Genomic DNA, 141,612 nt, shown 5'->3' with positions numbered 1-141,612 from the left:
TTCCCCACAGGGACGGTTAGCCTTTCTTTCTACCCTAAACAAGCCACAGTCTCTCATCCTTCAAGGTTTTGCCCTTGAAATTCCCTCTCCCAGAAATGCTCCCTGGGATCCTGGAGGACCGGCTTCTTCCCTCCATCAGGTTTCAGCTCAACTGTTGGAGGAGTGCTCCGCCGCCCCCCCACCCGCCCCAAGTCACCCCTGTTGGCACCTTCACCTCCTCATTGTTCCGTTATACTGCTTCATACCACTCACTGTCACCAACTCTGTAGGACCGTGGTGACTTACCTGTGGCTTTGATGCCATGCCGCCAGCAGACAGGTTTCAGTGGAGTGCCCAGACTAAGACAGACTAGGAATAAAGGTCTGGCGAAGTACCAAAAATAAACCAATGGAAATCATATAGCTCATAAGAGAACCCTTTCTGAATCTGTGCTGGAAGATGGGCCCCTGAAGTTGGAAACAAAACAAAAACAAACTCACTGCCTCTAAGTTGATGCGATACACAGTGACCCCAGAGGACAGGGTAGAACTGCCCCATGAGTTTCCAAGACTGTAACTACGCGAGTAGAAAACCCCGTCTTTCTCCCGCAGAGAACTGGTGGTTTTGAACTGCTGAACTTGTGGATGGCAGCCTAATGCATAACCACTAAACTACTAGGTTGGAAGAGACTTAAAATACAACTCGGTTGCTTCTGAGCTAGTTGGCCACTTGTTTACATTCAAGCCTTTAAGACCCCAGACCCTATGGAAGAAGCACACCAGCCTTTGTGAGCAGGAGGTGTCGAAGGGATCAGGTATCAGGCATCATCAGAACAAACAAATCATAGCATTGTGAATGAGGGGGAGTGTGGAGTGGACACACAAAGCCTATCAGTAGGCAACTGAACATCCCCTTACGGAGGGTCCTAGGGAGCAGATGAGCAAATCAGGGTGCAGTGTAGCAACGATGAAACCTACAACTTTCCTCTAGTTCCTAAATGCTTCCTCCCTGCCCTCCCCACCCCACCCCGACTATCATGATCCCAATTCTACCTTGCAAGTCTGGCTAGACCAGAGGATGTACACTGGTACAGATAGGAACTGGAAACTCAGGGAATCCAGGGTGGATGATCCCTTCAGGACCAGTGGTGAGAGTGGCGATACCAGGAGGGTGGATTGGAAAGGGGGAACCGATTACAAGGTTCTACATATAACTTCCTCCCTGGGGAACGAACGACAGATAAGTGGGTGAAGGGAGACGTTAGACAGTGTAAGATATGACAAAATAATAATTTATAAATTATCAAGGGTTCGTGAGGGAGGGGACTGGGGAGGGAGAGGGGAAATGAGGCACTGATGCCAGGACTTAAGTGGAGAGCAAATGTTTTGAGAATGATGAGGGCGATGAATGTACAAATGTGCTTTACACAATTGATGTATGTATGGATTGCGATAAGAGTTGTATGGGCCCCTAATAAAATGATTTTTATGAAAGGGGAAGTGCAGAGTGGAGAACCAAAGCCTATTTGTCAATCACTGGAGATCCCCTTATAGAGAGGTCTAGGGGAGGAAATGAGTCAGTCAGGGTGCGATGTAGCACCGATGAAGAATACAGCTTTCATCTAGTTCCTAAATGTTTCCTCCTCGCCCCCACCCAATCATGATCCAAATTCTTCCTTGCAAGTCTGGCTAGACCAGAGGAGGTACACTAGTGCAGATAGGAGCTGGAGGCACAGGGAATCCAGGGTGGATGATACCTTCAGGACCAGGGGTGTGAGTGGCGATACTGGGAGGGTAGAGGTTTAGTGGGTTGGAAAGAGGGAACTGATTACAAGGATCTACATGTGACCTCCTCCCTGGGCAATGGAAAACAGAAAAGTGGGTGAAAGGAGACGTCAGACAGGGCAAGATATGACAAAATAATAATTTATAAATTATCAAGGACTCATGAAGGAGGGGGGAGCGGGGAGGGAGGGGGAAAAAAGAGGACCTGATGCCAAGGGCTTAAGTGGAGAGCAAATGCTTTGAAAATGATGAGGGCAATGAATGTACAGATGTGCTTTACACAATTGATGTATGTATGGATTGTAATAAGAGTTGTATGAGCCCCTAATAAAACGTTTAAAACAAAACAAAACCCGAGATCACATATTGCACACAAAAAAATACAACTTGGTGGCAGCAATGGACTCAAACATATCACTTATCATGAAGCTGGATCAGGGGGGCCGACATTCTCTCCTGTTGCACAGCTGTCCCCACGAGGCTGAGGCCGCTCTACAGCAACATTACTTATTTACTCCACGACTTGGTAGTTGTTCATCTCCACCCACTGGACAATGACCTCTACGAGAGCAGGGCCCAGTAACTGTCAGATGGGTCTGGAGACAGCGGAAACTCAAAAAATATTTATTGAATGAAAACCAAACCAAAAAGCCACACCCAAAGAAGTGTTGGTTTTGAGAGTGTAAACCAGAGAGTAGGTAGTTATTTTATCATCAGTGCCTGTGTTGAAACCTGTACTCCTTCAGACTTGTGCACCTCTGAGCCTGTGTGCTGGCCCCGGGGCGTCGGGCTCCCTCTCTGGGCCCGGAGAGTCACATGAAGGGAATAGGGCGGGATGAAAAAGACGGGAAGGAGGAGTCCCACAGGCACGGCCCTCTAGTGGGGAGAGCTCTGACAACTCAGACTTGGGAGTCCAATTCCCATGCGCCTTGTAGCTCCATGGCGACAAAACTCACTGCCATCGAGTGGATTCCGACTCATAGTGACACTGTAGGACAGAGTAGAACTGCTGCTGGGGGTTTCTGAGCCTGTCACTCTTTAGGGGAGTAGAAAGCCTCCTCTTTCTCAGGCAGAGCGGCTGGTGGTTTGGAACTGCTAGCCTTCACGGCCTGGCAGGTAACCCAGGGCTCCTTCAAAGGTTCCCTTAATCTGCCCTGGATCAGATGGGAACTACTGGTCCAACCCTGCTACCACAGCCACGTGCCATTTGGTACTGCAGTCCCCCATTCCCCCACCGACTGGACACAGCAGGGGGCCAGCCAGTCTGATGCCTTGTGGGCAGCCTTGTGAGCGCGGCCTTGCTGCCCTCACCAGCAGACTGGGAAAAAGAATCGAGCAGGGGCGCGAACACCAGATCTGTGGAAGCATCAGAATGTCGTCCAAACCTGAGGATGCAACAGAACCAGCTGTTTGGTGTTCAAACCTTGAAAAGCCGCCACCACCATCACCCCCAGCCATCCCACCCCCACCCCACCACACACACACACACACACACACACACACACACAATAATAAAAGTATAAAAACATTTTTTAACCTTGAAGTAAAATGTTGACCTGTTGGGGGTAAAAACAATATAATAAGGAACTTTGTGGAATTCTGATGCTTGGCAGTGGTTTGTGCTTTGAATGCACCCCTCTCTAGGCTGCTCCCAGCCAGCCAGCCAGTGTTTCCCCCTCTTTCAGCAATCTTTGGAGTAGGGATTCACAAAGCCTCAGAGCTGGAAGACGTCCCAGGAGCTCGCAGGCCCACTCATGGATGCCAGGAAAGCAGCTCCGAGTGGCAGAGCTCACCGCAGGGAAGCCACTGGGATGTGGCTGGTGTGGGTGAGGGGAGAGCAGACTTAGTCACCAGGGTAAATGAGAGCAGAGGAAGAACCACAGTCATTTGGGGGACCTCATGGGGGCGCCTTTGCCCAATCCCAGCTGTCAGTGCACACCCCTGCTTACCTATCGGCCTTCCTACCTGCCTGGGCGGAGAGAGGAGGAATCAGGGAAGTGAGATTCCTATTTCTGATAAATAGGAGCGAACACTAGGAGTCTTCAAGGCTGGGCTCTGGTCACCAGCTTGAAAGTCACCCAATCTCTCTGGACTTCCTCTTAACCATCAGTAAAATGGGCGTAACAGCTCTATGTAATCAGTTTAAAAGACATACATTGACAACCACCCATGTGTTGGGCATCAAAGCTGGGTGCTAGAGACCCTGAGGTGAACAAGGTGAGCACAGTCCCTGCCTTCAGTGAAAGCTGGAAAAATAAGCCCACAATAAAGGAACGCCACTCTGTAAGTAGGATAAATTACCAGGCTGGTAGAAAGGAGTCTGCAATAGGACAGGATGGGGTGAGGTAGTCAGGAAAGACTTCCTAGAGGAGGTGGCATGAATGCAGAGGCAGGAATGACACGTGACTGTTAACCAGGCTGGCAGGTGTCAGCACAGGTGATAGCCACTGCCTGTCCTTACCCTCAGACCCCAGCTTCTTCAAGGGTCATCTTCCTTCAGACCGTGCCAGTCAAGGCGTGAACCAGGGACACACTCGTCACGTCCCCACCCTTGCCCCCAGCCTGATGTGTCTTCGCAAGACGCCTGGCTTTATTGCATGGGGGGTGTGGCAAGGCCAGGGAATTACAGTGTTGGTGTGTGCAGCAAGTATTTTAAGCTTGCGCTAAGTATGACTTCGCCCACAGTCTGGGGGAAGCGCCGAGAAGCTATGCCTCTCCTAGGGTCCCCTGGGAGTGCCACCCTGATCCAGACGGGCTTTCCCTGTTCCTTTCCTCTGAGCAGTCAAGCAGTCGCCTGCCCGGCCCGGCCCATGACTGACCTCACCCAGCCTGAGTTCCCCCCAGAGTCCCTGGGGTGGGTGGGAAGAAGAGGAAGGCCCTGCTGCAGGACAGTGGGGGGAGGTCCTTGGCTTTTTCAGTTCCCAGCCTGGGAATGGGTGAGGGAAGAGACCAAAGCAGGGTCCAAGGATGGGGACAACCAGACCTGTCTGGGGACCCAACTCATTTGACGGGTGGGTGGGTGGGAGGGCCTGTGTATGAGGAGGGAGGCAGCTGAGGGATGAGTGCCAGGCTAAAGGGAAAGGGGCCAAGCTGGGAGGTGGTGAGATACAAAAAAGCAAACAAAAAACGTAACAAGAAATGAGCTGGTGTGCAGGCAGGCTGATGGGCGGCACCTCCGGCTGTGAAAAGTCAGGCCAGCTGGTTTCTTTTCCATCAGTCTGTCCTTCCCTCTCTGCCCAAGCCTTTCAAACGCAGGACTTTGTTTTCCTTCCTGTGTCATTCGGTGTGTGTGTGTGGGGTGGGGGGTCGCGGGGTGGTGTTCTCAGAGCAGGTTGGCTTTCCATTGAATAATTTTGTACACGTTTTGCCCGTGGCAGGTGCAAACCTCTGAGCCTGGCAGCATTCTTGCCCGGGGTCTTCGTTTCCAGTAGCCCCTCTCTCCCGCCTCCTCCTGGCAAAAACGATGGCTTTTGGTCTCACGGAGTTGATCCTACTGCGGATGGTACGGTCTCCCCCGCCGGTGTCATGGTTCATTGTACAGGCTTGTCTATTATTGGCATAAAAGCTGATCCCCGAGGCATGGGTTCAGTCCCAGGATTGAAGAGTATCTAAGGGCTACAGTCTCTATTAGACCCGAGAGCCTGATCTGTTTTGAATTTTGTTCTAATTTTCTCGCCCTGGTCCCTCTCTGTCCAGGACCTGCTATTGTGTTCATAATCAGCGTAGTCAATAGTGGTAGCCAGGCACCATCTAGTCTTTCTGGTCTCTAAGTAGTGGAACTGTGGTCCGTTAGTCTGTGGGACTGATTGTTTCACTGAGTCCCAGATTTTCTTCACCCTTCTTTGCTCTGATAGTTGTGTCTTCGATGGCCGCTCACACGCTCCCTCGGGATTCTTCCACTGGCACTTCTTGGTGTCTTCATTGTCCACGTTACCCAGCTGGGTGAGCAGTTCATTTCCCAGGAGAGGCAGAGGAGGTAAAGGAAGGGCAATGGGCTTGGAGGTACCTGCAGCCAGTGATGTTTGGTGCTTGGGTTACCGTGTAAGAAACCTCTTCAAATCATACTGGTTAAAATTTACTCAGGATTCTACCATGTAGGCTGGGGTCTGCTGGTTGGTTCTCTGCTGGTTTTCCTGTGGCTACTTATGTGCATAAAGCTGGTGGGATCTGCGTGACTGAGCTTCTCTCTATATCCGTGGGGCCTTAGGGGGCCTCAGCTCAGGACTCCCAAGAGTGAAGAGCTTGCAGGCTTTTTAAGAGCTAGGTCGAGAACTGGCACAGAATCACTAATGCTATATTCTATTGATTAAAACAAGTCACGGCCCAGTTTGGATTCAAGAAAAGAGGACTACAAAAGAGTATTAATACAAATACTATTAATACAAAGGCATATTTGGGGAATAGTGTAATGTTGGTTGGAATATATATATATGAGATTCAAAAAGTTTATGGAAAAATTCATTACCTTTTTATTCCATTTTCTCATGAACTTTCTGAAGTCCCTCATATCTGTTATAAATTGAATTATGTCTTTAAATATATCACAGCTTGACTTGGCCATGATTCTCAATATTATGTCACTATCTTGCATTTGGTGATCTAGCTATCCTATCTTGCGAAGCTATGATGTTAACAAGGCAGGTTTAGAGGTGGTTACGTTACTGAAGCAGGATGCAAACCACAGGGTTGAGTGAGCCAATCCTTCTGAAATATGAAAGGGATTAACAGGTGAACAGAGATCAGAGGGGCCTCCGTGCCACCAAGAAAGAAGAGCCAGGACAGAGTGTGTCCTTTGGGCCCACGTCCCTGTGCTGTGAGCCTCCTAGACCCGGGGGAAGACTGATACGTGGAGATCGCCAAGAGAAGCCAACCCCAGATGTCGAAAGGAGACAAGGACCTTCCTCCACGTCCAACAGAGAGAGAAATCCTCCCCTGGAGCTGCCACCCAGAATTCAGACTTCTAGTGACCTAAACAGTGAGCAAGTAAGTTTCTGTTCCCCAAAGGCATCCCCTTGTGGCATTGTGGCACAGCAGCATGAGATCATTAAGACAATGTCCTCTACCTATCTTCTCCAATGATCTTACAATCTTGCCTCCAGCATCATAGTCTAAGGACGGTCATATCAACATAGCACCTCATGTTTTGAGAATGGTTCAGGAACCCTTCATTCAGTTAGAGAATGCCCTTTTCTCACACCCAGGCTAGTTACCTTGTCCTCATCTCCCAACCACTCCCTTCTTGTCCTAGGCCCTTGCCCACCTAGGGGACCATCAGATAGCAAGTCACTGCAGGTTGACCCATTCCATCTCTGACTGATATTCCACCAGGCTTGGGAGAATGGAGGCAAACATATCTTAAGAAGGGGCCTTGAGGACATTCCCTGTGTGTTTAAGTGTGTTGGGTCACACGGAAGCTGGATGACTGGGTCATTTTGAAATGGAACATTGAATTGAAATAGACCCCATAGTGGTGTGGTGTGGTGAGTCGAGCCATTTTCAGACATGTTCCAAAGCATAACAAACAGCTCCTATGATCTCACCTGGTAGAATCAGACAAACACTAAAGGTACCTTGACTGAGACATGATCTTAAGTCACGGCAAGCTTTTAACTTGGACAAAATAAAGAACTTTGCAAATAAAAATAATATTTCATGTACACAAGTGGGCTCTGTTCCTACAGTGTAGGTAAGTGGGAATAAGTGCCGATGGCTCTTCTTTAGCTTTACTTTAGGACAAGAAAAAGTTGACACCACCAGCTGCTCGGTGGGAGAAAGACGAGGCTTTCTGCTCCCATAAAGAGTGACAACCATTGCAGCCCACGGGGGTGTGGGGGTGGGGGGCATTTCCACCCTGCCCTGTAGGAGTTGGAATTGACTCACTGGCGGTGAGGTGAGCGGTGGGGTGGAGAGGACCTGGTTCAGTCATTTCCCAGGGAGGGGAAATTCACATCCATTAAAGGGCAAAGAGGAGTCCTCTGCTCATGGGGAGTTGGGGGCTTCAAAAAGTTCATGGAAAAATGGAATTAACAAATGGGATTTCCCCAAGAATTTTTTGACGCCACCTCATAGAATACTTCTTATACGCTAGCGACTGTTCTCAGCATAAGTGGTCTTAAAGCAGAATGGGCTGCGATTCAAAGCCACCAGCCACTCGCTGCATGGGAGGATGATGTGGCAATCTGCTTCCATAAAGATGTACAACCTTGTCAAGCCCCTGAGGAGGTTCTACTCTGTCCTGCCGGGCTGCCGGGAGTGTGGGGATTGCTGGGTTCTGGGTGCTTTCCATACATCAACTTGCTGCTCACCATAGTCCTAAGGGACAGTGGCTGTGGTGCAGTGGTGGAAGCTGATACCGACAGAGAGATGGAGGAACTTACCCCAGGCCACCTCGCTGTGGGTAGAGGCGAGTGACATCACATCCCTATCCTCCAACTACCCTCTTTATGAGCCTCCCAATCCTGCCTCCAGCTGCAGGGGCTGGCTCTGAGACCAGGCAACTTCCCTTTGAAGCCTGTGTCATAACCACTAGCTATGCTGCCTTCATGGGCCCTTGAGTGGTGCCTTAAATTCTGACTCACCTGTGGTTTTTATTTTTCCATCATGGGAGACAGAGGAGAGAGAAAGAGGCGACATGCAACTCCGGGAAAAAGGTATAGACTCAGAACCCCGCAAGGCAGTTCTGCCCTGTCCTTCAGGACCCACTCCAGAACAGTGAGTTTGGTTTTTAGGAAAAAAACAACCAACCAATTTCACCCCAAAGTTTGGTTCTTTTTTCTTCCTTTACGCAAGAGTACCATTAACTTAAAAGAAAAAAAAAAGAGTACAATTAACTTAACTTTGGAAAAAGTTGCATGTTCTACTAGAACATTATTCTTGGATTGACACTTCTTTCTTCAAACTAGTTTCTTCTTCCTCTTTCTTTTTTTTTGGTGTTTTCTTGTATCCTGTATATCTTAATTCTTATATCATGTATATTTAAATTATTTTTTATCATTTTATTGGGGGCCCATACAACTCTTATCACAATCATACATAATCAGTTGAATAAAGCACATTTGTAGATTCATTATCCTCATCATTCTCAAAACATTTGCTCTCCATGTAAGCCCCTGGGATCAGCTCATTTTTTCCCCTCCCTCCCCACTCCCTCCTGAACCCTTGATAATTTATAAATTATTCTTTTGTCATATCTTGCCCTGTCCGACATCTCCCTTCATCCACTTTTCTGTTGTCCATCCCCTAGGGAGGAGGTCACATGTAGATCCTTGTAATTGGTTCCCTCTTTCCACCCCACCCTTCCTCTACCCTCTCAGTATCGCCATTCACACCACTGGTCCTGAAGGGATCATCTGCCCTGGATTCCCTGTTTCCAGTTCCTATCTGTACCAGTGTACATCCTCTGGTCTAGCCAAATTTGTAAGGTAGAATTGGGATCATGACAGTGGGTGAGGAGGAAGCATTTAGGAACTAGAGGAAAGTTTCACCTTGCTACACTGCACCCTGACTGGTTGTCTCTTCCCCACGACCCTTCCGTAAGGAGATCTTAATTCTTGTATCGTGTAGGTCTTGATTGTGGTGGTGCCGTGAGTTACTTACTACGCCCCTGGTAGTGATAGTCTTTGTGACTGTCGCCGGATGACTGGTGTGGCTATGCTCATGTGAGGTGCCTGTGGTTCACCGAGGGCATTGGATGGCTTGCTAATCATGTAAAGAAATGCATGACACGTTTTGGGAGATGAGGTGATGCAAATAAAGTGTATACACCCCAACCATGGGATTGGTTGATCCTGCAGTCCCATTAGGTTTAACCTGAGCCAGCACCCCACAGGCAGAAAGGGGAATGGATCTCACTAGCACCAAGATGAGCTGGGAGCATAGTGCATCCTTTGGACACAGACGGTACGAGAGCTGCCACAGTGATATGAGAGGTGGCTAGAAACAGTGGCAGAAAGACAATGGCAGCAGAACCAGAAGGCCTGCAGGAGGCTGGCCGGAGCGGTCATCAGGGGCACTGCGTAGGAGGGAGGCAGGCGGAGAGTGCTCCCTCTGGGCACTTGCTGACTCACAGAGCTAGAGCTGAGTGTCTTGGGACCAAGGCTTTCTGGCAGAATGGGGTACCCCTGGGCACTTATTGGCAGAGCTGAAGACCTTTGTAACAGTTGCCAGAGTATGGCAGAGGTCAAGAGGCTGGCTGCAGAGTCGAGACCATAGCCGGAGAGTCATGCCTGCAGCGCTGCTGAGGAATATTGACCGAGAAGAATATCCCGAGTCTTTGCCAATCCTGAATTGTTACTTGTTACTGCCCTAATAGACTCCGGAATCATATTGTCTGTGAGTTCTATGCGGCCATTGAAATGCGTTATCGCTGGCCAGTTAACCACCCTGCAGATGAGACTTGAATGTGTTCTGAGTACAAGTATTTCTCACTGGTTCCATGACAGAAATTTCTTCCCTGGCTTTTTGATTATTGTTGGGGGGTTTTCTTTCTTATGCGTTATCAGTACATTTTTGTCTGTATACTATTATGTTTTTACCTTATCACCTTAGCGCGATTTAAAAAATTGTTTTCTGTTGGGTCTCACAGCTGTGAAGCACAGGAGGTGTGGATGCATAATGATAATAACGGATACAGGGGATACAGGGAATACAGGGGTGAGGGGAGTGGATAGGGAGGGAAAGGGATTTGTGGAGTAGCTAATGAAGACAGGAGAGGGGAGGAAGCATTAGAATGGATTGTGATTGCATAAATCATCTTAAAGGTGTTTTAACCATGGGGGGATAACCTAAAATTAATGTGGGGGTGATTGTTCAATTCTCCATGATATGACTGAATGATTAAACTATTGAATTATATGATATGTAAATTACTTGCCAATAAAATTGTTTTTTGGGGGGAGAACAAAGCTAAATAAATAAATAAGATAAAATGCATTATCGAATCCTACAGAGAAGTAGAAAGGGCTGTGGAATGGGTGGTTGGTGTGAAATTTCTAGGTTCGAGATTGGAGTTATCCACGTCTGGAGTCAGAGATCGGATCCCTCCAGGCCATTTTCATAACTATATCTACATGCAGCACATATCATGTGGATGTGTCAAGGAGCATGAATGTGTGCTTGTACTTCCAATTCAGAATACTTTTACTATTTAATGGGTATGCAAAATAAAACAATAGCTTTGGGAATTAAAGCGTGGAGCCCTGTAAACCAGGAAGAGTCCGGACTATATCAACAAAAACAAGAATTACCATGCATGCAATGCAGTCCTCAGGACTTAAGCGCGTGAGAGAGATGCATAACCATATGCTGTAACTGGGGGATGTTTGCTTGTTGTTAGACATAGTCCGATGTTGAGTGTTGATGGACAGGTGCACGCATAATTGAAATGATCTGCAATCACTGGTGGGAGTTGTTATCAATAACCAGTAGGTATGGATTTTAAAAAGAAATTAAGTTGCTATAGAATCCATTCTGACTCAAAGTGACCACTGTGTGTTAAAGTAGAACTAGGATACACACAGAGATTTCAAAGGCTGCGACCTTACAGAAGTGGGTCACGGGTCTTTCTTCCAAGGCACTGTGAGCAGCCAAGCAAATACTTCATCACCCAGGCCCTCCCTCCCTCCCTTCCATCCAGTAGATTCTGACTCATATTGACTCTATAGGACAAAGTCAAACTGCCCCAGTGGGTTTCAGAGACTGTAAATCTTTATGGGAGTAGAAAGCCACATCTTTCTCCAACTGAGTGACCGGCGGTTTCAAACTGATGACTTTGTAGATAGCAGACCAATATATAATTAACTATGCCACCAGGATTCCCTACTAGCGAATACTATATACTGATGGCCTTTGGCTTCCTGATGAATATTCCAAACCTCCCCCCACCAAAAAACCCCAAAACAAAAAACCCTCACTGCTATCAAGCCTATGCTGACTCATTGTGAGCCCCCTGGGGGTTCTGAGACTATAACTGTTCATGGGAATAGAACATCCTGCCTTTCTCCCAAGACGTGGCTGATGTGGTTTTGAACTGCCAACCACGTGGATTGTAGCCCAACAAGTAACCACTATGCCACCAGGACTCCTTGATGAACATTAGCCAATAAAACATAGTGAGCACCGACAGGCAAGACCATTTTAGCCTGTGGTAACTTCCAGTCTCATAGATCTGGCCCTTGCTGGACATCAGTAGAGGAAGAACTTGGCATTGGCTCTATAGCCAAATTGAGCAACGTCTACCCCACCCATTCCTGGCGAACTGGTCAGAGAAGCTGTTGGCGGTGGTGGTACCTGCATCTCCATCGATCATCTTGTTCGGAAAGTCCACTGGCTGTGACAAGCTGAGATCAGGCCGCGTTGTGATGACACATACGGAGGGAAATCGTGGCTTCGGAAACATTCAAGCAGCTGCCTGAGCTGCACACAGATTCACACTCTCTCCTGCATCCTGGCCGACTGTCTGGGCATGTGAACCTCCCTTTTCTATAAATGAGGGACTCTGGCAGCATAGTGTTTGTGTGTTGGGCTGCTAACCCCAAGGCCCCTGGTTGGAAACCAGCATCTGGATCACGGGGGAAAGATGGAGCTTTCCGTTCCTGAAGAGTTAGTCTCGGACCCTCTCAGGGGCAGTTCAACCCGGTCCTCTAAGGCATCGAGTTGATGGCAGCGAGTTTGGCTTTCTCTATCAATGGGACGATGCAGCCACCTGTGCAGACTGGGGGTACCCTGTATGTAGAAGGCCCTGAGCTTGGTCCACTGTTCGGCTGTCCCATCTTAGAATTTGTCCGATTTGGGGGACAAGGAGTCTCACATTTATATATTTCATCCTGTCTCACAGAGGAGGCAGCCAGCCGGGAAGCAAAGACCGGGTCGGTGCCAAGCTCGTCTGGCGCTGTCTCCTGAGCTGTGAAATGACAGGGGGAAGGGCTTTGGCTTTGATGTTGGCCTTTTCCCACCTCTAGGTTCTAGAATCAATGGTCTTATTGGAGAGATTCTGAGCGGTATGACATTCCCATCTAATTTTTTTTTCATTCCCATCTATTTACAACCCCCAAACCCATGGAATTCCAGTGCTTTCCAGCTCCTCGGAGCACCCAGTGACTGAAGTACAACAGGCAAGAACGGAGGGGTTACCACCGAACCAATGAAGCGAGGCCCAGGCATGTCTCATCCGTTCAGTGACCGCAGGACCCAGTGAGTACCAAGTGCTAGGAACACGGCCCTTGAAAGGCAGCTGTATTCTTAGGCCTGTGCAAGACGGCAAGCTGGGCCTCAGCCGCGGGCCCATCTCCAAATTCAATGACATGTATTGAATGCCTGTTCTATGTCAGGCACAAGGACAAACCTGCTGTGGTTTAACGAACATAGTGCTTCAATTCTATAATCCTTCAGTCCTGGGTTGCTAAAAGTACAATTCCTTCACCAAGTGGCGATCCTGGGGAGGAAGCTCACCCACTTTACCTGACAGGGAAACTGAGGCTCAGAGAAGCAGTTATTTGGCCAAAGTCACACAACTGGCTAGCAGAGCCAGGATTGTGACCTGTTGTCTGTGGACTCCCCCAAGTGGTGCCTTTGCCCTAGTGTCTGTGACGCTCCACGGTTCGAGGCCCTGAGGTTCCAGGAGAGTGGAGTACGGCTGAGTGAAGGTGGTCTGTTTGGGGGTGCCCTCGCAAACTGTGCAGGCCCACTTTGGCCTTGAACAGCCCCAGGCCTTGTTTCAATTGTCCTTCAGACCTGGGCTATCTGGCCAAGGCGATCTCAAGGTAGCGCTGCAGTCTGGAAACCTCTGGTTCTCAATGCCCCAAGCACTGGCTCTCATCTCTGCCCATCCCACGCCCCCCTCCCCACACCCTGGAGCATCCATGCACCTGGAGGACTATCACCACCCCATGTTGCAGATTCAGACAAGTTCCTGGTCCACAGCCCATGTTGCTAAGAGCCTATCATTAAGGCTCTTAGACCATCCCTGACCATCTATGTTCCCTGACTGCCCCCTGCCCACACCACCCCCCCTCTGCAGTCTCTCCCTGACCAGAGGGCACCAGCTTCAAGTTGGCACTACTGAGTACTGCCCACTTCAGGAGGCCCAAGTGTCAAGGTGGGCAAACTCCTATCTGATGATGCTAGAGAGTTCTGGTGACTGCTCACTGGTGAGCCTTCAAAGCATCCACTGTTTGTCCAGGTCCGCCCACACTTCTCACCAGTGCAGGTGAGCCACCTCTAGGAGGCGTCCCAACCCTCCACAGGGCAGCCAGTTAGTTAGCTGTCTTGTATACATCCTCCCCACCCACCCCAGGATCTTGAGTCTTTCTGGGGCCGACACTGGCGTGGATTCAGCTTTCTGCCCAGCACAGTACTGGGCAAGCAAGTGCCAGCCATGGGAGGCAATGGGTAACAGCTATTTCTGTAGAGAGGGCCTATGTGCTGACAGTGAGCAAGCAGGTGTGGGTCCACCGCAGGAAGTCCAAACACCAAGATGGGGAGGGAGCAGAAAGAAGGCACTGATGTGGCTACAGGCAGGCACTGGGTCTAGTAGGATGGGGAAGAGTTTGAGAGGCAGGGATGGTCTAAGAGTCCCACCCAGCAACAGCCGGAGACCATGGGGCTGGCAAATTCACTAAAGCTGGACAAGGCAGGGAGGATGGTGAGCAGGGTGCAGGTCTAGTTCAATGTCCCCTCACTCTTCAGCTCCCAGGAGGCTACTGGGCTTTTCAGAGAGAAAAGGCAGTCTAGGAGCCCTGGTGAGGGAGCGGGTTACTTGTTGGGCTGCAAACCACAAAGCCTGAGGTTCAAACCCACCAGTGGTTCTACATGAGAGAAATGAGGCTTTCTGTTCCCATGCAGATTGACAGCCTTGGCATCCCACGGACTTGATGGCCGTGAACTTGTGTTGAAGTGACCCGAGTCATCCTTGTGGCCTAGGGACTGGCAGTGAACCCTGTTTAAATTACAGGAGGAGGACTCTTTACAGTGTTTATTAAACCAAGGACCAGTCAGGTACTGAGTGAGGCTGATGGGGAAGGCTGGAGGCACCTCTGTGCCTGAGGGCCCGTTCCCCGGCACACACAGAGACACAATGTCACCAAAAGGAATTCATGCCACTTCTTCTTTGACAAATGGCAGGTTATCCCGTCCCCTGCCAGCAGGGGTAGGGGCCGAAGGGGTGAGGGTTGAAGGTTATAGTCCATGAAAAAGGCAACAACTGTTATCAAATGAAGACGAGGGACTGAGCCCATGCCACCCTAGGGTGGGGCATACAGAGTGGTGGGTACCCTGCCTCCTATTGCTGCGTTCTTAGGAGAGGGAGCGCTCAGGGAGCTCTGGGCATTGAAGCCAGGTGTCTCCTGGGAGTTCGAGTGGCTACCTGGGCTCCAAGATCCCGCAGGTTCCACACTGGAGCATCTAGAAGCAGGACCTTAAAGGTCAGTGGGCACATTTCCAGTTTGGATGCTGGGGGGCCCTATCCCTGAGGACCTGGCTTAGCCCGCGGCCCACAGCTGGTCACTGTGCCCAGGGTGAGCCTCTCCCGAGGCCCTTGCCTGTCTTCCTGCTGCTGCTCTTGAGGATGGCACAAAGGGGCAGACACACCAGGATGTGGATCTTGGCAGCCAGGGGAGGTACAGGCAGGGGAAGCTGGGAAGAGAAGACCGGAAGGTGCAAAGGGCCCTAGCTGGGAGGCAGAAGACTGGCTTCTAGTCGTGACGCTGCCCCCAAAGGGCCTCTGATGATCGTTTTTCCCTCTCTAGGCCCCGGGGTCCCCAGCTCTAACTTGATGAGGGTAAATTTGATTTCCTCTCCAGGCCCTTCTCTGACTAAGGTTCTATTGTGGGTTTCAGGAAAGGAGGAAACACTGGCCAGGGCCCCCTGGGCCAGACCGATGAGGACAGCTGTGTCATGAGAGAAACTCACAGCCCTGAGGGCCGGGCCGTGGCCCGGGGGGCGCTCGACCTCGTAGAACTGAACCTCTGTCCGGGCTCCTCTCAGCCTCCCGCTGTAGGTCAGGCCAACCGAAGCCTGAGGGAAGGCACTTTGGGGACACGTGGGGAAGGGCAGGAGGGGACCATGGTCTGGTTTGGCATTGAAGTCCCTCTGCTCACGGGTTGGGGGGCTCGAGGGCACAGAGACAAAGGGGCAAGACTAGTCCCCAGGGTGTCAGGGCCTTGGAGCCAGAGCCTCTGCCTCAGTCCCCAGATGCTGCAGTGAGGCAGTCATCCTGGCTGAAAAGCCCCTGCTGGCACGTGGCAATATAAATTACCCAGGGCCCACACAAGCACAGGGCGGTAGTCTGCTACGTGGCCCTAGGCCACACCTCTCGTCACAAAGCGTTGGAGTTCCTGGGTGTGGACCCCATGCAGTGCAGGGCCACCCTGGGGCTGGAGCCAGGCTGCCGGGGGTAGGCACCCTCCCGCACCAGTCGCCGGCACCGCACGTCTTGGCCCACGCTGAGGTGCTGCAGCGCTGGGAGGTGGGGCAGCAGCATCTCAGGCAGGGACACGAGGCCCGTGCCTGACAGGTCCAGCTCCTGTAGGGAGTCCAGGCCTGCAAACACCTCAGCTCCTGCCCACTGGAGCTTGGGGTTGCCCGAAAGGTCCAGGACCTGCAGGCTGGACAGCTCTCGGAACCCATAAGGCGCCAGCTGGGGGAGACCCTGCAGGCTGCCCAGTGACAGGTGGGTAAGGTCGGCCAGGCCTGGGAAGGCACCTGGGCCGATGGTAGCCAGTGGGTTTCCGTCCAGGCTGAGGTAGCTCAGGGGCAAGTCTCGGAGGTTGGGCACAGCACGGAGCCGGTTCCAGGCCAGGTTCAGGCTCTGGATGGCAGGCGTGCGCAGGCTGGATCGTGGCGGGCAGGGCTCGAGGCGGTGAATGAGGTTGTGGGAGAGGTCCACGTGCAAGGCCCGGCCCTGGCTGTGCGTCCTGAAGGCAGACACGCAGACCTCCCGGAGCCGGTTGTGGCTGAGGTTCAAGTCGCTCAGGGGTGAGCTGGCGAAGCTCTCGGCGGGCAGGGATGCCAGGCCATTGTGGCTGAGGTCCAGGGACTCCAGGTAGCGCAGGCGAGAGAAGGCAGTCGGGGAAATGCTGGTCAGCAGGTTGTAGCTGAGATCCAGCCCAGCCAGCGTGGTGTAGCCTGGCCCAGCCAGCACCGACTCGTTCACCATCTCCAGCCGGTTGGAGGACAGGTCCAGGTGGGCTGTGTCCAGCGGGATGGGCACGGGCATGATGTGGGGGCCAAGGCCGCTGCAATCCACCTGGGTCAGGCTGAAGCTGTCAAAGAGGCCAAAGGTCTCCACCTCACATTGGCATCCGGGGAAGCAGGGCCGTGTTGTCTGGGCCCCGGTCATAGCCAGCAGCAGCAGCAGTGGGGGCAGTAGCAGGGTCCACGGCATGATGGGGGCTAGAAGCAGACAGGCACAGGTGAGGGATGGCATTAGGCACCTCCTACAAGAGGCTTCGAGCTCCATCATATAAGACGGGACCCATCTCACCATTTCCCTCCTGCCTCGGACGCTTCCCCTGGGCATGCCTCATCAAGCCCCGTTCCTGATCCTCCGGCCTCAGTCTCCCCACCTGCACAGCAGGGTCTAGACTAGAAGGATGGATTTCAATGGAAAGTGGCAGCACCCTTTCGTAAAGATCCAAAGATGAAGGGAATGAGGCCGAAGCCTGGCATCTCCAGGTGGGGCCTGGCTCCAGACCAGCCCTCAAGTCTGGGTGGGAAGTGTAGTAGTTCAGTGTGCCCTGGCCCCTAAGCATGGACACCTGCTGGCTGGCTGATGACTGCCTGCTCGGCCGAACTTTCTAGCTCTATTTCAGCGGCAACCTAAAACTCAAGTGAGGATAGGAAACCTACGCACAGCTACAAAGCTGGGTGGGGAGGAATGGCGCTCCTGCCACCCAGGAGCATGGCCCCCTGACCTGGTCTGGCAGGGCTGCCAGGCTCTCTCTCTGCCCATGGACCTGTGGATAGAAGCGCAAGTCCATAGGCTCGGGCGGCCTCATCTGGCCTGTGCCCCACAGGTAGGGGCTGTACCTCGTGAAGTTGGGTCTGCAGTGTCTAGGCTCCCAGGGGGGCTTTGAAGCCATACCCCCCACCCCAGGGCGCAGCGATGGCACCTCTTTGGCCCCTTTACGCAGAGCAGGTACTCGGCCTGGCTCCATTAAACTGAAGGGGCCACAGCACAAGTGTGTGCTTCATAAGGTTCTCCTGGGCTGGATGCTTGGCTGAGTCACCAACCTTTTCTTCCTCACTACCTTCAGGCAGATTTCAATCTCCATCCTTCTAGTTAACACCCACGTGATGACCTCTGTGTGCCTCCTTCCCCATTATACAGGTGAAGCAGCAGAGTTTCTGGGGATACCCTGGCCCCCACAGTGGCCACTCAGCCAGGAATATGGGAAGGCCACTCCTCCCGGCCCCCACTGCCCCACTCCTTCCACCATTTATCCCACTGGCCTCCAGGGATGGGATGGGGAGGGGTGGTGGTGCAGGCGGAGGCAGCTGAGAAACAGGGCAGGGACCTGTGTACCTTCCACACTGAGGCTGGGGTGTGGTGGGGCAGGATAGCGTTACCAGACTTACATAAAACTTTAAAGGGGCAGCCACTTGATCCGCCCTCTGCCCAGGGGCTGGGAGAAGCCGGGCTTCTCCCCCATGTGGGCCCCCAGTCTCCCGCCCCTTTCTTTTGTAGAGACCAATGTGAGGATTAAATCCGGCCCAGGTGCATCCTGGGCTTGGTCCCAGCTGAGGCCGGACAGACTGTGCCAATGTTGGGAACCAAAGGGAGCAGCAGATTAAGTTGCTTCAGGCCACCTTTGTTCCCCGGAGAGAGTTCCTCACGGCAGGGTTCATTACCACCAGGGCCCCTCCTTCCCTGCCCAGCCAATTTGCTCATACCTCCCTTCCTGGGGTTTAAACAAACACCCACAAAGGCCCAAGATGCCTCTCGGGTTCCCACGAAGTGGTCATACAATGTGTCCATTACATGCCAAGGGGCCGCTTAGGAGCTCCTGCTTATGTAACTGGCTGCCCAGCCCAGCCCAAGCGATGCCCCTCCGGGTACACGGCCTCTAGCCACCCTTGGCAGGCCTTGGCCTTGTCTGCTGTTACTCAGGGTTGTCACGCGATCCTTGCCCTCCTCACACACGTCCATCCACCCCTCTGGTACCAAAGTGCACTGAGGGCTGCAGGGTGTGACAGTTGACATGCAGAGGGTGCAGGCCCCTGGACGGCCAGCTTACACATGGTCCCAGGGCAGGCTGGCTGAGGGCCTGGTCTGTGCTTGGTGGGAAACGCCAGGGGACCCAGTCCCACTACCAGTTAGTGCTGGGCAGAGGTTCTTATCCAATCCTGAGGACCCCTGTGAGGTCAGTGGGGCCAGGAACGGACCGTCATCACGGCCTATTGCTGCCGGCAGAGACATAAGCACCCAGACCTGCTGGGAAGCAGCAGAGGAGATTTCCTGAGGTCACAGAGACCAGGGGCCTTTCCTGGGACATTCAACTGGCTGACGGCTGCTTCCTCCACCTCCGTACACTGCAGAGGGGAGCCTGGCCCCAGACCTGTCAGCCAGGAAGCCCTCCATCAGGCAGTCTACATGCGTGCGAGACCAGTGGTTCTCAATCTGTGGGCCGTGACCCCTTTGGGGGTCGAATGACCCTTTCACAGGGGTAGTCCAATTCATCACAGTAGCAAAATGACAGTGATGAAGTAGCAACAAAAATAATTTGATGGTTGGGGGTTCACCACCACATGAGGAACTGTATTAAAGGGTCGCAGCTTTAGGAAGGTTGCGAACCACTGCTCTAGACAGATGTCGTGGGTGAAGGCAGAGGGTGGAGCACAGTCTTTGCTGAGAGCCAGCCTTGCATGTCAGCTTCAGAGGAAAGGCTTCCCCGGACCAACTCTATGCTGGGCACTTCTCTGAGACCTCTTTGTGAGCAGCTCATCCTCCTGGTCCTCAAGAGACCCTGAAGTCTGGCACTTCTGCTCCAAGGCCCTTTCAGGAAAGGTTCTAGGAGCCAAGGGGAAGGCAGAATGTTCCCAAGAGGAGCCCGAGGGAAGAGCAGGGACCCTGATTTCCCCAGTGCAACAGCCTTTCTAGTTTCCCAGGAGCCCCTGCTCAATTGATGCTGCAAGGAGCTCAGGTGAGCTATGAGCCCTGAGGACCCGTTAGGATATTGCAGCCCTGAGAATTTGCAGATCCTCCGTGAGGCAGGGCTGACCTCTGGCCCAGCAGCCGCCCCCCCCACCCCCACTGAGGCCATGTCAGATAAAACTCACAGCCATCGAGAGGACAGTGATGCTACAGGACAGGGCAACGCTGCCCCCGAGGGTTTACCCAAGGAGACTGTTGACAGGTGTAGAAGCCTCGTCTTTCTCCTGGGGAGGCTGGTGGTTTCAAACTGCTGACCTTGTGGTTAGCAGCCCAACATGACTACTACAATATTGGAGCTCCTTAATGCTACTTAGTAGAGGATACAATTTTAAGTCTAAGAAACGTGTAACTGCGTATTTTTTAAATCCCAATTTTAGAAAGCTATGGAAGCAGCCCTGGTGGTGTCATGGGTTAGGTGTTGGGCTGCCAACCACAAGGTCAGCAGTTTGAACCTACTAGCTATTCTGAGGGAGAAAGAGGAGGCTTTCAGCTTCCATAAAGATGCCTTGGAAACCCACATGGGCAGTCTACCCTGCTCTGTGGGGTCGTGGTGAGTCAGAATTGACTGGAAGGTAGTGAGTTTGGATTTCTGGTGTATGCAACTCAATCAATATCATCGCAGCCGTACACTGAGTGACTTAAATATATCTCAGTGTACTCCTGCCCCCCATTTACTCTCTTATTGTACAAACTATAGGACACACAGAGTAAGTAACAAAGGTCCCTAGTAGGACTGCTTTGGGGATGGGAGGAAGGTGCTAGACTCCAGGGAAGGGCTCAGACAGGACACTGGTTGGGGTGTGGGTCAGTGGTGGGCTTGACCTGACCCCCCTCCCCAACACACACACTTCCTCCTTCCTTCAGCAGACACAGGTCTCACAGGTCTCTGGTGCCCAACCCCCTAATCAACAGCACCCTCCTGGAAGGCAGTTATTGCTTCAAAGGCCGCAGAGAGATGTGTTTCTCAACAGGGCCACTGGCTCTGAGGCCGGAGGAGTACTGCCAGAGTTCCTCTGGTCAAACCACCAGCCTCAGCTCCAGGGACACAGAGGGCCTTCCCAGAGAGCCACAGGCCTCCAACACTATCTTGACGCAGGGCTGGACAAGCCCCGCCACCTCTTGGCCTTGGCTCCTAGGCTGTAAATCTGGGAAGGCAAGGCTGACCCTGCCCCCCTTAGAGGATGGCTATGCAGATCAGCCTGAGCAAAGCCAGGCGCCCCTAGAGAGACACAGGACGGCCAAGGGGTGGGACTCACTCTACTCACTCCTCTACCCAAGGCAGACATGATGACTCACTCAGGCGGGATGCACTTCCCGTTGCCTCTTGGAGGGGCCCCCAAACGCCTTCTCAACAGGAAGCCTGGCATCATCAAGCCAGTTGGCCCTGTCGTTGCAGAATCACTTTCCTTTCTGATCTGGAAGAGTGACAGTGCCTGGGTGCAGCACAGTGTGAGGCCGCCTCTTTCAGCCCTGGCTCCTGCATCTCAGAGAGCGGCCAAGCCCTCCCCCAAGGCGGGGAGGAGGGGAGCACATGTCTCCAATGCCCAGCAAGGAGCCAGGCCCCTGGCAGATGTGCCCAGGCCACCCACACTGCAGAGAGAATCCAAAGACCACCCCCACCCTCACCTCTTTTACAGGGTGTCGGAGGAGGCAGGGGCAGGGTAACTAGGCTTCCATGAGACAAGTCCCAGGGCCCGGCTCTGCTCTGCCATGGGCTGTTGAAATCCTTGGACGTGAGTCTTAGTTTGTTCAGCTTCACATCGGGGACCTAGTCTACAGAATACAGCTCCAGCGGTCGCAGATCTTAACGTTTCCCAAAAGCATTTACTCTACCTCAGCCAAGCGCCAGGCACTGTGCCAAGGCAAGCTGGGGGAGGGGAGGGGTGGTTCACACAGAACATCGCCATGCTTGATATAACCCTTAAAGCCGGGAGATAAGGGTTCTAGTCCCAGCTCAGCCACTAGCTGTGTGATCTTCGGAGCTTGCTTTCTTTCTTGGCGCCTCAGTCATCCCGTCTGTAAAGTGGGAGTATTATTGGCTCCCCCTGAGAGTCTCACTCCATCTGTGGGGGAGCACAGCATGGGAGGACCTGCCCTGAGGAGGGACCAGGGAAGGCAGGCAGGTGCCACCAAAGAAGGCCCCCTGAGAAAGGATCTCTGGGCTAGGGCTCATCGCTTCTCCAAACTCCAACCTGCAGGCGGAAGGCCCTGCTACTCCATCGGGTTGTGGACACCAGGGAAGGAGGAGAGCTAACAAATTAGACACCCTGATTTGGGGGTGACTAAACTCAAGGAGCCCCAGTGGTGCCGTGCTCTGGACTACTAAAGTCAAGGTCAGTAGTTGGAGCCCACCAGCCAGAGGTTCGGGGGATAACAATGAGGCTCGTGTAAAGGCTTACAGCCTCAGAGCTCACACGGGCAACTGTACTCGGTCCTATCGGGTTTCCGTGAGTCAGACCGATGCCATGGCAGGAGTTTGGGCATAAGGTCCTTCAGGGAAGGGGCCATGAGTTACGTCATTGCTGGGCCCACAGGATCAGGCCCGTGGTAAAAGGCCCTATGGCGGTGGGTCTCAACCTTCCTAATGCTGCGACCCTTTCATATGGTGCCTCATGTGGTGGTGACCCCCCCAACCAGAAAATTATTTTTGTTGCTACTTCATAACTGTAATTTTGCTACTGTTATGAATCAGGCGACCCCTGTGAAAGGTCGTTCGAACCCCAAAGGGGTCGAGACACACAGGTTGAGAACTGCTGCTCTGGAGGAAGCTGTGGGGACAGCTGGAAGGGGCAAGAGTTACTAGATGGTGAGATGACAACAGGCCCCAGGCAGTGATCGTCCTAAAACAGCTTTGTCTGCATGACTCTCGTCACTAATAAGCCTCTTGCTCTCTACGTGTCCTGTGGAAAGCAGTTTCGACCTGGCACAGAGCCAGCTAGAACTACAAGGGGTTCCCATCCTTGCTCCCCATTCTCCCTGCTATGTCCCTCCAAGGGGTTGGGCTGAAATAACTCAGCCTCTGCTCACCTTCCCAGAAACTCTGGGCTCAGCAGCTGGGAGGGGCCTCGGGGGACCCTGGGTAAGCGAGGTCCACTCAACAGGGGCAGTGATGGGAGATGGCAAGGCAGGACAAGCCGCTGGTCCCGATGCCCCAGTGCTGCCAGCATCACACCCACCCACCCAGCCTGCCCTGTGGCCCCCCAGCAAGACAAAGTCCACCGTCCACTCAGGCTCCTGAACCCCCTCCCTCCCATCCCCGACACCCACGCTTCTCACACCACACGCTGTGTACCTCGGGACACCTGTGAGTCAATCGTCTGCCATGAGCTATTCGCTCACTTCCTAGTTTAATACCTGGGGGGCGGGGAGCGGTGAGCTCACCCTCGTCATCTGGGCATCCTGTCCCCTACCTGGAGCCAGAGCCAGGCCCACCAGACAGTTGTGGAACACTGCTGAGTGCAGAGCCAACGGTTATGAGTCAAAGTGCCAGCGGCATGTGTACAAATGTGCTAGACACCCTGGATAAATGTATGGATTGTGGTAAGAGATGTAAGAGCCCCGGTAAAAGTATTAAACAAAAAAGAATCTAACACTGGCCTCGACGCACATGTGGCTCCAGCTCTGTCCCCTCCTAGTCTCAGGCAAGTCTCAGTCCTCCCGAGGCTCAGTTTCTTCTATTGGGGACATAACACGGGGTTGTTGAGAGCACTAAATGACAAAACATGAAGGCGTCTGCTCAGTATCTACCACATGGGAAGTGCTGGCTCTCAGGAGACAGTGCGGGCCATCATTCACTAAGCTCGCTGAAGGCAACACTGGGTTACCCTCCCCGTTCTCCTTCAACCAAGGGCCCCAGCCATGGAGCCAGCCCTCCAGCGGGACTGGGGCTGTGCCAGCAGTCTCAGTCACTGTCCATCCCTCTCTGGGGCTAGGGGCCCCAGCTACCAGCCACAGGATCGGCCCACTCCCACCTCAGCAGGGAGCCAGCAGGGAGGCTGAGTCAGGCCTGCATGGAGGCCCCAGTTCCCCACCTTTGCTGGCTCTCCACCCTGAGCAACCTCGGCTCCCCTCCATGATCTCACTGAAGCTGACACCATCCAAATCCCCAGGTGGGAATTTCATAAACGTCCCTGCCTTCCAGCCACTTGGGCAGAAAGGATGCAGGAAGTGGCTCTCCCCAATGCTGTCGCTAACTCTGCACAGCAGTATAGACCCGCAGCTCACCACGTACTTCCACAGCCCCCGGTCTCCACCTCCACCTAGCCTTGATGTGTGTGCGTGGGGGGGAGGGGGTGTACAGTACTGCCCCTATGTTGCAGACAAGGAAAACTAAGGTCATTCAGATGACCAGCAGAGGAACCCTGCCTGAAATCTAGATGTCTCCCTTCCAGGTCTAGGACACTAGACCTGGACTTCCAAATGGGAACGGCAGGAATGATGCTCTCATGCTGGACATACTGGACTAGAACTATATTTTGCCTGACCTGGCTGGGCAGGTATGGGGTCCAATTCATCGTACATTCTTGGTGCCGAGACCTGGGGCTGGCACAAAGAAGGTATTATATAAAGACACACTAAGCACACCTCTCACCATTTCCAGAGCTTCCTCATGCCTTCTCCGTTAGCTCCCCTGCCAGGTCAGCAGGTTGGGGCGGGGGATGTCATACCTATTTCAAAGCTACATCAAGAGGCCCATGGAAGAAGAGTGATTTGTCCAGAGTTATAGCCAGTGAGGAGAGCAACTGGCCTCAGGTACTCTGTCTCCCAGTGCCAGCCCTCCTCCATGGTATCACCTGAGTATAGGTGGGGCCTGAATGCCTAGCAACTTCCTTCAAAGGAGGACAGTCTGCAGGCAAAAAGGCAAGCTTCCCAATACAATTTTCTTTTTGAAGATTTTAAAGTGCCCTACTGCTGGAAGAGGCATGTGTGGACACATAGGGAGTAGATATGGGTTTTGGAGCCTCTACTTAGCTGCTGTTAAGGCTTGGGTGCGTCCTCAGCCGCGGGTTCTACACCTATAACATGGCGACCATCCTAGCATAGCTCCCGCACACTATGATGTCCGCCTGAGCTAAAGGGAAGAATCAGCACAGTGCCGGGTAGGTACACACTGGTGCTCAATACAAGTTGGTGCCTGGACTTAAGGCAGTGGTTATCAACCTTCCCAATGCCGTGACCCTTTCATACAGTTCCTCATGTTGGGGTGATCCCCACCAAACCATAAAATTATTTTCGTTGCTACTTCATCACTCATTTTGCTACTGTTATGAATCAGGCGACCCCGGTGTAAGGGTCGTTCAACCCCAAAGGGGTTGAGAACCGCTGCTCTAAAGGGTGAGTTCAGGGGCTGTGAAAGAAAGGAGTGGTGAAGCGAGCAGTTCAGAAGATAAGGCAAGACCCAACCAGCCAACCAAGCAACCCCTCACTGCCATCGAGTCAATTCCGGCTCATAGCAGCCCCATGGGACAAAGCAGAGCTGTCTCGGTGTGCTTCCGAGACAGCCAACTCTTCACAGGAGTAGAAAGCTTCAGCTTTCTCCCTCGGAGTGGCTGGTGGTAGGTGTCACACGGTTAACCCTTGGTTAGCAGTTCGCAGCTGAAGGAACGTGCAGCTCCTAAGCTACCGGGACAGAGGGCGGAAAAGAATGCAACATTCATCCCCCAGTGCACACCTGGGGACCTGCCGAGGCTGCCGGCTGCTGGCCAGGGCCCATGAGGACACTGGAAGGCGTGACCAGGGAAGCTGGACAGGTTTGCCAGGTCCATGGGAGCCGGGATGGCAGAGTGGCTGCACACTGAGCTGCTAACCACAGGGTCCACAGTTCAAACCCACGGGACGGAAAGCTGAAGCTGCCTCTCCCTGTAAAGACTTCGTTTCAGAAACCACTGAGCTATAATCAACTCGATGGCAGGGAGCTTGGTTCTGTTGTTTACAGGAGCCCTGTGGTCTACGGAATTATTCACTGGGCCAACAGCCTTTCCTTGGAGAAAGAGGGTCCTGTTCCCATGGAGATGTAGCAGCCTCAGACACCCACATGGGCAGTTCCACTCGCTCTGCAGGGTCGCTATGAGTCGGAATTGAGGGCGGGCAGCGAGGTTGGAGGTTTTTGAAAGAGGTTGCCCACGGCAGAGGGAGTTCTTGGTGTAAAAAGCACCGGGTATTCCTGGGCAGAGGTCCCAGGTTTCCCTCTCCCTCACCCCAAAGTCACCAGACCCTGCCCTGCTCGGCTCAGGAGGCCTTTTTAGCTGCCCTGCTGCAGCAGCCTCCGTCCTGGCTCCCTGCCTCCAACCAGCAGCCGTGTGCCTTTCCACAGAAGAACTGGCCCACCACTGCTCGCCCTCCACAAAGAGGTCTTTCTAGCCCAGGGGCCCACCATGCCCCTGGCCCCATGCACAGACTGTCCCCGCTGACAACGATGACAATGATGTCCTTCCTTTCTTCAGCTACCACGTAAACTCTCACTTGCTTGATACAAAAAAAGCACCTTCGCTGACAGCTCTTCCCAGTCTAAGCTGCCCCTCAGCCAGCAGCAGTCCCTGGACTGTCCTGTCCTTGGTAACTGAGCCCCTTCCAGCCTGCAGCCATCTCCAAAACAGTCTGTGCCTGGCTTCAACCCTGCCGGGGGTCTGTCCACGTGGAGGCTGGGAGAATCAGATGAGTCAAATGTAGCCTGCAGCTTCCTTCTGCCTGGGAGAAGAAGCGGGGCTGCGGAGCTTCCCTGCGTGGTGGAGTCAGGTTCAGGACCACATGGATGCCGTGGTTGCCTACCATGTGAAATCTCACAAATGTCTGCACAATGTAATCTATAGTACAGCTTTATTTTGGCACGTGTAATTCATGAGCCTATGATCCTAGTCCGCGTTCAGAACAGATCTGGCAAGGCAGGCATTACTCTCCTGATCTGGGGGCTAAGGAACTTGAGACTTAGAGGCCACAAGGCTGGGAAAGAAGCAGCCCAGAGGGAATGGACTCTAGGCCCAGTTGCCTCTACAGATTGGTCTAGAACAGGGGTCAGCAAACTTCTGAGATGGGAGAACCAATCCTGTCCTTCACAACAATTTAAAAATAATTCAAGACAGTTTTTTTTACAAACAAAATCACCATTATCTGAATAGCGATAATAAGAGCAACAATTTCACCTTCACATGAAACTGATATTTCCTTTTCGATTTTCCTTCAGAGCCACAGGTACATACCGAAAGAGCCACATATGGCCTGAGAGCCTCAGTTTGCAGACCCATGGTCTAGAAGCTTCCAGCACAACCGACAGACTGTGGAAATCCTCCTGAGAATGACCTTAGAATCCCGCTGCTGTTCCTAGGTAAACTATCCAGGGACGACCCACCATCCACAGGCGCAAAGCCTGACTCCTAGGCCTGGTCTTCAAAGCCCTTGGGAGCTACCCTAATATGGCCCCTGTCTTCCCTCACAGCCTCGGCACAGTACTGCCACCTCTGTGCTGGTTCAAATCTTAAGGAAGCCCATCCATGCTGTTCCCTGCCCTGAGAGACCCTTCTGCCTCCCCTGCGTGTGCACAGACTTCAAAACCGGGAGCAAAAGTGTCCCCCACCCCAGTCAGGGTGCTCCCCACAGGTTGTTCTCCAGGCTCATTTCCTCCAACTTGCTTTGGCCAGGGGGCTTCAAGCACAGGCTGAGCCAAGGGTTCCTGTCCAGGAAAGGAGTGAACCCATAAGGCATACCGAAGAGACCAGGAAGAAGGTGGATCCAGGTTCTACTCATCCACCACTTTCCACTTGAAGGCAAAGAATAGCCCACCAACCTCCCCCGCTGGCCTCAGCATTTGCCACCCAGGCCAGGGAGTAGGGAAGGGAAGGGAGAAGGAGGCGTATGGTACCTTCCCCTGGTACCTTCCCCAAGACTACAGACCCGGCCCTCGGCAGCCCCAACCCATAACTTCGAAGCCAGTCTCCCACTTCTTCAGAAAGCCACATGCGTGCGTGGGAATTGGCCAAGCCTGAATAGGAATTAATGTGTTACACATGAGGGCTTCCAGGGTCCGGTGTCTCAAGCCAGAGGTGAGAGGATAAGGGAAGCTGTCAAAGTCTCCCTCCCTCCCCACCTAGGTGGGGAAACTGAGCCCCCCCCCCACCCCCGCGGGAATGGGTCCATAGCTGCTTACCCTACAGGTATAATGGCCCTTCCTCAAATCTGGCCCATTCTAGGTATAAAGACTTGGGTGAGGGGAGGTTTGGGGCTGGGGTGGGGGCGGGGTTTGGGCTTTTCTGAGAGGCGGACTTTTAATAGCCCAGCAGGCACCGGCTCTTGGAGGGCCCTCCCCCTCGGGCCAGCCTCGGTCTCTGCAAGTCTAGGCTTATCCGAAGGGCAGCGCTGGCCAGGAAGAAGGCTGGGGAGAAGTTCCTGAGTCACCTCCCGGCCCCGGCCAAGTGTGGGCGGGCACTGCTCTCAGCTGGGCTCCGCCACTCGGGTTACCCCAACGGCTAGCTCTGCGCGGCGCCGGACGACCTCTCCCCCGCATCCGTACCGCGGTGACCAGGACGCCGCTGAGCTTGCCCACAGCAGTACAGCGGGGCACTGAGAGCTCCAGCCGTAGCCTGCGGTGCACGCTTCTAAACTCTGCCTGCGTGGCCGGCCCCGGGTTCCGGGGTGCGCCTGGGGGTGGGGAGGGACAGACCCGCACCCAGATGTTCACGGCAGCGCCAGGGGAGCCTGCCCAGCCATCTCACCTTCGGGATGCAAAGAGTGGGAGACAGGCCCCCCCACCTCGGGGCCGGAGACCAACCGTGCGGATCTCAAAGCGGAGCCAGAGCGGGGGCCGGCCTCTCGGCCACGCAGACACGTCTCCCTCGGTCGCACACGCTCACCCTCTTTTCCCAGGGGCGCGGGGCGGGCGGCTCCCGGCACTCCTCTCCTCCCAGCGGGGGTCGGTGGGGGTGTCCTGGCGGCGCTCCGCCCGCCCGATAGCTCCGGCCAGTCACTAAGCACCGACGACCCCCAACTCCCATCCTACCCTAGCCCCTCGGGGTCCTAAGCACCGAAGGCGGTAGGGAAGGGAGGGCTGCCTGTAGCGGAGACGCCGGCGGTTGCCCGAGGAACCCGGAGAAAAGTTTGAAGCCAAGTCGGAGGCCCCGGTGGACAGGAGGGGAGAGAGGAGTTGGGGCGGCTTTTGACTGGGCGCGCACTCCCCACGGGCGCCCCGGCTCCGACACGTCGACAGAAGCGCAGCACGTACGCGGACACTGCCCTATGCGCCCACCCACACGCCTCAGCCGAACCGCGCACCCGGGGCTGCGCGGGGTCCCCGCGCACAAAGCGCGCAGAGGAGCGTCCGGCTGGGCGCACGCGTGCACCTCGCCGGACCCCATTCACAAAGCCCCACAAACGCGAGGTGCACGTGTAAGCAGACACACAAAGACCCCAGGGGCGCCGACCCACGCCCACGGGCTCCGGCCCAGCCTTTGTCTCTCAGACGCCTGCACCCCGACTCCGGGTCCCCCCACGCCGGCCGAGCCCCGGCAGCCCGGCGGTCACGGCTGCCGCCCCGGGTCCAGGAAAAGTTGAGGGGTCCCGGGAGGATCCTGGCCCCGGGGACCCTAACCCAGGCGCTGCACGCCCTTGGATGGGGCAGCGAGGTGGACATCAGGGGGCTCCGCACCCTTGCTCTTGGCGCTGAGTCGCGCCCCGCCGCGGAGACCCGCACCCACCTGGAAGCCTGCGCCGCAGCCGCCTCGGCACGCTCACCTAGGCGGCCCGGCCGCTGGCCCTTCGGCCGGGGCTTTTCTCACCGCAGCCAGGCCCGCCCCTCGGTCCCCGCCCGGCGCCCGGCGCCCCAGGCCCGCCCCGCTCCTACCCCGCGCCCCAAGGCCGTGCCGCCCGGCCGCCCGGCGGCTCAGGGAGCGTCGCCAAAGTGCCGGCTTCCTTGGCGGGCTCCCCGTCCCGCTCCGCCCCCCGCCCGCCCGCCCGCGGAGCCCGGGTTCCACCCCAGGGAGCGTCTCGAAAGTGCGCAGCTCCGCCCGCTCCAGTCGGCCTAGCTCCCAGCTCCCAGCCTCCCGGATGCTCGCCCTCCCCTGGCGCGCCTGAGCAGCCTCGGCAGATGGCCGCACGGTCGGGGAACATCTGGAGGTCGCTGGAGTGTGTGTGTGCATGTGCGTGTGCGTGCGTGTGTGTGCGAGTGAGAGAGACTTGTTGCAAAGGAAGAGATAGGGTGTGTGGCGTGTGTGGGTTCCCTCTCGACGACTTGATTTTTAAAGGTATAAGAGAGACCAGAAGATCTGGAGCCAGAAAGACAGGCTGGGGGAGAGAGCCAGACTTCGAGTGAAAAGCGGTGGGGCTGGCTGCTTGGGGGGAGACCGGCAAAACGCCAGTGGACTTCATGTTTTCTTTTCTCGAGGCCGCCTTGGACTTCTGGTTGGATTGCTCAGAAGGGAAGCAGGCATGGGACTCGGTGGATTCCGCCCACTGCAGCCCAGCCTGTTTCTCACTCCTCACTCAGTGAAAAGGACGCAGAGAAAGCCTCCAGAGAACTTTCTAAAATGGGCCTGGGGTGGGAAGAAGTGGCACCGTGGAGCCTCACCCTGGGACAGTGGCATCTGTGGGTGTGGGGGGGAGGTGGGGCTCCCCCAGCCTGCCCACCCTGATGCTGCCAAACCCCTTGTGGAGAGAGGAGGCTTTTGTCTTCACCCTGGACCTCCCGGGAGAGGCCAGGGATTGGGCAGCGCCAACACTACCACCACCACCACCACCCACCCCCAGTGGCCCAGACTTAACACAATCTTTGTGCTGCTTCTTTCCCAGCTATTGTAAGGGGAAGTTGCATGGGCGTATGTTAGCTGCCTGCCCTGGGAAGGAGACAGGTGGGGCAGTGGTGAGAGACCAGGTGCCATGGCCATCTGAGGTCTCAGGGCAACAGAATCAAATATGTTACCCGGAGAACCAAGTCCTCTCTCAAGTCATCCTGTCACTGGGTGGCTGTATTGGTCAGAGACTCATGAGGGCTGAGACCTGTGGGAGAAGACTCTGGGCATCTGGATTCCTCCATGCGCTGCCCTCTCTCCTCTCTGCCCACCCTCACCCGCTCCTGAATCCCACCCTGGGGCCGTCAACTCCAACTCCTCCTCAGTCTTTGAAACCATACCTTTCTTAGGTCCTTTTTTTAGGAGAACAATGAAGCTTTCTCCTCCCATAAAGAGTTAAAGTCTTGGAAACCCACTGGGCATTAGTTCTACTCTGTCCTGGAGGTTGGCCCGGAGTCAGAATCAATGGCAGTCAGAGAAAGGAAGTCCTTTTTGTACCCGACACCCTCCACACAGGGCGTAACTAATGGGGCGCTGTGGGTTTAAGACCGTACCCCCTTTGCCTCCGCTGTGTGCTGCCTATGAACTCAGTGGAGTGTCTGGCCCTTCCACCCTGCCCCCCACTTATGGAGAAATGGGGGGAGGGGAGTGGGACCTGAAATCCTTGAACAGTGAGTTCCCATGATGCTTGGGCTAGTTTCCCCTTGCCAGCTCTGAATAACTCTCTGAGAGTCTAATACAGGCTATTTTGAGAAGAAAACAAGAGAGATAACACGTTAGCCCAATTCGATTCGTAGAAGTCTTTGTTTTGTGGTTGCTGTTGTTGTGGTCAGTATTAGGAGCCCCTGGTGGCACAGTGGTTGCATGTTGGGCTGCTAATTGCAAGGTCAATGGTTTGAAACCACCAGCCATTCCTCAGGAGAAAGCAGGGTCTTTCTGCTCTGGTAAGGAGTGACCGTCTCAGAAACCTCCAGGGGCAGTTCCAGCCTGTCTGCTAGGGCTGCTGTGAGTCGGAGTCCACTCTATGGCAATGAGTTTGGTCTGGGGCTTTTGATTGGCATTAAGGAGCCCTGGTGGGGCGGATGAGCCCTCCAGGACCAGAGGTGTGAGTGGCAATACTGGGAGGGCAGAGGGAGGGTGGGGTGGAAAGAGGGAACCATTACTAGGATCTACATGTGACCTCCTCCCTGGGGGACGGACAACAGAAAAGAGGGTGAAGGGAGATGTCGGTCAGGGCAGGATGTGACCAAATAATAATTTATAAATTATCAAGAGCTCATGAAAGAAGGGGGAACGGGGAGGGAGGAGGAAAAAAGAGGACCTGATGCAAAGGGCTTAAGTGGAGAGCAAATGCTTTGAGAACGATGAGGGCAATGAATGTACAGATGTGCTTTACACAATTGATGTATGTATGGATTGTGATGAGAATTGTATGAGCCCCAATAAAACATTTTAAAAAAATAAAGGAGCCTTGGTGGCCCATGTGACGTGCTTGGCTGCTAACTGGAAGCTTGGAGGTTCCAACCTAGCAGGCCACTCTGTGTGGGAGGAAGATGTAGCAGGTGGCTTATAAGATTTGCCGTCTGAAAAAAAGGTGTGCAGTCTTAGGAACCCTGTGGGGCAGTTATTCTCTGTAGGGTTAATATGAATCGGAATGGATTCCCTGGTAGGGGTATCAATATTATTGTACCAAGAGATTTCCCCCCTCTGAGATGGGGGCAGGGCAGGGAAGCCCAGCAGTCTTAGGAGGGCCTGGCTGCTGCCTCTTTTCCTCCTGTGGGTGAGTGATGGAGAGTGGCAGTGTGTCATTTCTTCTGACGGACCCCTCCCTGTGTGTGGTTTAGGGACTTTCACACACACACACACACACACACACACACAAAATTGTATTCCTTGGTGAGATTGGAACTCAGCATTGGAAAAAGGGAGACCACAGGCTTAGCTCTCAGGAAGCTGATAGAAGCTAATGCCCACTACCTTCTGCACTGAGGCATTTAGGCTCTAGCTGGAGATCCCAGGCCCTCTCATTTAATTTGGTAAGCACTCACACCTTGGTGTCTGGTGACAGGTTCCCCAGCACACCCAGCTCATTTCCTTGGCTTTTCCCTCCCCACCCCTTGCTCAGTGATACCCCTGAGACCATGATGGCTCACCCCTCTGCCTGACTGCCCCTTCCTGCCTGCTGTCCTCGCTGCAGCCACAGTGACCTTTCAAAACTGCACATGTGCAACTTGTCTGCTTAGAACCTTCCAGTGACAAAGGCCAAACTCTTTGGCTTGGCATTCAAGACCCACGCGGCCCGCCCCTTCAAAACACACACACACACACACACACCTCTTCAGCATCAGTTCTTGTCCTACCCACCCACATCCTATGCTTTAGTACTTTGGTCACATGACAGTGCATTCCTCAGGCTCCTTCTGTGGGGACAGGGAGGGAGGGGAATGCCTGCATTCTTCACATCTCTGTCCAGTGCCCCCTCCTCCAGGAAGCCCCCTGGCAAAGTTGACCCCTTCCTCCCTTTGTGGAGGTGTCCCATGTTGTCCAGTCCTTTCTGACTCCGAGGGAACCCTTAGGGCCGAGCACTGCATTGCGGAGCAGGCTGCCACATGACCTTCCATTAGAAGCTAAGCAAATACCCATTTTGCCACTAGGGCCCTGCCCTTTGTACAGTCTCAGAAAACCCACTGCCACTGAGCCGACTCCAATTCATGGAAACCCTACAGGATAGAGTAAAATTGCCCTGTGGGCTTCTAAGGCTTTGGAAGGAGAAAACCTTGATCTTTATGGGAGCAGAAAACCTCACCTGTCTCGCTTACCGCCCGTGGCAAGTGGGTTTAAACCATCCACCTTGTGGTTAGCAGGCTGACGTGTAACCCACCACACCACCAGAACCCCTCCTTTGTGCACAGGCACTGTCATCTCCGCCATTCTTCCCATCTCTTTGGGGGTCATCCTGTACACCATGGCCTTGTCAGGGACTGCTCAGGACACTGGATGATTATGAGATCATGTGACTCCCCCGACCCTCATGACTGCTGGCAGGGAGGCCCAGAGAGGGCCAGCGACCTGTCCATGGTGGCCTGGAGCTGGAAGCACAGTTGGGTTCTCCTTCCATGGCTCTACAGACACAGAGTGCAACGTGGTAAAAGGCCGCTGAGCCATGGAGCCGGAGAGCCTCCAGTGCAAGTCACCACTCTATCCCTTGCTATCTGTGTGACCTTGGGCAGGTCACTTCCTTCTCTTGAGCCTCAGTGTTGCTATCTGTCAAAACAGATATGAAATGGTACTTTACAGAGATAATGGGAAGATCAATTCATTACTCAGGGTCCCTGGGTACACCATATGGTTTGAACTTGGCTACTAACCAAAAGGTTGGCAGTTCAAACCCAGCCAGTGGCGCTGAACCCGACTTTGGTGGGGTTCCAGCCATTGAAAACACTGTGGAGTATAGCTCTGCTCCAACTCCCACAGGGAGGCTGTGAATTAGAATGGATGCAAAACCAACTTAAACAAACCAATGATGCAGATGCAAAGGTGTGATAGCTGTTAAAGGGGCTTAAGAAAAACAATACGTCAGGGGAAGCCAGCCCCTAACACATCATTACGGTTCTGGTAGGCGCAATTGTACAGTGATAATAAGTAAAGATCATAGTAAAGTTATAGAGAGCACGAGAGATAGAAGTATTGAAATAAATGGCGTCAGACATAATTCATAGTAGCATGCTCACCTCAGCCCCGCTTGGTGTCCACGTGGAGGGAGAGAGAGCGTATAATGCTAGCCCAGGATTTTATCTTCTCCGGGGACATACAAGCCCCCTAATTACAGGTGAGGATATACGTCACAGGAAGGGGTTGTGCTATAGGTAATACAGTCATGAGAGGGGGTTGTCTGGGGACATAGACGCAATAGGAAGAGGAGGGATTGGGGGTATACATATGGCAAGATGGACGGATCCTAGATTCATGATGGCGGCCTAACCTTGGTCACCCATGGACAGGTTTGACTTCTCTGGGGTCTCCTACAAGGAAACAGACAACTACTATCCTTATCAGAAGGGAGTGGGCCCTATTTGTTGTGGGATAAACAGTGGTGACTGCTTGCTCCAGATGGATAGCTCTCAGGGAGAATAACCTCTGACCTACTTCTGATGACCTCCAAGTGTATGGTCAGTCATAAGCAGCTGTTGGCATCTATTTGGGGGAGACAGCTTGGGAGAAATCCTTCTTACAACAATACAGATGCAAAGGGGTGGTAAGGGGACTTTTAATTAATTTATTCATGCAATTGTACTACAACTGAAGGGTAGTTGGGTGCGAATCTCGTCTGGAAGGACTCTGGACCAGAGGTCAAACGGCACTGTGAGTGTCTTGGGCAGCTTTGCTCATTTCCCACTTGTTGAGAAAGCAAGAGGTCTTCCTCTCCGCTTCATAACAGCTGTCAGATCCTGCCCAGAGAGCTCTGCAAGTCCATGCATTTCTATGCGCCTCCAGGATCTCCACCTATTCTTCTTGCTGCGTTTTTTTGTCTTCCCAGCTGTCAGAAGCTGGCAAGGCTAAAGCTAATCCAGGGAAAGAATAGAAACAAAGAACCTGTCTCCAACCCTCTCCTGATTCTGCGCATCTGGCTGGCATGGGGTATGTGCTGGCTGAAAGCACCCTGGTGGTTCTGGTGTCCATGAGGATGGGGGGGTGGGGGGTGGCAGAGCATTCTAAGGTTCTCCAGGTCACTCCACACACCATCTCATTTTCACGTCTCTGAGCAAACTTCTCACCCTCAGTTTACAGATAGGGAAACTGAGGTTCAGAAGGGGCTCCTCCAGGTTCCCTAGGCTAGAACCGCAAATGGATGCATCCCCTCCTCTGCAGGGCTGCAGCAGTCAGTGTGATAAACAACCCCACTCCTGCTCCCGGCCCCCTGCAGAGCCCCAAATAAAAAACTCACAGGGTAGAACTGGCCCCGTGAGCATCAGAAATTAACTCTTTAAGGAAGTAGAAAGTCCCGGGCTTTCTCCCTCAGAAGGGCTGGTGGTTTCAAACTTCTGACTTTGCAGTTAGCAGTCCATGTCCAGGGCACCTCAAACGCTTCCCCAAACATTTCTCCCCTACGCTTGCTCTACCTGTGGTTTGTGCAGGCTGTTTCTCCGTCTGGGAGAAGTGCTTTTCTCAGCCCAGCCTCACTGCCCTCCAGACCCAGCCGCCTCCCCCCACAAAGACATTTCCAGTTCCCCACAGCTGCCATTTGGGCCAGGGAGTGCTTGGTGGGTGCCTCTGTGCAGCCCCCTCTCCAACCCTGTCTGCTTGGGTGACTTGAGGTCTCAACATTCTCAGCTGCTGGGGCTCCCCACAGACTTGGACAGGTCTGCCCTTCTATGCCTGTGCTCCTGCTCCAAGGGTGCCCCTGGGCCAGCCCATCTCTCAGTCATCTTTCAAAATGTGGCCCAGGTGGGTACCACCTCCTTTAGGAAACCTCCCGTGCCTATCCCACTCCTTAATTGGACCACTGGTGGCCCTTCCCCTGTGCTTCTGTGCCGGGTCAAGGATACTCTGTGGTGAACAAGACTGCGTGTACGTTCCTGCCATCGGGCGAAATGAAGACTTTGGAGCCAAGCTACTCAGGTATGAACCCCAGCTCCAAGGTGACCTGGGGAAAATACTTAACCTCTGCCATGGTGGTGTGTAAGAGGAGCAAAAGGATGCTCCCTACCGCAAAAGTTTCTTTACACCCGAAATGAGTTAATCCATTGTAAAATGCATACACAGGACCTAAAATATACCAAACCCACTGCCATTGAGGTGGTTCCAACTTGAGCAACCGGATCGGACAGAGCAGGACTGCTCCACGGGTGTCTCAGGCTGTCACTCCCCATGGGAGCCAAGGGCCTTGTTTGTCCCCTGGGGAGTGGTTGGTGGATTTGAAATGCCACACCCCAAGATTCCTTGCCTAAAATATAGTCAGCACTTAATAAGTTTGCCTACTATGCTAATTCGTTAATTTATTCTATAATGTAGGGAGACACATAGACACACATCTATATTTTTAATGAACCAGAAAATGGAGCAAGGGCCTGCTTCTGTGGCCCAGAAGAACACAGTCAGGGGTACAGGGAGAGTCAGTAGGCTTTGGGCATCTGAACGCTTTCCCTTGTCCAAGACATCAAATGTTTGGCACCAGGCTGGGGTGACCATTCTTTCTGTCTGAAGGAACCTGGCTCCAGGCCGGGAGGGGTCCAGCATGGGGCAGGGAGCCCAGCCAGGCCCCGGAGACTCCAGACTAGAGGACTTGGAAGAAACCTCGGAAAACACAAAAGTTGCTATATTTTCCCCTGAATAGGAAAAAGAACCCAAGATGGCCTTGGCCTTGAGGCAGGGTGGGTCTAGTCAAGGGAGAGGCTCCTCAAGGGGTAGCCATTGGGTTGTGCAGGGCAACAGGGGTTCAGTGTGGTGGGGGGCCTGGGCATGAAGGAAGGGAGCTCCCAGCACTGGGAAAGCTGAGGTGACAGACCTTCATGCCACATGCCTTGGAGCCGCAGGTATTTTTGGCAGATCAGCCATGTTCCAGGATACTGCACCCGCCATCACCTTTTATCCATGTGAAAGCCAGGAAAAGACTGCAAAACGAACACACTCAAACAAACAAACACACCAGTCTGGGCTTTCAGAGGCTTCGGGCGCCAGGATCCTGGGACACGTTGGAAGCGTTGGTCAGTGGGCCGTGTGAGTGTCGGACTGAGTGTTGCAGTTGGGGCACTTGACTTGGAAACTGCATTTGTTTGTGTGAGTGATTCCACAGCTGGATTTTATCAGGGTTGGAGGAGGAGAGGGCATAAGGGCTCCCTGGGCAGGCACCTGGGTCATGTCAGGAAGGGAGGTGGGAAAGAAGAAGGTGGAGGTCCTAGGTAAGGAGAAGCCTGTTTTGTTTAAATATGGAAGACATGAAAGCAGACGTTTCCAAACTTCTCATGTGACAACCAGTGTATAGGGTCGTGGTATCCACCATGATGTTCCTAGTGGAACAGGCTAGAAAGGAAAATAGAGCGCCCTCCGGGTAGTCACAGTAAGTATTGCTGGGCCAACCCATTGATTCAGCTTTATATGAGCACATCTGTGTGATAATGTGTGTTGTAGCGTGCACTCCTTACCGCGGGTCGCTGTACAAACAAATCTGAACGAGCTCTTCACAGCGCTTGTTTGCATATGTGCAGGATGAGCCCAGTGTTCCCTGGGAGTAACGTGGGGTGGGGGAACATTCTGTAACGCTTCCTGTCCGGGACAGAAGGTGATAAAACGAGCACATTGCTCTTTGGACACATGCAATAGCGCAACCCAGGCCTGATAACAAAGTTCTCTCGAGTTCATGGGATTTCTGGCCCATGATGTCAATGGGGCATCTTCTCCACTGGGGATGCTCTAATGAGGGGCGGTGAAACAATGAGTCAGAGGAATTTGTTATCTGGAGATCACCCTGAAACGGTGATCTGTTTTTATTAATACACAATCCTTACTGCATTCAGTTGATAGCAAAACCAGGAATGGAGTTCTGGGCCTAGTTTGGAGCTAGGACCTCTGCCTGGAGCAACAATCTAGTCCTTGTCCTTGTCAATATCTTGGAGTCAGGACCAAGACCAAGGACAGGAGAGAGCAGGTCATTGACCAGGACCGTGGGCTAAAAGGAGAGAGATGAACAGAGCAGGAAACAGTAGCGAAAGGAGCAAATGAAAGAGAGAGAGAGAGAGAGAGAGAGAGAGAGAGAGAGAGAGAGAGAGAGAGAGTGTGTGTGTGTGTGTGTGTGTGTGTGTAGAGTTGTGTATACATAGGATTGCAGAGAGGAGCCTGACAGGTCAGTAGAAGTCCCCAGAGTCTGACAGGTCTCACACTTCAGTCACCTGAACCAAAGGTGTAGCTCCCCATCTCAAACGTGCCCTCTGGGCAGCCCTCATCTCATTGAAAGGCATCACTACCTACCTACCCGCCTAGCTCCATGAACCATAAGCCATCCAAGGGTCTCCGCTCTTCTTCCTCTCCACTGTCAGTCTGTCCCCAAGTTTCTCAAGTCTACCCACTCCCCTCTGTTTGTATCACCCAAACCTAGCCCACATGGCAGCATCTCTTGCCTGCCTGTAGGAAGTTCCTCCGCCTGACTGTGTCTCCTTACAGACTTTTTTCACCCTTTTTTTTTTTTCTACAATGCCATTCTGGTCTTGCCCTGACCTCATCTTGTCTCTTCAGGGCTGTCTGTGAAAGAGCTCTCCTTTAGGATAAAGGGGTCCTTCTTCAGCAGGACACGAAGAACTTTGTGTCATGAGCCTAGCCTACCTCTCCTGCCCTGCCTCTCACCTGCATTCAAACACACGTACATCCACTATCAGTGCATGGATGGAGTGTTCCCTTCTCCTCCCAGCCTTGGTTAAAGTCCATTCTTGCCTTCAGCTCAGCTTTTCTGGCCCACCCTCTGCAGGTACCATGTTATGCTCTGTGCTCCCGTACCACGCTCTGCTGCTTCTACCCTGGTCTTCATTGTGCTCCATCATAATTGAGTCACGTGCATCTCCTCCGCCACCAGATTGCATGTTCTGTGAGTCCAGGGACTTCATGTGCTCACTGCTGTGTCTCCAACCCTGAGCCCCTAACCTGGCACAGAGCAGACCCTCTGTACAGCCTTCCCTAGGAGAAGGGCTCTCGGACTTCAGGAGTGCTTGTGTTCCAGTGGCAGAAAGGGAGAGCAGAAGGAAGCTTGGAGCACGGACTGACCATCCAAGAGTCTCACTGTTTGTGGCTGCTGCTGAGCCCGCACCAAAGTGTCCGCAGGTACCATGGGATCAGACAGTTGTGACCTACAGAGTTTTCACTGGCTGATTCCTGGAAGTCAGTGGCCAGGCCCTTCTGCCTCATCTGCCATCGTCTGGTGGCGCAACTCCAGCCTGGTCAACGTTCTACCAACACTCATGTTTCCATTGCCAGGTTGGTGGGGACGGCACGTGAGCTGTGGTCTGGGAGTCTTACCCAGGTTTCCACTGGATTGGGGATTCCACCACTGGACCACGCTGCCGTCCACCCAGAGGCTCCTGGAGAGACAAGCCTGATGACCTATTTCAAAGTGAAAATACAGCAATGGAAGCCCTGAATAACCACGCCCATGGCCATTAAATTGGTTCCAAAGCACAGAGACCCTCCACGGGGTTTCCGACACTGTCCATCTTAATGAGAGATGACTCATCTTCTCCCATGGAGCAGCCCATGGCTTTGAACCGCTAATCTGGCGCCTACCAGCTCAATGCCTCGCTCACAGCACCACCTGGGCTCCTTATTAAAAACCGGACGATCCGTGTGAACCCATAGCTGGAGGAACTGAAGCTGAGAGAGGGAGTGACTTGACTTGTGGTGGGCAAACCCAAGATTCCAGCCTGGGTCAGTTCCCTCCTATGTTCACGTTTGCCCAGAGCTTTACTCCCGCCGACCTCTGCCTCCGCTGAGGGGTTCCCTGTGCCTCTTGTTGGCCATGTCACCCTCTGAAGGAGCCTGGTCCCAGGTCTCAGGCGTGTTCCATTTCTTCTGCTGGCCTCAGCCTCTTGTACTTTAGGGGCCCCGAGGTGAGACCCCACCTGCTTCCAGCCCACCCCTCCTCACACATCTGCCCACCCCCGACTCAGTCGGTCGGTCACTTAGATGACAGCCTGCAACACTGAGGGCGAGTCACCAGTGGCTCCTGGGACAGTTTCCACTACTCGAAGGCCTTCTCCCTGGGACTCCGGTGGTTGAAATGTGGGTCTCTCTCATCCCAGGCTTAGGAACTCGGCACGATCAAGGTCTGTTTTCCAAACCAGAGCCCAAGAGGAGGAAGTGGGGCTTCTCAATTTGGGGAGGGGGAGCAAAGAGGGAGGAAGGAGAGGAGAAGGTGAAAGAATTGAAAGGCTGGGTCAGGGCCCTGAGACCCGGTAATGTACAGGGTGCACCCAGGGTCTCTGGGCCACAAACCCAGGTGCCCTGGCCGGCGGGTGAGGAGCGGTCACCAGCGCCAGGCTTTGTGCTATCCGAACAGTCGCCCAGGAGTGGTTTTGAAAAACGAGGGTTGCTTCACCCCGCCGGAGCACCAGGGCTAGTAAACTGCCAAGATTTAGCCAGTCTTCCCTCGCCACCTGTCCCCCCAAACTGGCTCTAAGCCCCACTCTGGCAACCCAGTAAGGGGGAAAGACCCAGGTCTGTAAGCTGCTCTCATGTTCATTCGTGGTGGGGGTGCAGTAATGTTTGCAGCCTTTTCAGAAGACCTGTCCTGGTGACATTCCGATGCTCATCAGGACCGCCTCCCCCCCCGCCCCGCCCCCAGATGAGCTCGGCATGCCCCTGTCTGTAACACAGAGAAGGGATGTGGTTGTCCAGGGCCGCTTTGGTGAGAAGGGGGCAGAGATGGGGCTTGAAACGGGGCCCCGGGCTGTTGGCACATAGGAGTTAAGCCTCAGAAAATGAAGCAGTTAACGGTAGGCTGAAGCGGGCCGTGGGCAAGATAAGACTTCTTGTTGTAACTCATTTCATCCTTACCGCTCTGTGCAGATGGTACTACTACCTGGGCTTACAGGGAGGGCGACGGGGCATTTGATGACGTGCTGCAAACACCGAGCTTTGGTATGGTGGAGCTAGGACTTGGACCCAGGCTGTCTGGTCTCAATAGCCAGCGCTCTGTTTTCCTTAGAGGGCGGTGGGAGTTCCAGACATGTCATGTTGCCCGCCCCCCAGCCCCTCACTTGTGGCGATGGGAGCTGCTCTAGGCCCTGGGGTGGACAGCAGGGTCAGGCTGGCCTGGTTCTGCACAGACAGGTGGACATGGGATGATTGCCAGCCTGACTCAGCCCAGGCCAGGTCAGGGCACTGTGGAGAACTCTGGTGACCTGTTCTGGGTTGCGTTATCTCCGGGGAAACCAGTACACTGAGAGGCTGTTGAACTCATGCAAGTTCTCTTGGGGTCTGGCAATGGTGAGTCCGTGGGTGGAGCCGAGGCTGGCAGCCTTGCGGACTGCACAACCCTGGCCCTATACAGGGCATTGGCCTCCCTCTCTGCACAGAAACAAGGTTGGACCATGCGATTTCTCAAGTGGTTCCACGTTGGGCTACAATCCTCAAGGTCAGCAGGTGGCCCCCCTAGGTGCTCTGTGGGAGAAAGGGCTTTCTACTCCTGTCAAGTGGGACAGTCTCAGGAAACCCACCGGGGCATTTTGACCCTGTCCTATAGGGTCATTATGAGTTGATAAGACGGCAGCGAGAGGTTTTATTAATCCCCCCTCCCCCCAGCCCTGCACATCCTGCTTTGAGTTATCATTCTTTAGAGTTTGGTTCTCTTTTTAAAGGAAGGAAACTCCCTCTCATTGAGCACCTTCCAGGTCAGGAACAGTGTGGCTGGGCAGTTTTGGCCCTCCCTCCAGCATGTGAAGGCCTCCCCCAATGGCCCAACCCCTAAAGGAGCCACTGATGGGGGTGCGGGGGGGGGGCCAGAGAAGAGGAGCAGGTGTTCAGACTCTGCCCCTCCGACTGACTTTGCTGGTTGTAAAAATATTAGTATACTGGTAAGGAGCCCTGGTGTGTAGTGGGGTACATGCCAAGCTGCTAACCACAAGGTCAGCAGTTCCAATCCACCAGCTGCTCCATGGGAGAAAGGAGGCTTTCTACTCCGAGAAAGAGTTACAACCTCAGAAACCCAGAAGGGCCGTTCTACTCTGTCCTGTAGGGTCTCTAATGAGTCAGAATTGACTCAATGACAGTGGGTTTGGTATATTGGTTTGCTAAATAAATGTTTCCTTTAACTTCCCTCAGTGTTCCCCCTTCTGCCCTGGTACTCCAGCAGTTGATCGGTTAATGGCTGGCAGCCCTCTGCCCCAGCCAGGCGTGCCAGCATGCATGCTGCCATGTCCCATGATGCTGTGCTGCCTGCCACGGTTGAGCGCTGCGCCCATCACCCCAGGAGGAGAAGCAGCGCAGTGATGTGCAAAGGGGTCAGACACCTGCCCGTTCCTGCCCTGCCTGTGCTCAGACCTCTCCCTGTGTGACTTGGACCACTTCCCTTCTCTAAGCGTCAATGTCTCTTGCGTGCCCATCCCCAGGGCCATGGTGTGAAAAGGGACAATGAAGACAGAGCACCTACCTGATGCACAGAGGGAGAGTCTGTGGGTAGTGCCAGGGGTTAATGCACTTCGCTGCTAACAGAGAGGCCGGAAGTTCAAATCCACTCAGAGGTGCCTGGGGAGATAGGCCTGGCACTCCACTTCCAAGGAATCGGCCCTTGAACCACCCTTGGTGCACAGTTTTGCTCTGCCACACACAGGGCCATGGAGACTCGGAACTGCCCAATGGCACCTGCTTCGGTTTGGCTTGGGCTGGGCAGTAGTCATGCAGGCCACGTTAGCGCCCCCATGGCTGGAGCGTCACTGTGAGTCAGACTGACTCCGCGGCAGTGAGTTCAGTTTGGGGAGAGGTAAGGTAGGGGGTCGGTGGGTCAGTGATAAATGTGTGGGCTCCGAAGAGACAGGAGAAGGGTAAGGTAGTGTAACAACCAGTGGGTGTGTTTTCAAACCAGCAAGACCGAAGTTCAACGTCTAGCTCGGCCACTTGCTTGAAGGTACAATCTCATTAGGCTCCTCGCCAGTTCTACACTTCCAGCAAGAGATAAGACAGGTGACGCCTTGACAGCACCCCTGTCCCCAGCAGGCTACAGAAAATGTCTTGGGGGAAGGGAGTAGAGGGGTGTGACTGACTCGTCCTGCCTCAGCATGAACCAGGACCCCCAGCTCAGAGGGATTTGCCTGGCCCCACTCTGGGCTGACTGGTGAGCAGGGTGCACAGCAGAGAACATGCAGCCAATGATTGACCAGCTTGGCAGGAGGAAGGCCAAAGGCAGGGTGGGAGGAGTCACAGGGCTGAATGGGCTGGCTGGTGGCCCAAGTGCTTGCAAACCTGTTTCCTCAGAGAGGCTCAGAGGCATCCTGTTAGGTGGGCTGGACTAGTGAGCTGGGATGAGAACTTGGCCCCCAAGGAGTAGGGGGCGTTCATCTGAGGTCCCTCATTCTGGGACTGAGATTCTGGGCCCTGGGTTTAGGCCCCGGTCTTCCCACGGGCCCTGCTCTTGGAGGCTTTGGGACAGTCATCACTTGGACCTAGGAGTCACCGGACTAGGTGCAAATTCCACCTGAGGCAGGGACCAGCTGTGTGATCTGGGGCACGTACCTTTGGGCCCTTTCAGTGGGGCCTATAATGTCCCCGTCGTCGAACTGTGGAGAGGATTGGTGAGAGGAAGGCCCTGTCTGCTTCAGGAGCTCCCCCCTCCCCACGTACCCTGAGTCCCCAGTAAATGGCAGCTATTGTGACTGCTCAGTAACTGTCCATGAGTCACATTCCTGGAGAGCCAGCAAGTGTGTCTGTGGGTGGGAGAGAGGCCTGGCGCTTCCAAGGGTCCCCAGGCTTCCTTCCCACATGCTTCCCTCCAGCACCCCAGTTCCTGGCAGCCCTTGAGAGGGATGTAAAGGAGGGGCTTCTCAGATAGATGCAGCTGCAATTTGCCTTGCCTGGTCTAGTCTACCTGTCTCCTTCTCTGCAGTCCCTGCTCCAAAGATGTATTTTCTCTTGGCACCTGTTCCAAATGTATTTGGACTGTCATATTTTCACTGTTGTTCGTCCGCCCAGTAGAATGGCCACCCAGGTGGTAGGGATGCTGTCTGTGCCTCTTGGCTTCCAGTACCTAGACCAGGGCCTGGCACGGAGCCGTGCTTGGTCAGGACTCGCTGGAAGTGAGGGAATGCCTTCAGGCGGGTGTGGGTCCTGATGGTCAGCCCTTTGCTGGGTCAGCCCTTTGATGGCTGCATGAACTCAGAGCCCATCCCAATTCTTTAGAGGCTTGTAGTCTGTAGTCAGCCATCTCAGGACAGAGCACTTGTCTGGGGGAAGTCAGAGCAGATGGTGTCTGATCCAGTTCCAAACAAAAGACAAACTCACTGCCATTGAGTCCATGCCAACTCAGAGTGACCCTAAAGGACAGGATAGAACTGCACCATGAGTTTATGAAACTGGAACTCTTTACAAAAGTAGGAACCCGTGGTCTTGAACTGCAGACCTTGCAGAACATAGCCAAACTTGTAACCACTATTCCACCAGGGCTCCTAGGTCTAGTTCAGGGGCCAGGAAAGCCTCTCAGAGAAGTCTCAGCTGAGATGTAAAAGAGGAGAAAAGGTGGCATTCTAAACAGAACAGTACGTGCAAAGGCACTGTGGTGTGAGAGGCACACATCCATCTATTGTGTGATGCACAAAGGTGGGAAGCTTCAAAAGTCTGACCCGAAGGGATAGACAGGTGGATGACAGTGAGCCAGTGACTGGGAAGATGGATGCTGGGGCTGGGAGGGGGCAGGAGGGAACAGTGGAGCTCTGAGAGGTGTGCCCATTGGGACTTGTCCTTCCCCTGTTCTGAGAGGCTTCCTGCCTGCTGCTGTGAGATGGGGCTCCCCAGGGCCTGCCAGCTGTTACCCAGGTGGTAGTAGATGACCTTCTTACTGGCTCGATGCCCCAGCTGCGCAGTCTCTGCCTGTCTCGGTCTTTGACTCTCTCCTGAGAGGGGACAGGCTTGAGGCTGTGGCTTCTGGAAACCGCCACTCCCCCTTGCTGAGCCAGTTTTCCTGCGGGCCTCCTTGACACCCCCAGCTGATAGTTGGCAGATGAACCCCATCAAGGGGCTGTGGTGCCTCTTTCTAGGGGACCCAGCCCCGAGGCCCCTGGGGGTATGGCTCAGTCCTCCATGGCTCTGGTTGAAGGTCTGGTTTCTAGTGTGGACTCCTTCAGTCAGAAGCCTTCCATCCCAGGAAACAAGACCCGGAAGCCAGAGAGAAAGAGGTTTGGCTGACACACTCTCTCTCGTTCTAACCAGAGAAGTCTGCCCGACCACACTTGGGCTTCATTCTGGGCCTCGCTTCCCTTTTGTAAAAGGGTTATTACAGTACCTGTTCCCGCCCTGTACAGCCCGGAGACATCTCTTCATCCTGGATTTGGTATTGGCTCACCTTGGAACAAATCCACGCCTCTTTAGGGGACTCAGTTTCCCCATCCGTCTGTTGAGGAGGTGTGTTCCAGCTCAGACAGTCTTGCCAGGCTTGAAGATTCTATGGTTCCAATTGTTCCTTAGCAGTCTCACCATTGCCAGATGCCCTCCCCACCCACCCACCCACCCACCCTGTTCTGCTTGAATGTCCCTGGGAGTGCACCCCGTCTCCAGCAGCTTCCTTCTACCTTTGGGTCGGTGGAGCAGCAAGGTCTTCACACTGGGCTGTTCTTCACGCATCTCCCAACTGTCTTTGAAGACCAAAAAAGTCCAAACGACTCAATAGATGCGCACATTGGTTCTGCTGTGCCGGGCACCAAGGACATGGAGGGAGGACCAGAGATAGTCATTGTCCTTGAGGAGATGGGAGCCAAGTTGGAGAGTCAGGGCCATGAACATGCCATTCCCGGAGGAGCTGAGGGTCAGAAAGAGAATACTGAGACAAAGGGTGGGTGAGAAGTGAGAAGGCAGGATGGGTGTCTTACGTGCCAGGACGAGACATCCCTGTGCCATCAGCGAAGGCTAGAGAGAGATGGACAAAGTCCTGCCCAGATGCAGCTATAATCCCAGTTGCCACCGTGGAGCCCACTGGGGGCCAGACCCTGCTGCCCCATCAGTTACCCTCAATGCTGACCTCATTGCGTCCCCAGGACAACCTGGCCGGATGGCAGCTCTCATCGCAGCTCGTAGATGGGAGACAACCCGGAGCAGCCACGCAGTGGGCTCCCTGGGCCACGTGCTGTGTACACTGGGAGCCTGCTGACAACCAATCTCAAGAAAAGCCCCTCCGCAAGAGCGCTCCTGCCTCGGGTTTGGCCACCTGCCATTGTCAAGGCTGGATTTGGGGTTTCCCCTTCCAGAACTTCCTCAGAACCAGCCCCTGGCTGCTGGTACATTTCTTAAGGTGAGGGAGCCAGGGTGGGAAGCTCCCAGCTAGGGAGAAGTTTGAGCCCAGGGCCCAACGAACCTCATCACCAAGGCATCTGGCCAGCAACCTTGGAAGGGAGGAGCCCTTGTGGGAGCAAGAGAGAGCACTTCCCAGGACCCTCAGCGTACCGGCTATAGCACCTTGGCAGTGGAGCGGCCCAGAGTCCCCGGCTGCGTTTCTGCCTGTCCCTTCCGACAGCAGCACTTCTCCCCTGAGGCTTCGGTCGCCTGTTTGCAAACACGAGGAGGCAGGACCAGCTCTCCAAGCCACACTGAGCAGGATCTAGACGGACAGATAAGATTCTCAGTAGCTTCCCTCCAAAGCCCCTCCCAAGTCCCTCGGCTACTAGAGTGAAGTCCACCCAACCCGGTGTCCGCTTGGAGTCCGAGTTCCCTAAGAAAGGGAGGGGCTCAGCGGGTGAGCTCAGAGCAGCCCAGCTGCTCGGAGGGGCGTCCTTGGAGTCAGGCAGACTGGCTGCATGACCTTGGGCAGAGTTCTTAACATTCCTGAACTTCTATTTCCATATCTGGAAAACCATGATAATAATAGCACCTCCTTCTGGGGGGTCATTGACAGGGGAGATAAAATAAGGGTTTGCAGAGAGAAGGCGTCCCTTGAAGCCCTCCTCACAAAGCCTCCTATGTGGAATGCCCTCGGCAGGCCTGGCACCGCAGAGGACACCCCTGGTGATGATGATGGCGGCAATTTGTGGAGCCGTCTGAGACCCTGCTCCGCCCTCTTTCCACATCCTAGAGCCTCTGATACTTCTGCGTCTTTGCATTTAACAATCCATCTCCATTTGGCACGGTTCTTCCTACTCCAGCTACCCCCCCCTCAAATGCAGCCCAAGAACCCCCGAGTCCTCAAGGCAGCAAGACCTGTGGATGGGGGTGAAGGAGGCTGCCTGCCGCCCCAGGGATTGCTGCCTCGCAGCTCCCAGCCCCAGCTTTGGACCAACTAGCAGAGGGTTTCCCGGGGAGAGGCAGCACGTAACTGGAGTCCTGGTGGAGGAGAAGGAATTGGCTGGAGGAAGAGAATGGGGTTTCTTTTCCCATCTGAAAGCATTCCAGGCAGATGAAATAACATGGGAAAGCAGGGAGGTGTGAAATAGCATGTCGAGCTTGGGAAACTGCAAGAAGCACAATATGGTTTGAAAGTGGGGAGCCAGCGGGGAGGGATGAGAGATGGGAGCCCACGCCGGAGGCTGTTTGAGGGCAGATTCTGAAGGGGCTGTTGGGCCAAACCAGACAGTCGACATATCCGACATATCCGGAAGGAAGGCAGAGGGGAGCTGTTATTTTCATCACTCAACAAACATCCCCGGAGAGCCATGTGACCCAACCTGCTGTCGGAGCGGCCACTGCAGTGAGATGCCCAGGTGGCCCCTTCCCATGCCCTGGGATGGGGCTTTCTTCTCCCAGGGGGATGGTGAGCAGGTTAAAGCCCAGACACCCCTCCCTGCAATCAGCATGGGCACCAGATATCACCCACCCCGCGCCCAGCCATGCCTGTGCTCCATCAGGGGCAGATGAGTCAGTAAGCAAGGTCAGCATCAGGCCTGTGCTGACCTTGCTTGTAGGGTGATCTGACTCTTTCCCAGGGAAAGGCCTTCGTCCAGTGACTGCTGCGCACAGGAGTGTAAAGGACCCCCTGCCTCAATTTGGGACAAGTCGGAAGAGTCCACCTGCCCCCAGCTTCCTGGTACACTGAGGGCTGAGTGGTTGAATCCTGGAGCCTTTGGCAAGTGGGGCTGAGGAGTAAGAGCAGGAGAGACCTCTGCTTAGGGAAGGTGGCTGTGTCCGCCAGGGGAGGGGCACGTGGAGGGGGAGACTAGAGCCCCAAGGCCAGGCGAAGAGGTAGGTGGTCGTCCTGACTGAGCAGAGAAATTATGAGGGCGTGAGGAAGAGGGGGCACATCTGGGGGACTTAGAGGAAACAGTTGCCAGACCCAGATGTATTGGGTCAGAAGGGGTCTTGGAAGCACCCCAGGTTCCTGCCTGGAGCAGCTGGGCAGAGGTGGAGCCAATCCCCTGGGACAGGCTTAGCAAGAGAGACTTGGGGTTTGGGAATGGCGAGCAGGCATGGGCCATCCTGGCAGAGGGAGGGTTAGGGAGGTAAGGGTAGATTTCCATGATTAGGAGATGGACCTGGAGGGGAGGTGGGGGACTGGCTGTGGACCTGGGAGGTAACCAGTGCCTTGCAATTTACAAAGCATTCCCTCACACCCATGTAATTTAGTTCAGGGCCAAGCAATCAGAAGGGGCAATGGGTTCTGGAGACTTCCAACTGGACTAGATGACAGCCTTTAATTACCAAATCATGGGAGGCCCCAGGCTCTGGGTGGGCTCTCAAGGGGCAGCTATTTGCCATGCTGTCTGATGCCAGGTAGCAGTTCCTGGGATAATCCCCACAGGGCGTGTTGAGACAGATGCTAGAATCCCTTTTTCAGAGAGGAAACCAAGTCTTCCTGAGCTAAGCAGCCTGCCAGGTGTCAGGTAATTCCCTGATGGGACCTGAAATTGAACCCAGGTTCCTCCGACCCCCAGTCCAGGCCCATCACTGTTGGAATGAGGCTCAGAAGTTGGAATTCTTGGCTCTTCAGCCAGGGTACTCCCCCTTCGCTCAGATAGCCACTTCCTATTGTGAATGCCAGAATTTCTGACCATGAACCAATGTCTCCTTCCAAGAAACGCTGCTGGGAACGCCCAGCCCTGCCAGGTGGGGAGACAAGTCCAGGGCCAGGCAGGCTCCTGGGAATTTCCAGGCCTGGAGATCCCCTGCTCCTGGTGGGGAGCTGCTCCTTTGTGGGGTGGCTCTGGGTAGCAAAGGCCTCTCCAAGGAGGGGGCGGGGGGGGCTGCTAGTGTCAGAAGGAGGTCTGGGAGGCCTACTGGGTCTGCCTTGGCTTGGGATGAACATGTGCAGCTCATTTGCACTAGGGAAATGGAGCTGTGAGCTCACTGTGACTGATTGTTCTCACGGAGCCTGGCTCTCTCTCCATTCACTCATTCATTCCTTTAGCACTGAACTGCTCTTTATCAAGAACATCTCTTGTGCCAGGTATGACTGGGAGCCCTGTCCTCAGGGGGCTCCTGGCCTGCTGGAGAAGGTGGGTTCTAAACAGTCAATGCAAAGAGAGCAGCGTACAGGGCTCACTGGGCTCCTCCTGTGCCTTCTGGCATGAGGGCACAGAGACGCTGTCAGGGGTGCTTGGCAAATGCGTAAATGAAGGAAGGTCTAGGCTAGTCAAAAGCCAGAGCTTCCTGAGACCACACTCGGCAGGTGTCATTGAGGGATGGTGAGCACCAACCTTTGCCCCGCAGGCTTGGGCATCTGCCCGTCCTTGAGGCAGAGGGGCAGGAGACTGGACTAGAGATCTCAGGGGGCTTCTGAGATCTGGAACTTCTAGCTCTGTACCAGCTCCAGGCAACACCCAGCTGCCAAAGGACAGTCTGTCAGTTGGCTTCGATGTGAACCAGAACACAGTGAGCTGACTTGCTTGTGGAACCTTATTCAGGGAGTCTGGGAGGGCGCTGGCAGAGGGGCGGGGAGAGGAGGGCCGGTGTCAATCCACACTGTTCGGGGATTTCTGTCCCATGAACCCCCCAGAGACCTGACGGGTCTGACAGGGTTGCGTTGTGTTCATTTTTGAAAACGAGACTTTTCCTTTCCCTTTCCTTCTACCTCTTCCACGCTCCAGAGGCGATTAGAGGGGCCAGCCCCTTCCTCTTCTTCCTCTTCTCCCATATCCCAGCCACTACTTCATCTGTCTCCTCAGAGCTGTAGGGCTTAGAAAAGAGGGCAGGGTCCCCAGTGGCCATCCACAGGGGAGGAGAGAGAGGAGACTCAGCTTCAGAACACACGTGTGTGCCAGGCCTGTGTGGCATGCATATCATCTCCCTTTTTTCTGGACGGGGCAACTAAGAAATACAGTAAGATGTGCAAGTCAGTGATGCTGACGCAAGCACAGAATGACAATTGTTTGAGCTGTAGGAAATTGCCATGATTTGGAAAATCCAGCAATTTCTTCTTTAAAAAAATCATTTTATTAGGGGCTCATACAGCTCTTATCACAATCCAGGCATACATCAATTGTGTGAAACACTTTTGTATATTCATTGCCTTCATCATTCTCAAAACATGTGCTCTCCACTTAAGCCCCTGGTATCAGCTCCTCATTTTTCCCCTCCCTTCCTGTTCCGCCCACTCATGAACACTTGATAATTTAGAAATTATTATTTTGTCATATCTTGCCCTGTCCGACGTCTCCCTTCATCCACTTTTCTGTTGTCCGTCCCCTAGGGAGGAGGTTATATGTAGATCCTTGTAATTGGTTGCCCCTTTCCAACCCACCTTCCCTCCACCCTTACAGTGTTGCCACTCTCACCACTGGTCCTGAAGGGATCATCCGCCCTGGATTCCCTGTGTTTCCAGTTCCTGTCTGTACCAGAGTACATCCTCTGGTCTAGCCAGACTTGCAAGGTAGAATTGGGATCATGATAGTGGGGGGAGGGGAAGAGGAAACATTGAAGAACTAGAGGAAAGTTGTATTTTTCATCGTTGCTACATTGCACCCCAACTGGTTCGTCTCCTCCCCGAGACCATTCCGCAAGGGGATGTCCAATTGCCTACAGATGGGTTTTGGGTCTCCACTCCGCACTCCCCCTCATTCACAATGACATGATTTTTGTTCTGATGATACCTGATATACCTGATCCCTGATATACCTGATATACCTGATCCCTCGTGATCGCACAGGCTGGTGTGCTTCTCCCACGTGGGCTTTGTTGCTTCTGAGCTAGATGGCTGTTGTTTACCTTCAAGCCTCTAAGACCCCAGACACTATATCTTTTGATAGCCAGGCACCATCAGCTTTCTTCACCACATTGACTTATGCACCCATTTGTTTTCAGCGATTGTATCAGGGAGGTGAGCACACAATGATATGATTTTTTTTGTTCTTTGATGCCTGATAACTGATCCCTTCAACATCTCATGATCACACAGGCTGGTGTGCTTCTTCCATGAAGTAAGTTATTCATCCTCCAAGTAATTGCCCTTGTTTTTTTTTAATCTTTCTTTTATTGATTTCAAGCTTTATGGTGTAGTAGTCAGAGAAAGAAGTCTGAGTGACCTCTTAAATTTGCTTAAACTTGACATGTGGTCTATTTTAGAATCTGTGTCATGTGAGCTTGAGAGAAAGTGATTTTTTTTAAATTGGTAGAGAACTCTGAATATGTCATTGGGTCCAGTGGACGATTTGTAGAGTTTAGTTCTGTAGCCTCCTTGTTGAGCTTCTTTCCTGCTGATCTATCCTTCTCAGAGAGCGGTGTATTGAAGTCTCCTACTATGATTGTTGATCTTGTGATTTCTGTCTTCATATTTTGAAGGATTCGATTGATGAATGTTGCATGTCTCTCATTGAGTATGTATGTTTATTATGCTCACTGGCTCTTGGGCTACTGATCCCTTAAGCATTGTATAATGCCCATACTTATCTCTTGTTATGTCCTGTACTTTGAAATCACTTTTGTCTGAGGCAAGATTGTAATGGCAACTCCTGCTCTTTTAAGATTGGGGACCAGGCCACAAGATGCTGAAGCTCAGCTCAGTGCACAGCGGGGGCAGGCAAGGTGGGTCAACACATGCTGGCACAGACCCCTGGGGTGCTGTGAGGCCCCACTGCACATCCTGGACCCCCACTCAGCCTCCCTATCCCCTAAACTAACCCATGGAGCTCCTGAGGACAGTCACCTCTACCTTTCCGCCATCTTCCCGGAAGTCTCAGTACCTTATTATTTGTTCTTCCTTTGGGCCCATTTTAAGTTTGTTCTAGTTTTAACATTTTCTGCTTTGTTTTTTATTGATATTTTTCTGTTTTATTTTGTTATTGCTGTTGAGTATTTCATGTGTGTGTGTTGTATATGGAATGCAGGATAGACAAATCTATAGAAACAATAACTGGATTAATAGTTTCTTAGGGTTATGGCAGGGAAGCTTAGGGGAAACGGGGAGCTAATAGTAAAAACAAGATAGAAAAAATGTTCTATACAGCTTTCCTCCAGTTCCTAAATGCTTCCACCCTCCCCCCCCCCCCCCCACTACCATGATCCGAATTCTACCTTGCAAGTCTGGATAGAGCAGAGGTTGTACACTGGTGCATATAGGAGCTGGAGGCACAGGGAATCCAGGGTGGATGATACCTTCAGGACCAGGGGTGTGAGGGGGGATACTGGGAGAGTAGAGGGTGAGTGGGTTGGAAAGGGGGAACCGATTACAAGGATCTACATGTGACCTCCTCCCTGGGGGATGGACAACAGAAAAGGGGGTGAAGGGAGACGCTGGATAGGGCAAGATATGACAAAATAATAATTTATAAATTATCAAGGGCTCATGAGGGAGGGCAGAACGGGGAGGGAGGGGAAAAAAGAGGACCTGATGCAAAGGGCTTAAGTGGAGAGCAAATGCTTTGAAAATGATTAGGGCAAAGAATGTACAGATGCACTTTATACAATTGATGTATATATATGTATGGATTGTGATAAGAGTTGTATGAGCCCCTAATAAAAAAAGAAAGAAAAATGTTCTAAAATTGATTGTGGTGATAATTATATAACTTTTTAATATAATTCTACCTTTGAATTGTATGATATGTAAATTATATGTCAATAAACTGTTTAGAAAGTTAGTGGAGTTGGGCTTAGAATTCAGGTCTGTCTGGTCCCAAAGCCCCTTGGATCCCTGGCCTCATGCTATAACCCATTTTAGCCTTGGGACCCACGTTGGTCTTTCCTTATGATGCCTGAGGAAGTGGAAGGACACTGGGCCCATGTTGGAAATTGAGGCTCTTCCCCAGTGTGCCAGGGGCACCGCTGCTGTGCACCTCTCTGCTATTGGTTGGGGGTATGAATCCATGCAGAACAGACATGGCTTGATCATTGGTTCCTCCACCATTTACTTATTATTCAAGTGCTTTCGACAAACTCCTCAGTGAGAAGCTCCAAGCTGGGTGCAGGGGAGCCCAGGATGAGAGCAGGCCAGGTCCTGACTGAGCTGCTCAGCGACGCGCGGGTGAGCAGGTCAGGCACTGAGTACGATCTGAGGTACGAGCTGGACCGCCTGCTTTCTAGGTAGATCTCAGCTGATTTAGGATTTTTAATATTTTACTTGTATTTGGGGAATGAAAGCTATTGTGCGGTGCAGGGCCCTGCTTGAGGCCAATGTGAGACTCAGTGACTTGGTCTTGTTAACTAAGGAAGCAAGTCTCCGTCACAGGAGAAGCAGGCTACAGGCTAGAACTTCCAGGGCTCCTGAGGTGCGTTGGGAGGCAGCCAGGGCACCCTGACCCAAAGCCCGGGCTCTATTCCATCCAGCTCAGCTGTGTGCTCTGAAGGAACACTGTCAGAGGAACCCAGCCTCCAACAACCGAAGGGCCAGTAGGCGCAATGGCACAGTTCTAATACGTAAAGATCACAGTAAAGTCGGAGAGGAGAGGAAAGAGAGGAGAGAGAATAAAATAAAGGGGTCAGGCTCATTTTATGGTAGCATGCTCACCTCAGCTCCTCTCGATGGTCCACAAGGAGGTGGCAGAAGTGAGAACTTGCCTTCACTCTCTTGGGACATCTATCGGTAGCCGAAGACATGCATATTCAGTTGTTCCATATCTCACAAGGTGGTTGGTATCTGTAGTGTAGTCCCTGAGATCGCTGGTGAAGAAACCGAATACCTGCATTGGGGGAAGGTACAAGGGGGGTTGGGTGTCAGGTGGGAAGAGCGAGCAAAAGGATCATGTCTGCTTCTGCAGGGAGATAGAGTCAACCATGTGCTCACTTTAGGTAGCATAGCTGGGAGGGGGAGCATCTGTGGGAGCGACATTTAAAGCAGGATAATGGACTCAGACTTTACCTCTAACTTGCCAAAGTGGAGGCTTTCCCACCATGGAACACCAGCTTTCCAGATTCCCTGTGTTAAGTTAGGGAATATAGTCCTCGTCATATTTCCCCAGTGTTCGTTTCCCACAGAGCACCCCTGCCTCCCACCGGGCCTGCCGGCAAAGATGTACCAGGTTCAGTCAGGGACGACGCTATTGCTAGGGCCTCCTATGCCATCCCTTCCTGAGCCCCCCCCCGCCCACAAGGGCTTTTCCCAGGTCTCCCCACTCTGCTGTTCCTTTCAGGACTTTGCTTCTTCACACCCCTGCTCTCAGCCCTCATTTGCACCCCGGTTTAATTACTATCCCAAAGCCCAGCTGATCTCCTGAGCAGCAGTACTGCATGCCCTGTGAAGTTAATGGTGCTATTGGCATTGGCTGACTGCACGGGTCCCAGACGAGGTGGGGAGCTCACCTGGATTCAGGGGGGCTTTTGCCTTCTGATGCCTCAGTGTGGGAAACGTAGGAATGTACATTTCAGGGTATGTGATTTGCCCAGGTCTGCAGGCAGGGGTTTCCTCGGTCTAAGGGCAGAGCTAGGAGAGGTTCTGACCCTATGGAAACATGACTTCTTCAACATAAACCAAGGGAGAGGTGCTGCAGCCGGAGCACCGTGGGGATAAGAGGCAGCGGGGCACACGGTTAAACGGTTCAGGATTGAAGATGACCAAGGACAGATGGCCCTTGACAACAGCCTGGCACTGTGTCACCTGTGCCCCTGCCCGTCTCCAGGACTTGGGTCCAGCCTGGGTAGAGGGGGCAGGGAAACAGGCTGGATTGTCTGAGGGAACCTGAACGGGCCAGGGCTGTGTCTACTGGTGGTAGAAGGTTAACACGTTCGCTCTGCACCCAGGCGCACAGCTGCGGATGCACCCATGTCTCCTACCATTCTGCTGTGATGGGAGGACAGCAAGGCCCTTCTGGGTGGTAGCCTCACTTCCATTTTGGAGTCGGGGCTGGCACAGAGGCCCACTGATGCAGGACCATGGCCTTTCCCATGGAACCGTGCTCTGGGTGCTGCCCACCGGCTGCCCACCCCTCACTTGGTAGCAGACATTCCTTGCGTTACAGATCTTGGCTATGAGCAGGTGTGTCGGTGGTGTGGCTGCGAGTGCAAGGGTGAGCAGGGCTTGCATGTGGGAACACAGACATGTATGTGCCCAACAAGGATCCTTAATGAATTTTAAAAATCAAATGATAGCACTTGAGTTCTGCTACAGGCCCAGCCGCCTGTGAGTCCCTGTGTTGGCTTCCTGCGAGGACCCACTACCTGCCAGCCCAAGCTCACTGAGCCACGAGGTTCCCAGCCCGTTCTTGCAGGGTCTGTCACTGCCACGGGTGGTGAGGCAGAGGCGAACATCAGGGTGCCAGTTCATCCAAAGCTCCTTCCTTGGACGAGCCCACCACTGATCTGTCCCTGCAGAGGCCCAACCCTACTGGCGGGAGTGGGCAAGGAAGGACAGAGCATGGGAACTGGCTGTGTTCATCCGGGTTGACTAAAGAAACAAACTCAGAGATACTCGTGTGTGTGTCAGAGAGAGTTTTATATCCAAGAGTAATTGTATATTAAGAAAAAAAATCCCTGGAGAGGTCTGAGGGACCGGCCGCTATCCCAACTACTTCGTGGACACCTGCCCCTCCCCCCAGAAGAATGTGTTTCAAAGGACGACATTGATTGTGCAGCTCTGGGAGATGGACATATCTGATTGGAGCACACAGGAGCAGATGAAGGGGGAGGAGGAGAGAGTGGAACACAGCCTGGCCCACCAGGCCTTGAGGACGATGATCCCAATTAGAGCAGCCAGTCCACAGAGAGGACCACGTGGCAGGCTCCACTATGAGACATGACGCCCCTCACTGACCCACAGCCCTACAGGGGACAACACCTGAGACACAGTGTGGGAATTGCGCCCGATCTGATCCCGCCACGCCGAGGCAAAACACTAATGGGGTGCAACAGAACAACAAGGGAATAGGGCGGCGAGGTCCCAGGACTTGCTGAAAGTGGACTTCGGGGTCAGGGCGTGATGCCCCAACAGACTGGACTGGAAAACACTCCTAAAGGACAACAAACAGTCCTTGAACTAACTACAAGCTTTTCTTTCTTGTTGTGTTTTTTCATTGGTTTGTTGTTGTTTTGCTGTATATTGTTGTTTGGTTTTGTTCTTTCTTTTTTTGTGCATGTTATCATCTCCGCAGGTCTGTCTAAATAAAATAGGTTGGATGAACAATCTGGAGGAGAAAACAACAGGACCGACAGTTTCGGGGGGACATGGGAAAGGGGGAGGTGGGAGAACTGTAGTGGTGTTAACAAACCCAGGGACAAAGGAATAACAAGTGATCCAAATCGGTGGTGAGGAGAGTGTAGGAGGCCTGGTAGGGCATGATCAAGGGCAATGTAACCAAGAGGAATTACTGAAACCCAAATGAAGACTGAGCATGATAGTGAGACAAGAGGAAAGTCAAAGGAAATAGAGGACAGAGCTAGGAGGCAAACAGAATTTATAGAGGTCTAAATAAAGGCATGTACATATGCAAATATATTTATATATGAGGATGGGGAGATATATTTATAGGTTTAGTATTAAGGTAGCAGGACAATGGGCCTCCACTCAAGTACTCCCTCAATAAAAGAATACTTTTTTCTATTAAACTGGCATTCTATGATGCTCACCTTCCCAACACAATCGCTGAAGACAAAGTGGGTGAATAAGGCAATGCGGTGAAGAAAGCTGATGATGCCCAGCTATCAAAGATATAGCATCTGGGGTCTTAAACGCTTGAAGGTAGACAAGCAGCCATCTAGCTCAGAAGCAACAAAACCCACACGGAAGTAGCACAGCAGCCTATAGGCCACTGGACATTCCCTGACAGAAGGGTCTTGAGGAGGAAATGAGTCAGTGAGTGTGCGATGTATCAATAATGAAACATACAACTTGCCTCTAGTTCCTAAATGCTCCCTCCACCCCCTCTATCATGATCCCAATTCTACCTTACAAATCTGGCTAGACCAGAGGATGTACACTGGTACAGATAGGAACTGGAAACACAGGGAATCCACAGGGACAGATGATCCCTTCAGGACCCGTGGTGTGAGTGGCGATACTGGGAGGGTATAGGGAGGGTGGGTTGGAAAGAGGGAACCGATTACAAGGATCTACATGTGACCTCCTCCCTGGGGGATGGACAACAGAGTGGGTGAAGAGAGACATCGCACAGGGCAAGATATGACAAAAGAATAATTTATAAATTATCAAGGGTTCATGAGGGAGAGGTCGCGGGGAAGGAGGGGGAAAAATGAGGAGCTGGTGCCAGAGGCTTAGGTGGAGAGCAAATGCTTTGAGAATGATGAGGGCAATGAATGTACAGATGTGCTTTACACAATTGATGTATGTATGGATTGTGAAAGTTGTATGAGCCCCTAATAAAACGATTAAAAAGAAAAAGGAAAAATCTCGGCCCAGTCCAGATCAAGTCCATAAGTTTGATACTAGTCTGATATTAGCCCATAAGTCTTATACTAGTCCATAAATTCCTCTTCAGACTCACACAGCATGAGTAACAATGCCCAAAGCAGGAAGATCACAGACCAGTGAGTGAAAAGTCTTGCGGAAGCATCTCAGCGCTGGCACAGCTCTCCATGTGGCTCCTCCAGCTCCAGGGCTCTGGCTGGATCAGCATGGCGCCTTGTGGCTTGTCAACAGTATGGGAAGCAGAGAGAGTGTGTGTCCTGCCTCCAGGGAGGAAGAGAGAAGTTCCCAGAATCCTCAGGAGAAGGCTTTGCCCACACAGAAGCATCATAGGCTGTGACCTGATTGACAGACTAGACTCTACCCTTTCACTCAAGTTGACAGGCTATGGTGTAACTGCCACACTGGAGAAGTCCAGAACTTATCTGAATGGGCCATTCCAGGTCTGAGACAGCCCTGAAATCAGTCCTTCTTGTTTATTATGTGTTTGCTTGTGTCCCTCCTGCAACATATGCTGTACATCCTAACCCCTGCCTTTGGGGATAAAAGGAGTCCTTGTGGGTGAGGTGCTGGGCCTGCTCATTGCAAGGCTGGCAGTTCATACCCAGCAGCGGCTCTTTGGGAGAAAGATGAGGCTGTCTGCTCCCATAAGGATCCACAATTTTGTAAAGCCCAAGTCGCAGTTCTACTCTGCCCTATAGAGTCGACGTGAGTGAGAATCAGCTGATGGTAGCGGGATTTAGCTTCTGTCAGGGAAGAGCCCTGGTGCCGCAGTGTTTGAGCAATGGCAAGCTCACCGAAAAGTCAATGGGTGGAACCCACCAGCCGCTCGGCAGGAAAAAGCCTGCTTCCATAAGGACTGGTGCTGTTTGGTACCGTTGCGTGGATTTTGACTCCGGAGCATAGAGTTTGACTCTGGGTAGAGCTGCCCTCTAGGTTTGATCATGCCCGGGGGCTGGCACACTGCGACTTGAGAGCCATATGTGGTTCTTTTGTTATTTCCATGTAGCACTGAATTAAAATTTTCATAAAATTCAAAGGATAGTCTTCAGATAATGGCAATTTCATTTGGTTGTCAAAATATATTTATGGCTCTTGAATAACTTCTAAATTGTTGTGAGGCACAGGATTGGCTCTCCTATCTCAAAAGTTTTCTGACCCCTTGTGGTGCCAATTTGAGGATTAAGAGTGAAGGGGTGGAGTTTATTCTGTCCATCAGGTCATAGCCAATGATGTGCATGTGTGGGTCTGGCCTTCTCCTGAGGACTCTGGGAACTCCAGCATTTCCTCCTTGGAGGGGCGGGGTGGAGACACTCTGGTTTCACTCCCTGTGAGATATCCCTGTGGAGAAGACACATGGAGAAAGGCTGATGGAGCTAGAACTGAGCCATAGGGAGACCCCTGCCAGTGCTGAGATACTCACACCACCACTAGATCCACAAGCCCTTCCACCCACTGGCCTGTGATTTTCCTGCATTCGGCGTCATTGCATGTCTTTCGTGAGTCTGAAGAGGACTTTATAGATTGGTATCGGACATATGGGCTAATATTGGATTTATAGACTTTATCTGGACTGGGCTGGGCTGCTTTCTCAATATTCAACTGCTCTTGTATATAAGGCTCTTTCTTATACACATGTGTGTGGCTATGAATTTGTTCCTCTAGTCTACCCGGACTAACACACCCCTCCTCTAGACTGCCATCTCTATTTGAGAAGTTCCCAGGTCTTGGTCCTGCTAAGCCACTTGGGTGGATTTGAACTGTCAACCTTTCAGTTAGCAATTTGAGTGCTTGACTTTGTGGTGCCACTTGGGCTCCTTTGGTGATGACTGAAGCCTTGGAAACCCCGTGGGGGCAGGTCTGTCTTGTCCTACAGGCTCACTATGAGTTGTACTTAACTAGAGGCCCAGAGAGTCGCTTTTTGGATATATTTGTGGGTTCCATTTCTTTGGGGAATAAGGATTCTTTCATTCTGTGCATTCAGACCATATCTGTGTGTGGTGTGTTTTCAGTCAAACCCTTTTGAGATATAAAAAGAGATTAAGCTTAGAGAGAAACAAGCAGAATCAGCAAGGGCAGGTGTTACTCAGAAGATGCGAAGCAATGCTGGGCAGAAGGCTGGAGAAGCTGAGACGAAGCACCCCCCTTGAGCAAACAGACAGAGCCTTCCCCTTGAGTACCCCAAATGGCCCAGCGCATAGCTGCTTTTCGGCTCTGCCTCACAGCGACCCTATAGAACATTGTAGTCCTGCCTCTCTAGATGGAAGGAGACGGCTACGTTTTCCTCCCATTGAAGGTCTGGAGGGTTTGAAACCCCGATCTTTTGATTAGAGGCCAAGCACTTACTTAACCACTGTGCCACCAGAGCCTTTGGACTTCTGGCTTTCTCAATGTTGAGAACATCCATTCTGTTTGTTAAAGTCACACAGATGTGGCACTTTGGGTCTAGCTGCATTCAGAAACTAAGATAGAATTCAACCAGTTCCTCTTTATCACTACCCTGGGGAGCTAGATTAACATCTCCATTGTACAGAGGCAAACCCAGAGGCTCCAAGAAGGGAACTGACTTGCCCAGAGTCAGGCAGACAGCCGTAAACTCTACCCTGTTGGGTGACTCCATTGTTCCTGAAATACAGAGCAGGACTCATTCAGGGGATGGAGAGAAGGTTTGGGCCTCCCCAAAGGATAGAGGTCAGAAGACGTGTTGCATTGGGTAAGTCTGCTACGTAAGACCTTTTTAGAGTCTTGAAAAACAAGGATGTTACTTTGAGGACTGAGGTGCACCTGGTCCAAGCCATGGTATTTCCAGTTGCCTCATATGCACGTGAAAGCTGGGCACTGAATCAGGAGCACTAAAGAAGAATCGATGTGTTTGAATGGCAGTGCTGGTGAAGAATATCGAAGTACCATGGACTGCCAAAAGGACAAACACATTTGTTTTGGCAGAAGCGCTGCGAATGTGCTCCTTAGAGGCAAGGACAGTGAAACATCGTCTCATGTACGTTGGACGTGTCTTCAGGGGAGACCAGGCCCTGGAGAAGAACATCATGCTTGGTTAAGTGGAGGGGCCGTGAAGAAGAGGAAGGCCCTCGGCGAGATGGACTGACACAGGGGCTGCAGCGATGAACTCCAACGTAGGAACAATTGCGAGGATGGTGTGGGACCAGGCAGTGCTTTATTCTGTTGTGCATGGGGCTGCCATGGGTTGGACTTGATTTGATGGTCCCTCACAACAAACAACAACAGCAATGGGAGAGCAGTGGCCAACATCTTGAGACCAAGATTCTAAGAGCCTAGGTCTTGAAGAAACTGATGAGGTTGGGTGAAGGGCACATATGGGCTTTGGGGTCTGTGTCTGCTGGATCCTGCCTGGGCATCTTGAACGGGTAAAACACTGAGCCTCAGTCTCCCCCTTATAAAATGGGGGTGACAGTCCTCTGTAGAGAGTGTACTAAGATACTGCGTGGGGAACATTCAGCCCAGGCCTGGCTCCATGCTCACTTGAGACTATGGTTAGGACTAGGAGGGAGGCCTCCTGGGCTGTTGAAACTGGGGCGGAATACCTGGGAGGCGTGAAGATTAAGGTGTTCCCAGGGAGGAGAGGGCAATGATTAAAGTTACCAGGCCCCAGGAACGCATGCATGGAGCGGTTCTTTGCTCTCTTTCTGTGGCAGGATTCCCTTTCCCCACACCCTCTGATCCTTTCCAAGCTTCATATACACAATGGTAGGTTGGAGAAAATTGCCTAGCCCTTCAGCCTTTTAATCTCCTGGAATCTCCACATTCCATTCCCTCCCCTGCCTCCACAGCACACTGGCCATGGGAGAACACTGGGCTGCTTGCTCCTATGGGACCTGGGGTGGTGGTGGAAGGCGGTGGTAGGTGGGGGTGGGGTGGGGGAGAAGGCCTGAGGGAAAGGCGAGGATCCAGGGAGAAGCAGACAGCACACGCTTCTCCTTGGAGGTGACGCCGGCCTCCAGGTAGGGGTACTTCCTTGCCACCTAGATCAAGCTTACAGACACGGTGCTGACCTCTTCTGCCTCACCTGTTGCAGCCTGGCGTGCCCAGGGTGGAGAGTCACGCCCCACGCTTCGCCAAAGCCTCGTGCAGAGGATGGCACAGAGGGAGACGACCTTGGGTTATACAGAGAACCCCAAACCAAACGCCCAGCGCCCCACAGCACAGAGCAGATCGACTCCAGAGGGTCTCCTCGCCGACATCGTGTCTTACAAAGTCCACATTCCATCTCCCTCCCGAGGGAGGATCTGACACATGGTTCCCCTCCTGAGACCCACCCCAGAGAGATCACTGCCTTTGTGCAGCTGGACACTTGACAGATATGTCCCCAGGGTGCCTTTGGCAGGTAACAGTTCATGTACTGTTTTAATGTTTGGAGTCAGGGTGTGTCCGGGACCTCTGGGCAGTCTGGTAACCTGTGTCTTTTTCTTCACAAGGGAGCCCAGTGACTGACAGGAGAGCGTCAAGAACGACCCTTTGTCTTTTACAGGGTAGGGAGGGAGGGGTGGAGAGAGGCCATGGCGGGGTGGGGTCTGCGGTATGCTCAGAGATGCAGAATGAAGGGAAATCTGGTATTTTGTGGATGGAAAAACTGCCAGACCCCTGAGTGGAGGTAGAGGAGGGAGGGGGTGGCCATATCCATGGACAGATGGAGGCCACGCACCTCTCTGCCCTGACTGAGCCGTCAGCCAGGTAGCAGCCTTGCCCATGTTTGGCATGGAGGCTGTGGGATGTGACAGGTTTTTTCCATAGGAGGGGCATCAAAAAAAAGGGGGGGAAGGAAAAGAGCTCCACTGGGCAGAGCCTCCTTTTTGTGATGGCTAGTTGAAGAGAACAGTATGTGGCTGTGAAATTTTGTTTCCTTCTCAGGAAAAGTGCTGCAGAAACTGTTGTGATGTTGAACACCGCTTACAAGGACAGCGGAATGGAAATAACTCAAGCGTACTAGTGAGTGGTTTTCTCGTTTCAAAAAAAGGTGAAATGCCGTCTGATGACAAACCTTCCTGAACTGACAAAAATGTGGGCTCCATAAGTGCATTTGTAGTTTGCTCCACCAGGTCAGACTGTTAATTAAGCTTTCTATTTAGAGCTTCTGAAAAGATGGTGCAACTGTGTGTGACCAAAATGGCCTGATTTGTGGCAGAGGGGGACTGGTTTACCACCATGACGATTCACCTGTTCACACACACACCTCAGTGCCCCAGTTTTGGGCACAAAACAGCATACCTCTTCTTGCCCCACAAACCTGACTCACCTGACCTCCCTCTGCACGACTTCTTTTGTTTCCGAGAATGCAGGACATGAAAGGACAGTGATTTGATGATGTAGAATAGGTGACAAAAAAACAAGGGAGGTGCTGTCAGCCATCTAGACAGATGAGTTTAAAAATGGTTCCAAGAATGGAATTGCAGATTTGACAAATGCAGTAAGTATAATGGAGAGAACTTCGAAGGTTATTTTGTTGTTTTTAAAAAAAATTAAATACATTGCTTTTGGGGGAAAAATCCGTTTTGGGGGGTATCCCCTCATACGTCTTTCAACTCTCAGCATTCCTGTTTTTCAGGAGTGGAGAGACCAGTAGTTACACCTTAGGTGGCTGCGCAGGAACTTTTAAGATGGCTACTCAGCAAAGTAGCACGTGGACCACTGTCTTGTGGACTGTGTTGTGGGGATCCTTGGTGACTGACCTTGGTGACCCCTGGGACTGTGGTCCTGAGTCCCCAGGCCCAGTGACTCATTCCCTTAAGGCAGTGGTTCTCAACCCTCCTAATACCGCGACCCTTTAATGCAGTTCCTCATGTCGTGGTGACCCCCAACCATAAAATTATTTTCGTTGCTACTTCATAACTGTAATTTTGCTACTGTTTACGGATCAGACAAGCCCTGTGTAAGGGTTGTTCAAACCCCAAAGTGGTCACGACCCACAGGTTGAGAACTGCTGCCTTAAGGTGTCTGGTAATGTCTGAGAAGTTTTCATAGGTTGACTGACCCTCTGCCTCTGTGTGCGCCACCACATTCATGATATATTTGCAGCAAAAGTAACTACACTTATGCAAATATCCCTTGTCAGACTTGCACATATTTGTGTGTCTAGCCCACTCTCCCTCCCACACCTGTTCAGCCTGTGTGTCTACTCAAGTCCTGACTTGTAGATCGCCACTGTTGTGGGATTAGGTATATAACAGTAATCGCCTCTGTGCCTTTAACTCTTACAAACTTCCCAAGGTGCTCCCCGTCTCTGACATTTGTTTGTGTGTGCAAAGTTCCCAAGATGGGCAGTTTTAAAACAATTTTAAAAATTAAAACAAACAGTGATAAGGACTGTTGATAAGAGTTATTGGGAATGGAACTGCCAAAGGGGGTGGACGGACAATCGGAATTTACATACCCATGTTGTGGGGATCCTGTACCACAGCGTTGAACATAGCTTATGATCCAGCAGCCTTGCCTCGTGGTATCTGCTCCACAGAACGAGGTGCACAGAGATGCTCGCTGTTCATCATAGTGAGACACTGGAGGAAAGAGCACTAGGCCAGTGCTCAGCTACATTCACCCGGGGAGCACTGTGCAGCAACAGGGGAGTGGAGCCCCAAATGAAGGCTGGGAGAGGGGTTGGTCCACTTGAGGGAGGCTGTCTTGTATCCTAGGTCATTTGACTGCTGAACTGAGAGCCAGTGGGCCAGTCGGCCCAGCAAAGTCAAAGGCCTGAGCTGCGGAGGCTGAGGGGAGGTCCCTGGGCAGAGGGTCTCCCGGTCCTGCAGCAGCCAGGAGGTGGGGTGTAGGGTGTAGCCTGGGGGTGTGGTTTGGAATGAAAAACCTCAGTTAGCAGATGTCTCCTGGCACCTGCCCCTTCAGGGCAATCCCACAGCAGTCTGGTAGCTCACATTAAGCACTATCTACCCCCACCTCCCCACCTCTCACCTGGACCACACACAGCTGGGAAAGTAGGTGAAAGAGGAAGTGATTTAAGGGACAGAACATTTCTGTGCCAGACTGCGCCTTACCTCAGGAGGCTGTTTAAGTGATCAGCTCAGGCCGTGTGTTAAACCAAATTAGACAGCATTGTGTAATCTTGTCCCCTGCCAGGGTTTGGGAGGAAGGTCAGTTGCACACAAGCTAATTAGCGCTTCCTCCCGCCTCCGAGGTTAATGGGGGCTGAGCAGACTCTGCTAGGATGTACTTTGTTGACGGGTCCCCCAAGCCTGCTGTGAACAGGGACCCTCTCCTTCTGGCTGCCTCCATGCCATCTTGCAGTTCTTAGTCCTCGATCCCTCCTCCTTGAGCCCCCAGACTGGGCTTCCACAGGTCTGAGCTTCTTTCTATCAGTGCTGGGGGGCCCAGAGCACCTGACACTCACCTTCCACCTAACTCAGAGCCAGCTGAATAATAAGAGAGTGAGGCATGAGGAAGGAGAAGCTCTGTATTTGTAGGGAATCTGAAAGCTGCCTAGCTCGGGGCCAGTCATTTCCCTCCCTACCTGGGACTCGGTTAAAGGTGGGGCGGGGGGCCCCCTCTGATGATCCGTGTCTTTCTCTGCCAGACTCCCTGGCTTCTCTTTCCACTGAGAAATTCCATCGCAGAGAAGTCTCTGTCTCCCTGTCTGCTCAGGCCTTTGCGATATCCTGCTGCTTCCTCTTTCCAGACGTGGTTCATGGCTGTGCTGTGCTTCCTTGTCCTGCCCCTGTGGGACTCCGACTCCTTCCAGATGGGTGCGGTCCTGCCTCCTTCCTGGACTCCAGTCCCAGTGTGGCAGAGTCTGTAAGCCGCTGCTGTCCTGGGAAGGAAACCCCTTTCGTCCTCTCCCATCCCTCTTTCTCTGTGAGTGTCTCTTCTTTTCCCTAGGTGTCTCTCTCTCGGTGTCTGTGTGTCTAGCTGTGTGTCTTTCCCCTCTACTGGCTCTGATAGCTGTGCCTTCTCTGTATTTCCCTTCTCGCCTTTCCCTCTAGCCAGTCTCTGTCCCACCCTGGAAGCTCCCTTCCCTCCACAGGCCTTAGCACCCTCTTAGCCTGGCTTAGGGTTGGTCTCCTATCTCCTAAAGCCCCTTCCTGGCTCCTGGTCCAAGCTTGCTCCACCCTTGTCCTGCCTCTGTCTGGAACCCGGCCTCCTATTGCTTGACAGTCAGGGGGCTCACATTATGCTGATGCAGCCTTCCCAAGGGGAGGAGGGAGTGACTAGCACCCATGATAAGGGTCAGTCTGGGCCACTTCCGGTCTAGAGATAGCCCACTCCCTCCCCCACCACCTCATAGAGCAGCCTGGTGTCCCTTCCTGTCCCTGACTGTGCCAGTGATCTGACCAGGAGAAGCCCAAAAATAAGGCCTGTCCCCCTGGGATTCCTAGAGGGGGCTGCACTTTCTCTCTGCTCAGCCCTTGCCCCTCCCCAGAGCCTTCGGAAGAACCATGAGGTATTAGGACGACTTCCTGCAAGGCATTAGAGCCCCAGTCCTGGCCAGAGGGTTGTAAGAGAACCCCAGTGAGGTGGCAAGACAGGAAAAGTGAGGCGAGAGAGGAAGCCTGAGACGAGAAACAAGCATGGAAGATTCAGTCCGCTGGTCCCGGGCCTGCCCTTTCCCAGTGATGTGACACCATTGTCCTTTTTTCCAGACAGTGGAGAATTCAGTGCTAACAGGTGTTTGAAAATCTCAACATTGAAGGCCCATAATAAACGCTATTGGAAGTGGAATCTGGATCTATGGCAAAGGGATAACTCAGGTGTCAGGGACCTGTGTTTGATCTATACCTCCGTGCTTCCTGGGGTGGGGGTGGGGCGGGAGAGGAAGATATTCTAGCATAAATTCCTAAACTTATTTGGTTTACCGCCCCCTTTTTCGGGGGTGGGGGGATTACTCAATGCCTCCCTGGCAGTGAAAAACGGCCCAGAATCCAGGATGAAGTGTCGCTCGCTCGCTCGCTCGCTCACTCACTCACTCACTCACTCACTCACTCACTCTCACTCACTTACTCTCTGCCCTCATGGATTCTGACTCTGTGTAGGCGCCTGCTTTGGCAGTCCCTCTGGATGGTAGCAGTGCCCCCCAGGGGTGGCATCATCCACTCTGGGAGACAGGCTGTAAAGGGATAGGGGCGAAGTAAGTGGAAGGATGGCTGGCTGAATGGCAGTCTTAGATTGGGTTTGTTTCCTGGGGCTGCAGAGTGAATCATGCCAACTGGCTGGTCTGTGGAGCTCTGGGGACACAGTGGACTGAGCCTAGGCTGCTAACCAGAATGCTGGTGGTTGGCATGCCCCAGCTGATCAGTGGGAGGAAGCTGAGGCCGGGAAGTTTGCATAAGTCTGCCTCCTTAGAGAGCTACAGCCTGGGAAACACTCGGGGCAGATCCACTCTGCCCTGGAATGGTCATTCTGAGTTGGAATCTCCCCATCACTGGCAGTTGAGTTGACAGCAGGTGGAGTTCTTGAATCAGTGGCTGCTGAGAACAGAAATTCATTGTCTCACAGTTTGGGAGGCTGGAACTCCAAATCAGTATGTCCATCAGGTCACAAACCCTCGGAGGTGTCGAGTGGAAGAGCCTGTCTTTGTCAGCGTCTGGTGGCACCAGGCGTTCCTTGCCTTGTAGATGCGTCTTCACATGGTGGTCCTTTCTCTCTGTGTCTCTGGGTCTCGCCGCTGCTTTTCTCAGGGGACCATTTAGATTGAACTAGGGCTCACCTTTCTCCACTTTGACTGTAAGTTAACTGGCAACAGCTCCAAAGACCCTATTTTACAAATAAGGTCATGGTCATGAGTGCCAGGGATGAAGACTTCAGCATATTAGTTGGGGGAGGCGCAATTCAACAGCTGCAAGGCGCCAGTGGAGGTTTTGCACATGGATTGATTTATGCTGTAAAAGGTTCACTCTTCACGGGAATTCTATGGGTTCAAATCCCAACTCCTTCTCTTCCTGGCGGCGTCACTGGGCAAGTCATTCTGCTGCTCTAAGCTTTAGTTTCTCCTCTGTCAAAGGCAGGTTGATAATGATGACTGTGTCTCAAGAATTCCTAGCAGAAATTCTTGTCCTTTGAGCAGCTGGCCCGTTTCAAGTCTCATGGACACTTGTTGTGTTTTTCTTGTTGACTGGCTCTACTAGGCAGTCAAAAATCAAGAGAATGCTCTGTCCATCGCCAAGGCAGGAGTCGTTAGGCAGTTCTAGCCTGAAAGGCCACCATTGTCTGCTAGTTTGTTACACTGTGGGGACTTGTGTGATGCTGGAAGCTGTGTCACTGGCATCTCAGATACCAGCAGGGTCACCCAGAGTGAACAGGTTTCTGCAGAGCTTCCAGCCTAGGAACAGAGAAGGAAGAAGAAATAGGCTGTCCGCTTCGGAAGAATTAGTCACTTTAAACCTTAAGGACAGAATGAAAACATCATCATACACTGACAGCCTCATGAAAGAAGCAGGACATTGTTGGAGATGGCACCAGAAGAGGAGCCCCTCCGGCCTCAGTTAAAATATGACCGAGGGAGAGCTGCCTTCTCCGAGCAGAGGTGACTATGATGATGTCGGGGAGTAAAGACTTCAGCACCTTCATTTGCTGATGGGGCAGGATTCAAAAGGAGAAGAAACAGCTGAAAATATCAATTAATAATCAGAACTTGGATGTACAAAATATGAATCCAGGAAAATTGGAAGTTGTAAAATATTACATTTTATGCATAAACACGTCATTGTCGGCACCACTGAGATGAAATGGACTGGATTGGCCATTCGGAATCAGAAAATAGTGTGGTTTTCTAGGCTATGAATGAAACAGTCCCGAGGAATAGTATTGCATTCATCCTTAAAAGGGGCTCTTCAAGATCTACCTGGAAGTTCAGTGCTATCTGTGATAAGATTGTGCCTATCCGCCTTCAAGGAAATCCAATTAATACAACTATTATTCACATTTATGCACGAACCAGGGATGAAGAAATTGAAGAATTTCACCAACTTCTTCAGTCTGAAGTTGATCAGAGATGCAATCAAAATACAGTGGTGATTATTGGTAGAAGCAATGAGAGTTGGAAACAAAGAAGAGGTGTAGTAGTTGGAAAACAATGGTCTTTGTGATAGAAACGAAGCTGGAGATCCCATGACAGGATTCTGCAAGACTAATGACTTCTTCATTATAAATACCTTTTTTCCAACAAACCATGGAGTTCTCCAGAGGGAGACACATAAGTCAAATTGACAACATCTGTGGGAAGAGACGATTGAGAAGTTCAATATCAGCAGATAAAACCAGGCCAGCGGCTGACGATGGAAAAGACCATCAATTACTCATGTGTAAATTCAGGCTTGAACTGAAAAAAAAATTAAAACACATCCATGAGAGCCAAAATATGATCTTGAATCTATCCAGCCTGAGTTTTAAGAACATCTCAATAGTGAATTTGGCTCACTGAACATTAACCACAAAAGACCCGGATGAACTGTGGGAAGACATTAAGAACATCTCACAAAGGAAGCAAAAGGTCAGTAAAAATACAGGAAAGAAACGATCAAAGTGGATGTGAGAAGAGACTTTGAAACTTGCTCATAATCATAAAATATCAATGGCAAATGGAAGAAATAATGTCATCAAAGAGCTGAAGAGAAATTTTCAAAGGGCTTCTAGAGAGAAGACAAAGTCAAATATTTTAATAAAATATGCAAATACATAGAGTTTAAAAAAAACAGAAAGGAAAAACATGCTTAGCATATAATAAATTGAAAGCACTAAAAAAGATTCAAGGCTCAAATTGTAATACTGAAAGATTCTATGGGCAAAATATTGAGCAATAGTGGAAAAATACACAGAGTCACTGAACCAAAAAGAACTAGTCAACATCAACAATTTCAAGAGGTAGCATACAATTACCAATGGTACTGTGGGCAGAAGACCAAGCTGTACTAAAAGCATTAGCCAAAAACAAGGCTCCAGGAATTGATGGAATATCAATTGAAATGTTTCAAAAAGCCAACAAAGCCCTAGAAGCACTCACTTGTCTATGCCAATAAAGTTGGAAGATAGCTTACCTGACCAAGAGACTGGAAGAGATCCATATTCATATCCTTTCCAAAGAAAGATGACCCAACAGAATGCTCAAATTATAGAACAAAATCATTAATATCACCTGCAAGTAAAATCTTGCTGAAGCTCAAACAACGACAGTGGCAGCAGTACATTGACAGGGAGCTTCCAGAGGTTCAGGCTGGATTCAGAAGAGGATGTGAAACAAGGGATATCATTGCTGTTATCAGATGGATCTTGGCTGAAAGCAGAGAATACCATAAAGATGTTTACTTGTGTTTTATTGACTATGCCAAGGTTTTCAACTGTGTGGCTCATCACAAACCATGGATGCCTTTGAGAATAATGGGAATTTCAGAACACTTAACGGTGCTCCTGGAGAGAACAAGGGAATACTGCATAGTTTAAAATCAGGAAAACATGTGTATCAGGGTTGCAGCCTCTCATCATAAGTATTCGATCTGTATGCTAAGCAGATCATCAGAGATCATGGATTATATGAAGAAGAATGAAGCATCAGAATTGGAGGAACGATTGTGTGGTGCTTACACACTCTAGTCAACCCAGACTAACACATTATGGTACCTTGGGAGTGGGGTACTAGAGGAACAAATCATAAAGATGGAGGGTGGATGCTTGTCTGACCTCTGCCTCATGGTAGTTTTCTTCTTTGGCTAGCCGGAGGTCAGATCTGGCCATGCACTTTACTGGGTTGTTTTCTGGGGAAAAAGGGGGAAGTTAAAGTTTTGATTATCTTGTTTGGTTGTTGTCTTTGGTTGTTCCTTTTAGAAATGGCCAAAACGAATGTGATAAATGTGTATTTTGAGCTCAGGGGGTGAAATCTTCCCTTGAATTTCTCAGAGACCTTGCTGCTTAGTGAAAACATCTGACAGAAGGTCAAAATGTCTGACAGAAGGCCTGGCCCTGGCTTGAGGCAATGCAGTCAGAGCCCTAAGACTATATTTTGTTTCAATTGAATAACTTTGATAAGGCCAAAGATAAGATGGATAAGGATTGAACTTGACTGAAGAATTGAGTTTAGGATCTGGCTGTACTAGGTTTATACTGATTTCTTCTTGTTGTTGATATAATGTATGATAGAAATAATTATTGGGAAGTACGAACAGTTTGTAAGCCCTCTGCTTCGAACATAAAATGAAATCTTTAAATGGGTGTAGGATAGCCTGCAAAGAAGGTTCTGAAAAGATAAGCCCTGCCCAGTGCCTTGAGTGCTCTGGACATTTGCATTCGAAAAGATTTGCTGAGAGAGCTGTCCACAGACCGAAGAAAGAAAAAGGAGCCCTTGGCCTTTTGAATTTTGAGCTAATGGTTTGTTCCTGAAGCTGGAAAAAATTTGGAGCCATGAAGAAACTCTCTTCTCTAGCACTGAAAGTTAAAGAGAGCCTGTGGGCAGCCTGAAAAGTCTGTTAGGTCGCCACCTGGATTCACTTGTTGAGTGGAAGTGGGAAAAATGCAGCAATAGAGAGACAGATGCAATGTGGCCACTGACACCTGTGGACCTGGTTCACAGGGACTAGAGGAGAAGATGAGAGCGGGTTGACTGATCTGAAGTTCATGAACCCAAGGGGGCTGGGTTGTTAAGAATTTGTGACTGGTCCATGGTCTAAAAGCGAGGTGACCAATGGGCATTCTGTTGAGGCTAAGTGAGGCAGCCCACATTGAACTGACCACAACCCAACCAGATGAAGAGAAGAATTTTGAGCCTGTGAACTGGGGCATATGGCTGCTGGCTTTATGCATAGCCTGTCCTGATTTGACTTTGCTTATGGATGCAGACTCATAGATTCCAACTGGAATGAAGATTCTTCACATCAAAGAATATGATTGTCTCCTCAGAACACTGGGTTGATGTAGTGGGCAGTATAGAAATTGGATACCCAAAGTGGGGAGGATAAAGGCACGAAGTGGCTGGTTTATAAACTTTCATAAGTGTTGGAATATATTCATAGGATTAAGGTGTAGGTGTTACTTAACTGCAATTGTTAGCATAGGATATTGTGTTGTTCACTTATAGAATGTTATGTCTATATGAGGCTTTGGCACATATTGAATTGTAGGCATGTTAGTTTTACCTGTTAGGCACAGATATGATTTTATTATTGTTTTGTTTAAAAATTGTAAATGGCTAAAGAGTTGTGTAAAAGTGTCAAGTTCACAAGGGGTGGTTTGTGGTAGTTACATAATCTCCTGTCAACTTGGGAAGGACTGAAGTTTAGCTTGTCAATCAGGTCCCAGCTTGATGACCTCATTTGAAGGCGCTATGGAGAGAAATAGCTCGCTGGAGGTGGGGCACTCTCTCTCTCTCTCTCAGACCCACACCAGTGCTGAGATGCTTCCACCACCACTGGATCCACAAGACTTTCCACACACTGGCCTGTGATATTCCTGCATTTGGCGTCATTACATGAGTCTAAAGACGAATTCATGGACTAGTGTCCACATATGGGGTAACATTGAACTTATGACCTTGATCTGCACTGGGATGAGTTGTTTTCTTAATGTGCAATTTCTCTTTGATATAAAGTTCTCTCTTACACACATATGAGTGTTTATGAATTTGTTTCTCTAGTCAACCCAGACTAACACAGCTTGTTAACAATCTGTGATATACAGATGACACAACCTTGCTTGCTGAAAGTGAGGAGGACTTGAAGTACTGACTGATGAAGATCAAGGATTATACCCTTCAGAATGGATGACAATTCAAGGTTAAGAAAATCCAAATCCTCACAACTGGGCTAATGGTAAATGGAGAAAAGATTGAAGTTGTCAAGGATTTGGTTCTGCTTGGATCCATAATCAATGCTCATGGAAGCAGCAGTCAAGAGATCAAACAATGCATTGTATTGGACACATTTGTTGCAGATGACCTCTTTAAAGTGTTGAAAAACAAGGATGTTACTTTGAGGACTAAGGTGCTTGAGTGTCAATGAATTTGTTTCTGTAATTTAACACATCAAGCAACCCAGACCCCAGGTCACGCACCAGGGGCATTGTGACTGAGAGATGAGGTGGGGATCTTGGAGGGATGGTGAAAACTTGTGGGTGCCAAAAATGGATCGCTGCATCATCTACCTCCCCCTGCTTCGTCCAGAAAGGGGATGTATGGGGAGTAGAGGGAATGAAGCAGACAGTGTCCGTGGATTCCAACACCAGAGACAGCCTGTACCCTCTCTGAGCAAAGCCTGAATTCTTTGTGTGGCGTGAGGTTTCTGAATGGTAGAGCAGAGGTGACGTGGGAAAGTCCAGTCCCTTGAGAGCTCGCTGACTGCTTCATGACCCCAAAGAGGCTCAGGTCTGCAAGATGAGATCCTGCCTCCTGGTGGCATGGAAAGTGATGAAGAGTCTTTGAAGCTCCCTGGGGTTCCCACTGACTTACATGTAAGTACTCTGTTTCCCCGAAAATGAGACAGTGTCTTATATTAATTTTTGCTCCCAAAGATGCGCTAGGTCTTATTTTCTGGGGATGTCTTATTTTTCCATGAAGAAGAATACACATTTATTGTTGAACAAAAAAAACAGGATTTATTACCTGTATATGGAAACGTAGTAGTTGTCATCACAAACCAGCAAAACCAGACAAACTGTGAATCCTATAGTACCAAGAATTTTTTGTTACTCCTGCCCTGTGCGACTCACTGTCTAATTGTGAGTCAACCAGACTCCGTCAGGGCAGAGTGAGCAGCACGCGGCAGCCTGTCCTGGTGACGGGAGTGGGCTCTCTGATTAAAAGAGACCTCGCGCTTCCTGTCTGCTCGGGTTGCGCTGCGGCCAACAGTGAGCTGTGCGGAGGCACCTGCCGCTATGGTCCAGAGTCCAGAGTTATGGTAGCTTCGGGGGGCCTTATTATCGGGGAGGCCTTTTTGGGGGGAGATCTTATTTTTTGGCGGGATTCCTTATATTTCAACAAGAGGCAAAACTGTAAGTAGGTCTTATTTTCAGGGGATGCCTTACTTTCAGGGAAACACGGTAGAAAGATTCCAGTGTCCCTGATGGTGGTCTTGCTGTAACCAAGAGCTGCCTGTAACAGAAACTTGATTACAAGGCTTGAGTGTGCATGTAACCCTCAGCTGTGTGTTTTTTTGCAGGTCTGAATTTGTGTCTGCAGGTTGAATCTATTACATATACACATGAACATACATACTCCCAAGATGAGCTCTCATCTATAAATACGATTTTGTCCACTACACTAAAAAATTAATATAATGCTGTAAATATATAAGCAACCATGAGGTCTTGAGTTTTGATTTGGATCAGGTTAACCTGGAAAGGCCAGCCCTTAGTTTGGGGCACAAAAAGAAAGTGGCCCAGAGGCCCAGGTTAGTTCCCTGTTATTGCTGTTGTTGTTGTTAGGGGTTGAGTCAGTTTCCACCCAGAGCAACCTTATGCATAGCAGGAAAAAAAACCCATCCTGGACGATCCTCGCATTTGTTACGATGCTTGAGCCCATTGTTGCAGTCACGTGTCAGTCCATCTCATCAAGGGCCCTTCTCTTTCTCACGGCCCCTCCACTTTACCAAGCACGATGCTCTACTCCAGGGACTGCTCTCTCCTGACATATGTCCAAAGTACGTAAGATGAAGTCTCCCCATCCTGGCTTCTAAGGAAGCACTCTGGCCACACTTCTTCCAAGACATATTTTGTCCTTTTGACAGTGCATAGTACTTCCAATGTTCTTCACCAGCGCCTCAATTCAAAGGCACAAATTCTTGTTCAGTTCTCCTTATTCAATGTTCAACTTTCACATGTATACGGGGCAACTGAAAATACCGTGGTTTGAGTCAGCACACGTTAGTCCTCAAAGTAACGTCCTTGTTTTTCAATACTCTAAAGAGACCTTGTGCAGATTTACCCAATGCAACTTGTCTGTTGATCTCCTGACTACTGCGTCCATGAGCATTTTAGGGGGATCCAAGCGAGGAAAATCCTTACAACGTCAATCTTTTCTCCGTGTACGTAAAGGTTCGGTTGTGAGGATTTTGGTCTTCTCCACATTGAGTTGTCTCTCACACGGAAGGCTGCCGTCTTCAACAGCGAGCGCTTCCTCGCCGTCATCTGCATATTGCGAGTTATTGATCAGCCTCCCTCCAGTCTAGATGCCCCATCTCCTTCCTATAATCCAGCTTCTCTGATGAGTTTTCTCAGCATCCAGATGGAATAAGGATCGTGAGGGGATACAACCCTGACACACACCTTGGCTGATTTTAAACCGTGCAGTGCTCCTGTTCTCTCGTTCCCTGTACAAGCTGCCGTGAGCACAGTGAAGGGGTTGGGAATTCCCATTCTTCTCAAGGCCATCCATAGTTTGTGATGAGCCACACAGCCCTGGCACAGTCGATTGAGCACAAGCAAACCCCAGGCATGGATAGTAATCCACAGGGACATAACTGAGCTATATCTGTGCTGCTTGGCTAAGGGGTGAAAGGTCTGTGTGACTGCTAGGCATACCTGGCTGAAGGAAGGGGTGGAGCCCAACTCATCCATTAAGTGACAGTTTGAAGACACCTGCGTGGACATGTGGCCCTTGTAGAAGAGAGACCTCAAACAGAGCAGGACTCTCTCTTGCCTCGTTACTCTCTATTGGACCAGGATCCTTCATCTGGGTTGTCCATCTCCTGTTTTGCTGCCTATCGATCCCCTCAGCCGTCGGTGGCCTGCTGAACTTGGATTCATTTACCACTGCCTTGGGCACTCCTGCTTCCTTCATCCCCTGCTTCCTGTTGTCTGCTTCTGCAGCCTTAAGAGTCAGAAGAAGCTTCCAGCTTATAGCTGACCTGTAGACTTGAACCAGACTAGACTTAGCTACTTCTACAACTGTGTAAACCATTTTTTGGTGGGGGGTGGGGGTGGGAGATTAATCTCTTTCTATAGACAGACACATACAAGAGTCCCTGGTTTTGCTTCTCTGGAGAACCCAACCTCACACAGAATGACGGTATATTTAAATCTAAATCCACGCCCATTCATAGCCTCATTTAGGTCTGCAATCTGACCAGAAAGGCAAAAACAAAACAAAAACACAACCACATGCCACTCAGGCTTCCCATATTGGAAAATAAATGAATAAATGAGTCTTACGTGTGTCACGAGCCAGGCTGAATACCACAGTCTGGGCACCGGTGACTGTCTGTCCCCAGTGGCCCTGTGACTCACTCGCTCACAAGATCTCGGGCTCCCGCTGCTGCCCGTCCTGCGCTCACTCTGGCCTATACCTTGTTGGTGGGCTCTTGGGAAGACAGGAGTTCCTTACAAGCTGATAGATATATGGGGCAGCGTCGGTTCTTTCTTCGTGCCTCCTTTGTACCAGCTCTGGGCTGGGACCCCAGACACAGAGGTGGTTCTTCAGATGGGATTTCTGTTTTCAGAGGCGGCTGAGATGGGGGGCAGAGTTGAGTGATGTGAAGGAGGGAAACGCGGAGGCACTGGGCGGCTTCCTGCGTCCAGGGAGACTTTGTAGAGGCGGGAAGCAGAGCAAGGACTCAAACACTGCAAACCGAACCCCTTCCCACTCTTACAGGCACAGCTCTGGAGAACAGCACCAGCAGCTGATGGGAACATAGCTTCCCTCTCTGTGTACCCAGGGTGCTGCGCCCCGCCCCCCCCCAACCTAATTCCTCAGCAACAATGGATTTCAGCTATGCCAGTGACTCTTGTTTCCTCATCACCAGGTGGGGAGCTCTCTGGGGACTGTCCCCGGCCCCAGATAGGAGGACCAAGGCTGGTTTCCAGGTTCAGGTTGGGTGGACCTGGAGGTGTGTTTGTGGCGGGGGTGGAGGGGTGGGGGGGAGGGACACACACGTTTTCTCAGACAGCTGGAGAAAGCCTAGCTTGAGCAAATATTAGCATACCTGATCTAGTGAGGACAGGATGGTAGCCAGAAAGCAGCCGTCACTGGCACAGGGCAGGTGAGGTGGGTGGAGGGCCAGGCCAGGAGCAGGGTATGGAGGCTGAAGTGTATGGTATTTTTATGACCTCGTCTTAGGAACCACATAACCTCACTTTGGCTGTACCCGACTGATCAAGGCAGCCACCAGCCAAGGCCTGCCCAGGTTCGAGGGACAAGGACACACCTGTACCTCTTGAAGGGGGGAACACAGTTTGAAAAGAGCATGTGGGATGGGGGCTATTGCTGCCGTCATCCTTGGAAATGATACTCTGAAGCTTGTATCTTCTAACTCTCTGTGCATCTCCTGAGGAACAGAAGCTTTCAACGCTACACCATTCAAATGTATCAGACTCTCCCCGGTAATGTTTGTGTTCTTTCAATGCCTTATTTAGGAAGTCCAACCCCATCTTAAATTTATAAAGGAATGCGCCTATATTTACTCCTTTAAAAATAATAACAGAGACCACCACCACCCCCTCCCCCCAAAAGTAGCTTTCTCACATTTAGGTTCTTAATTCATCTGGGATAGATTTGTGAACCATGCAAGACAAGGATGACATCCCATTTTCCCATTAAGGTAACCAGTAGTGTCCCTACTACCCAGTGAACTGTCTGCCCTCCCTCTGGAATGCAGTTGTCAGAGACGAAGTTCCCGTGTGTGACAGGTTTATTGTAACAACTAGGCCAATAGTAACATGTGGGCAGAGTTTAATATCCCCTAGCCAGTTCAGATGAGGTCTCGAGCGCTGACCACCCCATTTCCCCTGCTCCCCAGTCAGATGTCTGCTATCGGGATTCCTCAGGGACTCGGTGTCTTTGCTCCCATGGCTGGTCTGTCGCACTCCCCTCTTGGTGTGTCCCCATGGGGGTGCATCAGACTGGCTGCACTCCCCAACTGTGTTCAGTGCTGCCCACTGTATCGCTGTCGTCTAGGGAGGGGATGTCATGTCTGGAGCTGGGGCTGGCCCTGCCATCCTCTATGAGGAGGGGCTACCCTGAGCTGGATTGTCGCCCTCCAGGCTTGGTGCACCAGAATGAAGACTTCTCTCTCTCCCTTTCCTGTGGAGACTTAAACAATAGCCCCTCCTTGGGTAGATTAGTGCCCTGTTCCCTCATTGCTGTCTTTCTTCTTCCCTGACCCCTTTGTGGCCCTTAAAGGCATATGAGGGGTAGGGGTGGGTGGGAGATGTCTTTCTGCACAGGTGCCATCTTCATCTGTTTTCTGTTTTGGATGACGGAAGCATCATTGTGTTTAGTCTGGCTCTTGGCGGAGTATCTGGTCCTCAGCCCAGGAACTGCGACATGTACATTTCTCCCTGTGCCCGTCCTGTTGTTGGAACTTACGTCAGCGGACTCATGCTGTACTTGTCCTTTCGTGCTGGGCTCACTTCACTCAGCGCAGTATCTTCCTGCTCTTTCCACGAGATGAGGTGCTTCTTCTTTTCACGACTGCTTTTGAGGGATGCACGTTGCATTTTACATATGTGTTCATAGGCGCTATAAGCTCATGACGGTCATTTACCACATCAACTTTGTGCTAAATTTGGTATTGTGGTCATACATAAAGAGTTGAGTCTTTTTCTTTTTCCTTTGATGGAAGAGCCTGAATGAGGGGAAATCAAGTTCTTGAAGATTTGATACTGCTTATCTGAAAAACCCTTTATCTTGAGAGCTTTATTACAGGTAGGTTTTAAAGCTTTTAAAAGTAATGAGTGCATAATCGCAATAAACACAGTGCCGCCAAGTCAATAAAATATAGTGAGGGAATTGTGTGTACGGTATTGCCTCGATCTCCCCTACGCGCTATTTTCTTCATAATAATTTTAAAATATTTTTATTTTCTGAGCATCATGGGCCACAAAAAACTACCCCCGGGGGCCGCATGTGGCCCGAAGGCCACCAGTTTGACATCTCTGTTCTAGACCAACAGTCGGCAAACTTTTGAGACGGAAGAGCCAATCCGGTCCCTCACAACAATCTAGAAATTAATCCAGAGCCACAAATACATAATCACAAACAAATGAAATCAGCATTGTCTGAATAATATCCTTTAACATTTGTCAATTTGACTCCAGAACCGTATGCATGTGGCTCCTGAGCCTCAGGGTGCCGAGCCCTGGTCTAGCCTTGGTCTAGACTCTGATTCTGTCGGCGTCTCCCTCCCTCTCCTCCTTGTTTCTACCACTTGATCTCCCTCTCTGAACATCTGCTTCCTGTCTCAACTTTTCTTTGCCGGAATCTCCCTCTCTTTCGGCTTCTAGTTTCTCTGGCTGTAGTCTCTCTTTCTTGCTAGTTTTCTCCTCTCCCACAGCCGGATTGTACTTCTCCTTCGCACCTCCTTCCTACTGGACCACTTCCCACCCCGGCTCCCTGCCAGGCATGGTCCTCTCAGCCTTTTGCTAACACGAAGGTTTTTGAGTACCCACCTACTTTCCTGCCCCCCCTTCCCACTCCTGGGCCAGCCTGGACCTGGGAGCCACGTAGCGTGCCCAGAGCCAGGCCCTCTCTGCAATGGAAATAGCAGCTGTGGGCCGGGCCCCAGGTTGCCTGCTGGACCAGAAGACTGCCTCTGTCTCCAGGAAGGCTCTGGGAGTCGACAAGGCGCCCAGACGCACTGCTCCAGGGAACCCTGCCAAGCCCAAACCCCAAGAGGGGCGCACAGCACCATTCACCTACGTGTGGGCACACCCATGTGCACACTCGGCTCGAAGAGAGGGTGGGACTGCCCCCTGGGGTCTTCAAGGCTGCAATCTTCAGAGGTGAACTGCCTCATCTTCCTCCCGGGGAGCAGCTGGTGGCTTCACACTGCTGAGCATTTGGTTAGTAGCCAGGCGCTTCATCCACTGCACTAAGAGAGGGAATTCAGACCCCCTCCTGGATTAGCACCTGACTTCATCCTATCGATTCAAAGATCCGGCACCTTGTAGTCTGACCCCATGCTCTTGAGAATCCAGGTGCCCAACCTTCCTATCAGCACTGCATGTACCTATCGCCCCATAGGAGCCTAATAGGCATTAGGGGAAGTAGGCTCAACTGTCCCATTTGATAGTGAAGGAAAAAACCCCGTAGGGCCAAGCAGAAGCAGAATCCTCAGCCTAGCCAAGGCCACCTGCCCGTATTGTCCTCTGCCATCTGCGACAGCGTGACGGCGGACACTTGGCATTGAGGGGAGACTGAGAAAGTCCTCCACGTCGGGCCACTGACCGCTGCGTCCATGCCCGGGAGAGGCACGGCAGAAAAAAACGTGAGTCAGACGGTCTGATGTCCCCACAGAGGCCATACTGTCATCAGGTTTCTGGTGCCGGACGTTATAGGGTGGGAGCAAGAGATGGAGCCATCCCTTTGGAGGCTGAGTGTGTGTCGGGGGGGCAGGTCACGTCACTGGGGTGCTATCCCACCCACATGGCAGCCTTGAAAAGGCAAGCAGATCCCAGAGGGGGTGTCTTGCAGGTCAGAGTGGGAGTGAGAGCTGTCTGTTTGGGGGAGCTGGTTGGGGGGTGGGGGGCGGTTCTGAGCACCAAGGAGCTGCCCTTCACTACTCACAGGACTCCAACCCCACAGCCACCGAGTCACTTCTAACTCAGAGCGACCCCACAGGACTTCCTGAGAGGGATTCCTAGGCTGTAATCCTGTGGGAGCAGGCGGCCCCGTTCCCACCGGAGTGGCAGGTGGGCTCAAAGTGCCGATATTTCCATTAACCACCTGGAGTGTCGCCCCTGCTCCCCCAGTCTCCTCCTCTGCTGCTCAGGGCCCCTTTAACATTGGGGCAGAGTGGGCTACTGCCCCGGTGTCTACTCCCAATTTGGGGTCCCCCTGCAACGCTGTGTGGGGCTGTGCGGTGTGGGGCCCTGGAGAGTCATTTTGCAGCTCTTCATATGAGCCCTTCCTCCCAGGGTGCTGGCAGGGGCCCCATCTGACCAAGGGGCTCACTTCCTCATCACTCGGCTTTGTGGTTTCGAAAGACTCCCCCACTGACTCCCTGGCTCCTTGCTGTTGGACCCCATCTGGTCGTTGCCAGCCTGCCCTCCATCACACTGCTGGAGATGGGGAGTGAAGACAGCAGGAGAGATGTCGCCTGCCAGCAGGTGGGCAGAGGCCCCATCCTACAGCATTTACTCCCCCTCCGGGATGCCTCTCTTGGGGTACAGTTCCTTGTCCTTCCCTGAAGGTTGTGTGCAGGGGCCCTGGCTCAGTCACCCTGGTCTCCCCAGCACTGGGAACAGAACCACACAGAGCAGAGATTGGAAAACGCTGAGCCTGCAATGATGGAGGAGGCAGGTCTCAGGGAACCGGAGTGGGGAGCCTGAACTGCTGACTGTACCCTGAAGGAGGGATGCCAAGATCCTGCCTCAGAAATGGGTGCTTCCGGGGCTCCAGACCAGGGCAGAGCTGGGGCAATGGCTGCAGGGGCAGAGGCCAACCCTCCAGATGTGCCACAGTGTGCAGCATCTCCTGGTCTCTGGTGGCAGTGCCGGCAGGAACAGTTTAGACCAGGGAGGGCATGATCCTGCACGCCCCCCACGGGCTGCAGCACCTCCACGAGGCTGGAGGGCAGTGTATGAGAAGACAGAGGGCAAACCCCCAGTCCCCGTGGGGCTACTAGCAAAACACTGGCGGTGCATACCACACAGACGTGCCTCAGCAGATAGGCCTGGCAACCCACTTGTGGAAGGTCAGAGCTTTGCACACCCAGTGGAGCTGTTCTACTCCGTGAACACAGAGTCACCAGGCTCCAGAATGGGCTCAACCCCTACCCCCAGACCCCAGGGCTTCCTCTGCCAGTCACCTTCTGATACAGGGACCCACACAGGGTGGACACGCTTCCATCTCGGGGTCAGGGTCATGGTGCAGCCGAGCCCTTCCCTTCCTGCTTGCTGTTTTGTGTTCCAGGCAGGGGCACTCGCTCAGGTCAGCATGTCCACTTGCTCCAGGGGAAAGGGAGGCTGACTTTCTGTGTGTGTGTGTGTGTGTGTGTGTGTGTGTGTGTGTGTGTGTGTTTGCAAAGCCATGGACCACCGGGCTTGGGCTTTGGTAAGCTTGCGATGAGGCAGTCTGAGCCAGGCCTGCTCCTTATGACCCAGCAGTCCCTGGCAGGCTCCTTATGACAGCAGTGCAGTCTCCTGGGGCACCTCCCCGTGCAGCAGACTCATACCCACTCACTGGGGTGTGGGTGGTGCTGGTGGGATGGGGGGTGGGTCAAATTGGACATTAGTCTAATTTTCTGTAAGACTGAGTTGCCCCTGGTCCCGCTGCTAAGCAGGGGTGGGTGGGTTGGGGGTTTAAAAAAGTTTGTGGGAAAATAGCATCACAAGATAAAGGAATCACCCCCACTCACTTTGGGGTACCCCCTTGTATCTGGTATCCACTCCAACGGGGAGGGTGGGCTCACCTGACTCTATCTTCCAGGAACCTTTCCCAGTCGCCCACCTAGTTTGCATTCTTACCTAGCACAGTCAAGTTCTGCCAGAAAAGTTAATTTTCCCATGACGGAGCTGCACTTGGCCCAGGTGTTTAGCACGGAAAAATGGGATTGAGAGAGAATGCAATTCCCCATAAGCTTTTGTGAATCCCCCTTGTCTTTGTTGGGTGGCTTTAGGTCAATCACATAAGCCTCTCTGGATCTCCGATGTCTCACCTGGGAAATTCTGGAGGTCTCTAGTGTTATAAAGCACCCCCTGTGCCATATCTCACATAATCCCCAGGTCAAGTCTAGAGTCTAGAGGAGCATGTATTTCCCCATTTTACAAAAGGGTATGAGGAGCCTGGGCCCAGAGGCCTTGTCCTTTAAGTCACTGCACTCTGGCACCCCAGGGACTGCCTTGTCCTCTGTGCTCCCAGTTCTGGCTACAGAGGCGCTTTCCCTGTGAGAGGCTGCACCTTTCACAGGCTGCAGATGCTAGTCTAGCCCTATCATTGGTGCCTTTGTGCCCTCTGCTGGAGAAAGCTCAAATACCAGTCTGAGTCTCCGTGGGAAGATTGTTATCTATTATTATATCTATTTCAAAAAACCACCTATCCATTCGACCAAGCGCTCATTCACCAATCTACCCATCCATCAACTTACTCCCATCCCCCCCAAATATCTAACTACCATCTATTCACTGTCTGTCTATCCCACCCACTACCCATCCATCTCTACAGCTGTTATTTACCCATCCAGACACCTCTCCGTTTCACTGGTGTCCTGTGGGCTCCACTGCACTCACGCGACCTCTCCTTGCTCTGCGTCAAGCCTTGCATAGACCTCGACAGCTCAGGAACGGCAGGAAGGAAGTCCCGCATGTGTGTCTCCCTTTCCTGTTGGCAGAGCACGGCCACATCCAATGGATCCTTGACCCCTATTGTTGTCACGCGCTGTCGAATCAGTTCGGATCCATTCTACGAACCACAGGGTGAAACACTGCCCAGTCCTGTGCACTCTCCCAAGGATCCCCTTTAGGGGATAAGGAAACAGGCTCAGAGAGACGACACCGTATAAGGCAGCAGAACACTCTTTGAAGACAGAAACGGGCTATAAGTCATGGCTCTGTCATTGCTAATTCTGCCACCTTGGGAACAGTTCTTGTTCTTTTAATAAATCATTTTATTGGGGGCTCTTACACCTCTTATCACAATCCATGCATGTATCCATTGTGCCAAGCACGTTTGCACATAGGTTGCGATCATCATTTTCAAAAAAGTTCTTTCTATTTGAGCTCTTGGTATCAGCTCCTCATTTTTCTCCTCCCCCCACCATCCCTCCCTCCTGAACCCTTGATAATTTAGATTTTTTTTTCATGTCTCACACCAACTGCTTTCTCCCTTCACCCACTTTTCTGTTGTTCACCCCCCTGGGGTGTGTGTTGATTATTGTGATTGGTTCCCCTTCCCCTCCTGGGATGGCTACCCTCATTATTGGTCGTGAGGGGGCTATCTATCCTGGATTGGAAACGGTTCTTCAGCTCTGAGTCTCAGTCCCTCCACTGTACAGTTAGCAAAGCCCACTCTAGGAAGGGGCTTCCAGAACTTTGCGGGGAAATTCCATGATCTTTTCATCCTGTAAATGTTTTGAAGCCCCTTCAGGCTTACTGTATGTATACTGGGTGACACGTTTGAATTTGAGGATATGACAGATAGGACAGGAAAGACCCTCATTCCTCACAACCTTACAATGTCAAGGTTATAGTAATGAGGCTTAGGAGTCTTGGTGGTGTAGTGGTTATGCATTGGGTTGCTAATCACAAGATTAGCAGTTCAAAACCACCGGAGCAGAAACGCTCAGGGACAGCTCTGCCCTGGGCTGCAGCATTGCTGTGTTAGAATGGCCTCGACGGCAGTGAGGTTTGGGATTTGTTTGAGTTTGGGTTTTGATTTGGCCAAAGACTCAAGAGGAGGCTGGACTGGTTCAAAAGCTAGCTGGTTCCTGGAGACTATGAGTAGATTCCACAGACTCAGTCAGAGGGCAATGCCACGGGCCAAGCTATCTTCACTGGAACAAATCACCATGGTCCCTGACAACTGTATGCAGCTGTGGGCCTGGCAAATGCTTTATTTTCGATCCTCTCAGCAAGGAGTCCAGGTGGCCGGTCAGATGTTTGGCTGCTAATCACAGGGTCAGCTGTTTGAAACTGTTAGGCAGCTTAGCCTAGGGAATTGGGAAGTCCATTTACACATGCCCAGGAGAGCCAGCATAGGACAAAGCTGGATTTTCCCTCCAGTGGGCTCGGATGGGCGTTACACCTGGAGCAGCCCACCTGGGCCAGGTGATTGCAATTCAGCCAATGGGATCGACCTGGGGTCATTCACCACACCTCCCCCGGGAACCCTTGAAAAGGCAGGGATGAGAGGGAGAAGGGTCTTGCTTGGCTGGTCTGGTCGTCTTCGCGGGAGGAGAGAGATCCTTGCGTGACCTGGGGCAGTCTCTGCCAGGCCGCATGGTCAAAGGAATCCTATGGGTGCTGCGTAAAACCTGAATCTTCTTTTAACTCTCATTAAATTCACTTGGATCACGAGCCCGGCTTCAGTGTGAAATCTTTCTCTCGCGGAGCCAAGGACCGAGGCTGAAATCTAGCCCCGGAGAGAGAGACCTATCAAACCAGCAGCTGCTCTGCAGGAGAAAGGTGGAGCTTCTACACCCATTTAAAGGCAGCCTTGGAAACCCACAGGGGCGGTTCCACCCTGTCCGATTGGGTGGCTATGAATTGGCATCAATTAGAGGGCAGTGAGTTGATCATCAAAGAAAATTAAAACAACAACAATGGTTTGCTGGATGATAGTCTGCCTTTAGTCTCGAGATCCATGTCAGTTCTCTGACTTAATAGCACAAAACACGCAAAACCACACTCTGGAAACAAAACAAACTCCATTGCCATTGAGTTGATTCCAACTCAGCGTGACCCCGTCAGACTCCTGATGCGGTGTGGAGTCACTGACCGTGTTACCCGGGGCCACCATGCAGACCCGACAGCTGGGACGTCACCCATCTGACTAGCTCCTGCCCCTGACAGAGACTTGACCCCGGAACGCCAATTGACAGTGCTATCCGATTTGATCATGTGAGCTGGGTGTTTTCTGGTCCCTGGAACTGTAAGACAGGACCTGCCCGGCATCCCTTAATAAAATGCAAGGGGTATAGACGACACTGAACAAACAACTCAAGACCCCTCTATTCCTTCCCTTATTTTTTGCCACGTCTCCCTCAGCTCGTGCCCATGAATACACAAGGTGGGGGATGGGGGGGGTTCTTACTCCAGTCCGTGGAGGAGGAAAAGGTGTGGGCCTGACTCCCAGGCAGAAGCGCACAGTCTGTGGGGACCATGGAGAAGCAGATAGCCGCTGCATCTCTCCCCACCTGTAGATGAGACAGCTGAAGCTCAGAGAGTCAAAGAGACTTGCCCAAGGCTGCTCAGCAATGAGTTCTGGCTTGGGGATTTTAATCAGGGTCTGCAGATCCCTGGTTGTCATGCCAGCATGGGTCTATCACAGGTCAGAGAATAATCAATGGCTCCTACCACTTAAAAACTAAAGTTCAAAAAAAAAAAAAAGTCCCTAGCGATTGTTTGTGGCCCTAAGTGTCTAAGAGGAACCTTCATTCTTATAATGGATTACACTGTGCCCCGCCCCAAATGATATGTTGAAGCCCTAACCCCAAGTACCTGAGGACGTGCCCTTGTTTGGAAATAAAAAAACAAACAAAACAAATTCATTGTTATCAAGTCAATGTCGCCTATAGGACAGGGTCAGACTGCCCTTGTGAACTTCTGAGACTATAACTCTGTGGGGTACCAGCCTCCACAGTAGAATGGGTCCAAGGGGCGGTTGTGTAATTGAGGGGTAAGTTAAAGAGACATCAGACAAGATAGAGCATGCGAATGCTCACCTCCGGGACCGTCGTGACCTCAGGAGCCAGATCTGCGCAGAGAGAGTGAATGCATTTCCAACCGAGGCTAATATGCACTCTAGGGATGTGCAGTCCCCCTAATTACAGGGAAGCACATGCGTACAGGAAGGGGTTGTACAAAAGGCATATGAATAACACGATAGGCAGGCTCTAGAGCAAATATGGCAGCCTATCTTTGGCTGTCCCTGCGTTGGCTTAACCTTAGGTGTCTTTGAGCTCTCCTTCAGGGGAACAATACACTATCTTTATCAGAGGGAAGTGGGCCCTACTTCAGGTGGGACAGACAACGGGTCCGATTGCCTTAGATGGCTGGCGACCTTTACTCAGTTAGACCTCCAAGTGCATAGCCAGTGACCAGTTAGGTTTGGCATATATTATGGGGGACAACCTGGGGAATAACTTTTGTTTCCCACATGACTATGGGAGTAGAAAGCCCAGTCTTTCTCCTGAGGAGCGAATGGTGGTTTCGAACTGCTCTCCTGGCAGTTATCTGTCCAACACATCATCAGCACTATGCCACTGGGCTCCTGTGGTGGGCAACAGGGCCCCTGAGAACAGCAGCAGCTAGCAGGAGGCCACCCCAGAGCAGGTGGTCCTCCTCTCAGCAGCGCGGTGTCCTTATAAACGAGGAGGGGACAGACACACGAGGAAAGATGGCCATGAGACGATGCAGGCACACACAGGTCAAGGGGAGCCCGGTTTCTGAAGCCAGTAGAAACAAGAAACGATGGCTTTCTAGGGCCTTCAGGACAACCTTCTCCTGCTGACACCTTAGATTTGAACTTGAGAACTGTGAGCTGACCTGTGTTTTAAAGCCACCTGCCCTGTGGTTCCGTTACAGCAGCTCTTTTTCTTTATTTTATTGGGGGCTCTTACAGCTCTTATCACAAGCTATACATATATCTACTGTGTGAATCACGTCTGTACATATGTTGTCATCATCTTTGTCAAAACATTTTCTTTCTACTTGAGCCCTTGGTAGCAGCGCCTCTTTTTCCCCTCTCACCTCCCCACCCTCTCCCATGAGCCCTTGATAATTTACAAAGTATCCTTTTTGTTTCTTCATGTCTTACATCTACCGCGGTCTCCCTTTATCCTTTTCTGTTGTCTGTTCCCCTGGGAGAGGGGTCAAACGTCCATTATTGTGATCAGCTCCCCCTGATCCCCCCTTTCCCTTACCTCCTAATCACTGCTCCCCTGATTGATCCTAAGGGGTTTATCTGTCCTGGATTCCCTGTGTTGCGAGCTCTTATCTGTACCTGTATACATGTTCTGGTCTAGCCAGATTTGTAAGGTAGAATTGGGGTCATGATAGTGGGAGGTGGGGGTGGGGGAGGAAGCGTTAAAGAACTAGAGGAAGGTTGTGTGTTTCATCGGTGCTATTCTGCTCCCTGACTGGCTAGTCTTTTCCTTGTGGCCCTTCTGACAGGGGGTGTCCAATTAACTACTGAGGGGCTTTGGGTCTCCACTCTGCCCTCCCCCTCATTCACATCGATAGGATTCTTGTTTAGCTTTGAGTAGTCTTTGATGCCTGATACCTGATCCCATGGACACCTCATGATCACACAGGCTGGTGTGCTTCTTCCATGTGGGCTTTGTTGCTTCTCTGCTAGATGTCGCTTGTTTACCTTTAGGCCTTTAAGATGCCAGATGCTATCTCTTTTGATAGCCGGGCACCATCAGCTTTCTTCACCACCAGCTTTCTTTACCACATGTGCTTATGCACCCATTTTGTCTTCAGGGATCATGTCAGGGAAGGTGAGCATCACAGAGTGCCCTGTTAGTAGAAAAAATTGTTCTTGTGTTGAGGGAGTACTTGAGTGGAGATCCAATGTCCATCTGCTAGCTTAATACATTATAAATAAATATATGTACATAAATCTATTCCCCTGTCATTATGTATAAATGTATTTACATATATACATGCCTGTATTCAGACCTCTATAAATGTTCTTAGCCCCCCAGTTCTTTCCTTTATTTCCTTTTACTTTCCTCTTGTCCCACTATCATGTCCAGCCTTCATTCGGGTTTTGATAATTCCTCTTGGCTTCATAGCCCTTGATTGAGCCCCACCCCACCCTCCCACCCCACCATCCTATGCCCTCCTCACCATCAGTTTCAGCTCACTTGTTCTTCCCTAGTCTCTGGGTTTGTTGGCACCCCCTTTCTTTCCCCCCTCTCCCCCTCTCCCATGTCCCCCTGGAATGGTCAGCCCCATTGTTCTCTCCTCCAGATTGTTCATCCTGCCTATCTTGTCCAGATAGACATGCATAGACAGTAATATGTGCAAAAACAAAGCAAAGTGAAACATAACAAATAAATAAATAAAACAACTGAAACAACAAAACAACAACCAAAAAAAGAGGTCTGTCCATTGACCTTTCTGTGTGTTTCCCAGGGGAGTCCGCTGGGGTGCGGCGTCCTGGCCCCAAAGTCCACCTTTGGTATTCCTCGGGGACTTTGTTGCTTTGCCCATCCTTAGTGTCCCCCCCCGCCCCACCCCCCACTCTGTGGGCTGGGATTGGGCACATCTCCCGCTCTGTGTCCCCAGTGCTGTCCCCCATAGCGCTATGTGTCAGTGAGGGATGTCGTATCTCGAGGTGGGGCTGGCCCTGTGGTCCTCTCTGTGCAGTGGCTGCTCTGAGCAGGAATGGTGTCCTCAGGTCTTGTCCTCTCTCCTTCCCTCTTTGTTTGCTCCTGATCAGATGCACTTCCCCTGAGCTGCACTTCAGTGGTTACAGCAGCTCTACTGATCTCAGACAGTCTCTTGAAACAAAGCCAGATCCACCCCTCAAAAGAGAGGCTAGGAACCTGCATTCTAATCCTGAAAGAGCCCTCACTCCGACCTGCAGGCTGCCCAGCTCCTGGCCAACTCTGTGTCCCTGGCCAAAGGACCTCGCCTCTCTGGGCCCTTGTTTCTCTAGCTACAACCTGAGAGGGATAATCTGGTGGGAGTGGTGGTCGGAGGTGTGTCCTGCACGGCGCCTGGCACAGAGTGGACGCTCCGCAAAGCTGCTGTCCCTGTTTTCCCACCTCCCCTCCCTCCTGGGAGCTCCTGCCGAGCCTGGAGCTGTCCCAAGTGCTGAAGACACTGCCACGGCCACACCCAACCCCGACCTCCCTCGCACAGCCCCCCCCCCCTTTCCTTCCCCCCAGTTCTCCTTCCTTTCCTTTCCTCGTGGTTCCCCGGAGCCCTGGGGTCTGAGCAAATCTAATTTTCCAAGTGACTTCTCCAGGCCCCTGAAGGGGACCGGCAGGGAATGAGCCAGCCGTACGGGAGGCCTCCAGACAGGCATCTCAGAAGCTGACCGGCAGTGGGAGTGGTGACCTCGCAGGCTGCGGTGGGAATGCGAGCGTCCGGCCAGAGCCTGTCTGGAGAGCTTAATACCTGAGACCCTGATTCAGGAGCCTTCGATTCGCAAAGGGGACAAGAGTGAGGCGGCACGCAGCATGACAGGTGGGTCTGTCTGCAGAGACTGCCCTGACGGAGGTGAAGGGCCCCTTGTGACTCTGGGCTGCAGGAGCCCAAGGACCCTGGCTCTGACAAGCACCCCCGACCCCTTTCCTGGGTTCCCACCGTCTTCTTTGGTCACTCACACGGTGAAGGCCGTTGAAGGCATCTTCATCTGTTGGGTGATGCTGTTACGCAGTGCGCCGATGTTGTGCCGGGCAATCTGTGGCTAACCCATGGGTCCATCTCCCTCGGTCTTAAAAATACAAATGGTGCCCTCCAGGGGGGAGGCAAGATAGCCTAGGTGGCTGGGGTGGTGGGCACTGGCAGCTCACGCACTCACAGTTAAGGGTCAGGAGAGGGGATGGGGTGGGGTTTCAGTTTTAGGGACAACCCCCCTCTCTGGTCGCTTGCCTGATTTCTGTTGGCACCTAGCCCTCCGGGATCCTTGGAGGTCAGCCGAGGGTTCCTGTGGAGAGGGGCGTACCGAAAGAGGTGTGGACTTCACACAGTAGCCCAAGAGCTGAAGCTAAAGGCCGGGGCTGTATCTGCTCAAAGCTGCGCCCCTGGGGGCCCTGCAGGCCGTCAGCTACAGAGCTCCTAGGCTCTGAGGGGGGTGGTAGGACTGTCAGGCCTCCTCTGGTGCCTCAGTTTCTCTCCTGTACAAGGAGGTGATGGTTGTCTTTGACTGGAAAACAAGCTGGTTCCAGTTACAACTTGGCTGTGACTTTTGACCCTGAGGGAGTCACTGCTGTGCCCAGATTCAGTGTCCTTCTCTGAAAAGGGGGCAAAAGGTCTCTTCTGGGAGGACTAGGCAAAGCAGCAGCTCACAGGGGACTGGGGAGCAGAAATTGAGGGCAGCGGTGGCTGCCGTCATGGTGATAAGCAACAGGTAGCTATGTTCCCACCTGGGACAGGTTTCACTCTCTGTGAGCCCTGAACTCGCTCCCCTGCACTTGGGAATCATCTCAAGGATCAGGGCTCTGCCTCATCCTGGCTGCTAGGAGACCACCCAGAGCTCCACAGCAGAAGACAGGAAGGTGCAGAGGGTCCCAGAGGAGCACTTTCCCCCCGCCCCCACATTCGTCGGGATGTTGGGAGCCCTGAGCTTCTGGAACTGGGGCAGCCTAGGCCAGCAGGGGTCCAGAGTCGGCCAGCAAACTGTCTTCTTTACAGATGGGGAAGCTGGGGCCTGGGGCGGGATAGGGGCAGGACGGGGGACTGAAACGCGGGGCTCCCACCCACTCTTTCTCCTGCAGTGCGTCCCCTTCCCCAAAGACCCAAAGATGATGATGATGGTAAGGGCGATCACTGGTCGTTGAATAAGTACCTACCACGTTCTCTGCCCCACGGCAGACATTCAGCACGTTTCAGTCTTCACCCTTATTCTGAGACTAAACAGCCGTTGCCCATGAGTCCTTTCCAGCTCAGGGCCACCCACGGGTGCCACGGGAAGCTCTGGGCCCCGTAGGCTTTCAGCAGCTGAGCTTTCAGACTCTGTGGTCTTTCTTCCAAGGGCCCTATCTGAACTCGACCTTCCAGTCTTGGGGTGACAGCTGACTGTGTTAACGGTTTACACTGCCTAGGGCCTGGACCAGGTAGCGCTTTCCATCCCCATCTTGCTGACAGGAAACGGAAGCTCAGTGAAGTGAAATGGCTCAATGTTGGTGGCTTTGTTGGGTGACGTTGAGTCCATGTGGCCCCTAGCAGCCCCGTGTGGTAGATTAGAAGTTCTCTGCCTGGTTTCTTGGTCGTTCGCTTAGAGAGCCCCTGGGCGGGTTTGAATTGCCAACCTTTGGGTTAGTGGTTAGAGCAGGACTGCCCCCCTACGCTGGGGGTTTTCACATGAATTTTTTCAGGAGTAGAAAATCTCATCTTTCACCCAAGGAGTGACTGGTGGGCTTGAACTGCTGACCTTGTGGCTAGCAGTTCCACTCATAGCCAACCCACAATGCCACCAGGGCTCAGCATGATTCCAAATCCCCTCCTATCTCTCTGCACTAAATTATTTTTTCTTTTAATAAATCACTTTATGGGGAGCTCTTACAGCTCCATATATCAGTTGTATCAAGCACATTTGTACATATGTTGCTGTCATCATTTTCAAAACATTTTCTTTCTGCTTGAGCCCTTGGTATCAGCTCCTCTTTTCTCCCTCCCTCTCCCACCCCCACCCTCGTGAGCCCCTGATAAATTATAAATTATTATTATTTTCATACCCTACACTGCCCACTGTCTCCCTTCACCCATGTTTCTGTTGTTCGCCCCCATCGAGGTGGGGCCTGGTCTATGCTGATCATTGTGATCGGAGTCCCTAATCTTCCCCCTCTTCCTCCATCTTCCCCCCGCCCTCATGGTATTATTGCTTCTCCTGTTCCGGTTCCTGAGGGGTTGGTTTGTCCTGGATTCTGTATGTCCAGAGCTCTTATATGTACCAGTGTTCATGTTCCCGTCTAGCCGGATTTGTAAGATAGAACTGGGGTCATGATAGTGGGGGGGGGGGGGCGAGGAAGCATTAAAAACTAGAGGAAATGCTGCATTTTGGGGTGGTGCTATACTGCACCCTGGCTGGCTTGTCCCTTCCTTGTGACCCTTCTATGAAGGAGAGTATGTCCAATTGTCTACAGATGGGCTTTGGGTCTCCACCCAACCCCCCTTGTTTAGCATTGATATATTTGTTTGTTTCGGATCTTCTAATTCCTGATAACTCATCCCTTTGACCCCTCGTGATCACACAGGCTGCTGTGCTTCTTCCTTGTTGGCTTTGTTACTTCCCTGCTAGATGGCCACTTGTTTATCTTCAAGCCTTTAAGACCCAGACGTCTTGATGGCGTAACATTAATATTCTTTGGTACTATGGTAACACTGATTTTGCTTTCTACTCCGTCCACGCTTGCTTAAGTCGTAGACAAAGAATAAATGAGTTTTTGCCTTTAATAGCACCATCAGTTTTCTTCGCCACCTTTGCGTATGCACCCATTTTGACTTCAGCGATCCTGTCGGGAAGGTAAGCATCACAAAATGCCAGGTTATTACAATAAAGTGCTCTTGCCTCGAGGAGGGACTTGAGTCAGGAGTGACTACCCAGACAGACACTGCTGACATTCCAGAGGCACCTCCTATGCTCAACCTTCACCTCCGCCAAGGGCTAGTGCTTGTTTTGCTACTCAGGAGTTCTCCTCAGCCTACTCAGCAGGTCTTCCAGCCCACTGGCCACCTGGTGGCCAGCTCCACTCTTGTCTGGGACCTGCCTAGCTTGGACATGGCCTCAGAGCTGACACTGGACCATATGTGTTCTGGGCACTCACACTGGGAGCCTGTTGGCTGTGGGGATGGTGATGACTGAGCTCTGTGGGTGGGTGGGGGGAAGTGGCAGGTGACAAGGATATGGGCAGAAGCCAAGCAAGAGCTCCAGGATGGGTATCAAGGTCCTGGGATAGGAGGGTGAAGTGGGAGTACTGTTGTCCAAATGCACTCTCTGGTCAGTGACATGCGCAGGGGGTGAGGGGTGAGGGAACACCCTAGGGTGAAATCCATCTGCCAGCTTCCTGCTCCTTTGCCGTCTTCACCATGTGGAGAGAAAGCTGTTTATCTGGGCAGGACGGAGGGAGGGTCAGAGACGGGGAAGTCCATGTGAACTGTCAACCCTCTGACCCCAGTCCTCCTGGAGCACATACCGCAGTGAGCTCCCTGTACCCAGGGGTCTCCAATGACTAGGGCCCCTAAGCCGGCAGAGCCAAGTGCTGTGGGTTAGATGATGCCGGGGAGGGTAGGAGGCAGGAGACAGCCTGTGGTTGGGGGCTGTCTGGACTCAGAGGGTCCCACACTGAACCTGGCCCACCTGGGAGAATGAGTGAAGGGCAAAGTACAGGCAATAGGTTGGCACAGAATCACCCAGCTCGGTGATTAAGGATTGTGCCTGCCAGAGAGTTATCTACAAGAGGCCAAGTTGAAAACAGCAGTTCAGAAGATTAGACGGGAAGATATGGAGGCAGTGAACTGGTGCGATCGGTGGAAAAGTAATGCAGAAAAACCAAGAAAACTCCCTGCTGACTCGTTGCAACCCTGTTGGACAGGGCGGAGCAGTCCCTGTGAATGTCCCAGGATGCAGTGGGAGGGGTTCAAATAAATGACAGTCATTGTAAGGACTTGATAACTCAGAAGAGTCTTTATTCAGTTAAAACCAGACTGCTAGAATCTAAAAGTGATTCTTTGATTGCAGTCCTGAGTACACATTTCAGTTCATCTTTAAAAGCAAAAACTCATTTATCCTTTGTCTAAGACTTAAAAAAGCGTGGAAAGCAAAATTAATGTTACTATTCTTTAGGGTTAGGGAGCCTTACAGGGTACAGCATTGATGATAACATTCTGGTAACTTCAAGAAGAGCAAGAATGCATTACAAGGTACATTCTTTATCATAAAAGAAACAATACCAAAATTCACTATAATATCAGGGTTACCATGGCAAGATTAACTACACTATGCAGACCACAACATCAAAAGGAGCAGTGTTAAAACAAATGACATATTGAAGAATAGTCTAAACTAATTGTAGTGTCCTGAACCTGGGAGCCTGGAAGTACATTATAAAATCAATCACTAGTGAGACTTTCTGAGATGGTGAGTGGGGGAAGGAGGCAGGTCATTCAGCAACTAACAAAAATGGAGCTTCTCTTGCTGATCTGCCTCAGTCACACTCTACGGGAGTAGAAAGTCCCGTCAGAAAAGGAGGTGACACAAGCAGCCATCTAGCTCAGAAGCAACAAAGCCCGCATGGAAGAAACACACCAGCCTGTGTGATCACGAGGTGTCAAAGGGATCAGTTATCAGGCAACAAAGAACAAAAAAAATCATATCATTGGGTGCATACCTCCATGATACGATTGCTGAAGACAAATGGGTGCATAAGCAAATGTGGCGAAGAAAGCTGATGGTGCCCAGCTATCAAAAGGTATAGCGTCTGGGGTCTTAAAGGCTTGAAGGTAAACAAGTGACCATCTAGCTCAGAAGCAACAAAGCCCACATGGAAGAAGCACACCAGCCTGTGTGATCACGAGGTGTCAAAGGGATCATTAGAACAAAAAAATCTTACCATGATGAATGAAGAGGGGAGTGCGGAGTGGAGACTCAAAGCCCATTTGTTGGCCACTGGAGATCCCCTTGCAGAAGGGTCTAGGGGAGTAGACGAGCCAGTCAAGGTGTGATGTAGCACCGATGAAAAAATACAACTTTCCTCCCCCCCACCCCCCACTATCATGATCCGAATTCTACCTTGCAAGTCTGGCTAGACTAGAGGATGTACACTGGTACAGATAGGAACTGGAAACAGGGAATCCAGGGTAGATGATCCCTTCAGGACCTGTGGTGTGAGTGGTGATATTGGGAACATAGAGGGAGGGTGAGTTGGAAAGGGGGAACCAATTACAAGGATCTACATGTGACCTTCTCCCTGGGGTACAGACAGCAAAAAAGTGGGTGAAGAGAGACGCCGGGCAGTGTAAGATATGACAAAATAATAATTTATAAATTATCAAGGGTTCCTGAGGGAGGGGAAGCAGGGAGGGAGGGGAAAAATGAGCTGATGCCAGGGGCTTAAGTGGAGAGCAAATTCTTTGAGAAAGATGAGGGCAATGAATGTACAGATGTACTTTACACAATTGATGGATGTATGGATTGTGCTGAGAGTTGTGTGAGCCCCTAATAAAACAATAATAAAAAAAGAGAAAAGGAGGTGACAATGGTGATATAAGGTGTGGAATGGCCCCAATGGCATGGGATTGCACGTGAGAAACCATTGAATCGGTGTGTGTTTTGCTGGGCCGGGTTTTAGCAACAGCCAGAAGAAATAGGACACACTGCACCGAAAGTAACTCTCGGGGGGTTTATTGAACACCCGAGCGTGAGAAGCTGTGCTGGAGGCTACCCATTTGCTGGATGCCACGTGATCCACCCCATCATGCCATAAAACAGGCCGTACTCAGTCTGCTGAGTGGAAAGTGAGACTTGGAGAGCTGCCCAGATGGTCCCCGGGCCACAGCGGCAGGAGGTGGCCCCCAGCAGGGTCTGGCTGGTTCTGACGCCATCACCTGTGTAGCAAGGCAGCTCCGGCCCTGGTCTTGGCTTGAGCATCATGAGGCTGTGGGCCAGTTCTGGGGAAGAGGCCGTGTTCACAAAGCTGGGAGTCCGTGGAGACTCTGGGTCCCAATTCCCTGCTTACCAATGAGGAGATGGGAGCTCTGGGAGGAGCCTTAAAATCACAAAGGAAGTGTTGGGTGCTGGCAGGAAATGCCCGGAAGCAGACCTTGTCTTCTTTTTCCCCCTTCCAGGACTGCGGAGGGGCTTGTCCCCTGAAGGTTGGTGCTGGACACAGCCACACAGGGAGACCTTCCCAAGGTTCCGGAGTCAATGGGGGGCCACCCTCAGTCTACCAAGCAGAGCCCCTTTTCTGCCACTTCTCTCTGTAGTGCTTTGGGGTACCCTCCTGGGGGTTGGCTTCCTCCCCCCTCTGGCCTTGGCAACAGGAACCTTCACCCTGGGGGTCCTGGGTCCCTGGGATTGTGACCCCATCTTTGCCCAGGCGTTGCCCAGTGTAGCTGCCCAGCTGGCTGTCGACCGAGCTAACCAAGACCCCGCCCTGTTGCCGAACTCACGTCTGGATTCGGTGCTCCTTCCCACCGGCTGTGATGCACCTCGGGCCCTGGCCACGCTGCTGGCCCACAAAGACCACATAGCTGCGTTTGTGGGTCCTGTCAACCCTGCTTACTGCTCAGCTGTGACCCTCCTAGCCCAAGGCTGGGGGAAGACCCTCTTCTCCTGGGTGTGTGGGGCCCCAGAGGGAGGAGGGGAGCTGGTGCCCACCTTGCCTTCAGCTGCCCACGTGCTGCTGTCCATCTTGAGACACTTTGGCTGGGCCCACGTGGCCATCGTGTCTGCCCACCAGGACATCTGGGTGGCCACGGCCCAGCAGGTGGCCACGACTTTCAGGATGCACGGGCTTCCCGTAGGGCTGGTGACTTCTCTGGGACCCGGGGAACAGGGGGCCACCGAGGTCCTGAAGCAGCTGGGCCGCGTGGATGGCCTGAAAGGTAGGGGTCCAGTGTCTTTCTCCTGCAGGCAGTATGGCCCTCACCCTTGACCATGACATTGCATGGGACCTCATGCCAGCCTTGTGAGCAGTCGTGCCGAGGTCCCCTCTCCACAGCACTGCTCAGAGGAGAGTCACTTGCCCAGGTCACACAGCCTCCCAGTGGTGCCTCCAGATTCTGAACGCCGACCCAAGTATCGGCGGAGGAGTGGGAACTTAGGGCCTTTGTTCTTGGTTCCCACCTGGGAAAATAAAGGACCTCAGAGTCGGGCAGACCTGACCCCAGGAAGGGAGTTCCAGCCACCTGCATGGCCGATGCTACGTGTCATCCAGTGGGCCCCTCCCACGGACTCGGACACCACAGAAGGGAGGCGCCTGGCCTGACAGTGGCCTGAGGTGGCTCTGTTGGAGCCCTTCATCACAGCCACTCCTCCAGGGGCGTCCTCACATCACTCACGACTGTCCCAGGCATGGCGTCCTTTCCCAGGGACCCGTCTCACCAGATCTCGCGACCAAAGTGAGGAAGCCCCAGTCTCGCCCTCCTCGCTCCCCAGGAGCGATCTGGCTGTACATCCTCCTGGACGGATCTGTTTGTTCTTCTGGCCGCCACCTGTAGCTTCTTGCCTCGGGAGGCAGGGACTCCCGGATTCATCCAGATCTGTTGGGCTGGGTCACCGTGGTGGACAGGCAGAGGAGGTGATGGTGTGAGGACAGGAGACCGGCAGATCAGTGGGTGGTCTTGACAGACAGGTTAGAGCCAGCCCCTGGAGCAGAGGCCCGAGGTCAGAGCAGACCTGTGTTTGGGGGACCTGCGGGGCTAGTGACTTCTGAGGCCTGGGAGTCTGAGAAGGCTTCTTAGAGGCACTGGTGGTCCCCCTGCCTGTCTGTCGGGAAACAGCCACGGAAGGTGTGGTGGAGTGGCACAAGGGGAGCGACACACCTGGAAGAGAGAGGGCCCTTAGAGTTCATTTAGACTCAGGCCTTCACGCTACACCTTGTGGTCCACTGGGGTCAAGACATCCACTTGGTAAATCATGTCTAGGCATGTGAAAGAAAGCAAGAGAGAGGGTGGAATGTCATTGAGAGAGAAGGATAAAATGGCACGGTACAGCACACAAGGGAGCCGAGTAAGAAGAGTAAGTATGACGTGTCTGCAGGGAGGAAGAGCCTGCTAACTAAACGGCTGGTGGTTCGAACCCACCAGCTGCCCTGAGGGAGACGAATGAGGCTGTCTGTGTCTGTAAGGCTGTAAATCTTGGAAACCCCATGGGGCAGTTAGACTGTCTGTAAGAGCCACTGTGAATGGGATCACGTGCACAGCATCGAGTAAGGTGAGGAGAAGGGTCCTTGCAGTACCACAGCTACAGGCTCAGCTTCCACCCAAAGGGTGGGCAGTTCAAACCCATCCAGGGCTCTGAGGAAGCAAGACCCGGTAATCTATGCCCATAATGACGAACACCCCCAAACCCACTGGCACCGAGTCAATCCTGATTCACAGTGACAGAGCAGAGCTGCCCTGCAGGGCTTCCAAGACAAAATCTTCATGGGCGCAGACAGCTGCACCTGTCTCCCACGAAGTGGCTAGTAGGTCTAAACCACCAGCCTTGAGGCTAGCATTCAAAGAAATTAATCGAGAAACGCTTTGGGGCAGCCCTACCCTGTCCTAGGGTGCCACTAGGAGTTCACATTCACTGGATGGCACCCACCGATGACAGAAGTCCTGCCTGGTGAAACCTGCAGGTCTGCGGGTGTGCTCAGGATTAACAGACTCAGGTTTGTGAGGATCAGAAATCAAACCAAACTCACTGCCACTGAGTCGATGCCAATTCATAGTGACCTCTAGGACAAGCTAGAATTGTCCCTGTGAGTGTCCTTTATTCTCCTGGGGAAGAGCTGGTGGTTTCGACCTGCAGTTAGCAGTCCTATATGTAAGCAGGATGCCTTACCAAGGCTCAATGCAGTCCTACTGGGGCCCCTGTTTAAAAGCCACCGAGCCAAACCCCGGGGTTCATACTGGAGGGAGTTGAGGCCAGGGCCTGTGAGGAAGGGTCCTGTGGCCGATTCGTGAGGGAGAGCTCAGTGGAGAGTGAACCTGGCCTGCCGCCGCCTTGGGGAGCTGCTGCGGTGCGTGGAGCCCAGGTGTCCAGTCGGTGAGAGGAGGAGGCATCACAGCTACAGTGTGGCTGAGTGCTTTGGAGACGTGTCAGCGAGCCACGAGTCCCTAAGCTCCGCTCTGGCTGGGCTCCAAGCACACAGGGGAGACCAGCCAGGCCCCAGTGGGGCAGGAGGCCCTGGATCTGGCAGAGGAGACAGCTCTGTAAACCTTCACAAAAGCCAGAGTGGGCCGAGCCCCAGGGAGCTAATCCATCTGGGCTTGAAAATGAAAGGTGATTCCAGACAGAGATGGCTGGAAGGAGCTCCAGCCTGAGGGACCGGCCTGGGCAGAGGGACGGAGGAAGGCTGCTGGTGGTGAGCAGTTCAGTTCTGCCCAGCGGCAGCAGACGGGAATGGCCTTCTCCCACCTGCTGCAGGGACGAGCCCCAGCCACGGTTCAGGCGCTCGGGAGGGCAGACTAGATCGGGCGCCTGCCTGAGTCAGATTCCCATGGTCCCTCTTCTGGCCCCACCTCGGACTAGTTGTGTGACCTCAGACAAGTCACTACAGCTCTCTGTGCTAGAGTTCCCTCTTCCCTCAGGAGACAAGTCCAAGCCCCCCGTGTGGTGGGTGCACACAGTCCATGCGCTCAGCTGCTCATGGAAAGGGTGGGGGCTGGAGCCAGCCAAAGGCACATTGGCTGCAAGGCCTGTCGACTTCCCCAAACCCAGCCACTGAGAATCGCAGTGCCTCGGTGGGAGTCGGCATTGACCCGAGGGCATCTGATACTGCCAGTCGGTTTCTTAGGCCAGGGCAGAGGGGAACACTCGGGCTCCTGGCTGTTAGGCCTGGAGGGAGGCAGCTGGTGTCACCCTGGCCCACAGTTAGGTTGTGAGTCAGGCACCAGCCTGAGTGGGTTTGAATCCTGGCTCCACACACACAGTGGAGTGAACAACTTAACTTCTTTGTGCCTCCACTTCCTCCTTTGAAGCCTTAGACACGGCAGCATACCCACCTCTTTGCCAAGCAAGCCCACTGCCGTCCGGTCCACTCTGCCTCATGGCGATCCTGTAGGACAGGGTGGGATGGCTCCCTCATGTTTCCGAGGCTGAGGATCTGCACGGCCGGAAGCCAACCGCCTCATCTTTCCCTCAGGGAGCAGCTGATGGGGTCAAACCACCAGCCTCTTGTTTAGCAGCCTGGCCTTTACCCTCCGCACCATTAGGGCCCTGTGCAAGCCTCTCAGGGCTGTGGTGGTCCTGAACGAACGACTGACTACGTGTGGTCGCCCTTTGGGACAGAAGATGTTAGCCCTGGCCAGAGTCGCATGGATGGAGGGAGGGTGGGAAGTTGGTCAAAATGGTGGGTGGGCCAGCCGGCAGGGACGTGTTGATCCAAACGTCTTCTCAGGCAGGGGATTTTTTTCATAAGGACGAGTTGTGGTTTGGTGGCCTTGGGGACTGGTGACTGCTGCAGAGAGGGCGGTTGGGGGGTAGGCCGGGAGGGACAGCAGAGAGAAGCCCTGACTGGCACAGAGCTCCGGGCTCCAGGGAGGCCCTGTGGGAGCAGGGCCTGCAGAGTGACCAGCCCGCTGTCTCTGTCCCCAGCCGTGGTGCTGTGCATGCACTCAGCACTGCTGGGCGGCCCAGAGCAGACGGCCCTGCTGAGCCTTGCGGTGGCCGAGGGCCTGGCCGACGGACGGCTTGTCTTCCTGCCCTACGACACGCTGCTGTTCTCCCTGCCCTATCACAACCGCTCCTACGCAGCCCTGGGGGACAGGGGACCCCTGCAGCAGGTCTATGACACCGTGCTCACTGTCAGCCTGGAGTCCAGCCCCACCCACACCGTCTTTGCGGCTGCCCGGGCCGGGGAAGAGGAGGCTGCCCTGCTGGAGCCGGAGCAGGTCAGTGCTGACCCTCACATACCTCCCTGAGACCCGGGGGGCATGGGCTCCCCATCCACTGTCACCCACCCAGGCAGTCCCACCCTCCACTGTGGGCACATGACCTGTCCCTCCCTTGGTATGGTGCCTGCCTCTCTTCTGTTCTGCCTCTGTCTCTCGAGTGTCTGTCTGTCTGTCACTCTTTGCCTTCTTTGTTAATTCCCATTTCTCTCTTGCTTCTGTTTTCTTCTGGGACTTTCTCAGTTTCTCCTCTTCTTCCTCCCGGTCCAGCTGCTCTTCCCCTTAAACTTGGACTCCATCTCCTTTCCGTGCATCTGTCTGGCCAGAAGTGTGGGAGAGTGGGGGCGAGGGGAAGCTTTCTAAAGTCACTGCGATGGACATGAGCGTGCCAGGGGGCAGCGGGGAATTGAGCAGAACCCGAGTCTCCTTGGCATAGCTGCTTCTCAGTACTCAGAGCACAACCGTGTCTGAAGATAGTGACAGGCGCGTGGATGCCGATGGAAGGCCATCCATCGCGTCTGACAAATGTGGCTGGAGTTCCTGTCCGGTGATAGGAGTCAGAGACCAGTGATAGATGAGGCAGGTCAGTTCACCTTCAAAGTGCTTCAGTTCGGTTAGAGGGAGGCAGGGTGCAATGCGAGCTAGTGGCCAGGATGGAGTCGAGGTGAGACAGGCAGGCAGCCCTCCCCGAGGATGAGGATCCTCTTGAGCTGACATCCGAGTGAGTGCTAAGGTGGCAGCCAGGTGAAGCCCTGGATACAGATTGAGCAGGAGAAGGAAACAGCAGGTGCAAAGGCCCCGGGGCAGAGTGCGTGCACCTCCTTGGCTGGAGAAGCAGGCACAGGCATCAGAAGTGATGCAGGAATAGACTCAAGAGGGAGGGGACCTGGCCATGTGAGGCAGGTCATCGAGGGCAAGGTGTCTGAACTTAAGTAAAATGAGAGATAATTAGCGGGTTTTAAGTGGGACATCATTTGGTTTTCTGAAGCCCCCTCAACTGTCCTATGGGGATAACCTGACAAGGGCCAGGCGAGGCCAGCAGGCTCTTAGAAGGCCCCTGTGGTCCAGGTCATCAGGGAGGTGTCAGGTCTTGGGGGGGAAAGTGGAGATGGTGAGAAGCATGTAACCCTGAGATGGAAGAGAGCAAAGGTCATTAGAGTTCATACCTGGGCTTTGGGCTGGGGGAGGCGGGGACCAGGGGGCTGGTGGTTTCATCTCCTAACATGGGCGAAATGGAGGAACACTCGTTTTGCGGGGTGGGACCAGGATCTCTGGTGGGGGGGATGTTTGTAGTTAAGTTTGAGATCCCTAGGAGACATCAGACACTGCCCTGGGGTGGCGGTGGTTGTCAACACCATGCTGGTGGCTATGAAGACTGATGGGGACTGGGGTGATGGTGGCTCTGAAGAAAAGTGTGTGTGTGTGTCACAGCAATCCCAGCCTGTACCATGGTGCTGGGGGCCTTCTCCTTTGCAGGTGTCCCCACTCTTCGGAACCATCTATGATGCTGTCATCTTGCTGGCCCATGCCCTGAACCGTTCTGAGAGCCAGGTGGCAGGACCATCAGGGGCCCACCTGGGGAGCTACACAGGGGGTCTGGACGTGGACGGCTTTAGCCAGAGGATCCGGACAGACGAGCAGGGCCGGAGACTGGCCCAGTATGTCATCCTGGACACAGATGGTTGGGGAAGCCAGCTGGTCCCCACTCACATCCTGGATGTGGGCACATGGCAAGTGCAGCCCTTGGGCAGAGCCATACACTTCCCAGGAGGGGCCCCGCCAGCTCGTGACTCTGGCTGCTGGTTTGACCCCAATAGGCTCTGCATGCAAGGTAATTCTCCATCTGTCCACCCATCCATCCATACACCTATCCCTCCCTCCCTTCATCCATCCATCCATCCATCTATCCATCCATCCATCCATCCATCCATACATACATACATACATACACCTATCCCTCCATCCATCCATCTGTCTATCCATCCATCCATCCACCCATTCATCCATCTGTCCATCCATTCCTCTGTCCAATATTCAAGACCGTCTCAGTCAGGAGCTGGGGTCCATGCAGCAAAGACTTTAACACTTGATTGCCTAAGGCCCCTCTTCCATTGAAGTAAACACCACGTGCTTTAACCAGGACTCTCCTCCACAGTTACAGAGCACATCCCACCTCCCAGCATTCCTGACTCACACCCAGCCAGTGAGCAGCCCATTAACCTCATGGGCACTAGAGAACTCAGGCTCAGCTAGGTCTGGAGACAGGCCTGAGGTCACACAGGTAGGTGGCTACCAAGCTCACACTGAGTCCACTTCTGGGTATCTTACCTCTTAGCCACAGAGATGAGGAAGCCCACCCATTCTGACGCCTGACCGTCATCGGTGGCAGGGCTTCGTTATGAATGAAATCATACGACACACGTGTGTGTACAGGGACACAGAGGCAAGCACATGTCGTACAAATACCAAGTGTGCCCACATGCCCTTCTGCACGCCTACTTGGGGTCCTGCCAGTGGGGGGAGAGGGGGGTCATCCCAGGCTTGCCCAGACTTGCTTATGCCCCTGCCCTGAACTAACTCAGCAATGCCCGTTCCTCCCACCACTCTCCCCAGGGACCCACTGCAGGGTGGGTGTGCAAGAAGAAACAGCTTCAACAAGGGACACAGGTGCTCATCTGATACATTCACACCCAGCCCCTGGCCTGCCCAGGCCCTGCACCAGGTGCCAGGGACACAGATCAATAAGGCACAAGCCTGTCAGCTGCTGCTGGGAGACTAAGGGGAGGGCTGAGGTGTCACCCCAGATAAAAAGCCCCACGTGGTCAGCGCTGTCACAGGGATGGTCAGGGGCCCAAGTGCGGGGAACTCACGCCTATGCTTTGGTGACAACAGGTTTCCCACTGGCACATCCTGGGACTCCACGCTGGGGAGCAGATTGGGCAGGGGCTTCACCTCCGCTTTCCAGGAGCTCTGGGGTGCTATGGCAGGGTGCTGGGCAGCCACCAGCCAGGCCAGCCAATCCTCAGGAGAAAGGCTGACTGTAAAGAGCGGAGTCACAGTCTGGGAAACCCACAGGGGCAGTTGGACTCTGTCGGAACGGACTGGATGGCAGCGAGTTCTGCATTCCCAGGGTAGGAGTTGTCCTCCCTCATGGGTGGTCTTTCCTGCTCTGACTCCACCTGCCCGGCTTCCCCCACAGGTGTACAGTCCCTGGGCAGCCTCCTGGCTCTGGTCCTGGCCTGTGTTCTGGTGCTGGCTGGCGGGGCCCTCACCTGCCTCATCAGGTGAGACAGCGGTGCTGAACCTACCTCTGCTCTTAGTGTACCGCCCTCAGGACCACCTTCTCCGTGCCCGGCCCTCGAAGACCAAAGGGGTCTTCCCACTCGCCTCCCAGAGCCTCAGAACCACCCAGCACTCTTATCCATCCTAAACTCAGGCCAGGGTTCTGCCGGAGCCCCAGGCTGCCTCCGGAGCAGGTCCACCTGGACCCTGAGGAAGAGCCTGTGGCTTGGCCGCACGGCCTCCCCAGCACCATCTGCACAATGAGAGGGGTGGTCACAAGTCTCCCTAGATCCCTCCGTGGTCCTGGATCCAGACCCTCCCTGAATTTGGGCCATGCCTTTCCCCGAGCCTCCATTGGACCCCTTCTCCAACTCTTCCCCTGCCCCACAAGCCCCATGCACCTTGGAAGCAGCTTGGACTCCGAGCCAGGCATTAGGCTCAGAGGTGCCCCTCAGCCCACCTGGGACTGGTGCTAGACAGAATGGGAAGAGGGCTCTGAGTTAGGCCTAATCGTGACAGGGCAACTCAGACGCCTGTCCCCACCCCTGCACCCACCGTCTTGCCTCCAGGTTTGGCGTCCAGCAGCTGCGGCTGGTGCGGGGACCCCATCGGGTTCTGCTGACCACCCAGGAGCTCACCTTCATCCATCGGCCCCCGAGCAGCCGGGTGGGTTGGGCACGGGTGGGCGGGAGGTGGAAGGGAGGGGAGGAAGACTAGGCTGGGTGCGCAGGCGGCACACTGAGCCCAGCCTAGACTTTTGACCTTGACTGCCCTGTTTCAGAGGCTGCATGTGGACAGCATGAGTGAGTCTCGAAGTGTGGCAGATGGCGGGAGCCTGAGGTCAGTGGCCCAGGGGTCAATGAGGAGCCTGCTGGCCTCTCAGGAGCCCACCAACGTGGCCCTGTACCAGGTAAGGGCCTCTCTACCCTTGTGGCTGAGCCAGGGGAATGGTGGTCAGTCTTGGGGGGAACTGAGGGGCCTCTGTTTGCTCTACTCTGGGTACAGGCTGGGAGACTAAGGCATGGGGAGAGGCAGCGTGCCCTTCCTGGGTCACACAGCAAGCCCCTAACAGGGCTCCAGTGCCAACCTGGCATGGCTTGAGCTCTGGTCTTGGGAAACAGGTCCAGCCACTTGGTCCTGGGCCTGGCCAGTCCATGGCCACCTCAGCCTGTCCTGTCCATGGCCACCTCAGCCTGGCCTAGACCCACCCCTGCCTGGTTTCTGAGATCCTGACATGTGGGAGCAGCACCCAGCCTGGGGCAGAGGCTGGGCCACCATCTCCCAAGGACCAGAGGTCAGGGGTCAGGTGAACCAGAAGCTAAGGTTGTCAAGGGAAGGTGATGGTAGGCCTGCTCAGACCCTGCTCCTCAAGGACCATCAGTTCTCCGGATGGTGAGCCTCACATCCCAAGAACTTCACAGTGGCCAGGTGGCCATGGCTTGGACCAGAACCAGCGTCCTACTCTTGTTCCTCCTTTCCCACCTGGGCCTCTGGGAGTTCCACCTCTTCCTTTTCTGTTGGAGCGAGGGGCCTGGCAGCATGTGCCCCAGGCTGCAGGTCGGGTGGAAGAGGGAAAATCCTTCAAGAAGTTGGGAAGGGGCACTCAGACCCAGGGGAGCTGAGGAAAGGCCAGAGCTAAGTTCCCTGCCCCCACTCTGTGATCCTCCGGGAAGGGCGCTGGCATGATTCCTCAGTCCTTCCCACGCCCTTACTGCACCCGGGCCAGGTGGGTAGGGGTCTTATGCTCGCTTTACAGAATTAGAAACCGAGACTCAGTAAGCTGGACCCACCTGCCCAGGTGCACAGAGCTGGAAACAGCCGGGCCGCTGTCAGAGTCTGACTGCCAATTCTGTTGACGGGCCTTACTCTGGACAGGCAGAGTGGGGTGCAGAGACGGGACATTCTCACTATTTCCCTTTGTGGGAAGAGGAGGCCCTGGGGTGGGGTGGGGTAGTGAATGTGTTTGGCTCAAGTCTCCCCGGAAGCACCTCGGAAGAAAGGCCTGGCGACCTGCTTCTGAAAATCCAGCCCTTGGAAACCTGACGAGCACAGTTCCACTCTGACGCCCACATGGAGGTGGCCGGGAGTCACAGTCATTTCCATTGAGGCTGAGGGATTTTCCTAAGGTCACCAGCTGGGAAATGGCAGCAGACACGCACTTGCTGTTCTTTCTGGAACAGGGTGACTGGGTGCGGCTGAAGAAGCTTGCTGTTGGCACAGCCCCGGAGCTGCGGCCCAGTTCCCTCAGCCTACTGAGAAAGGTAGAGCCGCCAAGGGTGTGGGGTGGGAGAGGGTGCTGGCCAGGATCCCTTCCCAGCCTGGCTCTGTTCCTGCCCAGTGAGACTGCTGCAGGCTTCACAAGGGAAGTCATTCCCGACTGTGGCTGCAACCCCACTCCCAGTATGTCCGTCACAGTCATACACAGAACTGTCCCCAGATGCTTGTCCCCATGGTCAGCAGGGCCATGGTCACCTCCCCCAGTATCCTCCACTCACCTCCCACCCATCCCTAAGGATTTGTCGAGCCCTACCGCGTGAAGAGTTCTAGACTTTGGGATGCCACAGTGGAGAAGGGAGACAGGTCCCTGCCCTCGGGGAGCTTGCAGCCACTTGTCATTACTAGTCTCTAAGCATCTTCACCCCCGAGATTGTCCCATCTGGAAAGGCGCAGTGGGATGAAGCAGAGGGTCCAGGATTTAGAGTCAGGAAGACACCAGGTGGGAGCCTGCCCCTGCCCCCCAACACTTAGCTTTTCTGTAAAACGGAGCTATGATGTTCACCCCAGGGGGATTATGAGGATTAGAGAGACCACATGGAATGACCTACGATTGTCCCTAGCAAGTGGTGTGACTTCAATGCGTGGTGGCTTTGATGAGTATTTCCAACATCACCACCTTCGGAAACAGAGTTTTAAGTGATTAAGTTAAGTTACCCACTTGCAATGGGAGTAGACGTTTCTCAAATGATTTTGGAAATTGTTGGATTAACCAAAAGGACTTCTTGGGACCCTGAAGACACGATTCTGGTTGTCTACTTTGCAACAACTGACAACAAAAGGCAGTGTTGAAAACAGCACCCCCTGTAACCCTATCTTACCATTTGAGGGCCAGACCTTTGGGCAGGGCTCTGATGGGCAGTTCTTTGGTTCCAGGCGTGTTAGTTAGGTGGGGAGAACTCGGTGGCATTCAGCAGGGATTGGTAAACGATGGCCCACGGGCCAAATCCAGTCCACTGCCTGCTTTGTAAATAGCATTTCCCCAGAGTAGAGCTCCACTCCTTCATCCACGTGCTGTCTGTGGCTGCTTACGCGCTGCAACAGTCGACGCGGGTACTGGTGACAGAGAATGGATGGCCCACAAAACCTAAAGAGCTTTACAGCAGAGAAGTCGGCCGCCCCGGTTCAGAAGCTCTAAGATGACCTCATCCCCATCTTGAGCCTGGGCAGGGAGGCTGGGCGGTTTGACTCCATTGGACTTAGTTTCTCTTTCTGCGTTGTCTCAGGGCCTGTCCCTACCTATGTCTCCGGCCTGGTGGTGTCAGGGTAGGAGGGCTTCCTACCGCCGTGGTGGCTCAGGACCCATCAGAGAGAGCGCTGAGAGGCAAGACTGGACGCTGCCAGTTGCTAAGACGTAGACACAGAACACGTGGGGCCGTTCCCACTATGTTCCCACTCTCAGGCAAGGGGAGGGGCAGGAGCCAGAGTGTCAAGGCCACTGAGACCATCCTCAACCACCACATCCGCTGATGTGCCTGCGGTGACAATGTCCCCGTCAATGACACATGAATGGCTTGGGGGTTTTTTGGAGAAGGAAGGGGTCAGGTTAGGGCCCCATCATTCCTGCTCGGGCAGATGTGAGTCTGATTGGATTCAAGCTTTCTAACTGTCTGGACAGAAGTCCCGACAGGGGAAAGGAAAGCAAATGGCTAAGCACTCGGCGAACAGAAAGGGGGATTCAAACCCACTTATTGGAGCTTTAGGATGCAGGCTGAACCATCTGCCTCCGTGCCTGTCTGTAGAAGAGTTCTATTCTCCACACACGGGGGTCCCCACAAACCAGATTCTATGCAAATGGCAACTAACAATGAAGACTTGTACCACCATGGGCTGGGGGGCTGTTCTTCATTCTCTCTGACCCTCCGGACTCTTAGGGTAGAGATCTGGTATGACCATGGCATTACTTAGGTTGGGTAAGAGGGTTAGACCCCATTCTATAGTTGGGCACAGCTTGCTCCCGCATCCCTGATGTTTCATTTCACCCACCCACCCACCCATCCATCGTCTGTCCGTCCGTCCATCCATCCATCCATCCATCCATCCATCCATCCATCCATCCATCCATCCATCCAATGTGTCCTGTAGCCTCTCTGGGCTCAGCCCTGTGCTGGTGTATGGGCTGGGGCTCAGACATGGCTCACACCTGTCTGGCCTCTGGACCCTCTTGTCTCAACAGATGCGGGAGCTGCGGCATGAGAATGTCGCTGCCTGCCTGGGCTTCTTTGTGGCCCGTGGGGTCAGTGCCCTGGTGCTGGAGCACTGCTCCCGGGGCAGCCTGGAGGACCTGCTTCAGAACGAGGCCCTGAGACTGGACTGGACCTTCAAGTCCTCCTTGCTGCTGGATTTGATCCGAGTGAGGTCCCTCCTGGGCCGTGGGAGGTCAGCGGAGGGGGCTGGGAGGTGATAGCCGTTCAGGTTTCCCACGCCTGGGCCCTGTCCATGTCATTGAGAACATTGTGAACACAGTGTTGACAAAGGGTGGGGTGGGCTGGGAGTGGGCACCCTGGAGTCCGGGGCCCCTCTCACCCATCACAGCCCTGCCCACCCCAGGGTGTACGGTACCTGCACCATCGGCATCTCCCCCACGGCCGCCTCAAGTCCCGTAACTGTGTGGTGGATGGGCGCTTTGTGCTGAAGGTTACGGACCACGGCTACGCGGAGCTCCTGGAAGCACAGCGGGTCCCCTGCCCCCAGCCAGCCCCCAAAGGTCAGCTTAGGGAGGGCAGGGGGCTGCTTGGGGGTTCTGCGGCCTCTGTTGACCTCAACTGCACAGGGTGGTCTGAAGAGGCAGGGTTGGAGTGGGGACCTCGTGCACCTCCCTAAGCCCCAGAGGTTCTTACCAGGGAGACCACAGGCTCTGAAACCCTCCCAGGGCAGCAGGAGGGTGGTGAGGGCACCGGGGCACCGCCTCTAACCTGCGGTGTGGCCCTGCCCTGTGACTGCAGAGCTGCTGTGGACAGCGCCTGAGCTGCTGCGGGCACCGGAGGGGCCCAGGCGAGGCACTCTCAAAGGGGACATCTTCAGCCTTGCCATCATCCTGCAAGAGGTGCTGACCCGAGGCCCACCCTATGGCTCCTCAGGTTTCTCTGCTGAAGGTATGTCTCCTGCTCCCCATTCTCCGGTTGGCTCCTGCCTGGAGCCCTGGTTTCTCTGAGCTGACCCTCCCACCCCACCCGGGCAAGCGCCGGCCTGGGGACAACCCAACCTCAGCGTGGACTTGATGTCCATGCAGACCAAAGTCATACCCTAGCTCCTCCCTCATTTGCTGAGTAACCTAGCACAAGTCTCTTATCCTCTCTGAACCTCAGTTTTCTCATCTCTGAATTGGGGCACCAATGAAACCTTAGCAGGTCCTGAAGCGGCTGGCTGCTGGGTATTTGGGGGCCGGGTTCCCAGCTCAGGGTGGGTGGGGGTAGGAGGTCACCAATACATCATTCACACCTTCCCCGTGGCCACCTGCTTTACAGACACAGTCTCTCTTCTGGCCTCAGCGACAGGGCCCACCAGTTTCCTCACAGTGTTCCCGGTCAGGGGTCCCTGGTCAGGGAGAGCCCTGTCCACGCACCCAGAAGTTTCCATCTCTGCCCAGGTCCAGCCACCTCCCCCACAGCCACCCCAAGCTCCTCATGCCCAGGGTGGGGCAAGGGCAGAGCCAGCCTGCCAGCCCTTCTCCATAGCCCCCCACCCCCACCCCACACACACACCTTCCCGGTTATCATCAACTCCAGAAGACACCCAGCCCTACTTCCTGTCACCCGGGGACACTGCTTAGTGACTTAGGGGCATTTGGGTCCCAGGTTTCTGGGGTGAAGGAGTAGGAAGGCAGCAGGGGTGGGGTGGGGGTGGGGCTGCCCAGACCAGGCGCTTCACACACCTCCAGGCCCTGCTTCTGAGAGATAGGTGGGGTTTGAAAGCTGAGTGGCCTGTGCAGGGGTCTCCCCAGCCCCTCCAGCCCTGGACTCCACAGGGCTGTGGGTGCAGGCAGGGCTGAGGGTGCAGGCAGGGGTGCCAGTGCAGGGCTCTCTCCATCCCCTCCAGCCCGGGGCTCCACGGGGCTTTGGGGGCAGGCAGGGATGCGGAAAGGCAATCATGAAGTTGTGTCCTCTCCCCCAGTTCAAGATGAAGAAACCCGCAGGCACGGAGCTGACTCTGACTCAGAGTGGTCTTACAGGACCAAGGGGAACTCACTGCTCCTCAGGGATTCCGAAACTATTCATGCCTTCTGAGCACAGACAGCTTCATCTCTCTTACGTGGAGTGGCTAGTGGGTTAGAAGTGCCGACCCCAAGGTTGGCAGGCTGTTGCCTCACCCACTGTGTCACCAGGGCCCTTGTCAAGACAGAGAGACACGGACCCCACTGGCTGGCTGCCAGGGTCAGGCCCCTTCTTCATGGGTAGCCCCTTAGAACAGCACTGGGTGCCTGTCTGCTGCTCCTGGACCCCTGCCTCCCAGGGTTGGTGTCAGGATCGAGGGACCCCTCCGGCCTCCTCCCCACCCTCTGGAGGTCTAGTGGTCATCCAGGAAGGAGGCAGGAAGGAGGCTGGACCATCCCAGGTGAAGGGGAACTGCTCAGCGGCGCCCCCTTGAGGTGCCCTGGGACACTGGACGTGTGTGGACTCATTCAGACATAGGCTTTGAACCAGTGCTGGTGTGGGGGACTGAGTGGACTAGAGAAACAAATTCATGGATATTCATGTGTGTAAGAAAGAGCTTTATATACAAGAGCATTTGAATATTGAGAAAATACCCCAGCCCAGTCCAGATCAAGTCCATAAGTCCGATATTAGCCCATCTGTCTGATACCAAAAGTATAAATTCCTCTTCAGACTCACACACACACAGCACATGCAATGATGCGGAATGCAGGAAGATCACAGGCCTGCGGGTGGGAAGTCTTGTGGATCCAGTGGCAGTAGAGGTATCTCAGCATTGGCAGGGTTCTCCACATGGCTCCTCCAGCTCCAGGGCTGTAGTGCCCTTCCACAGGAAGACCAAGCAGTTTCTGTGTGTCCTTACCTCCAGCGAGCTATTTATCTCCTTAGGCCTCCAGATGAAGTCATCAAGCAGCCACCTGATTGACAGGCTAGACACCACCCCTTCACTCTTGTCTCAAATTGGCAACAGATTATGTAACCACCACAGGTGTTGAGGCCCCAGTGTCATTCTTCACCTAAAAGACGGCACAGAAGGGGTTCCTTTGACTATTCCCAGGTGACTCAGTGAAACGCGTTCATGCCTGCAGCAGCGGAGCCCCAGGCTCCCCTGGCCCCTTGCTTGGGGCAGGCCCTGCTTGCTCTTAGAAATAACCATGGTGGAAGAGCCTGTATGTGGGTGTCAGCAAGCTGCCCTGGAGCACAGCAGTCAAGCCCTGGGCCGCTCACGGGAAGGCAGTTCTGGGGGAGAAAGGTGGCAGTCTGCTCCCAGGAAGATTGCAGCCTGTGGAACGAAACAGTTCTACTTGGGGTGGGCAGGGGCTGGCGGTGGTGAGTTTGTCTATTGTTGTTGGCGTTTTGTTTTGTGGAAGACACTTTGCCATTTCCAAAGCGCTTTCAATCCGCATTATCCCACTCAGTGCTCGTGAGAGCCCTTGGAGAAGCTCCTTCTAGAGAGGAGTTGGGTGAGGCTTTTGGCAAGGAACCAGCCGGAGCTGGGATTTGAGCCGACACCCCCTGATCCTGGCTCAGTGCTCCCGCCCCCTCTCCCGCCCCCTTGCAGTCATTCTCGGAAAAGCCTGGGTCCGCAGAGGGTGTGGAAGGCATGCGGAAACACAGGGAATGCAGGGAGCCTCGGCAGAGGGCTTCATGAAGACGTGACAGGAGACTAAATCTTGGTCAAACGGTTCAAACCCCAAGCCAAGCCAGTTCCACTGAGGCACGTCTGACTGGTGGCGCCCCCATGCCTCGTAGAGCGGAACTGCACCCCATAGGGGCTTCAGTCGCTATGGGGGGTTGGAAGCCATTTGCCAAATGGCTTTAGTTCTATCTAGAATTAGGTCCCTGGACACAACATGGGGCAGATCCAAGGGAAGCGGCAGTCTAAGGGCCACCCTGAGTCCACTGGGCAGTGTCCTCAGGGCTGGTTCCTGCCCTCCCAGGGATCAACCATTCCTGCTCTCCCTTAAAAGGGCCCAGCCTGGCCACGTCCAGCCTGCCAGTCCCACTAGTGTTTGTTGCAGAAATCATCAGGAAGGTGGCATCTCCCCCTCCCCTGTGCCGGCCCCTGGTGTCCCCCGACCACGGCCCCCCAGAGTGCATCCAACTGATGGAGCAGTGTTGGGCGGAGGCTCCGGAGGACAGACCCAGCCTGGACCAGATCTACAACCAGGTGAGAGCTCCCCAGAAGAGTGCTCACAAGAAAGGATGACCATTTCACCTTGCTCTCCCCAGCCGGGGGCAGGAGCCTGTGGCCCTGGACTGCTAGCCGCAAGGTCCACAGTTCAAAACCACCAGCTGCCCTGCGGGAGAAAGACGGAAGCTCTTTGCTCCCATAAAGAGCTGCAGAAACTGTGCGAGGCAGCTCGACCCTCTCCTGTAGAGATGCTGTCAGCCCGCATCAACCTGATGGCAGTGAATTTGTCGGGGTTCCCCAGTGGGAGCCCCACACTCTCCCTGGGGCCTCGAAGCCCATCACCTCCGACAAGGCCTGAGGACAGGGCTTGCTGAGAAGAGCTACTCAGAGCCATAGGGTCTGGACTGTTTGCTGAGAGCCTGTGGGAAGCGCTGGGGGCTGGCTTCACTTCCTCTATGACAACCCTGTGAAGGAGATTGCGAGTAGCTGGGCTTTATCAGGGAGAAATCGGAGGCACAGGGAGGCGAGGTAATAGGAGACCAGGCTGCATCGAACCCGGGGTTGTCTGTCTGCACAGCTGGGGCTCCTGGCGCCAGAGACGAGGGGCCACCGTGGCTGTGGAAACAGTTGTAGCTCTTGCCTCCGTGAGTGGAAGCAGTGAGGGGGGCCAGGCCCCCCAAAACTTGCCTCAGGGGCAGCAGCGGGAAGTGAGGCAAGCCTGTACGTGTCTGCCAGGTGCTGGCGGAGTGTGTAGGCCTGACTGAGCTGGCTAATGGCTCCCGCAGGGCCAACGCATCCAGCCCGAGATGACATCTTCATGACTCCCCTCCTGTCCCCAGCCCAGTGGGGGATTGCCAAGGAGAGGCTCCTTGCATGAGAGGGCGTGTGCAGACGGGTGGTGAGGGAGCGGGAGGCAGGAAGGCAGACAGCAGGGGGATCCACAGGTGCCTTTTGCAAAACCTTTCCCACTTGCCCTCTCTTCCTGCCCTCCTGGGCTCTGCATGGGGCGGTGACCCCATGTCGTGGCTGAGCACTCTGGAGTGAAGGCGGTCCAGATTGTCGTCCTGGGGATGGGATGCAGAGGTAGGGCCAGCAGCGAGCTCTTTTACACAGAGAAGCAACCGTCTGTTGCTGTTGTGGAAATATATACACTCTAGAAGGGACCCCAGCTCACCAGTTTCTACGTGTTCAGTTCATGCAGCCGTTCTCCCCTCCTTTCCCCCCTCCACTCACCTCCCCCCCCCCCACTACCGCAGGCTCATGGCCTCTAACGCTTCTATCTAACCTTTCACGTTGCTTTCCGTTTGGCCCCATGGAAGTCGTTCTGTACAAGAGCAGGTGCTCAAACACCCGCCTGGAAGCTTTTCAAGGGACAGAGCTTGTCAGTGGCCTGTAAGGTGGCGGGGAGTTCCCGCCCTGAGTGAGGGGTCCACAGTGGGAAAGACTTCTACCTGCGCCCAGTGGCAGAGGTGGGCACAAGGTCAGTTCAGCAGGCAGAAGAGGGGGAACGAGCCTGGCGATGCACGCCGAGGTTCAGCATTTGTCTGCTGGCGGAGAGGCCGTTGTCAGGCGCGTGGGTCAGCTGCAGCTCAGGTCCACTCGGTACCCCGGAGGGAATGCTGCCTGGCCCTGTGCCACCCGCACCATTGAGGAAACCGGGGTGTGACCATGATGGAAACGCGTGGCCAGGCCTCTCTCCTACGGAGCCGCTGCGTGGGTTGGGTTGGTGAGCGGCCGGGCACTTCTCCATGCATGCCACCTGGCCTCCTATGTTGCACCACGACTTTCCCTTGTCTTAGGACTTAAACATGTTTGTTTTCTTCAAACAAGGAGAGGAATACATAGAGGAGTAAACGCAGAAACAGAATGCACACACACACACACACACACGGATTTCTTGGGAAAATGAACTTTTTCCAGGAAGTTTTTGAAACCCCTTTGTATAAAACATCTGCAGATATTCTACCAATTCCACCCCTCCCTCTCCCCTTCCTCCCTCATCCATTCATCCACCATCCACCCACCATCCACCCCTCCCCCTCTCCTCCGTCCATCCATCCATCCACCATCTATCCATCCATCCATTTACCATCCATCCACCATCCACCCCCCTTTCCTCCCTCTATCCATCCATCCACCATCCACCATCTATCCACCATCCACCCCTCCCTCTATCCATCCATCCACCATCCACCCCTCACCCTCTCCTCTCTCTCCATCCATCCACCATGCATCCATCCATCCACCATCCACCCCTCCCCCTTTCCTCCATCCACCCTCCATCCATCCCTCCATCAACCACCCATCCACCTGACAAATCAGAAGGCTTATTCTTATAGGGACTGTATGATAGGATTCTATGCTTGGCATAGTTCTTTGTGACGCCCACTCTCGGCTGCCGACCCCACACAGAAGCAGCCTGCCCTCTCACAGCCACTCATGCCTTTGCCTCGGCAGAGCCATGTCTGCCCACAATCCCTCCGTCTCCTCCCGGCACATCCCCGCTCCCCCAGGAAGGGCTGATGTCTGGATTCTCCAGTGGCCCCAGGCCCCAGCTCAGGCTCTGGTGTGCTGACCTTCATGAAGGAACAGGGTTTTCTGTTCCATTTCCAGTTCAAAAGCATCAACCAAGGCAAGAAAACGAGCGTGGCAGACTCCATGCTGCGGATGCTGGAGAAGTATTCCCAGAACCTGGAAGACCTGGTCCAGGAGCGGACTGAGGAGCTGGAGCTGGAAAGACAGAAGACGGAACGGCTGCTGTCGCAGATGCTGCCTCCGTGAGTGGCCCTAGGGGCGTGATGTGACAAGCCTCACCTCTGAGCCTGGGACCTGGGACAGAGCAGCTACTCTGTGAATCTCCTGGGACTCATCGATTGCCCCATAGCTTGGTCATGCAACATATTTTCATAGAGCCCTTCCCATGTGCAATGGTCAGCCTTGGCTGCCAACATAAAGCAGGTCCCTTTGGATGCACCCAGTGGCTCTGCGGTGGAAAGAGCCAGTGCTCTGCTCCCATTAGAAACCACTGCTTCGAACCTCAAGGGGGGCTGTCCTGCTCCACCACATGGGGTTGCTATCAGTCACAATGGGCTCCAGGGCACCCAGCAATAGCCGCTGTGTCCTGGACACCGTGCCAGTCACACGCGTGCCAAGTATGGACTGCCTCATCCTCTTGGGAGAAGGGAGAGGCCGCAGTCTACTGTCTCACTTCAGAGGGAGAGAGGTCCAGAGGCGAGGGCCCCGGGAGGCCTTAATGGCTAAGCGCCTCGTGGGGAAGGTTGGCACTTAGAACCCACCCAGAGGCATTTGGGAGACAAGTCTCGTGACCTGTCCTCCCGAGGTCGCTCATGTCCTTGAAAACCCCATGGAGCAGTAGAGCTGAGCACACCGGGACGAGTCCACCATGTCCAGAGAGGGACAGGCATTACCCTGAGGGCAGCCAGCACATATCGATCCCCCGACACCCCCTAAGTCCACCCACTATCTATCCCTGCTTTCTCAGCTGTAAAGAACCCTTCCATCTTGTGATTCTGGCCCCTGCTGTCCCTTCAGATCAGTGGCCGAAGCTCTGAAAATGGGGGCAACAGTGGAGCCCGAGTACTTCGACCAGGTTACCATATACTTCAGTGACATTGTGGGGTTCACCACCATCTCCGCCCTGAGCGAGCCCATCGAGGTGGTGGGCTTGCTCAACGACCTCTACACACTGTTCGATGCTGTCCTGGGCAACCATGACGTGTATAAGGTGAGGGCACCAGGGCGGCTGTGCCCTTGTCCTGGCGTTTACTGGCGTGCTTGTATTAGTGAGCCATGGCTGTGTAACAAACGATCCCAAGATGCGGTGACTTAAAACACTTCATCCCGGCTCACAACTCTGTGAGCCAGCTGGAATGTTCCGGACTTGGATGGACTCACTCATGCACCTGCGGTCAGCTGTAGGGGAGGTGAGCTATGCTCCTCCTCTGGAGCCTTGGCTGGGGCAATTCAGCCTTTGGGTACTCACCCTGCAGCTGGGCTGGTCCCAGGGTGGGGCAGGGTTCTGAGAGCCAGCGGAAGCACAGGAACCTCTGAGATTTAAGCTGGGAACCGGAGTTCCGTGCTATTTCGGATGCATTCAATTGGTCAAACAAGTCAAGTCGCCAGGCCAGATTCAAGGGATGGGGAAAGCAATCCACCTCCTGATGGGAGGGAGAAGACGGGGCTGTCTATGCCGTAGAGTTCCAGTCACGGAAACTCACAGGGGTGGTAGCCTTCCCTGTCCTTTTGGGTCACTATGAGTTGGCATCGATAGCGAGAGTTTGGGCTTTGTCCTGATGGGAGGAGCCACAGAGCTGCATACAAACGGTGTGCGCTGGATGCCCTTGCAGTTCGGCACCCACGGTGCTCCTTCGTCCTTGCCCATCGATGCCTGTGGCCATCTACCCATTCCTTTACAACTCTCCCTCATCTGGCTTTTCTGGGCCAGACCCTGTGGCAGGCAGGGGTCCCCTCCAGGAGCTCTGAGCCTGCTAGAGAAAGGATGGGGGCAGCCCACAGGGAGAGTCAAGGTCAGAGGAACGTGGAATGAGCTGTGGGGGCCCAACGAGGAGTGGGCCAGTGGGGAGGACAGTGGGGACGTGGGAGAGAGGAGCAGGGGTCTTGGGGGAGCCTCCAAGACCAACCACGACCTGGGCACCGCACATCCCTCAATCCTGACCCCTGGCTTTTGCATGACTTTGAGCAAATGGCTTCCCCGTTTCCCCATGTTTCAAGAGAAAGAGAGACTCCATCCTTGGTGGGCTCACAGAACTGTAGGAGGGTCCTGCCCCCCCGCACCCTGCTGTGGAGTGTTGCGTCAACCCTGAGAAACGGAGGGTCAAAAAGTAGAGTCCTGCTCTCTACTCTTCAGCTCTGCTCTGGGGACTGTCCTCACCTGGCCCTGCCCTGTGTCCTGACCCAGCAGCTTCAGACAGTGGAGGCAGGGAAGCAGGAGGTCCCAGAAAGTCACACTCAGATCTCTTGGCGTTCACCTTGGTCTGTGACACCATCCCCCACCCCCCACAGCCTCTTCCAGCCACAGGCCTCTGGGGAGGCAGGGGCAGGCTGGGAAGGATGCCTGGACAAGACAATTGAGAGAGGTCAGCCTGCACCGTGAGATGCCAGGCACTGCTGACTGCACTGTGCACATGATCCTGACAGCAGTTGCCAGCCCTTAAAGAAGCTTCCTGTGTGCTAGAAGTCGATGATGTATCAGCCCATTGAATTGTCGTAAGGTGACACACATCTATTTCATAGCTAAGGAAACTGGGGGAGAGGAATTTGGTGGTTGTGGACCTTAGATTTGACTCTGGGCATTCTGGTGCCCAGGTCCCACACCATGGGGGTCCTCAGGATAGAGCCAGAGGGTCATATTGGCCCACCAGCCCTCCAGGAGCCTGCCCCTCTTGCCTTCCCACCGGTACCTCCGGGCACACCCATCGGCAGACCTCTAAAGTCCAACACCTGCTTCACTCTCTCGAATCACCAGGCCTCCTTGATGCCTTGACGCATGTTCTTTGTATCTTGGGAGCTCTGCGCTAGTCCCCCCTCCCCCTCCCCTCCCCCCCCGCTACCCTCCTACACCCGCCCCTGCACCTACCTAGTAACCCTCTGACCTCAGTTTCCCTTCTTTGTCCTCTCAGAGCTTCTGCTCTGTGTTCTCATCAGCCCCCCTGGACAGCACGTCTGCACTCCTTGTTGTCCACCCTAACCCTTTCTGTCCCCGGGGCCTGGCTGCGCCAACACCCTGTGAGCTGAAGGAGGATGACACCAAGGGGGCCACAGTGCCCAGGGTGCTGTCTACCCCACCATTCTGTCCGGAACAATCCGTGGAGCCCTGAGCCCCTGACATTCCCAGGAGGGTCTTCCCGTGCCCCCATTCCAAATCCGCGATCCCATGTTCCCACCCCGGTCTGTGCTTCCGAGGCCACATCCCTGGGGCTGGCGGAGCTTCCATCTTGCCTTCAGAGCTTTCCTGGCCCAGGGCCCAGGGACAGATTCCTCATGTTGTCTTGCAGACCCCCCCATGGCCTGAGGCTTTGATGTGTTCCTGCTTCACCCCCACCCCCTGGGTCTGTGTCCTCCCCTCTGCTCATCTGTTCTTGCACACGGGTCCCTCAGCTCTGCATCACGCCTTCTGATGTGCTCTGAACCCCAGCCAAGACGCCGAGTGAAATGCAAGTGAGCATGGCCCACGCCCCACACCAGATGTGGGGGAACCGAGGCCTGCTCCGCATGACATGTGAGCGAGTCTCTCGCCACCCAGCCGGCCACCTTGGTTTCCCCTCCAGCCCCGACAGGATCTGGTTACTGTTCTTTAATCCTGTCTGGGCTGGGAGCCTGGCAGGCAATCATCTCGTGGTTCTACAGGGTGTGTGAAGCCCTCCCTACACCCGCTGAAGGAGCACTTGCTCAAGCAGAACTGGAGCCGGGGGTGGGCTGCGAGGGAGGAGAGAGGCCCCCACCGACCTCCTGCACTCCGGTGATGCCCTGGGCAGCTCACTGAGCCTCACCCAGCCCCGGGCCCCTCCTTTGTACACATGGATGACAGTGTCATCTGCTTAGGATCATTCTGCATATTAAAGAATGTGCAGTCTTTCCTCTGTTCCCCAGCCTCATATCGGACACCTGCCCCATGCAGGGGAGTGGCCTCTGGCTTAGTTATGGACCCTGCTGGCCAGGCCTAGGGATTTCCAGAGGCTCTCTCATCTCACTCGCCCAAGGCCCCTCAGAGGGCTGGATCAGGAGCTCTGCGCGCTAACGAGAACACAGGCTCAGAGAAGGCAAGTGACTGGTCAAAGGTCACGCAGCAGGGCAGTGATGGCATGTGAATTCACACCCGTGTCTGCTAGTACGCAGACCTTTACTCTCCCCACCCCTCTGCACCCTCAGTCTGTGCCCCAGGGGCAGGGCCCCCTGTGGCTGGGGCCTTGGAGAGCACTGGTCACTGTTCTGCCTTTGGGGGACATAGGGGGATGATTACCGTTAGGAGCCACCTGAGAGAGAAATGGGGCACCAGGCAGGCGGAAGGCTGGGTGTCAGCTGGAACCACATGGAAAAAGTGTTTGGGATGAATGGCCACCATGGACTTTTCACTGCCCCCCTTCCCCACCTCATGTGGAGCTTGGCCTCCAAGCAGGTGCACTGTCCCCAAGTCACAGGTGACCTGGAGCTGACCCCTAAGGTCAGCTGATCTCAAGGCTGGGGAGGTGATGGAAAGACACAGCAGGGAGATGGGGTGCTTGGATGGTGAATGCCCACCCCCACCCTGTAGTAATCTAGCCTTGGTGGGCTGGGAGCAGTCCCAGGATGGGTGAGAGGGCCTAGGCTTCAGAGATGGAGAGACGACAACACAGGTACCTGCTGGGGACAGGTAATCCTAGACTTCCTGAGATGGCCCTGCCCTGGCCCTGAGGGTGAGCAGGAAGGAGGGGAGCCTTTGAATAGGATACTGATGGGCTGGCACTGGGTCCTGGCCTGGCAAGCCCAGGTACCAGCTGTGCCTGCTGCGGGACAGGAAAGAGCAGGGTGGCACTGACCCAGAGATGGACAGACAGGGTGCTGGCCGAGTCACCCCAGCATGGCAGGCACAAGGGTCTGCCCAGGGCAGGAATAAGGGAGCAAGGGTGGTGAGGGGCAGGGAAGCTGCTGCAGGGGCAGGCTGGCCCGTGGCAGGCCCTTGAGATGCAGATGTGCAAGAAGTCAGTCGGGAAGTGCTGTACACCATGGAGGCCCTAGAATTCCAGGCCAGGGGTGTGCATCTGAGGGTGCATTTTAGGCCGTTAGTCATGATAAGGAGCAGGAGTTGACGTGATTGGAAGGAGCACTTCCCAGAGGTGGGGAGAGGGTAGTCTGGGTGAGGGATGCATTTGGGGAGCTTAGTTGCTGTGCGTGGGATTGCAACCACCCCCCCGTGGGCAGGGTAAGCACTTGTGAGTGCCCACCAGGTGATAAACGAAAGGGGAGGCTCGGCTCCCTAGCTTTGTGTGTGGGAAGGTAGGGTGAGTGGGGCGAGGGCGTAGGGGTCCATGTGGGAGCTGGGGCTGTTTAAACTGAAGAGCAAAGGGTTGAAGAGGAGCGGGCCACAATTCCTTCATGTCATGTCCCCAGACCCTGGAAGCAGGCCTGGGACAGAGAAGGCACTCAGGAAAGGTTGTGGAAGCAGGACTGGAGTCAGCAGGTGAGAGACAGATTATAATTTAGAGAGAAGCAGCCCCCTCGGAAAGGATGGCCACTCCCATCAAAGGGGTGTGAATGGTCCCTGGGGCTGGGAAGACAGTTTGAACACAGAGATCCTGGGATCCTGTCTTCTTGCCACCATGAATTAGTAAGGAAACAATGATAAATGAATGGCCCTGGGGGTGATCAAGAAGCCACCTGGCCCTTGAAGGCTCTATTGTAAATGTCCAGCTCATCTAAGAAGAAACTGAGGCTCCCCCAGGTAAAGGGGTCTGCCCAAGGTCAATGGCAGAGCCAGGCTTTGAGCCTGCACCTGATTCCCAAACCTCCCTTTTTTGTGGTACATCTTGAAACACCAATGGGACTTGGAAAAGGAAAAGCAAAAGCCAAATTCCCTGCCAACTCAAGTCAAAGCCAGCTCAGCGCAACTAGAGGACAGGGTAGCACTGTCCCTGTGGGTTTCCAAAACTGCAAGTCTTCTTGGGAGCAGGCAGCCCTGTCTCTCTCCCAAGCAGCAGCTGCTGTTTCGAACTGCTGACCTGTGGTTAGCAGCCCAGCCAGTGACCACTATGCCGCAGGGGAGTGGGAGATGGGAGGTGTCTAAAACATCTGCATTTTCTGAGATACCTTCATGGAACCTGGGCTGGTGAGGGTGGAGTGGGCGGAACAGATGAGGAAGTTCAGACAGGCGACCTGAGACGTGTTCAAGGACTGGAACCGGAGGCTGGGCAGAGACAGCTTGGCGGTCTGCAGAACTCAGGGGAGGGAAGGGCTCCTGAGAGGTGGCCTGGTTCGGGGCAGGGGGCAGGCCGAGAGGGCGGGTCCTCATTGTCAGTGAAGGCTGTGGTTTCTAGGTGGAGACCATCGGAGATGCGTACATGGTGGCCTCGGGGCTGCCTTGGCGCAATGGGAGCAGGCACGCGGCCGAGATTGCCAACATGGCCCTAGACATCCTCAGCTCCGTGGGCAGCTTCCGGATGAGACACGCACCTGATGTGCCCATTCACATCAGAGCTGGCCTGCACTCAGGTAAGGACTGGGGGCCCTGGGGTGAGGAGCCGGGGCCCCCAACCTTCCCTGGGCCATTGACCGCTGCCTCCACCCGCACCCTGCTCAATGGTGAGCGCCTGGAATCCCAAGATTCTCCATTCTGTAATATCACACCCTTTCCTCCGAGAGCAAGATGCTGGGTAGGTGTGGTGGGGGTGAGGGTGCTTCTCAGCGTGAGCAGCTCAGAGACAATGAGTGTCCACCATGGGGCTCTCTGCCCCTCCCTCTCCCCCTGTGGTGTGGGCCACGTGGGACAACCACTGAGGCAATCTGCACAGCCAGACTCTGTGACAGAAAGAAAGAGAGACTGCCGTGCTTAGATGCAAATCTCCTTTTTCTGTCCAGTTTCTGTCAAAGGCATGTTGGTCTGTGCTGAGGAGCTGATAATTCCATGAGAGAGGCAGGGTGGATATCTGCGGTCACACACAGAAATCGATGTTTGCTGAGATGGGTCTGGGAGAAGCCCCCCCCTTCCCCCCATTTCTGATATAGCCTCCCCAGGCCCTGACTCCAGCCCCTTCTCCCTATGTGGTTCCCCTCACGTGCAAGATAAAGCCCTGCTCCCCAGGTAGAGCCCCTACCTTCTCGCTAACCTCTCCAACCTTGTCTTCCACCATCCCCTCTCTGGCTCTCCATCCATACTCACTCCCCATTGTCGACCATTTCCCAGGGGCACAGAACTGTGCCCTGCACCGACTGGTCCCTGCTCACCCATTGCTCCCTCCTTCTCCACGCAGCTCATGACTTGCCTCCCGAAGTCTTCTGGGCTGGGCCAGGGGCCCTTTCTGGCCGGCACAGAAGGGTGCTTCCCTCCTCACAGCCGTGAGCGCAGTGTCCAGGCTGAGCTCCCTAGGGGCAGGGATGGGTTTTATCTGGGTCCCCTACTCCCATCCTAGAGCCGGAAGCAGGTGCCACCATCTCACTAGTGCTCAGGAGACGCCCTAGCTCCCTTCCCCGCCCCCAGTTCAGGATGTGGAGTGCCGCATGGTAGTGGGGAGGGACAAGGCTGACATTGGACCTCTTCCTGGCTCAGGGCCAGTTTGAGCTTCCTGGTCATGCGTGTGTTTCAGGGCCATGTGTGGCGGGCGTCGTGGGCCTCACCATGCCTAGGTATTGCCTCTTTGGGGACACTGTCAACACTGCATCCCGGATGGAGTCCACGGGGCTGCGTGAGTATCTCCCCTTCTATGCGGCTCCAGGCTGGGGACCAAACCCCCGGCTGGGGGCAGCGAACTGGTTCCCCACGAAGCCACGCAGGGAGAGGGGCCCACATCCTCCTGCTCCTTCTCCACAGAGGTGTCTGCAGAGACGCGATGAGGACACGAGGGGGAGAGGCAGCCTGGGGCTTAGCCTTGGCCCGCCACTGGCTTGCTTGACATCATCAAACAAGGGGCTCATCCGTGGTTTCCAAATCTTCACCAAAAAGATCTGCTTTATAAAAAATTTGAATACCACATTAGGTCCCTGCAGGCAGCAGGAACCACTCTGCTGAACTGGGTCTCTCTGTCATTGCCATCAAGTGGATTCTGACTCATAGTGACCCGATAGGACAGGGCAGAACTGCCCCTGTGGGTTTCTATGGCTGTAACTCTTCATGGGAGTAGAAAGTCTCATCTTTCTCCCGTGGAGCGGCCGGTGGTTTCGAACTGCTGGCTTGGCAGGTAGCATCCCCAAGCAGCTGAAACAAATGGTTGAGGTCCTGGAGTACTTCCAGTTGCCGGCCTTGCACGCTCCCTAATGCAGCTCGGCGCCAGTGTGGCAGCCACATGGGAGGCCCGTTCTGCCAAGCAAAGGGAAGCCGGCTTCTGTGATCTGACCCAGTCTTCAGAGACGTCCCTGCAAGGGAAACAACGTGACAAGGGCTTCTGGTGTGACTCCAGGTCCCCTAACCCTCGATGTCTGTCCTCCGCTTCCCTTGGGGACTCTGCTTCAGTGGCCTGCTGCCCATGAGGCGGGTGAGTGGGCCAGCAGAAGGCTCCCATGTGTGGGGCAGGTTGGCCCCCCACCGGGGGTGTGTGACAGGTCCTCTAGGATTGTATTATACACCAGACAGTGACTTGGTGGTGACATTTCTCCGCAGCCTACAGAATTCACGTCAGCCGAAACACCATGCAGACCCTGCTTGGCTTGGACGAAGGCTACAAAATCGACATCAGGGGTCAGACTGAGCTAAAGGTGAAAGACTTTATTTTCTGAGCTTGTGGGCAAAGTCCCCAAGGGTCCAGTTTTCTGTGGGAGAGGCTTTCACTGGATGGACGTGGCTGAAGGAAATGCCTGCCTGGAGCCGAGGATGGAGACTGCTCTGTCCCCTAAGTCCTCAGGTCCTAAGGAAACGCTTCTTGGGAACCAGCCACTCCCTCCCTCCCTTGGCTCCTTGTGAGCAGAAGGGCCCAAACCAAAAAATGAAGCTGACCACATCCAGCGGATGCTGACTCAGTGACCCAGTAGGACAGGGCAGAACTGCCCCTGTGGGTTTCCGAGTCTGTCACTCCCGTGGAGTGCCTGATGGCTTTGAACTGCTGATCCTGCTGTCAGCAGCCCGAGGCATAACCCACTAGGCCTCTGGGTCTCCTGAGAAGGCCAGGACAAAGCAGTTACTTCTACTGGCAACCTGCCCAGGCAGCACAGTGCACATACTACACGCGACTGTGTTCGTCACGCACGCAGGAAGGCTGCGCTCCCATCCCAGGGCAGGCCACCAGGTCCCTGCAGAGTGCTGTCTGCAGAGAATCACAGACCACGGAATGCTGGGATCTCAGTCTCCCTGATCTTCTGGTTGTGGGATCCATGATTCATTTATCTCACAGATAAATAGGAACTCCATCATCCAGTTGTCCCCGTGGCGTAGTGGCTACGTGTCACCCTGAGGGCGATGAGTGGGCCTGGCTTCGATGACAGGGAGTTTGGCTTGGGACTCTGGTCCTCACAAGATCTTTCTGAGCCGGAGCCACATAATCCATCAGTGGCAGAGACAGGATTTGAACCGGGCAGCCTGGCTGCGGGCTCTCCACTGCCTGGGCTGCTGGAATCGCTCAGCCCTGGCTTCCCTTGCCCGGGGAGGGACCCTCCAGCCCCTCTGCTCTCTCTTGCAGGGGAAGGGCTTTGAGGAGACCTACTGGCTGGTGGGGAAGGCGGGCTTCCCCAGATCCCTCCCCACACCTCTGGACATCAAACCTGGGTGAGTTCGGCGGGTCCCCCCAGAGCCGGGCCCTTCTTATTGCGAATGATTTGATGCTTGTCCCATTTCCTGACGACCGTGAGATGCTCGGACAACAGGAGACGGTTCCCAGATAAAGTCATCGCCACCTTTCCCTTCGTGAGAAACCACAGCCCGTTTGGTGGCTCGGGTGAGCTCATGCCTGGATCCGGTTACAGTCTGACCTGTCTCCACCCAGCGTCCAGAGTGCGTGGCAAACACACGCAAGCCGCCTCCAGACTTCGGGTGTGGTTTACTGGGAAGGCTGCTCAGCCTTCCTCCAAGGTTGGGCGTTCCCCATCTGTGCACTCTGCGCTGATAAGAGAGCCGATAAGCAATCTTTCCCTTTGTCCCCATTCAGATCGCTTCCTCAGACAAGAAATCTGTAGATCAAAGCGTCCCCAGGTGCTAGGGGCTGCAGGAAGCTTGTGCCTGGCTGGTCCGGTTTGGTTCTTTCCCTGTTCCTTTGGGATTAATCGTGTCCCTCCCACCCTTCCAGCTCATGCCGCCCCCTCCTCAGTTCCTTCTGCACTCTTACCTGCCTCTGGCCCACCTGGTCCACACCCCTCACAGCCCGGACCTTCCCCAAGGTTGTCTTCAGTGAGAGCACCACCATTGAACACTGAGCTAGATGCTGTCTCTGGACACCTGCCCTGCTGAACCAGTCAGGATGCTCCCCAGCTCTGACTCCGTGACACTCCCCAGCCTGCTTTGCTTCCCATGGCCATGCCTCACCGTGGCCCTGGACCTCTGCAGGGGCCCCTCACTGGCTCCCCTCGAGCCCCTCATGTCAGTCGCCTTGTAAAACAGCCATCACCAGAGATTCCCTGCTGAATCTCTCCCATGGCCTCCCCCTGCTCCCAGGCTGACTCGCATACTCTTCATCCAGCTCCCAACGCCTTGTGAGGTCTGGCCAGCCTCTGCTCTCCATGCTCTCTTGCCATGCCCCCTCCTGCCCTGCTCATCACTGACTCCCGGCCTTCCACGCCATTCCTAACCCTTGCCAGGCCTTTCCCCACGTCTGGCCTTTGCACTCGCTGTTCCCTGGACCCAGAATGCTCTGCCTCAGATGTTTGCAGCCTGGTCTCTTCCCATCCTACTCCAAACAAACCCACTGGCTGACACCTGGTGACCTGTAGGACAATACAGAGCTGCCCCCCTGGAGTTCCAAAACTGAACATCTTTACAGAGGCAGACAGCCTCTCTTTCTCCTGCAGAAGATCTGGTGGGGTTGAACTGCTGACCATGCAGTTAGCATCTGTGTGAGTCTGGGTGGACTAGAGAAACTAATCCAGAGACATTTACATGTGTATAAGAAAGAGCTTTATATACACGAGCAGTCGAATATGAGAAAACATCTCAGCCCAGTCCAGATCAAGACCATAAGTTTGATATTAGCCCATATGTCTGATGCCAATCCATAAAGTCCTCTTCAGACTCATGAAACACATGCAATGATGCTGAATGCAGGAAGATCACAGGCCAGTGGGTGGAAAGTCTTTTGGATCCAGTGGTGATAGAAGCATCTTAGCACTGGCAGGGGTCTCCATGTGGCTCCTCCAGCTCCTAAGCTCTGGCTGCATCAGCATAGCTCCATCAGGCTCATCATCAGTAATGTCTTTCAGGGAGTGAGTGTGTTCCCCCCCCCCCCCAGCAAACTATTTATCTCCTTAGCACCTCCAAATGAGGTCATCAGGCTGTGACCTGATTGATAGGCTAACCCCTACCCCTTCACTCTTAAGTCTCACGTTGACACCACATTATGTAACTACCACAGCATCCCAGTGCACAACTGACCACGCCACTAGGGCTCAGGTGCTTGACCCCTAGTGATTCCAGCTGATAGCACAGACCTGCCCATAGAGCTTTCTAGGCTGTCATCCCGACAGGAGTGGGTTACCAGGTCCTTCTCTTGGGGGATGGAACCACCATCCTTTCAGTCAGCAGTTGAGCTGACTATTGCACCTCTCGGTGGTTTCCATAAACCACAAAACCCAAGCTCGCAGCCGCCAACTTGATCCTGACTCATAGGGATCCTATGAGTAGAACTGCCCTTGTGTGGGTCTCCTAGACTGTAACTCATTTTTTTAAATCATTTAAACAAATCATTTTATTGGGGGCTCTTACACTTCATATCACAATCCATATATACAGCCATTTTGTCAAGGGCATTTGTACATATGTTGCCATTATCCTTCTCGAAACATTTTCTTTCTTTTAAAAAAATCATTTTTTGGGGGGCTCTCACAGCTCTTATAACATTCCAAACATCAATGGCTTCCAGCATATTTGTACATATGCTGCCATCATCATTTCCAAAATATTTTCTACTTGAGCCTTTGGCATCAGCTCCTCAAGACTGTAACTCTTTTCAGGAGTAGAAGGCCTTGCACACAGAAATGCCCACTATTTCTTGTCGGTGTGTTTGTGGGACAAGCTGCTCGCACAAGCTTCATGCGGTGCTGATGGCTGGTGCCTCTGGCAGCCCTTCTGTGTGCGGCCCAAGGGGATGCACCAGGTCTCTTGGGCACCAGCGACAGGGCTCTGCCGGCGGAAGTGGTGGGAAGCCCAGCTCCCAGTCTTCTGGGCCCACTCAGCCATTTGTCATCTCAGCCAGGCGTCTGACAGCCATTTGTCATCTCCAGCCCCCTCTGCTGTTGTCTTCTTCACTGCTGGACAGAAATTTCAGAGAGTGGCTTGGGGATGGGGGATATGGGACATCAGGCCTTTCACATGGAGCCTGCTGGGCTTCCCGGCATCGGGGGCATGCATGCCACATCCACCAAGGCACATGGACTTAGAGAGCTCGCAGAGGCACGGGTGCCCATGTGCACACACACCACACTCCTGAGCATGATGCATACTTGCATGGAAGCAGCATCACATACCTCTCCACTCGCCTAGAGATGTGGTCACACACACACACACACACACACACACACACACACACACACACAGGCCTATCTGTACTCTAGAGATGGGCCCTGGGCTCAGTGCCAGTCAGAGGGTAACGTAGTCTGTGTTCATGGGACAGTTACCAAATTCTTCCTTGAATTGAACCCTCTACTTGATTTTTTTCCAGTCGTTTCTGACAGATCCTTTTATCTTCAACTTACGTCCATATCTGCAGAAATGATTTATGTTTACCTTTGGGGATGTTTGGGAGGCTGGCGGAGAGAAGACAAAGGGACAGAAATCCCCGGACCCTAAGCTGCAGTGTGCACGGCAGTGGCTCACGGCGCTCAGCCGTGGACCCTGCCCCTTCTCTGACGTCAGCCCTGCCACCTTGCCTGGCTGGTGTCTGATCTGGGTACAGGTGACACCCACCTAGCATTGGTTTCCTGGAGTGACTTCAACCAAGTATGACAGGAATGCGTGGTCTCACAGCCTGGGGGTGAGGGTGGGGGTGGAAGTCCGGTTCGGGGGGGTCGGAAGGGCTGGACTCTCAAAGGCTCTTTCACGTAGCGGGCAATGGAACACTTAAATCATATTAAGAAGAGTTATGCCATCATCGCCACTTTTCCATTTTTAAAAAGTTACTGTTTTTCATAGTTTTATTCACATATCATACCATTCAATAGTTCAATCCTATTAATTAACACCAGCCTCAATTTCAGAGCATTTTCTTCTTCCGTGTACTCATTGCTGTTAGCGCCCCATTTCCCGCCAACCTTCCCCGCCGCGCCCTCGGTAATTATTAATCCGGGTTCTGTCCCTCTAGATTTACCTATCCTGGATTTCATACTCAGGAAAACATACACAACCAAATGAGAACAACGGCAAAACAGAACAGAAAAACCTGTCGAACAGAAAGCAAAACATGTTAAAAACTGAAACAACTTTAAAGCGAGTCCAGGGGGAGATCAAATGTCAAGGTAGATCCATGAAAACAACAAGAATCTCAAACTCACTGCCAGAGAGTCCCTTCCAACGCACAGTGACCCTGCAGGACAGGACAGAGCTGCCCCTGCGGGTTTCCAAGGCGGTAACTTTTTACTGGAATAGATAACCCCGTCTTTCTTCCTCCCTCCCTCCCTCCCTCGGACTGGCTGGTGGTTTCAAACTGCTGACCTTGCGGGTAGCAGCCCAACACATAACCACCACGCCACCCGCGGTGGTTGTATTCTGTCCTGCAGATGGTTTATCAGTGGGAATGGACTCCGCACAAGTGGGCAAGGGTTTGGGTTTCAACCCCAGTCCAACTGCTGGTTCGCTTATCTGATAACATCTTCTAAGGTCTGCTTTCTAAACACACGTTGATAGGTACCAGGTGCTCAGTCTTTTGGGGGGAAACAATTCAATCTGCTACCCAGCCAGCCCGCCCTCCCTCTCTGAGCCTCAGTCTCCAAAGAGTTCCCGGGGCGCAACATCTATATACTGGTCTTTCAAACCAGCTCTATGGAGAAGACCTGGGGGGCAGGGGGGCTCCCTTATTCTGTCAAGATGGGTCAGACTGGATGGTACCCAACACCACCAAACTCACTGCCATCTCCTCACTGCTGACTCACAGCAGCCCCCTGTGGGTTTCGGAGACTCTGTTTATGGGAGTAGGAAGCCCAGTCTCTCTCCCAAGGAGCTGCTGGTGGTTTTGAACTGCTGACCATGAGGACCATGGGCCGACATGTTAAGCACTATACCACCGGGGCTCCTTCTCCAGGCACTAGTGGACAGAAACCTGGAGAGTAACGCGATTGTGTCACTGCCTTTACACGACACTCTCAGCTAGGGCCTCAGGCCCAAAATGCCACCCCCGGAGGAGCAGGCAGAGCACGGTGCTCTCTCAGCTCCTGGGGTGCCACTGGGCTTGAAAACCACCCTGCATAGGAGTCAGTGCTGTGTCACTGAGGACCAAGCGTGCCCCCTCCCTGAGCCGCAGTCTCCAAAGTTTCAAGCGAATGAGGGGAATCCTGGCAGACACCTGCTGGATCCAGGAGACACAAAGTGCGAGCGGCTTCACTGCCGTCGGTGGTCTCAGGGTTGCTTCTCTCTGTCCCCAGAGACCCCTGGCAGGACCTCATAAACCAGGACATCAAGGTGGCCTTTGCCAAAGCCCGACAGCGCGTGGCCAGGACCCGGAGCTCGGGAAAGGCCTCCACCCAGCCCTGAGCAGAGGGACCCCTCGGGACAGGTGCCTGAACACCCCACCCTGGCCCCCTGCTCCCCGCTTCCCTCAATGACTTCAGTACTGCACTCCAGGCAGCCCATTAGGCAGGACCCCAGCGCCACACTAATGGACGCATTCCTGGTAGCTCCGAGGGGCGAACTCACCTCTCAGCACGCCCACCGTAAAACCAGAAATAGCCCCCCCCCCCTTCACACGGCACTTTGCTCTGCACAAATTGCTTCCACACAGAGAGCTCATTACCAAGAGGGCTCATTATTCCACCCCCACCCCCCCTTAGAGGGCACTGTCCCCAGTTCACAGCTGCAGTGCTGGAGGCCCAGAGGGAGGAGAGCAGTGACAGTGGGGCAGAAGCCAGAGGCTGGAGCTGGCAGACAGAACCGGGCCACCTACTCACCATGCAAGGCATGCCTGGAAGTTTTGTCATCTCTAAAACGGGTGTTGGGGGTGGTTTCAACGTCCTTACCTCAGAGCCCCAGTCCACAGGGAATGCCCTGCAGATGCCACCTCCTACCGTCCCCGGGTCAAGCCTCAAGGGACCCTTTGTGCCTCTGTGAGCACTGCGCAGAGAGCCTAGGCCTTGGATCCCGTGACAGGGAGGGCCTGTGTGTGTGTGTGTGTGTGTGTGTGTGTGAGAGAGAGAGAGAGAGAGAGAGAGAGAGAGAGAGAGAGAGAGAGAGAGAGAGAGAGAGAGAGAGAGAGAGAGAGAACTTCTTGGCTCTCAGTAAAATGAGACTTCTCCCTTACAGGAAAAAAGAGAAAAAGCAACCCACAGCCAACTCATTACGCTGGCCTCCGACATCAAAGCATCCACGTCAAACCCGGGCCAGTGACTTCTGTGCAGGCGACCTGCAGCATGTGGGATTCATTTCCCAGGCGGAGAGGAGGGGGCCTGACAGGGGGTGGGGGAAGGTTAAGTCCTAAACAAACTTCCTTCTTCAAAAGCACCCTGGGGGGGGGGGGGAGCTGTCAAGGAAACTTCAAACAAGGGGCTTGCTGGGAAATAAGTTTTTCTGCGTAAAGCCCTCAATCCTGGCTGCGTCTGTGTGCGGTGCCTGTTTTCATGCCCACGCGTGCGTGCATGTATGTGCGTGTGTGCATGAGCATGTGCACCTGAGCCATTCGAGACCCCCCCCCCCCGCTGAGACCTCGTTGCATGCGCACCCTGCTCCTCACTCCCTGACCACAGCAGGCTGCTGACGCTGCCCAGGCCCTCCCTGCCTGCTCCCTTTGCTCTGGCTGTTTGCTGTACCCAGTTGACCTTGTCCCGTTTTCCCATCTGAGAAACTCCTATACATCCTTCAGTGTCCAGCTGAAAAGCCCCCTCCTCGGTCAACCTTTCCCAATCTTCCTCTAGGAGCCCAGGATTCCTGATACAAGTCACTTCTACTGGAGAGCCCGGTCCCCTAGCACACAGGCAAGGTGGGACCTGTGGGGGATTCAATCATTTAACAACCGGTTGGCTGCCCTAGTGGCCATTTTAAGTACCCCCAAAATTGATATACGTGAAGGCAGTTTGTTATTTCCCACAGCTCGTACTTAAATAAGAACAATAAAAGAGGCACACAAAACCAGATTATATGGACGTGTTTTACAATTAATGAAAAATAGGAAATGGTACCTGATGAAAAACAATACAACTGTTACTTAAGGTATCTCCAAATTGCTTTCTGATCAGCATCTCGCTCGCAATATTCTTTGCTTTTATCCGGGCATCATCGGCCTCATCCTGAACCACCTTTTCCCTGTTGGAGTAGGATCCCGCTCCTGGAGAGGCAGGCAATTAGACAATGGTCATTGGGTTGGATCGATTAGAAACAGGCGACTGAAACTTTGCTGAACATGTTATGTTCATCTTTGAAAGAAAAGGCCTTTCCGCTTGCACTGAACTTATAACATTTGCCCTGACACTATTTCCAGCTCTTTAGACACATTCGGGAATTGCATAATCCACTCACAATATTTCATGGAAATTTGGGGCGCCACGCAATGGTCTGAGTTTGTTCACAGAAGTAACCACTGCAAGGAAATGAAAATGTAGTATTTTTATCCAAAGAATGACAAGTTTTGCGAAATGAACAAATAAATACTACATGTACAGTTTCACCTAATTTTTTGTCCCTGTGGCTGGAATGAGCCTCACTACGGGTGCTTAGAGCATGCTTTTGTACAGATGGACACTCAGAAAGGAGTCAAGAAGGTACATTTGTGGTTTCCACATAGAACCCTGATTATAAGTGCCATTTTAACAACCGGTTCGCCAAGTTCAACAGAAGAGTAACTATCTCTTCTGCCCAACCAGTGTGAACCAGCTGAATCCCACTCCTAACGAACCAGTGATCTCTGTTCTTCCCAGGTCCCCTTCGTGAGTCTGCGAGACGCTTCACAATTCACTAGGGGGCAGACAAGTTGTTCCGGGAGAACCAGGGTAACTCCTGCAAGCCAAGGTTCCTGGGGCTCCTGCCCAGCCAGCGGGCATTTAGGGCACAGGGAGCCCCAGTCCAGGGAAGGAGGGTGGGGGATCCACAGAGCGGCTGTAAGCCCCATCCCACGGAGGAGTCTTATTCCCTGATGACTGAAGCATAGTGTGAACAGCAGGTCAGTTTCCAGTCCCCAGTCAAAGGCTTGTCCAAGCTCCAGAATTCACACAGGTGAGAGCCCGCTGGGACAGGGGCTCCTATAGCTCACCCTGCCCTCTCCTGGGAGGCAGGTGGCATCCTTCTACCAGCAGGAGAGTGGGGTCTTCCTGCATTCCTCTTCCCCTTTGGCCTGGAACCTCTGCTTCTGGAGTCCTTCTAGGTCCCCGTTGCCTTGGGCATCTCCCCCCAGGAGCCGTGGCCCACCCTGGTTGTACAAAATCCCCAGTCGCCGGGTCTAGAATCAGAGGTGGTCAGCCTTTCTGCCCCACGACACCCCTGCCCCAATCCTCACCACCCCCAGGTCACTTCCAGCGTACCTCGAGGGCCTCTGCTATCATCGAGGTCCCATCACCACTGTCCCCTCCTCTCCACACTCCCTGCCTCTGCTCCCAACGGGTCCATCCCGCCCTCAGAGGCTCTGAGGCACAGTCTTGCCCAGGCGCCTTCTACCCGCATGCTTCCCACCGTTCCAGACCTCTGGCCTGATCATGGTCCATGCCCTCGGCCATGGAGCCCTGGCTAGAGCTCTCGCTCACCCACCTACCCCGTCTCTTCCCTGGGTGCCCAGCTCTTTCTGGGCTTCTGTCCCCCTGGTCCTCTCTAAGCGCTCGCTCACCCTCTCGCCTTCCACCCAGAGGAGTGCTGTTAAGGAGAGAGCGTCCTAGGAATGGTTTGAACTGCCCCTCTGCCCCCTGAGCTCGAATGCTCTCCTCCCCTCATCATGGTGCCCAGGTCCACAGGCCTTTGTTACCCACTCTGAAGTTCCCAGAAGGGCCACTGTGTCTGTAGCCAGAGGAAAGCCAGGCCCCTGGTGGGGGCAGCCCCTGTTCTCCAGCATGCCCACCCTGAGCCCACACTCGGCACCTCCAGGCAGCTCTAAGCCCAGACCATGGAGAAACAGCACATCATGCAACCAAACTGAAAAAACTGCCTGAAGCCTCTCAGAGCAGGGAGTCCTCCCCCTGGTGGCTGCCTCGTCTTCCCACACCATTTCACCCTACCAAAGCCCTCCTCTGTCCCTCGCCAACCAGCACCCAAGCTCAGTCAGCCTTACCCAACAGTGGCCACAAGACTGGTCCGAGGACCAGGTGCCTTCCAAAGGGTAGAGTCCTGCCTTCCTGGGCTCCGAGCCTGAAGGCTGTCTTCAGAGCTCTTCCCATGGGAAGATCTTGATTTCCCTGGAAAGAGAGGGAATAAATGCCTAGGGAATATCAGCCATTTCATCCTTGCCCTGGTGGTGCAGGTAAGTGTTAGGCTGCTCATCTACACTATTGGTTCAAACCCCCGGCCTGCTCCTTGAGGAAGAGACGAGGCTGTAAAGATGCAATCTTGGGAATGATGTGGAGACTACTATGAACTTGAATCAACTCAGCGGCAGTGGGCCGGGATCGGGGATTGTTTACCGCGTAAAAATCCCAAAACCAAGTCTGCTGTCTAGGTCAACTGACCCCAGACAGAGTCTGTGAGACTGCTAATCTTTTCGGGAGCAGACAGCCTCATCTTTCTCCTGGGGGGGGGGGGGATGGGGATGGGTTTGAGCCAATGACCTTTCGGCGGGCAGCCTAAACCCGCAGTGTCACGTCACCACAATAATAGAAGGGAAATGGCATACTCCCCATTTTATGGATGCTCAGTCCCAGGTCACTGGACACCCAGTGCAGAACTAGACCCGGAGACCAGCCTGTTCCCTCCCCCTGGCCCCATGCCTACTGCCCTGCCTGACCTTTATGCACCCTCCCCGCGCCCCCAGTCCCACATACCAATGCCAGACCCTGGCTGTAAAGCGGCTCCCAGAGAACAGAAATGGGCTGAGGTCTGAAGGCCCAGGCAGGTGAAGCCAGGACCCACGGTCAGATGGCAGAAGGAATAGCAGGGTGGAGGGTATGAGAGTGTGCTGTGAATAGAGCTCTCTCCTCCCTGTTGTGGGGTGGGTGCCGCCGTGCTGGGTCTGGCCCACAGTGATCCCATGCACAAGGGAAGGAAGCACTGCCTGGTCCTGCGCCCTTCTCGGAATTGTCCCCGTGCCTGCCTGAGCCCATTGTGCAGCCACTGAGTCACTTCAGCTCTTCGAGGGCCTTCCTCTTTGTCACTGCCCTCTGCTGTACCAAGCCAACATGGTGTACATGGTGGCTAGAGCCGTGTCCAGTGCCCACTCAGGCCTTGCTGAGCTGTGGGGCAGGGTCTGTTGTTGCTCGGTGTCTTTGAGTCCGGTTAGACTCTGGCAGGCGACGGGACCACTGCCCTGTAGTTCTAGAAAAGCTGCAGCCCTGGGGGCCCAGTGGTGAAGTGCTCAGCTGGCCGCCTGTGGGTCAGCGGGCTGAGCCCACTAGGGCTCTGTAGGAAGATGTCTGTGTCCATGAGGCTGACAGCCTTGGGGACCCTATGGGTAGTGCTACTCTGTCCTGGAGGGCTGTTAGGTTTCTAGAGTGGGCTATACCTCGGTTCTTTGCTTCGCATGCTGAAAGAATTCACCCTGAAGCACATTGTGTGATCCAAGTGGGTTTTCATGATGGATGGATGGGACCGTCTCAAAAGGGTACACACTATTTCTGGAAAGCGTGCCAAGCCAGGCGGAAGCTGCGCTGGGGTCCACAACTGGACACGAACAACCACGTGGAAGAGAGCACCCACATGTGTGGAACTGGGGGGGGGCGGATCCTGGGAAGTCAGAAGCCCAAGAACCCAAGAGGCTCAGAGCATGTGGGATGTGGGCCAAGAGGCTGTGGGCCCCAAGTACTTCACCCTCGCAGGGGAGGGAGACTTTCCCTCTCCCCCTGCCTCTGACCAGGAGCAGGGTAAAAGAGCCAGGCCTTCCCACAGTCAGGATATTCCAAACTTCTGGCTGGGGTGGGATGGTTGACGCTGTTGACTGAGTTAGGCCCACCTGTGTGATGTCATGAGCCTGGGCCTAGTTTGGGTGCCCAGGTGTACCTCCCACCTAGCTGGAGGGGCTTGAGTATGACCATGCTCAGTTTGGAGTCTTCACAGGTGTCTAATGGTTGCCTGATGTCTTTCCAACCTCTTTTATGGGGCCTTTGCAGGCGTGGGAGGGCCAACCCCCCGTCCCTGATTTGGAACGGATTGCAATGGCAGCGAGTTTGGCTTTACATTTTAACCTTTGGGGAGGATGCCTCCAAGACTTCCTCCCCCCTTTCCCCTCCCCCAGTATCCCAGGATTTAAACCCATCTTTCTACCAGCAGCCAAGTGCACATGACTACTGCCCCACCAGGACTCCTGCACCCAGCCGAGGAGGGGGTGATTCTCAGTCTGAACTCATGACCCCTCACTCTTGGCCCCTGGCCTGTAGCGGTGCAGGTGTGAAGGGCCCCTTAGTCAGTCTGGGGTTCCTGTACTCAGATTCTGTTGGGCATGCTACCGTCCCCACCCCACAAGCTAGATCCTAGTGCTCTAACTGAGGGACAGAGAAAGGGAGAGAGGAGGGGAGGGGAGAAGACAGAAAGGGAGAGGAGACTGGAGCTTGAGGAGATGGGACGCCCACTAGCCTTCTCCTGAACTTCCAGCCTGGGGGGCCTGACATTGGGGAAGAGAGAACAAGGGACTTCAGAGAAAGGAAGAGATGACTGAGCACAGTTCTGAGCAGGAAGGGGGAGGCGATGACGGGATGCATGTGGAGCTGTGATATGGAAGCTGGCCCCCTGAGTGGTAAGAGACAGGAAAGTGGGAAGTGTGGCAGTGTGTGCTCAACCCCCTGGGGCCTTCAAAGGGTTTTAGAAGCAGGAGAGTGACCTGCTCAGATCTGTGTTTTGAGAGACTCCATCTGGTTGCCACGTGGAGGCTGGTTGGATGGTCAGGAAAGGGGGACTCCTGGGCAGGAAGCTCTCCTGGGGAGAGAGAAGGGAGTCCAGGATCCAGTGGGGGAGGGAGGGCCAGGTGCCAGGAGCTTCCAGGTGGAGGAGCAGGAAGCAGCAATAGGATCCTGAAAGAGATGGGGAGATCCTGGAGAGGTGGGGAAAGGATCAGGGGAACTGCCTCCAAGGCCAAGGGTGGTTAGGAAAGACGGAGAGGGCAGCTGTGGAGTGCAGCCCTGGGGCTGGGAGCTGACAGAAGTATCTGCTCCCAGCAGTTGGGACTTGGAGGCTGCTCGCAGCCTTGGTGGCATGATGGGGCTGAGACATGGAAGAAGGGGGAGCACCGGAACGGAGCGTGGGCAGTTTCCTGGGCAGCTCCGCTGGAGGGCACAGGTTTGTGGGATTGGGGAGTGTCCACGCTAATGGGAGAACCTCAGAGAGAGGGGCTGCCCTGAGGGTCCCAGGGGAGAAGAGGGGTGGGGCCCAAGTCTGCAGGGAGGAAGGGCAGCCCCTCCACCAGGAGGCCATGTGGTGCTGATTCAGGCTGATGGAGGGCTGGGTTCTGGAATCTAGCTTCAGGCTTCACATCCAGGTCTGTGGCTCACAAAAGACAGGGTAAGCAGCAGGCAGAAGTCACACTGTCCAGAAGAGGCCAGAGAGAGCCAGTGCTCAGAGACAGATGCCCCACTTCTGAGCTTCTGGCCTAAGAGCAATGGCTAAGAGGACAGAGCTCAGCACCAGCCTCGCAGGAGACAAGGCCCAGGTTTCAGATGGCTTCTGAACTTTGAGCTCTGATGAGCTGAGACTGTGCTCACAGCCTACCATCGGAACCAACCATGGGATCCCTGGGAGGTCATGGCCATCTGACCGCTTTAGACCAAACACTGTCCCTTCTTCTTTCCTCTCCATAGTCTGTGACAAGGACCCCAGTAGAGCCCCTTGGCTCCTGAGTGATCTGCTTCTGAAAAAATCAGAAGTGTTTTCTTGTCCACCACACACCTGCTCATTCTTGGGGGGGGGGGGGGGAAGGGTGGTTCTATGAGAATTTCATCAGGATACCTGGCTCCATCCGCCCTTCAGCCCTGATCTTGCCCCTTCAGACTCCTTTTAATCCCCCCAAGTCACAGAACATATGAAAGGAGCACAAGCTGAGTCTTTAAGAATGCTCCAACTGCAGTCGTGGGGTGGTGTGTTAGGCAGGGTTCTCTAGAGTAGCAAAACCAGGACACTTATGAATATATATATATATAATCACATAATATATTGTATAATATATGATTATAACATATATAATAATCATATATATGGATAGGTTTATACAGCAGAAGGAATGTAACAGCTAATGAGTCCACACAGAAGACAGAGAGCTCAGTTCAACTCAACTTTTATGGAACAGTTAATATACTGGAAGTCCTTCAACTCATATGGGCTGCTGGGTCCAAGGTCAAGGAAACAGTGGTGAGTCCATGGTTGTAGCCGCTGTGCCAATTCATCTCATTGAGCGCCTTCCTCTTCTCCACTGTACTCCCCTCCCCTCCCCTCCACCAAGCAAGATGGATGAAGTCTCGCCATCCTCGCCTCTGAGGGCTCCTGTGTGTGTACTTCCTCCAGGACAGATCCGTCTGTTCTTCTGGCAGTCTGTGGTGCTTTCAGTACTCTTTGCCAGCACCATAGTTCAAATGCATCGCTTTTTCTTGGGACTTTTATTCAATGTCCAACTTTCATATGCCTATGAAGTGGTGGAAAACACTATGGCACAGGTCAGGGGCACCTCGGTCCTTGCTTCTTACACAGATTTACCTAACACATTTGATCTCTTGACTGCTGCTTCTATGAGCATTGACTGTGGATCCAAGCTGTGGGATTATAGAGACTTTCCCCCAGCTTTGTCTCCCCCAAAGATATGCCAAACATTAGAGGCTATTTGCCAGCATATGGTGGGAGGCCAGATGCTTAGAGACATCCTCCCTGAAGGCAATCAGTTGCCAGACAACTGTCTGGGCCCACCACAAGTAGGACCTGCTCCCTGCTGTTAAGGACAATGGACTACTTCTCCTTAAAGGTTTGTGACCATTAGCCCGGTGGGGTTTACATCCTACTAATAATGGTTTCTATGGAGATCCAGAGAACAGGTCAAACCTACTCAGTGACATCCAAAATTAGGCTGCCATCCTGAAGTTAGGATCCACCCTGGTCACATGTGTGCCCCCCAATCCCTCCTCTTCCTATGGTGTATATATCCCTAGATTGTCCCGATTGCTGTATAACCTGTAGTGCAACCCCTTCCTGTGATGTATGTCTTTACATGTAATTAGGGGGCTTGAATGCCCCCCCCAAAGGTTTATAGGCTTGGGTTAGCAATAAAGAGCTCTCTCGGGCTCCCTTGTTGGCCTCTCCTCAGTTCCCCCTCTCCTCTCCCGTCCTTTGATCATGATGTTCCCTATTGGGCCAGTTGTGAGGATTTCAGACTCCTGAATGATTTATTATCCATATTGAAGGCTGCAATACTTGCTCTTCATCAGCAAGTGCTTCAAGTCAGCCTCACTTATAGCCAGCATGGTTGCATAATCTATGTAAAACAGGTTAATAAGCCTTCCTCCAATACTGGTGCCACATTCTTCAGATAATCCGGCTTCTCTGAGGATTTGCTTGGCATACAGACTGAATAAGGATGGCGAGAGGACACAGCCCTGACTGATGCAAACCTTTCCTGGTTTTAAACCATGTGGCGTTCTCTTGTTCTTTTAATCCAAGAGCACAATGAACTGTTCTGGACTTCCCATCCTTCTGCAGGCTATCCATAACTTGTTGTGATCCACAGTTTACTGCCTTAGCATAGTCAATCAGATACAAGTAACCGTCTTTCTGATATTCTCTGCTTTCAACCAAGAACTATATGGCACACGCTTAGTGTGTTCTTCCTTTTTGGTTTTCTAACTCTAGGTCTTTGCACAGTTCATTATATTTTACTTTGCCTTCTGGAGCTGCCCTTTGAAATGTTCTGCCCAGCTCTTAGACTTCGCCATTTCTTCCATTTGTTTAACTACTCTGTGATTAAGAGCATCTTGTAGATTTTTTTCCCTGGCATCCACTTTGATCTTTTTCTTTCTTTCCTGCCTTTTTAATGGCTGTTTGCTTTCTTCAAGAATGATATTCTTTTTTTTTTTTTAACAATTTATTGGGGCTCATACAATTCTTTTCACAGTTCATACATATACATACATCAATTGTATAAAGCACATCTGTACAGTCTTTGCCCTAATCATTTTTTTCTCTTTTCTTCTTTTACATTTAAGAATGATATTCTTGATGTCATCCCAAGCTCATCAGGTCTTCTGTCATTAATCTTGAAAGTATCAAATCTGTCTATGAGATGTTCTCAAAATTCAGGTGGAATACCTGCAAGGTCGTATTTTGGCTCTCGTGGACAAGTTTTCATTTTCTTCCACTTCAACCTGAAGTTACATATGAGCAATTGATGGTCTATCCCCAGTTGGCCCTGGCCTACCCTTTAGCAGCTGATATCGAGCTTCTACATCGTCTCTTCCCACAGATGTCGTCAGTTTGATTTCTGTATATTCCATCTGCAGAAGTCCACGTGTATAGTCACTGTGTTGTTGAAAAAAAAAGGTATTTGCGATGAAGTCATAGGTGTTACAAAATTTGATCAGGCTTTTGTTTCCACTGGTTTATTTAGTCATTGTTGTTCGGGTTTGTCTTGTCTTTTGTGTTTGGTTTGTTTTGTATATGAAATCCAGGTGAGGCTATCGAGACAGTAACTGGATGAATGAGTACAGCCAGAATGTTCCTTAGAGGCAAAGATGGAGAGACATAGGCAACAAGGATGTTGAGACTGTGGACCACGGACTTTGGACATGTTGTCGGAAGAGACAGTCCCTGGAGAAGGACATCATGCTTGGTCAAGTGGAGGGGCAGTGAAAAAGAGGAAGGCCCGCAACGAGGTGGACCGATGCAGTGGCTGCAACAATGGGCTCAAACAGAGCAACAAGCGTGAAGGTGCACAGGACCAGGCAGTGTTTCGTTCTGTTCATGTAGGTTGCTATGAGCCGGAACCAACTCGATGACATGTAACGACCACACCGGGGGAGGTTGGGGGCATGGGGAGCTAACGACAGGGGGACAAGAAAGATGTTCCCAAAGTGATTGTGATGATGAGTGCACAACTCACTTTAATACCATTGAACTATTTAAATGCTGGGAAAAAAAGGGAAGAAAGACAGAACAAGAAAGAGAGTCTTGGGTCTAAGCATCAAGTGGTTAAAGCTGGGGCAAGGAAAGTTGTGTGGCTCACAAACCCTCAGTTTCCCGGCAGCCGGAGGTGCTGAGAATTGCGGTTTCACGGTCCGAGGCTCAGCACAGACTCATGCTGTGGAAATGCTTTCTGATTCTGCCCTGCCCGGTTTACCTAGTCTTGAATTTTCTCACCTCATATCCCCCACTCACCACCATCCCCCCCTTCTCCCTCAGAGCCCTCTGAGGTCCCCTAGAATCATGACCAGGAGCCTAGAATCAGGACCAGGAGCCTCCTGTGGAGCAGCTGAGGGGTACAGCTTTACTGTGTCTCATCAGTTCCCCCTGAGAACAGAAAACAGCCAGGCCAGTCTCTGGCCACCCAGGAGGGTCTTGGGGTCTGAAGTCTCAGCCCTGTTGGCTGTGTGGCTCTGGGAAGTCACAGACTCCTGAATGCCAGCAAAGGGGCAGTGCCCACCTACATGGGTGGCTGGGAGGAGGAGGTAACTCGAGTCAAAGTTGTCACACCAGACCTCGACTTGCAAGTCTCCTGCCCATTAAACAGACCAGCGACTCCTCAGCGCAAGGGGCACATCACACGG

General features: G+C 53.3%; 2 protein-coding genes across 6 annotated transcripts; one reads left to right on the top strand and one right to left on the bottom strand.

The window, feature by feature from the left end:
• Positions 1-14,718: 14,718 nt before the first annotated feature.
• On the bottom strand, positions 14,719-29,749 carry TSKU (tsukushi, small leucine rich proteoglycan). Of its 5 annotated transcripts, none has more exons than XM_075546317.1 (2): positions 29,595-29,749; positions 14,719-17,150 (listed from the first exon to the last, which is right to left on the bottom strand). In XM_075546317.1, exon 2 carries the CDS (start codon positions 17,140-17,142, stop codon positions 16,075-16,077), a length of 1,068 nt encoding a protein of 355 aa, XP_075402432.1. In that variant the 5' UTR covers positions 17,143-17,150; positions 29,595-29,749; the 3' UTR covers positions 14,719-16,074. The 5 variants fall into 5 exon arrangements, with proteins under 5 accessions (XP_075402432.1, XP_075402436.1, XP_075402434.1 ...); XM_075546321.1 differs by having other exon boundaries at positions 29,632-29,652; XM_075546319.1 differs by lacking the exon at positions 29,595-29,749 and adding an exon at positions 28,755-29,063.
• A 23,954-nt stretch (positions 29,750-53,703) lies between these two features.
• Positions 53,704-130,294, top strand: LOC142445924 (guanylate cyclase D-like). Its single transcript, XM_075547785.1, has 19 exons — positions 53,704-53,780; positions 96,104-96,906; positions 100,607-100,902; positions 102,379-102,733; positions 104,102-104,186; positions 104,754-104,850; positions 104,966-105,094; positions 106,365-106,445; positions 108,635-108,811; positions 109,009-109,165; positions 109,404-109,553; positions 112,634-112,782; positions 115,360-115,523; positions 116,299-116,491; positions 121,797-121,971; positions 123,063-123,161; positions 124,073-124,167; positions 125,085-125,170; positions 130,186-130,294. Exons 1-19 carry the CDS (start codon positions 53,704-53,706, stop codon positions 130,292-130,294), a joined length of 3,477 nt encoding a protein of 1,158 aa, XP_075403900.1.
• The last annotated feature ends 11,318 nt before the right edge of the window (positions 130,295-141,612 follow it).

This window comes from Tenrec ecaudatus, chromosome 4, assembly GCF_050624435.1.
Source record: "Tenrec ecaudatus isolate mTenEca1 chromosome 4, mTenEca1.hap1, whole genome shotgun sequence".
NCBI lineage: Eukaryota > Metazoa > Chordata > Mammalia > Afrosoricida > Tenrecidae > Tenrec > Tenrec ecaudatus.
This window is presented reverse-complemented; position numbering and strand designations above follow the sequence as displayed.

Coding starts and splice junctions, on each gene's coding strand:
- LOC142445924 (XM_075547785.1), top strand. CDS start 53,704: ATGAGAGCAGGCCAGGTCCTGACTGAGCTGCTCAGCGACGCGCGGGTG. Junction 109,166..109,403: donor CCCCCAGCCAGCCCCCAAAG/GTCAGCTTAGGG, acceptor CTGTGACTGCAG/AGCTGCTGTGGACAGCGCCT. Junction 125,171..130,185: donor CCTCTGGACATCAAACCTGG/GTGAGTTCGGCG, acceptor CTCTGTCCCCAG/AGACCCCTGGCAGGACCTCA.
- TSKU (XM_075546317.1), bottom strand. CDS start 17,142: ATGCCGTGGACCCTGCTACTGCCCCCACTGCTGCTGCTGCTGGCTATG.